The sequence below is a fragment of the Marmota flaviventris genome, chromosome 10 (assembly GCF_047511675.1).
Source record: "Marmota flaviventris isolate mMarFla1 chromosome 10, mMarFla1.hap1, whole genome shotgun sequence".
Lineage (NCBI taxonomy): Eukaryota > Metazoa > Chordata > Mammalia > Rodentia > Sciuridae > Marmota > Marmota flaviventris.
Window position 1 is genome coordinate 70,917,909 of NC_092507.1, and position 144,179 is coordinate 71,062,087.

Sequence of the window (144,179 nt, forward strand, 5' to 3'; positions counted from 1 at the left end):
ATGCCACCCTTGGAGCAGTGGGCTGAGGGACATATGGATGCCCTTCAGTATGCTTGCACCTTCTCTGCAAGTGCACACTGAGGCCAAGATGAAAAGGTCAAAGACAAATACATTAAAGTACAACGAAGTTTGTCAGGCCTTGACATTTTGCCATATTTGATTCATTACTTTCTAAAATTAAAATATTATAGCCAGGCACTGTAGCACACAACTGTCTCCTAACACCTCAGGAGGCTGAGGCAGGAAGATCTTAAAATTCAGATCCAGCCTTAGCAAAAGTGAGGTGCTAAGCAATTCGGTAAGACCTTGTCTCTAAATAAAATACCAAACTAGGACCGGGGAGCTGTTTCAGTAGTCAAGTGTCCCTGAATTCAATCCATGGTCTCCCTCGAAAGAGAATGTATTATAGATAAAACTTAGGCCCCCTGATCTACACCTTGCTGTTCATGTGTTTCCCACTTCCCACAAGAGCACCAATCTTAACTTGATGTTTACAATGTGCTTGTTTAAATGTCATTTCATATTCATATATTGCTTTAATTGGGGGAGAAAATATATGTGGGTAGGAACATACTCAATACATTGGAATTATACATCGAAAAGTGGTTAAACTGGTAAGCTTTATATGTATGTTAACAAATAAAAAAAAAACAAGAAAACAAACCAATGTAAATGGATTTTCTGTGATACTTTTTGTGACAACTTTCACATTCAGCCTTCTCAGCATGAATTATTCTTTCTTTAGTACCCTTTGTTTACCTGCTACAGACTACTCTCACAAACCACCCTTGATGGTCATATGTTACACATGGCTTGAAGCCTTGAATAAGGAGCCCCTTGACCACAAAAATCCAGACAGCTTTTTTTGGAATAATAAGCTAGTGAGGATAATATGTGCTCAATGTCTGTGGAAGGAAGGAAGGAAGGGAGGGAGGGAGGGAATAAGGTGGGTGAATTTGAGGAAAAAGAAGTCATTTAAAACAAAACACTCATTGGATTTTCAAAATGTGAGCAATGAAGGTCACACAGGGTGGTAGTAAAAGAAGGAGGAGAAGCACCTTTGAGGGAACCTGTGGATGAGTGAGGAGGAGGATGGTGGCCCTGGAGGTGAACTGGCAACATAGGAAGTATCAGTAAGAAGGATGAGTCCAGCCAGCCTCAAAGAAGTCGAGCTGTAGGGACAGTTTTAATGACACTTGCAAAGGAATTTCAGGGAACAAAGTGCAGTGGCTTGAGAGGATTTTTTTTTTAAGTCAAAAACTGCACAACACTTTTTAAGTTTTGGTAAAATAGTTTCAGTGCTGGAAAGTGCTCCATGAGAATCGACTCCAAGTCACTCTCTTAGATATGCCTTGAATGTGTCAGGGGAGGATCCTCAGGAACCTGGCCACCCTCACCAGCCACAGTCCTTATCAAGGGCTTGCTTTACCTCATTCATTCTGGAACAACCCTGTGAGGTCTGTAATAACATCTCCCAGAACTTATGAAGACATTCAGGCTCAGTGTGGTCAAGTGGCATGCCCAGCCTTCACCTTCCCCTCCACATTGCCCCTTATGCCAGCCGACTTGCTAGAACCAGCCACCATGCCAGGACATTTTAGAATAACATGCTAGAACCACCTGGTCCCCAGGGTCATGAGAACAGTTCTCTGTCTAACACTACTGACTGACATGGCTTTCCCAGTGACTCACTGCCCTCTGCCACTCACTCCAGACCCACAAGTACCCCCCAAACCATCCTGCCACGTGGGAGTCACAGGGGTCCTGCTGCCTCTGACACTGCAGGTAGGAGTTAATGAAAAAAGATGTTGAAATGCATTAAATAAGAAATAGGTGAAATACAGTAAGAAGGGGCCTAGGGAGAGAGAAATGAAGGCCTTCTCTTTAGGAGGCAGGATACTCCCTGTGGTGTCCTCAGGGTCAACCTCAGTCTTCTGGTCAACATACCTACTTTCAACCTGGGCCCAGAAGTTATGATGGAAGAGGAGGAAGACATGGAAAACAAGAACTTTATTAGGAAAACACAAAACCATGCTAACTCTACAACACGGGCTGGGGAATCAATTAAAATTCTGGGTGCATAGGGTTCCTAACTAGAGGGATTCTTGAGGTAGGATTCTGTGGCCTCCAGCTAAAAGTCCTCTCTTTAGCGCCAGCAGGATGAGACCTTCTTGGCCTTCTCACGGCGCTTTCTCCCTGGCAGGGAGGACACCAATCGCTTCCTGAGCCAGTGAAAGAGGCCCCGGAAATTCATACAGGAAGTGCCTTCTTTGTCTGAAGGCATATCCCGCTCCTCTGACTGCAATGCTGAGACTGGAGAGCTCTTTGCAGTGCCAGGCTCCTGGCTTTCCAACTGCCAAGACAAAGAGGAGGAGTTAGAGACATTCAGGGTCAGCAGCAATGGGGCCAATATCACTCATTTATGGATTTCCAATTTATGTTTTTAACCTAAATGAGCCAACTGTCAATGCAAAGTTTCAGGACTCACTCACATTAAAGCCACACACAGGCACACACACTGGTCTGTACAGTGCTTCTCTCTGTCCTCCCCTCTCTCTCTCTCTCAGTGCTCCCTGGCATTTCCCCAACACCTCTTCCCTGACCCCTTTCCTGGCTGTGGACCTTCTCCCATTGCTCATCTGCCCAGACACTGGGGTCCTCCTCTGCTTCACAGCAGGTACAAGGACTCCATGCTGTCCCACCTGGCACCCCCACTGGGCCTGTCCCTTCCTATGCAGGGGGGCAGCTCTGTGCTCACCTCAACAATTTCATCCTCCTCAAGCCCAGGAGGCATTTCTAGGAACTGCTTGATATCTCCATTTTCTGCTCCTTGACACTTGGGCAAGTCCTGACAAGCCTCCTGCTCTTCAGGACTGACCTGATCCATATGGGAAGAGACACTTCTGGATGGCTGGACATCCTCCTCCTCTTGAGGAGACTCAGTGGGCACAGAGTTGTCTACATCCTCCTTATGAGAAGACTCAGGGGGTACAGAGTAAGCTACATCCTCCTCCGGAGGCGAATCAAGGTGCACAGTGTCGTCATCTTCGACATTCTTCGGCTGGACATCCTCCTGCTGAGAAGAATTAGGGAGCACAGATTCACCTACATTCTCCTCCTGTGGAGACGGAGGGAGCACAGTGTCATCTTCTTCATCATATTCGGGGTTGTCCAGAAACTCCTTAATATTTTCATTTTTCTTGATATCCTCCAGCTCACAGAATGACTGGGTGATCGTCTCCTGTTGGTGCTTGTCCATCCTCTAGTAGTCGTCACTTTGAGACCATTTAGCTACTGAGTCTTCACAGATAGGCATACAAGATCTCCATGATGGCTTTTTCATCAAGGTCTTCTGGCTTGTCCTTAATTCTATTTCTTCTGCCCATGGGTCCCCTTACACTGCTGGTTCCACATGCCCCTTGGACAGGAGGGAGGGAGGATGGACCCTCAGAGGTCAAGTCTTCACAGGGTATGATACCCTCACAGTCAGGGCCGGCCTCAGAGGGGAAATGGCCTACTGAGAGGTTCTGGTTGGTTTTAGATTCTAAAATGCTGCGCTGCATGTCGGGGAAGCTGTTGCCAGAGGACGAGTCGTCCATGGGGTCCAAGGGCTCAAATCCCCAGGCTCCCTGGACACTGGAAACTTCAAAAGAAAAACATTAATGGTGATAGGGGGGAAGGGACTCATGTACTTTTCCAAATGATGCCCATTTCTTTATCCATTCCCAGCTATCCCACTCAGGCAGAAGTGCATCCTGTATTTGCACTCTCTAGTCAAGGGCCCAAGAGGCAGTTCTTTCTCTTTAAAAACTCATTTTATTGAATAATGACCCTCTGCCCTGAGCATCTTCCACCTGATACCTCTCATGCTTTGTCTTATCACTACAGTTGGAAGAACTGCCTGCCATAAAAGATAGTTGTATAAATTTGAAAATTTTAGGAAACTCAATGATGTAAATAAATACCATATATCCCACCACCCAAGGGGAATGACAATCCTCAGGGAAAGAGTTTGATGCCTTATTTTATAGTCTTCTTTTCCCTCTCATCTACATACATGTATGGATTTGTACATGTGTACACATATGTGGATGTCACATCAAAGACAGTGAGATTATTAAATTTTGTGGCACAACCTACAGGAAACACATATGTGGCTATTCTGTGATCCTTCAGCACTTTCTCATTAACGATCTTTGGTGATCACCTGTTAACAACCGTCAACATAGGTGATCAATGAACCTTAGATAATTAAGACCAAAAACAATTAATGATAGTAAACCCCCTTCTCCACACATTTTCACCTTTTTTTTTTTTACATATTCTTATAGGTTGCATTATTATTGAATCAGAGATCAAAAATATTTTTAAATTATGATAATTGACACTAAATTACTTTCTAGAAAGAATACAGCTATTTAAACACCCATTCTGACATCATCTGATGGCATCTTTAGACCATCATTTCTACTGAAGCTCCAGAAAGTCTTTGAGGAGAAGAACATATACACATTGGCTTTCCCTTGATCTCTCTCTCTCTCTCTCTCTCTCTCTCTCTCTCTCTCTCTCTCTCTCTCTCCTGTTCTCTCTCTTCTATTCTCTCTCACACACACTCTCTTACCTTGTAGACTCTGTCACACCTGACTCTATTTACTTTCTTCGGGAAAAAATGCTGCCAACTCCTGAGGCAGACACGGGCTACCTGAAGTCCTTCAGGTACTGAATCCAGTAACTGAGAAGTTCAACTGTCAGAAGCCTGGGTTCTGAGAACCTTAGCTGCTGTGGCAACAGAGGAACACGGGAGAGCCACTATTGTGGAAGGAAAATGGGGATAGAAAACCAAAGGGCACATCCCTTTGCTTTAGTCATTTTATCCGTCAGTGTCACCAAAGTATATAGCAAGAAAAAACTTAGAGGAGGGAAAGTATTTTTAAGCCTCACATTGTCAGATGTCATAGAGCACTGGCTCCCTTGCTCTGGGTCCTCACAGCAGCACATAATGGGGGGAGGGGCCAGTGGAGGAAATGTATCAAGAGATGGGGGTCAGTAAGCAGAGACAGGAAAGGGCCACAGGAAGAACACTTCCAGGGCCAAACCCCAGTGACACACCTCCTCCAAACATGTCCCACATTCCTACAATTACTACCCAGCGGTTCATTCAAACTAGGATGAATTCATTAGGTTTCAGCTCTCACAATCTACTTCTTTAACCACTGAATATTTTTGCATTAACAAAAGAGCTTATGTTGGACACCTCACATAAAAAATATAATATTCTGTCCTTGTCTTCTAAATAGCTCCTATCCTTCTCACAGAGCAAGATTCAGTCCGTTTGTCTCCCAAGAGTCTCATAATTATGACAACAGCTCTGGCACTGCCCAAAACTCTAGGCCAAGTCCAAGTCTCCTCTAAGGCCTCTAACCAACACTGGTTTGGGATGCCCTGGAAAAGTCAAAGAGAAGTTTCCTATATTGTAAATATAGTCACACACAATAATCATTCCCATTTCAAATGAGGGACTAGGACACAGCAGAAGGACTGAGGCCAAAATAAGACCAAGACCCAGCTGGGCAGAGAGGCTCCATGAGGCCACCTATAGTGGCCAAGACACTTGACTGTGAGCTGTTATTTCCTCAGGGCTTGGCTGCAGTGCTCATGGGCTCTTTTATTCTGGCAGTCTTTACAGCCACCAGGTTGGCTCAGACGACACTCCATGTTACTGGCATCTCCTGGGGTCTCTGTCACAGCTTCTCTTTACATTTATAACTTCAAGCATGGGTCTCTCAGCGTCAGCCCATGGGGACTGGGCCCGGCAACACTTTGCCTGGCTCCAGGTCTTCTGTTGAAATCTGGGTGGGAGCTCTCATGACCCCTTATGTATTTGTCAACAAAGAGACATGAGTTCAAGCATCCATGAAAAAAAAAAATTAAAAAAGCACACATGAATGAGCACACACGAGCAAAGACACACTTTATTTTTTTTTTCTTTCAGTGTACACACTGAGATTCATTAATTCTTTGACAATTAAACACAAAAAGGTTGTTAAAGTTTTGAACCTTTGAGATATATATATATATATATATATATATATATATATATATATATATATACTGTCTTTTTTTTAAATTTTTTATTGTTGGCTGTTCAAAACATTACATAGTTCTTGATATATCATATTTCACACTTTGATTCAAGTGGGTTATGAGCTCCCATTTTTACCCTATATACAGATTGCAGAATCACATCAGTTACACATCCATTGATTTACATATTGCCATACTAGTGTCTGTTGTGTTCTGCTGCCTTTCCTATCCTCTACTATCCCCCCTCCCCTCCCCTCCCCTCCCCTCTTCTTTCTCTGCCCCCTCTACTGTCATTCATTTGTCCCCCTTGTATTATTTTTCCCTTTCCCCTCACTTCCTCTTGTATGTACTTTTGTATAACCCTGAGGGTCTCCTTCCATTTCCATGCAATTTCCCTTCTCTCTCCCTTTCCCTCCCACCTCTCATCCCTGTTTAATGTTAATCTTCTTCTCATGCTCTTCGACCCTACTCTGTTCTTAGTTACTCTCCTTATATCAAAGAAGACATTTGGCATTTGTTTTTTAGGGATTGGCTAGCTTCACTTAGCATAATCTGCTCTAATGCCATCCATTTCCCTGCAAATTCTATGATTTTGTCATTTTTTAATGCAGAGTAATACTCCATTGTGTATAAATGCCACACTTATTTTTATCCATTCGTCTATTGAAGGGCATCTAGGTTGGTTCCACAGTCTTGCTATTGTGAATTGTGCTGCTATGAACATCGATGTAGCAGTGTCCCTGTAGCATGCTCTTTTTAGGTCTTTAGGAAATAGACCGAGAAGGGGAATAGCTGGGTCAAATGGTGGCTCCATTCCCAGCTTTCCAAGAAATCTCCATACTGCTTTCCAAATTGGCCGCACCAATTTGCACTCCCACCAGCAATGTACAAGTGTACCCTTTTCCCCACATCCTCGCCAGCACTTGTTGTTGTTTGACTTCATAATGGCTGCCAATCTTACTGGAGTGAGATGGTATCTTAGGGTGGTTTTGATTTGCATTTCTCTGACTGCTAGAGATGGTGAGCATTTTTTCATGTACTTGTTGATTGATTGTATGTCCTCCTCTGAGAAGTGTCTGTTCAGGTCCTTGGCCCATTTGTTGATTGGGTTGTTTGTTATTTTATTGTCTAATTTTTTGAGTTCTTTGTATACTCTGGATATTAGGGCTCTATCTGAAGTGTGAGGAGTAAAGATTTGTTCCCAGGATGTAGGCTCCCTATTTACCTCTCTTATTGTTTCTTTTGCTGAGAAAAAACTTTTTAGTTTGAGTAAGTCCCATTTGTTGATTCTAGTTATTAACTTTTGTGCTATGGGTGTCCTATTGAGGAATTTGGAGCCCGACCCCACCGTATGTAGATCGTAGCCAACTTTTTTTTCTATCAGACGGCGTGTCTCTGATTTGATATCAAGCTCCTTGATCCATATTGAATTAACTTTTGTGCATGGCGAGAGAAAGGGATTCAGTTTCATTTTGTTGCATATGGATTTCCAGTTTTCCCAGCACCATTTGTTGAAGATGCTATCCTTCCTCCATTGCATGCTTTTAGCCCCTTTATCAAATATAAGATAGTTGTAATTTTGTGGATTGGTTTCTGTGTCCTCTATTCTGTACCATTGGTCCACCCGCCTGTTTTGGTACCAGTACCATGCTGTTTTTGTTACTATTGCTCTGTAGTATAGTTTGAAGTCTGGTATCGCTATACCGCCTGATTCACACTTTCTGCTTAGCATTGTTTCTGCTATTCTGGGTCTTTTATTTTTCCATATGAATTTCATGATTGCTTTCTCTACTTCTACAAGAAATGCCGTTGGGATTTTGATTGGCATTGCATTAAACCTATAGAGAACTTTTGGTAATATTGCCATTTTGATGATGTTAGTTCTGCCTATCCATGAACAGGGTATATTTTTCCATCTTCTAAGATCTTCTATTTCTCTCTTTAGGGTTCTGTAGTTTTCATTGTATAAGTCTTTCACCTCTTTTGTTAGGTTGATTCCCAAGTATTTTATTTTTTTTGAGGATATTGTGAATGGAGTGGTTGTCCTCATTTCCATTTCAGAGGATTTGTCGCTGATATACAGGAATGCCTTTGATTTATGTGTGTTGATTTTATATCCTGCCACTTTGCTGAATTCATTTATTAGCTCTAATAGTTTCTTTGTAGACCCTTTTGGGTCTGCTAGGTATAGAATCATGTCATCAGCAAATAGTGATAATTTAAGTTCTTCTTTTCCTATTTTTGTGCCTTTAATTTCTTTCGTCTGTCTAATTGCTCTGGCCAGTGTTTCGAGAACTATGTTGAACAGAAGTGGTGAGAGAGGGCATCCCTGTCTTGATCCAGATTTTAGAGGGAATGCCTTCAATTTTTCTCCATTCAGAATGATGCTAGCCTGAGGCTTAGCATAGATTGCTTTTACAATATTGAGGTATGTTCCTGTTATCCCTAGTTTTTCTAGAGTTTTGAACATAAAGGGATGCTGTACTTTGTCGAATGCTTTTTCCGCATCTATCGAGATGATCATATGGTTCTTATTTTTAAGTCTATTGATGTGGTGAATAACATTTATTGATTTCCGTATATTGAACCAGCCTTGCATCCCAGGGATGAATCCTACTTGATCATGGTGCACAATTTTTTTGATATGTTTTTGTATCCGATTCGCCAGAATTTTATTGAGGATTTTTGCATCTAGGTTCATTAGAGATATTGGTCTGTAGTTTTCTTTCTTTGAAGTGTCTTTGTCTGGTTTAGGAATCAGGGTGATGTTGGCCTCGTAGAATGAATTTGGAAGTTCTCCCTCTTTTTCTATTTCCTGAAGTAGCTTGAAAAGTATTGGTATTAGTTCCTCTTTAAAGGTTTTGTAAAACTCTGCTGTATACCCATCCGGTCCTGGGCTTTTCTTAGTTGGTAGTCTTTTGATGGTTTCTTCTATTTCCTCAATTGATATTGGTCTGTTTAGGTTGTCTATATCTTCCTGACTCAATCTGGGCAGATCATATGACTTAAGAAATTTTTCTATGCCTTCACTATCTTCTAATTTATTGGAGTATAAGGATTCAAAAAAATTTTTGATTATCTTCTGTATTTCTGAAGTGTCTGTTGTGATATTGCCTTTTTCATCCCGTATGCTAGTAATTTGAGTTCTCTCTCTTCTTCTCTTTGCTAGCATGGCTAAGGGTCTGTCGATTTTGTTTATTTTTTCAAAGAACCAACTTTTAGTTTTGTCAATTTTTTCAATTGTTTCTTTTGTTTCGATTTCATTAATTTCAGCTCTAATTTTCATTATTTCTTGCCTTCTACTTCTTTTGCTGTTGTTTTGCTGTTCTTTTTCTAGGATTTTGAGATGAAGTATGAGATCATTTATTTGTTGGTTTTTTCTTTTTTTAAGGAATGAACTCCACGCAATGAATTTTCCTCTTAGAACTGCTTTCAATGTGTCCCATAGATTCCGATATGTTGTGTCTGTGTTTTCATTTATCTCTAAGAATTTTTTAATTTCCTCCTTGATGTCTTCTATAACCCATTGATCATTCAGTAACCTATTGTTCATTCTCCAAGTGATGTATGCTTTTTCCTTCCTTCTTTTATCGTTGATTTTCAGTTTCATTCCATTATGATCAGATAAGATGCATGGTATTGTCTCTACTCCTTTATATTGTCTAAGAGTTGCCCTGTGACATAATATGTGATCTATTTTTGAGAAGGATCCATGTGCTGCTGAGAAAAAAGTGTAACTGCTTGATGTTGGGTAGTATATTCTATATATGTCAATTAAGTCTAGGTTATTAATTGTGTTATTGAGTTCTATAGTTTCCTTATTCAACTTTTTTTTGGAAGATCTGTCCATTGGTGAGAGAGGTGTGTTGAAGTCTCCCATGATTATTGTATGGTGGTCTATTAGACTCTTGAACTTGAGAAGAGTTTGTTTGATGAACATAGCTTCACCATTGTTAGGGGCATATATATTTATGATTGTTATGTCTTGTTGGTGTATGGTTCCCTTGAGCAGTATGTAGTGTCCCTCTTTATCCCTTTTGATTAACTTGGGCTTGAAATCTATTTTATTTGATATGAGTATGGACACACCTGCTTGTTTCCGAAGTCCATATGAGTGATATGATTTTTCCCAACCTTTCACCTTCAGCCTATGTATGTCTTTTCCTATCAAATGCGTCTCCTGTAGGCAGCATATTGTTGGGTCTTGTTTTGTGATCCATTCTACTAGCCTGTGTCTCTTAATTGGTGAGTTTAAGCCATTAACATTTAGGGTTATTATTGAGATATGGGTTGTTCTTCCAGCCATATTTGTTTATTTATGTTACTAAACATGGTTTGTTTTCCTCTTTGATTATTTTCCCCCCTTTACTGTCCTACCTCCCACTGTTGGTTTTCATTGTTATTTTTCATTTCCTCCTCCTGTAATGTTTTGCCGAGGATGTTTTGAAGAGATGGTGTGGAAGGTTTTAATTTCATCTTCCATCCTGAAGCTTAATTTCGCTGGATACACAATTCTTGGTTGGAACCCATTTTCTTTCAGTTTTGAAATATGTTATTCCGGGATCTTCTAGCTTTCAGAGTCTGTGTTGAAAGATCAGCTGTTATCCTGATTGGCTTACCCCTAAATGTAATCTGCTTCCTTTCTCTTGTAGCTTTTAAAATTCTCTCCTTATTCTGTATGTTGGGCATCTTCATTATAATGTGTCTAGGTGTGGATCTCTTATGATTTTGTACACTTGGTGATAGCTATCACAGTAAACTGTATAAACTGATGCATCAATGAATATAACTCAACAAGTAATGCTCAATCAAGGACTCGATTTACTTTGGGAGGAAATGGACATATTGATAGACTCCTCCGCTTTGAACTGCTTGCAGAACTTGCCTGGACTATGTATCACTTGTATACATTGTGAACTATCGTTTGGTGCAGCGAATTGTGGTAGTGCTGGCATATCTTTGCTGATGGTGTCACCAGTGATGCAATTTTTCCAAAGGAGCTGTCAATTGGCTTGGTGTCGTGGCATTTCTGTATCCTCCTCCCTTCTGCTAGTGATGGTCTAAAATTTGGGGGCCAACAGAGGTGAGGCAAGAACCTCACCCCCCCACTGGTGCATAGGCCTATCCACAAGTATGGCTGTATGCTGGACCGGTAGTCAGTGACGGGTATGATCCAATTGCAGTGGTATCAAACTAAGACAGGAGGCTGACGCCTAGAGGTCAGTTTTTCCCATGACGGGTAAGAACCATATGTTGAATTGGACAACCTACCAGGCACGGTCCTTAAGCCACATTGCTTGTTGTTTAATTAATCAGAAGGGGGGAGATGCTGAGGGCCATTGCTAAGTAAGAATGACGCATGGCATGACCCAGGTCATTTGCAGTGACATTGCATGTAAGGTGAACTTGCTCAAGAACCAGGGCGGATCCGGGTTTAGGGCGTTCCCGGTTTAGGACAATCTGGGTTTAGGGCGGTTCCAGGTTTAAGGTGTACCCTGCTGGGAATAGGGCGTATCCTGCTGCCTCAGGCACGCCTGCTCCTTGAGTTCCCGTTGAGTTCTCCCGGGATTGAGAGAGTATTTGGGATTTTGCCCAGAACGTGATTTGCCCCCAAAATGTGTGTAGAGTGCCGGTGTGAGTTCGGGAATAAAGAATTGCTGTTTGAATCTACAAGTTGTGTGGTGGCTCGTGATTTTGTGCCCAGCCAGACTGCGGCATTTGAGTGCTGTGTTGTGCTAAAACATAACAGCAGATAAGACATCCCTAAGCAATGGGAATTTTTCAGTTCCATTATAGTCTTATTAGCCCACCATCATATATGCAGACCATCATTGACAGAAACTGTGAATATGGCATGTGACTGTGTATCAGCTCTGGTTCTTTGAAGAAAACACTAGAGGGTTTAGTTCTCAATTTAGTCTTGAATATAAAACAAGGTAGCAGTCCCAGAACCTCTCACAATTTTTGTATTTGCTGACGTACTATACTTGTTGGTCTCTCTCCACTGAATTTCCTTGGGGCAGGATGTGGCTTGTTTTTGATGGCTGTATCTACAGACTTGACAAGAAGTATGACTTACATATTTGTTGAATGAATGCATCAACAGAATAAATATTTGGATACAAGAAAAATCATTCAGACTGATACAGTTGTCTCTCCTTTTGTATCCACAAAGGGATTAATTCCAGAACTCTCCAAATGAACCAAAATCTGCAAATGTTTAAGTTTCTTATGTAAAATGATGTGATATTTGCATATAGCCTATGCACATTCTCCCGTATACTTTAAATCATCTCTAGATGACATGTGCTAATATATATAGATATATTACGTATACCCAATACAGTACAAACGTTATGCAAATAGTTGTTAAACTGTATTTTTATGGAATCATGACAAGAAAAATGGTCTGTGCATATTCAGTAAAAATGCAATTTTTTCAAGTATTTTTCATCTGTGGTTGGTTGAATATGCAGATGTGGAACCCACACATATGAAGGTGCAACTGTAGCACAACTATATTGATGGTTGCCCCATCTTCAGAAATACTAACCACAGGACCAAGATACATTCCAAAGATGTAAATAAAAGCTCTTTTGATAATTGAATACAACCAGAAGTTCTTTTAAGAGATGATATTTTAATGAAACTGCAATTTTCTTATGGTGCTGCTTTCCCTGGTCAGAAATTTGGATCACCTTAGAAGACACATGTGGGAATTGTATACTTTCTGGAAATAATGACATGCATAAAAATTTCTGTTTATCTAACCAGCTTATCTTATTGGTAGGGATCAGCTATTTGGAAAACGCATTGAGAACTGTCATTGTGTCCTAAATCACCATGGCATTTAGAGTCTGTTGAGAAAAAAAAAATACCTGAAGGAAATGATGATACATTATTTCAAAGACACAATCTGAAGACCTATTGATAATGTTTCCTAATATAATTTTGGCTTTTGAAAAGTTCATCACGTGTATTATGATTATTTCACAGTGTAAAGTACACAGAGATGACAGCATTCAGCTGTCAGTAATTACTACTCAAATCTTCAATGTCTGAAAAGTTTTCATATTTGAGTGACTTTAATTTGGTTTGGTATGTGACAGGGTGTGTGTTTAATGTCTCTTCATTAAATTACATTAATTCTACTCCTGTTGATTTCAATTTATTTTAAAAAATTATATATATTTTAAGACATAACTTGATGATTTGATATACATACATATTGTGAAATGATCAGCATCATCAGACTAATTAACACATTTATCACTTCACAACAGGCAACTAGTGCAGGGTGAGAAATCCTAGGATTTACTTTGTGAACAAATTTCAAGTATACAGTACAGTACATTAGCTGTAGCCACTATGCTATAAAATAGATCTCCAGAACTTATTCACCTGTATGACCAGAACTTTATACCCTGCTGTGGTTTGGATAAGTTCCCCCAAAGACCCATTTGTTAAAGATTTGGTCATCACCCTCTGGTGCTATTGGCAGGTGGTAAAATCTTTAAGATGTAGGGCTTAATAAGAGGAAGTTAAGTCGCTGGAGGTGTTTCCTTGAGGGGAATATTCGAATCCCAATCTTTCCTCTCTTTCTTTGCTTTTCAGTATCTATATCTTATAGATTTAAGGTATATAAAGAGGTTGCTCCACTATGGAATCTCTGCTATGATGTGCTGCCTCACCACAGGACCAAAGCAACAGGGTCAACTGACCATGGACTAAAACCTCTGAAACTGTGAGTTAAATAAAACTTTCCTATTTTTAAATTGATTATCTCAGGTATTATGGTACTGTAACAGAAACCTATCACATACCCCCTGACCAATATCTTTCCATTCTCCCTATCTTGTACTACCATTTTACATTTATTTCTATGAGTTTGATTATTTTAGATTTCATGTATAAGTGAGATTATCAGTATTTCTTTTTCTGTGCCTGGATTATCTTTCTTAGCATAATGTCCTTCAGACCCATTATTGTCATAAATGGTAGATTTCCTTCTTTTTCAAGGCTAAATAACATTATGCTGTAAAAGATCCAATATGGTGGGCTAGAGGGAGGCTGCATTCTCTGTTGCTCTATGACCTGGGATTCAAGTAGTGGGAATACCATTTCTTTGTGAGTTATTAGAAGACCCCTGACAGCTGCTCCTGTGCAGGAATCACGGCCATGGTACTGCACATGTCTCCAGGCCTCAGAGTCAGCACAGGAATCCTGGCTACTTTCCCATGCAGGACCACTAGGTGCCGTTCCTGAGCAGGACCAAAAGCATCAGCACCCACACAGGACTCCTGGCCACCCACCCACACAGTAATCCCAATAGCCACTCCCACACAGGACACCCAGCCACTGCCCACATGCAAGAATCTGACCACCACTCTGTGTGCTTCCCCATCTACCATCGTGGGGCTCCTCAGGTGGCCTCCATATTGGGTTGCTGTAACCACTGCCATAGTCCCCTACATGTGGTAGCCTGCACCTGGAAACACCACACAGGGTCTGGAGACAGCCACCAGCCACAACACTGCACACCACAGAACTACATCTCTGAACACACAGGCCAACACCACTGCCCGGCACCACCCAACCCAACATCCCATTGCTGAAAGCAATCGCCTCCATCTTGGGACACCTTTGTCGCCATCTTGAGTTGGGGCAAGTCCCAGCATGAAACACTGGCTGGGACTTAGAGGCAATATCAAGAAGAAGTATTATAACCCTTTAGGGACACTATAAGCCTATAGGGTAAAAACCGTAATGCCTCAGATCCACAGTGCTAGAAGGGAAGACACATGAAAAACATGAAAAAAAAAAAAAAACAAGGGAAGAAAGTGCCCCAAACAAACCAAGATACAACATTATTAGAATCAATGGCCAGCACAACAGAAGAAATTACAGAGAAGGAGTTCAGGATATACATAATTAAAATGTTCTATGAATTAAAGGATGATATGAGAAAGCAAACACAGGCAGCAAAAGATCATTTCACTAAAGAGATACATAAGCAAATACAGGGAGCAAAAGATTACTTCAATAAAAAGGTAGAGGTTCTGGAAAAAAAAACAGAAATCCTTTAAATGAAAGAAACAATAAGCCAAATTAAAAACTCAATAGAAAGCACCACCAACAGATTAGATCACTTGGAAGATAGGACCTCAGACAATGAAGACAAAATATATAATCTTGAAAAAAATATTGATCACACAGTGAAGATGGTAAGAAACCATAAGCAGAACATTTAAGAATCATGGGATAACATAAAAAGAACAAATTTAACAATGATTGGGATAGAGGAAGGCATAGAGTTACAAACCAAAGGAATGAACAATCTATTCAATGAAATAATATCTGAAAATTTTCCAAACATGAAGAATGAATTGGAAAATCAAATACAAGAGGCTTACACAATGACAAATATACAAAATCACAACAGAGCCACACCAACGCACATTATAATGAAAATGCGAGCATACATAATAAGGAGAGAATATTAAAAGCCATAAGAGAAAGGAATCAGATTACATATGGGGGAAACCAATTATGATATCTTCAGATTTTTCAACCCAGACCCTGAAAGTTAGAAGATCCTGGAACAACATATAGCAAGGTCTGAAAGAAAATGGATACCAATCAAGAATCTTATATCCAGCAGAACTAAGCTTTATATTTGAAGACAAAATAAAAATCTTCCACGATAAACAAAAGTTAAAAGAATTTACAATTAGAAAGCCTACACCACAGAATATCCTCAGCAAAATATTCCATGAGGAGGAAATGAAAAACAACAATGAAAATAAGCAAAGGGAGGTATTACACTAAAGGAAAAACTAATCAAAGGAGAAACCAAGTCAAGTTAAATACCAAAAATAAATAAAAATGACTGGGAATACAAATCACATCTTAATAATAACCCTAAATGTTAATGGCCTAAATTACCAATCAAAAGACATAGACTGGCAGATTGGATTTTAAAAGAAAGACACAACAATATGCTGCCTTCAAGAGACTCATCTGATAGGAAAAGTCATCCACAGACTGAAGGTGAAAGGTTGGGAAAAAATCATATCACTCACATGCACTAAAGAAAAAAGCAGGGGTTTTCATCCTCTTATCAAATAAAGTAGACTTCATGCCAAAGTTAATCAAAAGGGATAAAGAAGGACATTTCATACTGTTTAAGGGAACCATACATCAACAAGACATAACAATTATAAATATATATTCCAAATAATGGAACATCTACGTTCATCAATAAAAACTCTTCTCAAGTTTAAGAATTATATATACCAAAAGACAATAATTCTGGATGACTTTAACATACCTCTTTCACCACTGGATAGATCTTCCAAACAAAAGCTAAACAAAGAAACTATAGAACTCAATAATACAAACAACAATAAGTGAGGATGTGGGAAAAGGGCACACTCATACATTACTAGTGGGACTGCAAATTGGTGTAACCAATATGGAAAGCAGTATGAAGATTCTTTGGAAAACTTGGAATGGAACTACTATTTCACCTAACTATCTCACTCCTCGGTTTAGACCCAAAGAACTTAAAAACACCATACTACAGTGACACAACCACATCAATGTTTATAGCAGCACAATTCACAATACTTAAACTGTGAAACCAACCTAAATACCCTTCAGTAGATAAATGGATAAAGAAAATGTGGTATATATACACAATGGAATATTACTCAGCATTAGAAGAGAATAAAATCATGGCATTTTCAGGTAAATGGATGAAGTTGGAGAATATTATGCTAAGTTAAGCAAGCCAATCCAAAAAAAACAAATGCCAAATGTTTTCTCTGATATGTGGATGTTGATCCATATGAGGATGGGGGGGTGAGCATGGGAGGAATGGAAGAACTTTAGATAGGGCAAAGCGGGGTGGATGGGGTATGGGGGTAGGAAAGATGGTGGAATGAGATGGACATCATTACCCTAAGTACATATATGAAGGCATGAATGGTGTGACTCTACTTTGTGTACAATCAGAGACATGATAAATCATGCTCTATACGTGTACTTTGAAATGCATTCTGTTGTCATATATAACAAATTAGAATGAATGGATAAATAAATAAATTAAACAAAATATGCTGTAAGCAAATAGCACATTTTGTTTATACATCATCCATCAATGGAAATTTATGGGTTTTTTTTTATATTTTGACTATTGTAAATAATGCTGTAATGAACATGAGAATGCAGACATCTTTTTGAGATCTTGATTTCAGTCCTTTTGGATAAATACCCATAAGTGGAATTGTTGAGTTGTACAGCAGTTCTATTGCATTGTTTTCCATAATGGCTATTCCACTTTTCATTCCTATTAGTTGTGTACCAGGTTATCCCTTTCTCTACATCCTCTCCAATACTTGGTTTCTTTTGTTGAAATAATAGTTATCCTAACCAGTGGGCTTCTCTCTTTCTTTTCTATTGAGTAGTATTAGTTTCTTGAGTTTTTGGATATTAACCCCTTATCAGATAGATGATTTGTAAATATTTTTGCTCATTATTTTGCCTTTTCATTTTGATTTTTTCCCTTTTTCTGTGCAGAGTTTGTAGTTTGATGTGGTCACACAGTTACCTATGCTTTTATTTTCCTATGCCAAAAAAACATTGCCAGTACTAGTATCAAGGAGCTTTTTGCCTGTATTTTCTTCTCAGAAGTTTAAAATTTCAAATCTTATATTTAAGGCTTTAATCATATTTGAATTGATTTTGTGTATAGTGCAAGCTAAAGACCAATTTCATTCTTTTACCTGTGGATAGCCAGTTTCCTCAATAGCATTTATTGAACAGTCTACCTTTTACACATCGTGGATTCTTCATATCCATTTGTAGAGAAGAGTTAACCCTATAGGTCTATTTTGGGGTTCTTCTCTCTGTTCCATTGGTCTGTTTCTATTTCAAAGGAAAGCTAACTTGTGAGAATCCTGTTGACAGAAGCTAAGATATCTTAAGGTATGGAATTTAAAAAAGAGAGAGAATTCACAAATTCCTTAGAGTAAGTAGTTTAGATGCCAATAACAGCTCTTGGGTACTAGTGAAACATCAATGGATGAGAGATTAATTCTATAATAATTCCATTGTTTTTACCAACAGACTGTGTGGCATAATTCAAGCTCAAGACACATTGATTTACTTATGTTTGACAAAGGGCTTTGCCACATTCTAAATTTAAATCTGCCAACTTCCAAACTTGCTATTTCTTATTCTCATACAGTAAATTCTTATTTTGTAATTTTAGGATGCTTTTTGTTGATGTAAACAACAATATATTTGTTTCTTAATTCATTTTTCAGTTCCTGGAATATGGCAGTATATTTTAGCATGAATAGATAACTGTACTGTTTAAATTGACTATAATTTTATGATATTTATGTCATTAACATAATGCATTTAACTTCAAATATCATATTCTGTGTAAAGATTTTGAAATATTAGCCACTCGTACATATTTGAGACAAATTGTCTTAGCTAAGGTACAAATTCAATGTTAGTGGATTTGATTTGACATTTTATTTTGTAGTTTTGAATTTATTTTTGTGTGGGATATTACCCTATAATTGACTTTTTTTGAATTTTCTTTAGGTTGTCATCATGGCAAATCATCTGTCCATTCCTCAACTGTCAGCAGAGGTTGCTCATATAACATAGGAATTATCTTCTAATAGCAAACATTTCATCTACAAAATAAACAAATAAATAAAAGAGTACACACATCAAATTTTCTGACACAATCTTAATTTGGATCATGTAACTAACTCATCTGATAGATCTAAGAGTTCATCCCAGTATTCGCAAAATGTCAGAAAAAAAACCAAATAACCAAAAAATATTTATTAAACATTAAAAGTAAGTATTTCATTTTAAAACACTATTGGGAATAGGTCTTGAAAATGATGAACAATGAACAATTAGTGAAAAAACTCAAATGCTGAACTGGGCCTAATTAAATATCTATTCCAATCTGTACTCAACATTTAGCACATTAGACTTGTGTTTCATCGTCTTCTAAATTAAACCCTATTTAAGGGTAAACATGATGTCTTTTTTCTCTGTACTGTTTAGCATAGTCTGTGAAATAACAAAAACAGCTAGTTAGTATTTATTGGGTGTGTCTCATTCTTTAATAAACATTTTCCCTACTCTGCTCTATACGACCTACATGGTAGTACAATTGGCCCATTTATAGATGAAGAAATGGAAGCTCACAGAGATTGTGATATATCTGAGATTTTATAGCAGCTAAGTAACTGAGTCAAGATCTGACCAGAGTTATGATTCACTGTTTCCATCATATCCACCCACTCTATGCACTTATTGAGTAGTATGTTAGTCAGCTTTCTAACAACTATAACTGACACTTGAGATAATCAAGCTATAAAATGAAAAGGTTGATTTCAATTTACAGTTTTAGAGGCTCCAATCATGATCAGGTGGATCTATTGCACTTAGGCTTCTGGTGGGGACAAGAAGAAGTGCATGAGACAGTAAAACTGCTCTGACCTTATGGCCAGAAAATAATAAAGAGACTCTAGAATCCTATTATCCCCTTCAAGACCATGACCTAAAGACCTCCCCGTTAGGCACTATCTTTAAATGGCTCCACTATCTTCCATTAGCACCATGCTCTGGGGACCAAACATTTAACACATGAGCCTTTGGGAATCATTACAAACCCAAACTACAGCAAGTAATATTAAATACATACTTGCTGAATTGATCAATGTTTTTGTAACTTCTTCAAAATTGGGTATTTTTTTGTTTGTTTTTTGGTACTAGGGACCGAACCTAGAGGAGCTGAGCCCAAATAAACCTTTTTTTCTTTATAAGTTGATTACCTCCAGTATTGGTTATAGTGTTAGAAAGCTGACTAAAACACACTACTCATTAAGTGCATAAAGTGAGTGGATGTGATGAAAACAGTGAATCAGAACTATAGTCATAACTTAATTAAGTTACTTAGATGTTAAGAAACAATACGTTCAACAGGCTACAGGGGATTTTCAAAATATATTTTTTCAGTCTATACATTTCATATGGTGGTTTGTCTCTTCTTTTTATTTTCTTCTACCCTTCCTCATCTTTATTTTTTGCCTGATTATCACTCTTTAAAGAAACTATACAAGAAAATGTTTGACTTGATTGTAGATAACTCACGTGACTTTTAATGTCAACACTATATTTTTCTTTTTATCATATTGTATAATACAAATCCAATTTTGAAAGTAAACATAGAGGTTTTAGCTTTTTAATTACAATTTTGGACTTGGGGCCTAATGGTAGGTAAAGATAGGACTTGTATTCTAGAAGACACAAGTTTGAGGCTTTCAATATCCTGGTTTTGTTAAAAAATAACTTGAATGGGTGAAAAATGAAGTATAGACACAAAAGTATTGATTACCAAACCATTTAATGTCGACATTGGAATGTAACATTTGAAATGAAGGCAGTTTCTGGAAAGTTGACTTCTCACAGGAAACTGACAAGGAGTCTTTTGTTACTGTGTGGCAGCGGGGAGTGTGGGCATTTTCATAAAATTAAAATGAGGAATATAGGAAACTTAACCATAGGGGACATATTTTATTCAATTGATTTCCATAACATTTGACTCTCTTGATTTTCTTTTTTCATTCTCTTTTGCAGGATCCTCCTGCTCTTCAAGTGGGGCAGCTCCAGGGTTGTCCTTGGTCTTCATCTCTTTTTCAGTTCTCTACATTCTCTAATATTTTAAAATAATATCTACATGCTAATGACTCCCCAATTTTTATCTCTAGCCCACCTCTCTCTCCTGTTGCAAAATCATGAAGCCCAACAATGCCAATTGAATCACTAAGCAATGTCTTGAGGGGCTGGGGTTGTGGCTCAGGGGTAGAGCACTTGCCTAGCATGTGCGAGATGCTGGGTTCGATCCTCAGCACTACATAAAAATGAATAAATAAAATAAAGGTATTGTGTCCAACTACAATTAAAAAAATGTTTTAAAAAGAGAGATGTCTTGAACTTTAACACTTCCAAAAATTGAAATCTTGATCTCAAATTCATTCCACCTGAAATCTTTCCTATGTCAATTAATGATATCTCCATTCTTCTGGTTGCTTAGGGCAGAAGTCTTAGGGTTTATACTTGACTCTTCTCTTTTTTAAATGTCCACTCAATAATCAGAAACTGTACCTTTCAGAAGAAGCTGATCACTTCTCCACATCCCCACCTCCATCTACCTGTTAGTCAGCTTTATATCACTGTGACAAAATACCTGAGATAAATAATTCACATGGAGGAAAGATATTTTGGCTCACAGCTACAGAGGCTTCAGTCTGTGGTGCTAGTGAAGGCCATGCTTTTGGACTTTAGTGAGGCAGAACATCATGGAGGGGAGTGCATGGCTGAACAAAGCTGCTCACTTCCTGAAGGTAGGAAAATAGAAGTAAAGTTTATTATTACAGCAAAGCCCCTCCCTGCCAAACCCATTAAGTTATGAAACCATAAATGGATTAATCCTCTTATAAGGTCATAGATTTCATGATCCAATCACCTCCAAAAGGACCCACCTCTCAACATGTCGCTCTGAAGATCAAGGCTTCTACACAAGAGCTTTTGGGGTCCATTTAAGATCCATAACATACTAGGTCTCCTTTTAAAAGAAGAATATGAGTGAGGCTTCTATAATTCAAGTTATTTTTAACAAAGCCAGGCAATAATCCCTCACCTGACTAGCATGCACAAGGCCCTGGGTCTGATCCCTAGCATTGCAAAAAGTAGAATGAAATAAAAAATAAAAGATCATATCATTCTTTTTTCTTTAAACACTTCAAGAAACCTGCATCTCATAAAAGTCAAAGTCCTTATGAAACTCTATGATCTGTGCAATCTCAATTCCTCTCCCCACTCCTTCATCTCTTCTATTTTCATGACTTCTAACCTGTGAGGTGCTTCTAGAACAGGCCGAATTTGGTACTGACTAGGAGCCACAGAGTTGGCTGTTTCCTTTTCCTGGGCAGCTTTTCTCCCACATTATCAGCTTTTCTCGGAATAACAGCTTCCCACCCAGATAACTGCTTAGTTTACTCCATTGCCTTCCTTAAGCTTTTGGCTCAGTGTAACCTTTTCAAGTTAAGTCTATTCTGAGAATCCCATTTAAAGTTGCAACATGCCTCTTTACCCGCTCATCTTTTATCCTGTTCTACTTTTTCCTATACCTTGTATTTATAGCTCACCAAACAACTTGGAGGATCATTTTCTTTCTAGTAAAATGTAACAAAATAGGGCAAAGGTTGTTTTGTCCCATTATATTGAGTGTTTGGCATGATAACAAACGTTCAACGAAGGAGCCCAGGAACTCATCCTTTTACTGTTCATACATCTGGGTAGGCTATCGGCACTCAATCTCGGCACCTTCTTAAAAAGTCTGAAGCTCCCGAAGCCCTCTACTTTTTTTAAAGACCCTCACGACACCGGAAGTAAAAGCCCACAAAGCCGGTCAGAGAACAGAGCCACTTCCGTTTCCGTAGGGAGCAAAAGGAGCAAACAACATGGCGAAGGCCGGCGAAAAGAATGGCAGCAGCGGGAAAAAAAACTTAAAAAGGAAAGCCGCTACCAAAGAACCTCAAGAGGCTGCGGTTGCTGAGGATGGAGCGACGGATAGCGGGGCCCAACCCCCGAAAGCCGCTGCCTTTCCCCCAGGCTTCAGCATTTCGGAGATTAAGAACAAACAGCGGCGACACTTGATGTTCACGCGGTGGAAGCAGCAGCAGCGGAAGGTATGGAGAGGCGGAGGTTGCCGGGCGCATGCGTGGTGTGCGTCGCGTGGAGGATTCCGGGGCTCACGAAATCTAGTTTGTACTTTGAAAGTGGGTGGGCGCGCAGTGTTTGATCTGAAAGGGTGATGCTAGTGGCTCGCGTATCCTGGCTCCCGCGCTCTGCTTTGGAGACTTGTGTACAGCCTTTTGCCTGACCGTGTGGGTGGAAAGTTCCCTATCATCTGGGCGGAGGGCTCATTCCGAGGGTTCTCCACTTAGAAGGAAGAAAATCCGCAGTCCTGTTTTCCTAATGAGAATTATTCCCTCATTGCCTGGAAGGCGAGAGTCTCAACCCCTGTTTTACCCAGCCTACCCAACGTTGGTTAATTTTTAGCATTTGTGATCCAGGCGATACATAACAAGCTTAAAATATTGTTTCTGATTCCTGCAGCACCTCTTATTGAAGTCTTAAGTTTCTAGTAATTGTATTTGTTCTTTAAAGCATTGTGCTCTGAGAGGTAAACAAACTGAAACAAATGACTCTCCCAAGGTCCTAGTGCTTATCTGTGATGAAATCGCTGTTGGAGAAAAGCATTTGCTTATTTTTGCATATCATAGAAATTCACACATAGTATTCTTTTTATTTGCCTGTCTCCTCTTATTAGACTTTTTGAGGCCAGGGATTGATTCTTACATAAGTGCCATTGTGCCACTGGAGTACATTCAAAGGACATCTAACCTATTCTGGTATGCAAGTATCAGGATGGGAAATCCTAGGAGTCTTCTTGGGACAGTGACTTCAGAAACAATGAATTGAGGGTCAATTGGCATTGGGGGTGAAAAGTATGTTCTGTTGTGTGTTAAGCATTCTGTCTAGAAATCAAACGATACGGATTTATAACAAATAATCCTACCCGACTTTGCACATTTTTAATTTTAAAAGAATATTTTAATTATAAAATATGAGGATAACTAGGGATAATTTTATTGGAAGCAACTTCAAACTCATCTCCCACTTCTATTTTTAGTGCTTTCTAACAAATTCAACTATCATAACCATGATCTTTAGGATGTAATCATTTATGTAAAACAAAACTTGTTAAATTGTTTAGATACATATTTTGCATTTTCATAAATTTAATTTTTTGAGTAGCAAAAAAGGTGGTGAAATTTTAAATGCTCAAACTTGCCAGTTTACACTTTTTTTTGAAGAAGCAAGATCTTTGTTAAACAAATCCTGTTGATTGGCTTATAGTAATTTAGATATAAAAATCTATATCTGGATGGTTATTTTAATGGATTACAAGTGTTGTATTCATAGCATTATCAATTTGTAGTTTCAGTATGTATTTGTGATATAACCTGTAGTTTCTTAATATTGTTCTTTTGTTTTTATCCCTTTAGGAAAAATTAGCAGCCAAGAAAAAACTGAAAAAAGAGAGAGAGGCTCTTGGTGATAAGGTAAATAAATTTTTAGTCATCTGTTTTCTATCTTGGCTATTACATTGATAACTTCTTCTAAATTTTTATGAAATATTTTATATTTATAGAAAGATGCAAAAATAACATAGCAAACACTTTTCTGTCCTTGCTCCTGCCTGCTTCTTCCTGATGGCTTTTCCTTCCAAATGTGTACCTAAATAGTAAGCATAATGATGGTGTTTTGGATGTCTTTTTTATATGTTTGGGAATGGGAAGACTCCTCAAGACATTTTGGTCTTTAGCTTTTGTGACTTGAAGCAAAAAAGGCTTTTTATCAGGCAAGACTGTGGAAAGACCAGATGGAGTCTTTTCTATAGTAGAGTGGAGTTCATGTAAGAATGAGAGCTGATAAAGAAGATTATGAACCTGTATAGAATGGGAGCAGGGTGAGACCTGGATGGATTATGGCAAAGAAAAGAGCAAAATATGTATTACAAGGGGATTTGGTGACTTTTGTGGTAATAATAAATGAAATATTTCATTGAAATTTTTTTAAAGCACTATTTAAAAATACTCCCACATTGTTGCACAGCTAAGTTTAATTTTCATTTAGTTTCATTTTGTTTATACATATTTCTAGGTTATGATTTATACTTGCAAACTTTTAAAAACATTCAACTCTTTCCACTATAATTTCTTGTAAAATAAGGTAACAAGTAAGAATAAGGTTTTCTGAGGAAGAGAAATATTAAGACTTTATATAAATTAAATACTTTTTCATGCATTCTCTTTATAGTATTAGGTTAAATCATATGAAATTGTCACTGTTAGACTATTTTGACCAGCAAAATTCTATGAATCAAGCAATGTTAGTATCTTTGAAACTCTTCAATAATCAATTACAACAAATTAATGTCTTAATCATCGCTTGAAAACATTTTCATTTTTTTGTGCTGAAAGATGATTTCCTAGAATTGGCTCCTTTAAAGATAACTTAAAACTTCCTACAGCATTTGTTTCAGAGTAACAAAAAATAAAATCATGACTGGTTTATTAGTTCACATTTTCTTCATATCTCTGCTAGTGTACATGTACTTTTGATTATTTTTGCTTCTTCCTGGTGGCTTTTCCCTCCAAAGACAATCATTTTGTATAGTATTTGTGTAGTTCTGTTCCTGATCTTTGACAGTCATTTACATAATTTGTTCCTCTAATTGTGCATGATTTTAGCAGTATCCCATCATGTTAATGTATGGGTAATATGTGTAGTAATTACCCTCATATTGGATATTTGTTTTATTTATTTTTTTATTTCTATTAGAAATAGTGATACTATCCGTAGTGATATTTCTTTATAGATAGCTCCATCCCCTCCCCTTTTATTGCTTACTGTAAATTTCCCAAAGTAGAATTACATGGTCTGTGGATAGACTTTGCTATATATTTCTGACTAGCTATCTGAAGGAATTGAAACAAAACCACATACATATATACTTCTGTAATTTTTTTCCATCTTTTTGTTTATTTGCTTTTGTTGTTGTCAGTAGTGGATAATTATTGTGAAGGCTACTTCTCTTTGCTACTTTGGCCTAGTTTTTAAGCCATATAATTCAACAGTAATTATTTTTCTGTTATGTATATGTCTCTGCTCAGATGGTTAAAAAGCAGTATTCTTTAGTTTTGTTATCAGGATTGATGTAGTTTTATGGCATGTGTAGCAGTGGGTTGAAATGAGAACAGATTATGTTTTTAATGTATTTATGAATTTCTTCCACAATTGTAATATAATGTAAAATGCTTATTTGTAAAACCTTATCCTTTCTCTTTTTATTTAGGCTCCACCAAAGCCTATACCCAAGACCATTGACAACCAACGAGTTTATGATGAAACTGTAGTAGACCCTAATGATGAAGAGGTAATGTTAGAAGCCTTAAATGAATTTGAATGATCATCCTTGATAAATTGTATGTTGATATGTTAATATTTTGCTGGCTGGCTAAGTTGTATAAAATACTGATCCAGCTATAATGTTGGCATGTTGTCTTTTTTGGTACAAGTTATTTTATAATTGAATTTTCCCAGTACTGCTATAGAAAATTTCAATAAATATTTATTTTTTTTACAAATGCTTTGAATTTTATGAGTAGGTAAGATTTTAAATGTCATTTAATCTCTGAATAGCATATTGAATATTTTAAGAGTCTCTATACTGTAGATGTTTGTAGGGTTTGTTGGACTACTTTTTGGTATCTAAGAATAACATTTGATGGTACTTTTTTGCATACTCATAAAACTCTTGCAGACTGTCTAAAGAAATAACATGCAAAGTGGAAGATTATCTTAAATCTTGTTAGAGATATTCCTGAATATATATATATTTTTTAGTGTAAATTGCTTCTTTTTGAAAATTGTTTTGTTCACTGATTTATTAGAATGCAGTTGAATTTTGGATAGTGGTCCTCTAAGCCAATAGCTTACCTATGCTCATTTCTAATAATTTGTCTAAGTACAGTTTTCATTTTTATGTATAGATAATAACTTCTTCAAATGACAGTTTTGTTTAAATCCATTAATATTTCATTTTTTCCCCACTTTGTGTTCACTAGAATTTTTAGCATAGTGTCAGATAAATAGCAAAGCAATAACGGTATTTTTGCCATGCTTCTGATTTGAAAGAGAATACTGCTGGTGTATCATCATTAATGTTTATGTCATCAAGGTAGATTCTCCTTATAGGTTAAAGAAATTCCATTTATACTTGTTTTATCACAAATGAATATAGATTGTTATTGGATTCTTTTTCTGCAAATATTGTGATGATCATGTGGTTTTTCTCCTAGCAAATGACATCTTATTGATTTTCTAATATTAAATACTTGCATTTTGGTTACTATATTTTATCTTTTTCTAAAATCTTGCTTGGTGTTGTTAGTACTTTGATTGAATTAATATGTGTCAGTGTTCATAAGCAAGACTGTAGAAATGACCTTTTTCATTCCTATTTGGGCATTTTAGACAGTTATTTACAAGAGATATAACCAAATAACTTTTTTCTTTGATCTTCTCTACTAAATTCTAATTCACTTTTATCTTTTTATTTCCTTCTCTCATCTTTGATTTATTGTGATTTGTTTTATTGGTTTGCACATTTTTTATAATTTCTGATGTGAGCAGTTAAGGCCACAAATTTCCAAATACCACTCTTGGTATTTCCCACAACTTTTAAAATGTGCTGCTTTCATTATTAAGTCTGAGTATCTCCTATAATGACAGCTTTGTTGATTTCTTGTAATTTCGTTAGTTTTTTCTTTGGTTTTAAATTTTTAATTGACATTTTATAGGGTATACTATGATAATTTGTTACATGTAAACAATGTATAATGATTAAATCGTTTCCATCTCAAATATTATGACTTCTCTATGTTTAGGACTTTTAAAGTGAACCTTGGGGTTGGAGGTACCTCAGTGGTAGAGTGCTGCTTGTTTAGTATGTGCAGTCCCTGTGTTCAATCCCCAACACAAAAAAAATAGAAAAGAATTACAACATGCATCTTTAATAAAGATGATACAATTCTGGTAAAATTTAACAAGTACAGTACTAGTACAGTCATAATTACTTCTTCAAAAAAATTTCGTGCTTTTCAAGGAAATCAAAAGTATGCACATATATATAGTCTTTAATGGACGGCATTTTTACTGTTCACATTACTCTTCTTTTCACTCTCTGTATCTGAGTTACCACCTAATGTCATTTTCTTTTTAGCTTGTAGAATTTCTGTTAGTCTGTTTTTTTTTTTGTTTGTTTTTTAAGAGAGAGAATTTTTTAATGTTTATTTTTTTAGTTTTCAGTGGACACAACATCTTTATTTTATTTTTATGTGGTGCTGAGGATCGAACCCAGCGCCCTGTGCATGCCAGGCGAGCGCGCTACCACCTGAGCCACATCCCCAGCCAGCCCCTGTTAGTCTGCTTTTATAACAGATTTAATAAAGCCAATTTTTTCAACTTTTACCTAGAAATTTGCATATTGCTTTCATTTTTAAGATAATTTTGAAGAATATAAAATTCTTGCTTTTTTCTTTTAATACTTTGAACATATCCCTCCACATATCCATCTTCTGCACTTTAGCCTTCCTTATTTCCACTAATCATCACTTCCCTGTGCTTTCTTTTATTTCACTCAAAATTTCCCGGTGTTGGCTTTTAGCAGTTTGATTTTCATGTGTTTAGATATCATTCTCTTTTTTTTCTATTGGAATTTTTTGAGCTTCTTGGATCTGTAAGTTAGTATTTTTCATTAAACTTGTGGTGTTATCAGCCATTATTCAATATTTTTTTCCTGCCCTTTCTCTTTGGTCTAAGGGGAACTTCCTTTACATACTACTGAAATATTTGACATTATCCTACAAGTTCTCCCAGCTTTGCTTTACTTAATATGATTGTTTTCTCTGTCCTTCAGACTATGTATTTGTCAATTTTTAGGTTCATTGATTCTTCTCCATTGTCAGATCTGCTATTGAGACTGTGTTTTCCTTTTAATTCTATAGTGTATTAAATAGGATTGCTTTGAAGTCTGTTAAATTCAATATCCGAACCCACTTACTAAGTATTGACTACTTCTTTCCTGATTATGGGTCATACTTTCTTGTTTCTTATATACTCAATAATTCTTTTGGTTGAAAACTGGATATTTTAGACCAAATATTGTAGCATGTCTGAATTCCAATATAAGGAATGGTTATTGTTTTATTAATTTTCCTGGCCTTACAACATGGAATCTGTCTCCTCAATAGTAGCACAATATCTCTGCTTAGCAGTTTTTAAAAATTATTTTTAAACTTTCTCCTGAGGAATTGCTCCTGTGTTTATGTGGCTTAATGGTCTGTGAGTGATTAGGCACCTGGGTGTTGAGACACCTCAGGACCTAAAAACATACATACTTTTTCCTCCGAGCTGCATGTGGGTTGAGGAATGCCTTCAAGGTTGCAATCAGTTCTCAAGTCTCTCTTGTCTTTCACATTAGGTAGATTCTCAGATCTCCCCCAATACATATGTGAGGTTAGCTGTCAGCCAAGAATTATGGAGCAATAATCTTGAACACTGTATGACTCTTTCATTTCCATAGCACCCCTTTAAATTTCTGGCCAGTTCATACCCACCTTGAACGGGGTCTACTAACCTGGATTGGCAAAGCTGTGCAGGTTTTCACCTTCATCTCACAAAGCTCTATTCCTGTCTTGGTCTAGTCCACCATCTCTGAATCCAAGACTGCTAGTTCTTACCTGCCATCACCCTTGAAGTTGTTACTGTTTTCACCAACCAAACTAATGAGAGAAATGGAATAGCTCTAGGCAAGATTCCTGATATTCTTGCACATTTCTCTAGCCATTTTTCAAGAACAAATGTACCTCGGTGTTTTAGTCAGCTCTTCTGCTGCTGTGACCAAGACTCGACAAGAACAATTTCAGAGTTCTCTTATTAAACATTGAAGTTTGTGCTTGCTACTCAGTTTGAATTAATCAGTTCTAACCTATATCTGGATATTTATATTGTTCATAAAATAATAAATAGTTTATAGAAGGAAAAAAAAGAACAACTTCAAAAGAGGAAAAGTTTATTTGACATTCACAGTTTCAGGGGTCTCAGTTCCTAAATGGTCAACTCCATTGTTCTGGGCACAAGTTGAGGCAGAACATCATGGTAAAAGAGTGTGGTAGAGGAAAGCTTATTAGGACATGACTACGAGGAAGCAGAGAGACTAAGGCTCTGCTTACCAGATACAATATATAGCTCAAAAGCACACCCCCAGTGACCCACTTCCTCAAGCCACACCTTATCTGTCTATAGTTCTCACCCAGTTAATGCATTCAAGTGGTTTGATGCACTGGTAAAATTAATGTTGTCATAGCCCAATCCTTTCACCGCTAAACTTTCTTGCATTGTCTCATGAGCTTTGGGGTGATACCTCTTATCTAAACCATAACACTCTGTGTCTTGAAATAATTTTTGACAGTTTTATCTAGTTTTATACTTGTATTCTACAGACACAAAATTATCCACCCTCTTCATGTTGCCATTAACATCAGTTCCTCCTATGTCTTCTTTAAACTGTGTCAAATAGATGATTAATGACAGTGCTTTACCAGTAGAGCATACTTGTTTGATGTAAAATTATCTTCCTTGTTTGCAGGTTGCTTATGATGAAGCTACAGATGAATTTGCTTCTTACTTCAACAGACAAACTTCTCCCAAGATACTCATCACAACATCAGATAGACCTCATGGGGTAAACACATCCATTAGTATAATTCTTGAATTCTTAATCTACTTTTATTTCTACTATTTAAAGTACTCTATTCAGAAGAATTAGTTAATGTCTTAGATAATGCCTGTGAATAAGTTATGTAAAAATAACTGGTGATAGGATATGAGTTCACTAAGCATGATTCTTCATATGTTTTCTCAACCTTAATACTATTAACATTTTGGGCTGGGTACTTCTTTGTTAGAGTACACTATCCTGTTCATCATAGGATGTTTAGCAATATCCCTAGCCTTTGTCCATTCCATGCCAGTAGCCAACCATAAAAATGTCTAGACATTGCCAAATGTCTTTTGGTGGAGCAGAATCACTCCTTGTTGAGAACGGATGCTTTAGGATGATTAGCCTTTGATAAAAAATGAAACAATGTTCTGATTTCATTCTTTTCCCAGTCTTGTTGTCTATTAATAATACTATAATAATCATTATTCCTTTTCTTGTGAGAATATAACACATAACATTCTTTTGCCCTTTTGAAAATATTTGCTATTTTGTTTATAGAGAACAGTACGACTTTGTGAACAGCTCTCTACAGTTATACCAGACTCACATGTTTATTATAGAAGAGGACTGGCTCTGAAAAAAATTATTCCACAGTGCATCTCAAGGGACTTCACAGATCTGATTGTGATTAATGAAGATCGTAAAACACCAAGTATCCTTTTTAAAAATAAAAGGAAGTTTTCCTGTCTGTTCTTTCATTTTGTTTTAAAAATATATTTAAGATAATAGGAAATTTCCCTATAACTTCCAGAACATAATATTTTTTTCCCAAAAAATTAATATCTTTATCCAAGATTCTACAAACAGATTTTTTTTCCTTTTTATTCAGCAAACATTTATTAGGAATATATATACCCAAGACATTGTTTTAATCCTTAGATAAAAGATGCAGTGATAAGAGACATCAGCTTTCAGGGAATTCAGTCATGGGACAATATTCTTTTTATATCGGTGAATATTGATTATTATATAAATGTTTTAAAAGACTGTTTTTTAAAACATAAGTAATTTTTATTGGTTTTATTATTTTAAATATAACTGAAATATATTTCTTTATTCACTTATACTAGTAGTTTTCCAGAAGCAAAAATTAATATTGTAATGTGGTGCTTTGTTGGCCATATTATAATTTGTCTTAACCAGACTAATGTACCACATTAAAACCTTTTGAACACTTAACTATTCCAGAAAAGATCCATTTCTAAGGCAGATGCTGCTTATTTTAATTGCCCCCCAAAATAAAGTGCCAAGGTCTGTTTTCCTCTTTTTTTGTCACTTAAACCACAGTCATTTCAAGATTACCATAACTCTTAACAAAGAAGTAGACATATAATTCAGTAAATTTTCTATTCTTTTACTGAGGTATTTCATGAAGACACAGATTGCATTTATACCATCTGTGATCTTCAGAAAAATTACACTGCCTTTTCTTTATAAAATTGTATTCTTTTTTACCTAAAATATATTATTTTCTGATTACCATATTGGATACTTTGTAGGGTAAGCTGTCAGCCTCTTTTCCTCATTACTGAATGAAATAGCCATGACTCCTTGTTTTGTTTGCATGATTTGTGTCAGGTATTAGCAATAACATAAAGCTTTTTGTTTAGATACCAGGAAAGTTTTTTAGGAACTGATGAGTTTGAATTTTTGTACTTTGCTTTTGACATAAACCACAACTTATTGGGAATGTTCTAGGAAGGATTTGAAGCCTTGATTGGGGTTAGAAGAAATGACCTTTACATTTCCTAGCCCCCTTAATATTTGATGATTTTCTCAATGTGCAGATGATACAAAAACACTTCCTATATTTCATGAAGTTGCACATGTGGTGAATATTTTAAAAAGAAAGAAAGAATTAAAATGTTTGCTGGTAATGTGTGATGTGGTAGTCACTAACGTCCGAAAGAAAAAGACCTATTTTCCAGAGTTAACAGATAGTTAGGAGAAAGTGACAAGTGCTGTGGTAAATAACAATGATAGCAAAGATTTGGAGCAGAGTTCTGACTATAAAAAGGTGGGACTTGCAGTGGATCTTAGGGTGAGTGAAGTGCTGCAAATATTCAAAATAAATAACAGCCAAAAAAAATGCACTGATAAGATAAACATGAAATATAAGAATATAAGATTGCGTGGGTGCCTACCAGTCAGGAAATAGTTGGGGAAAGAAAAAGGGGAAATAAGAAAGGCAGTTTGTAGCCACATTACAAGTGCCATATTGATGTCTTTGAGTTAGTAACAACAGAATGTGAAATTAGGTACAGCTATCAAGACTGTGAAGGTATCTAGTTTGTCACTTTGCACAGAAGAAACTATGGTGCAAATGAAACGACACTGCAAAGTCACATAGCTTATTATTTCAGAGAACCAAAGTCTAAATCCAGACTTGATTTATAGTCTGTATTAGAATGTACTTGACATGGAAAGAATAGAACTAACCACAATACTGTTTTCAATGATGTACATGGAAAATCTCAAGAATCTCAACTGTGACAATAACAGGGTAAAGAGGCAGGTGTAGAAATGAGAACTTGTGAAGGTGGAGGATTAAAATTTGGGATGGGGGAATAGCAACGTATTTTATACATTTCATGTTGTAAACAGATAAGGATTGAAATAGTCTTGATTCTGACCTACATTTAAGGTTCAATTATTTAAAAATACTTTTAATTGTAGATGGACACAATACCTTTATTTATTTTTCTGTGGGGCTGAGGATTGAACCCAGTGCCTCACACGTGCTAGGCGAGCACTCTACTGCCAAGCCACAATCCCAGCCCTTAAGATTCAATTTCTGAGTCAGATAAAATCATGTTTGAAATTTTCCTTAAACTCAAAAAGCACACTATAAATTGAAATCCCAGGCCATAGCTGTTAGTTCTTCCTGCTTAAAGTACAAATGGACAGTAGCCAAAATAAATTCATGGGAAAGTAAAGGAGAGAGGTTCAAGTCAAGTTGTGCTAGAGACCTGAGGACAGTTGAATGGAAGTTTGTTGTAGTTGGGACTTTTAGTCCTTGGGCTGCTAACCTTGCTGATTATATGTAGATGTAATATATTTCATTTGTAGTTTAAGAGTGTCTGGCATAATTCTGTTTATGGTAGACAGTAAGTAGTTATTAATTGCTTGAATTTGTAGTACAGTAATAAAACCTAAGAAATATTAATAACTTTGATTTCAATAAGAACATTTAAACAATTCTGGTCTTGTGGCATATTCTAAGTTGATACCATATCCTAACAGTACAAACATTAAAAAGTGGCATTTTTAGGGTTATAAGTCTTCCGAATATGGAAGTAAACTTAGGTTGTTTATGTTGCTACATTATTCCTGCTTGAGTAGTGGTCTTTAAGTAACTTTTTTCCTACCTACTTTAGTTGAAAGTGCAAGATAACTTTGTTAAGAGTGATGACTGGCTATTTCTTATTTATTTATTTAAGAAAAGATATGCTCTAGGTTGTTTTCTTGAAAAGATTTAGGTTGACTGATGTGTTTTTGAGTTTCTGATACATATTAATCCAGGAGAATATATGCATTCACCTACTCACTTCAGATTTTTTTTTAAAGTTTGTTCTAATTAGTGATCACTTCAGATTTTAAGGCCATTTGGACATGTAGGAGACTACTTGTTTTAGTTAGCATTTTGGCTGCTGTGACTAAAAGACTTGACCAGAACAAGTGTAAAGGAGGAAAAGCTTATTTAGTGTCTCATGGTTTCAGAGGTCTCACCACATACTGGATGGATGGTGAAGCACATCCCACATTTTGTTAAGAGTTTTGCTTTATTTTGTTTTTTTGCAGGTTTTGGGGGGATTGAACCCAGGGGTACTACACCACTGAGCCACAAACCTATCCCGTTTAAAAAGCTTTTAAGACAGGTCTACTAAATTGCCCAGTTCACAGCCAGCAGGCTCCATTTCTTGGGGCATAAGGTGAGGCTGAACACAGAGGAAGGAAGGGTGTGATGTAGGGAAGCATTCACCCAATACAAAATACATACCCCAAAGGCACACCCCCAGAGGCCCACCTCCTTATACCCTACCTATCTTCAGTTACCACTCAGTTAATCCCACCAGGGGATTAATTCACTGATTGTGTTAAGATTCATAACCCAGTCGTTTCTTCTCGAAACCTTACATTGTCTCACACATGAGCTTTTGGGGGACAACTCACGTGCAAATCATGACACTAGTTATTTTAAACAATTTAAAATAATGTGTTTCTTAACATCTATGTACAGATGGACTTATATTGAGTCACTTGCCAAATGGTCCAACTGCTCACTTTAAAATGAGCAGTGTTCGTCTTCGTAAAGAAATCAAGGTAAGTTTTATGCAATCCTTGATTGGTATTGATTTCATATTATTTGAATAATAGATTATTTTATCTTACAGATCAAATTCATTTTAATGACATTTGTTCTGATGAAAGCAATATTTTACCTAACAGTTTCTCACCCATATCCCGTGCAGGTGAGGGAATGGGTTTCCCTTCAGTGGGATGGGCTGGCTGAGAAATTAAAGCTAAGAAAAGTAGAACCATGAAGTGACCACGGAACACAGAAAGTTGTTTCAAAGAGTGGGCAGAGATGGGCAAAGCTGACCAGACGGGTCTAAACTTCTAGCCAAGAGAGCCTATGTTTGTTTTATTTGTATTGGAAAACATCAAAGGCTTTCAATAGAAAATTCTTTACCAAAACAGGATAGAAGTGGGGGCAGGTAGGCTGCTCAGTTCTAGTGGGTTACGCCCATCTCCAGTGCTTCGTGGGACCTTTCTAGCAGAACTGGGGGTGGGGGGGGGGGTTCACTTGTGTCAGGCAATCTACCCTAGTGGGACTGCCATGAGAAGTTCCCAGTGCCAGATCTACCCCCTCACTGGATGCGATGCTGAAAAATAAAAAAGGTCCTTGTGCATTTCACAGATGGCTTCCTCCAACAGTTTTCTTCTGTTATTGTGATGATTTATGGCAAACAGGAAATAGCCCTTGTTAGTAAGAAATTGCTGATTTTCTGACTTTTTTGGTGTACTCTGCATCTTACTTCATTGGCTTAATAAACTATCCATGGTAGTCTGCCATTTAAAAAACAATACAATAACTCTTAAGTTTCTCATTTGACCTCTAAGTTCCAAGACATGCACTGAGAGGTATTGTTTTGACAATTTAGCTTAATTTGTTATTGTGATTTTTCACAATTTTTCTAGAGGAGAGGCAAAGACCCCACAGAACACGTACCTGAAATAATTCTGAATAATTTTACAACACGACTGGGTCATTCAATTGGACGTATGTTTGCTTCACTCTTTCCCCATGATCCTCAATTTATTGGAAGGCAGGTTGCCACATTCCACAATCAGCGTGATTATATCTTCTTCAGGTTTCACAGGTGAGAAATGTATTCTGAACTTACATTTTCAACATGAACCTATTTTGTTTATTTTGGGGGTGAGGTACTAGGGATCAAACCTGAGGCCTTACACATTCCAGGCAAGTGCTCTACCACTGAGCCACATCCCAAACCCTTTAACATGAATCTGTTTTCTAATATATTATGGCAAATCTTTTAAGTTGTGTCATAGGAAATTAGTCTGAATGAGCCCAACTATTATTTCTTTAGCATTAACTTATTTTGTCTTTGAAGATATATATTCAAGAGTGAAAAGAAAGTGGGAATTCAGGAACTTGGACCACGTTTTACCTTAAAATTAAGGTCACTTCAGAAGGGAACCTTTGATTCTAAATATGGAGAATACGAATGGGTACATAAGGTAAGTGCTAACTATTTGAGAAATCCATTTAAATCATTTTAAATGTGATGAAAAGAAAACCTTGTGCTTTCATCTTTGGATATTTATACCTTAAACGGTGGTTCTGAATTTTTTCCCCTATGGGCTAGAAAGAACCAATCTGATATGGTATCTGGGTCTGAGGCTTAACTGTGACTTATTTGAAGTAGCATAAGAGATAATGATTCTCAAAGTAAAACTGGCAATGTCACTTTAGCAATGAAAATTCTTGGAACCCTGATCTACTGGATCAGTTATGGCTGGGGGTGGAGGATAGCATTGTTTTAGGCCTGGGTTATGTGATTCTACTGCATGTTTCTTGAGAACTGCTGCTAGTATTTCCTAGACCTAAAGATCAATTTTTACTATCTTTACCTAAACGGTTTTCATAATATATTTTTCCCCTCTAATTTTCAGCCCCGGGAAATGGATACAAGTCGAAGAAAATTCCATTTATAAAGTCCTAAGGAAATAGTATTGGATTTTGCTGAACTTGGTAATTTATTTGTGATAGAACGCCTTTTTCAAAATAGCATTTATTGATTTTATAAATCTTCATGTCTGAACAGTTGACCAAGTGCCATGAATTGCCACTCTACATAGCAAATCAAAATAAAAGTAATTTGGGTGAGGATTCAGAATTTATAATTCAGGGTGCCTAACAATTAATTTGCTTACATTGGGGTAATTGTGAATGATTCAAACTGAAATAAAGATTCAGATTAACTTTCCTATCTACATTCCCAAATAACATGTGGGCTGGAGATAAACAGAATGGTTGATGGATACCATGTAACTCCTAATTTATTATCAGATTTCCCATTATCTTGCTCCTTTTTAACCTCATTACATGGTATGGTATTACATAGTAGGTACTGTCTCAAATCCTGAAGTTTTTCTTACTACTACTAATGGAACGTTCATTGCCAATCTTCTCTCTACTACCATTCTTATTAAACTAAAACCATCCAAGTAACTGGCTACTTAAGTATAACTGGTAATACCCCTGGAAAGGAGGATATTGTAAATATTATTAAGATAAAATTATGTAAATAACTCAAGGACAGAAACAGCACTTTACCCCAACTTTAAAAGAATAAAGATTTGCAATTTATACTTGGTAAGACACAAAATAATATAATTGGTGAAACAATGAAAAGTTAGAACTAAAAATTTAACCCCTTCAAGTGTCAAAACAGCTTAAAACAATGTTTTTCATAAAATAATAAAGCAATAAACGTTTATACTAAGTATTTTATTGTATGTTGCTGCCAGTGTATATAAAATAATTACACTTGTGAAATAGAAACTCATGAAAATTCAGAGAGGTAGATGTTAAGGACTGACAAAAGTAGAAGTTTATATTATGGCACATGTTATAGGGAAGCTTTTTGTACAGGCTTCAAATTTAGCTCTCTTGAATATTCACTGGTTCTTGAGCAGTGGTTTGGGAAACCTGAAAGGAGGGGGGAAAAAGTGAATTAGAGTAAAGTATCATGGATCGTTTTTCACATTTTTTCCAAGAATACGTAACAGTAACCATTGTTTATTTAATATATATGTGTGTGTATATTTTTTAATTGCTCATGTCCTTTGCCTATTTTTTTCTTTAACAATACTTCTTATATAGAAGGTCCCCAACTTAACAATCTTTTTTTTTTTTTTGCCTTTACAATGGTGTAAAAACAATAAGTATTCAAGACAATACTTTTAGGTTTTGAATTTTGAGCTTTTCTGGTATTGGGATATTCAGTATGATCCTCTGTCAGTGCTAGACAGCAGTGAGCATAGCTCCCAGTCTACTACATGATCACAAGGATAAACAACTGATAATCCACAGTGAAACTATGTTAAGATATCCTGTTTTGTTAGGTATACTAAATGCATGTTTGACTTAGGATGGGTTTGTTGTGATATAACACTATCACATGTTTAGGAGTATCTGTATTACCTTTAAGGGGTTTCATTCAAATGTCAGTTTATAAAGAGCTTTCACCTGAATGAAACCTGTTGGAAAACATCTATTTTTTTTTTTTTTTAAAGCAGATACATCACAGGATTTTTAAGAAAGAATATAAAAACAGGATGGGAAAAGACTAATGTTATGGGCAGTAAACTTCCAACTTTCTCTTAATTTTCATAACTATTCTCATTATTAGTACTGACTGTTTATAAATAGACTTACAGATTAACTTGCTAAGATTACTGCTGAAATACACTGTATCATAATAAAGTATATATAAGTCTCAAATCAAGAAAACTCTGAACACTCCTAGAAACTCAATAAAGAATATCTGGAAGAGCAGTAAGTATATGAAAAACATGCTCCTAGTGAAATACTATACTGGTGAAGTGCTATACTATAGCCAGTGGTTATCATCAAGTATTATTAAAACTTCAAATTTTTATTTCTTGTTTCCTAATTTTACTTCCAAAAATTTATCTTAAAAATTGGAGACAAAGTAGATATATAGACACCAAGATGCCCGCTACACTATAGCTTCAAATTCAGAAACTTCAACATTAAATGAAGTACATTTAAGTTACGGTACATACAACCACTGAAAATCTTAATTATGAAGAATAATGGAATAGGAAAATTCATTAAGTATTTTTAAAAGGTAGAGAATATAGGTGCTGCTGCTGTGACTCAGTGGCAGAGCACTTGCCTAGCACACATGAGACACTGGATAGAGTAGAATATAAAACTGCACTATTATGATTTTTAAAAAATAAATTATTTTGCTCTTAAAAGGAAATATGCCTGTAACAATGGTTATTTCAGGATGTTATGAAACATCCTGAAATTCTCATGAATAATGAAATTAACATTGCCATAAGCAAGGAAATAAGACTATTAAATATGAAGGTGCTAAACTGTTAAAAGATTACTTTATGAAAAAACTCTTGATTTTTTTTTCTTATATGGTGATTTCTTATATGCCTGTTAACTTACCATATTTTTTTAAAAAAATTATAGCCTACAGTTTTTAAAAGCCACATTTTTTAAGTGTAAACACTACTATGTAGTTTTATATCCATGCCATTTAGCATAGACTAGCACCATCAGTATATAAAATGAGAGCTTATAAGAAATGCAAGTTCTAGAACCTCACTCAAGAATTCCTAAATTATAATATGCATCTGAATAAGGTGATCTGTACATATATTCAAGTTTTTGAGAAGCAATCTTTTTATACCCAAATTTCTTCCTTATCCAAAATAGCTTTGATTTATAATATCCACAATGTTCTTTTCTTAGTCTGCTGGGGTTAACAGACATTATTTTACTTTGAAATCTGGGTTCTTATTCTAATCACCTTCATCAACTTGAGCAAGTCATTTTAACACTTATCTATATATTTTTTATATATTTTATATAAAAATATCTATATTTTTTAATATATTTTAAGTTTTATACGAAATAAAACTATTAACAGCCTGCCCAGTTTTCTTAACAGTACTTTGTTAAATGAAAATAAACCACTTTGTAAAGTGAATACAACAGAACCCGTAAGTTTTAAAAAGGACCAACAAAAAAAAATATGAAACATCCTGAAATTCTCATGAATAATGAAATTAACATTGCCATAAGCAAGGAAATAGACTATTAAATATGAAGGTGCTAAACTGTTAAAAGATTACTTTATGAGAAAACTCTGTTACTTATAAAGGGTTTTTTGGTTGTGCCCACCACCACCACCACCACCACCACTACCCCCAGGTTTCAAAAAACTTAGCCATCCTAACCAATGACTGTGTTTACTGGAAACATGCTGTACTTACACACAGACTTCCTGGATACTCCCAAGGTCTACAAAGCTTAATTAGGGAGGGCACATCTATTTAACAAGGTATTTTAGGAAGCAGGTTCCTGACCTTTTCAAATGAGAAAGTAAAGGATGTGTGCTATATACAAAATCTTTTTTTTAAAGCACTATTAATTAAAGTTTGATGGTCAAAGTATTGAACTAGGGGTACATGCCCTAATTTAAATACTAAGGATTTAAGAAGATAGTATCCTTAGCCAGGCATGGTTGCACACACAACTTGAAAGCCTGAAGTGGGAGGCCAGAGCACTGATCACAAATTCAAGACCAGCAAGGACAATCTTAGCAAGACCATCTCAAAATAAAAAGGGCTGGGAATGCAGCTATGTAGTTCAGTGGTAGTGCTTGCCAGCATATGTGAGGCCCTAGGTTCAATCCCCACCATGGCAAAAGATAGCATACTTGAATTCATATTCTAAATTACCAGAGAACATTTTGGGGGGTGGGTGGGGGGTGGGGAGGAGTCACATCTCTTTTGGACAAACATACATTATTATACAATGACATCTGACCTGGAAGAGACCAACTAACACATAGAAACATTCTTTTTATAACAATTCAGGAATTGGTTTCTTGCTGTTTCTTAATCCTTAGAAATCTAATCCACTGTCTACCACCACAAAAAATACCTCATTTCTCTGTTAGGTTTTTTTCACAACAAATAAGAAAAAGTATAACCTGCTATTCCTCACTCCCAATAACCAGCTCCACATCTGCTTATGCAAGTACCCCACTGACTTTCTCTCTCCTAATTCCCAGTTGTTTGCTCCACTGCCCTATAGTTGGGTTCTATTACAGCAACATGAGGATTCATCCAAATCAATTGGTAGTGCTTTATTAGTCATTCCCCATGGACACTGCAGACTTTAAAAAACTATCTAAATATTTGCTTGATTCAGGAAAATAAAATTAATCTACTATTTGAGGACCCCAAAATATGCATGTCATTAAACCAGTGCTATAAAAAGTAACACATGACTATCACAGCAAATGGAGTTTTATAGTAACTCTCCTAAACCTCTTATGGTTATTAAGTCCTGTATTTAACCTTCTTTGTGATGAAACAGAAATGACAGTTCATGACTACTAAATAAAATTTCATAGATCCTCAATTTCTCACAAAATTGACAAGGACTGGAAAATTGGGACTGCCAAACAAAATGCATGGAATGATCCTGTAAGTGCTGCAAATAAAAAGGGAATTTGTTTTGTTTTACTTAAGGAAACTTACCTCAGAGTAAGATTCATTTGACTACAAAAAGGAACAGACTTTCTGAGGCCTGAAGGGATTTGTACTTGAAGACACTCCAGTCAGCAGGGGATCATGTTGAGCATTCTGCAGACAGAATTGTTTCAAGTCTGCAGCTGCCTGGGAAACCTATACACAACAAAAGAAGGGGTGGGGAGATACCAGTTAGTAAAGTTTTAATGATTTTTCTCAAATCTTTGAAAATACTTGTACTGAACAGCACTTCTCTTGCCTTAGAAAAAGATAGAATATACTAAATGAAAAGTAACAATCATATACCGTCTCTTAAACATTCCTTGTAAACAAAACTATAGTATGTTCTTTTGCCTGCTTATTAAAAGTTCAGTTCAAATGATTTATTAGAAACTACTATTAAAGTTTATCTACAAAGCATAGCACTTCTTGTTTATTAGTAATAGGCTGTTCAAGTACTTAACATCTTTTTTAAATTAAAAGCTGTACATGGTATTTTTGGAATAAACAAGAACAGTCTTAACATTCTAGCAAACTATTACTTTGTCCTGAAAGCCGTGTCATTGGGGGGAAAAAAATGCTACTGTGAATGAATATAATGTGGAATAACTAGCATGGTACATCGGTCTTCAAATTTATGTTATACTCCTTTGCATTTAGAACTAAGAGAGGCCTGCCTTCATTCACATAGTTATCTACTATTTGTATATTCTGGTAAGATGATGTATTAACAAAATAAGCATAAAACCATAAATGTGCCTTAAATCTTAGTTGAGGAGCACTGCATACACATGAAAGTCACAATTGAGACAAATACAGTTTCTAAAGGCAGCCTGCTCAGAAAGGTTGTTAAAACTGAGATTTGTTATTAGCCTTTAAAGCCACATGACAAAAGGCAGAAAGCTGTCACTGCATACAATTTTGTAACATTAACAGTTGATGGTACAATAATAGCAAAACAATAAGTTGAATGGTTCAAATATAGAACTTGGATGACTATTATGCCCCAATATCCTCAATCTTGAATTGAGATTTAGGAAGACAGAAAAGAAATAATCATTTGTTTCATTCTGTCTTAGTTATTCCTAAGGACACATAGCAAATGTCCATTGCTCTGGCTATGTACCCTTTGAAAGAGTTAATACCATTACCAATGTCCCCTCCACCAAAAACCCCTGTATATTCCAAGCTGTATCCCAGACCTAGTAAAAGAATCCATCATCCTGAGAATCTAAACTCTTCTCCAATCTTATTTGTATTTGGCTTATGCAACCGTCCACAATAATGAGTTCCATGTTTATTAACTCCCATGAGTAAGAAGTATCTGCACTTTTAAAATCCTTGTAACAAGTACTTTCACAAATGGCTGTGTCCCTTCCTCACTCCACTTCCCCAAAGTGTTAAAAGTAGGGGAATGGGCATTAATCAGCTTCCACAATGTTAGAGGATTTGGTTTCATTCAAATTGACCCAGTAAGAAGACAGTGCAGTGCCTGTTTATTTTCTGTTTCAAATGTAGGTAGGGTCCAACTTAACTCCTTTTCACAAACTACTCAAGCATGGTTATGTGCCAGCTCTACTTCTAGGCACTGAGAATAGTAAAGAACATCAAGATCCCTGCTGTTTCAGTGCTGACAGTTGTGGGAAAAAGAAAAGGTTCTCTGCAGTAAAAAGAGATATCCGTTAAAAAATGACTGGGTACCAAATATTACACTGAGATGATGTGACATTTAAGCTGAGATTTCAATAACAGATCAAACCCAAAACAAGGGATCAGTGAAAATCAGCATCCCAAGCAGTGGGGAAACCTCAAACTAAAACTGGACACTGGACAAGCTGTTACCCTTCAAGGCACAATAATCACCCTCCAGAAAGTTGAAACACTAAATTGACATAACTATTAGTGTCCCTTTTCACTCTGCTGACCTACCTGTGAGAAAGTTTGTTAAGTACTTGTAATAATTTTTTCAACTGTACTCATATAAAGGTTTAAAGTAAGTGTGTGCTAGTTTTAAAATAACAGAAAAATCATCTACCACAGAGGCACTGATAAAATAGGTACACAATATGAAATAGAACCTAGACACATTTTGCAATGCATATGAGAAGACTCATTTAAAATCCCAAAGTGGGATGCCCTCCCCTCCTTGCTAAAGCCCTAACACCAGGCAGAAACTGAAAATTGCAAAACTGAATCATTTGTGGTGGTTTTAAAGATTCCTATCAAAAATCTACAGAAGAATTGGGTGTATGAGGCCAGGGTCAAGCTGTGAGTTGGAAAGGCAGCAGCTACTAGGATTTTCAAGGTAAAGGTCTTGGAGTATTTTACTCTGAGGACTCATTTTCTTTGGTGACAAAGGCAAAGCAGCACTGATATTTACTGTGTCGTTTTTTTTTTTTTTTTTTTTCTTTTGTCTCTCTGATCCTTCATGTTCTTTCCTGGTACACTTCAATCTGTGATAGAGGCACACATGAATGATAATGGTTAAGAAATGGATGACTTCAAACTTCAGATCTCAATCCAGCCAAAACAGTGACGATAAACCACTGGGATGAAGTGAGAATTTGGGGATTAGAGAAATGAACAACTATGCAGTTTACACATTAGTGAGGGAGATTCCACAATAAGACCATTGGAGTTTCTCTTCCCTCCTGAGGTTACATCGACCAAGTAAGCTAGGTCTATGACATTTCTAAATAGGAGCCCTCACTCCACAAAACATTTCAGGAAGAAATACTGACTTGCCTGATGAGTTGTAAAATCAAATCATCTTGGAACCTGGCTGTTTCTAGCAGGGTAGTGATTTATAATTCCTGTGTTTCTTTTTTTCAATCACAAGTGTTTTACATGTAACCTATATATTGCACTAGAAAGAAGCCAATCTGTTTAGGATTTTAAAAATAATAAACACTTGCTACAGCACTTCCATGTCAGGTTGTCAATACCAACATCAACAAAAGATTTTTTCCCCCAAAGTAAATATCCCAAGATAAAGCCAATGCTATCGAAACATCAAAGTAAGTAAGACCAATTCTGGACCATCCTAATCACTTTCTTAGCATGTGGACCAGTAGATACACTTAAGGTGGGATCCAAGCAAATTGCCCAGGTCTGAAATGCACGCTTTGTGCGAGATTGTAAGGGACAAAGGTAGTAAGACTCCGGAAAAGTTCGAAAACAGTTATGCAAGAAAATTCGTTTTCAATTATGTGTTCAGTGGTTTGGAGAATTTGGAGGTTAAGAACCTAGTACTAATTGGAGTAGGTCTGGTAAAGATCTGAAATGAAAAAAAGTTAATAAGTCGGCCATGAATCAAAAGTCAAAATACCCAGTCCAGAGACGAAAATCGGTGAAGGCTGGTAAAGATGGGCGGGAAGGGAAGGGCGCGGACCAGCAGCAGCTGGCAAGGCCAGCCGAGGAGTCACAGCGGAGGGAGGGAGGGAGGGAAACCGGAATGCGGGCCGCTCTTTAGCCTGGAGGCCAGCCCGCCTTGGAAAGTCCTGGGGCTGAAGGGCGGACTAAGGGGGCCCTCCCAACCACCGCGGGGATCCGCGCGGCAACTTTCCTAAAGCTGGCTGCTCCGCGATCGATGCCCGAACAGGCGTCCTCCCAGGAGAGTCACCGCGAGCCGGTCCGCCCCAGCTGGCTCGCCCGCTGCCGCCTCCCCCTACCCGGTTCGGCTGCCGCCCCCGCTCACCTTCACGCGGTTGAGCCCAGCCTCCAGCCGGAGCTGTTGAACCACCTTCTTCATAGCGGCGACGCTGGAGGAACCAGACATGGCGAATTCGAGGGCAGGGCCGACTCGTCGGTCAGAGGGTCGGCAGGTCGCGGGTCGGCCGGGCCAGACGACTGGGCAGCGCGCAGCGGGGGCGGGGCTCCGAACTTTGTCTCCAAGTTTCCGGTTCTGAGCTGGGTAACACAACCTTCGGTGCGCATGCGCGCCGCGCTTCACCTCTGGTTCTAACTCCTCGCCCTGCGGGAGCTCGAGCTTGAGGGAGCCCGAGAAGAAGGGGCGGAGCGGTCCCTGGGCGTGGTGTGGAGGCTCCGAGAGAGTCTGGCCGGATGCCGCACTCCTTGTTCCCACTCCGGGTAGGCTGACTTGGGAGAGGTAAGGAAGGAGCTGTGGTTAGCCGCCTAGACCAGAGGCTCATTGAAGAGGACCGGTGAGGGAAGTCAGACATTTGAAAGTCTCTAAAGCTCTAGTGACTGAGGAACCGGGAGGCCCCAGTTGTCCTCAGGGAGTTTGCGGCAGGAGTTGAGGGAGAGAAGGGGATAGCCCAGCGGAGGCGCAGGAGCCAGACTGCCCCGCGCGAGTCGCCCGCCCACCCGCGTAAGTCGTGTCCCGAGGTGACCCTTTGTCCAACGGCGTCCTCCGCCCGCTTCCCACCCGCGGACTCGGAGACTGAAAGGGGCGCGGAGCCCCTGTTACCCGCCCACGGGACCGGGCGGGCGGGGAAATGGGCGTTGGAGAAAAGAAGATCTCGGAATTTTTTGATTTTTGTCGCCTCTTAAACTCTCAAATCGGTTTTCTAGAAAAGGCTGTGAAGGAGCCAGGGTGCTGGCCGAAGATTACAGCTATCTCTGCCAAACCATCCCGTTGGAAGAATTCTTACTGTACTTTTTAAAATAAAACGTTTTTATGCTTCGGGAAAGTTTGCTCTTTTTTATATTTAAGTTTTAATTACTTAATGCTTGAAATTGAACCCCCAAGGAGTTTTTAGGAGAGATGGAGGATTTAACAAAATAGGCCCGCCAATGCATCTGTCATCGTGGAAACGTGTATTGTGTCATGACGCTTAAAACAGTTGTTTTCTATTTCTGTTAAAGTAAACCATCTTCGAAAACACTGATGTTTTCTGTAAACATGAATAATTTCAACATGAATGCATTTCAATTTTTTTGTATAGTGGGAATATCATGTATAATTTTCTCTGGGTCAACAAAACCGGATTTATCTACTAAATAGAATATCCGTCCTCAAAAATGTATAGCGTAAGTTTAGCATTTTATTTAATTCTTAGATGTAATAACTGGGGCTAGGAACCAGTTTTTGAATTCTGATTTTGCTACTTACTGTGGGATCCTTGAGCAAGCCGTTTAAGCTTCACTGAGCCTCTGTTTCCTCATTTTGAAATGAAATAAAAAAAGTTTTCTGGAGTTGCTTCTAAGAATGAAATGAAATTACATAGGTAAAGAATATGAAAAATAAATATTATTTTTCCCTACTAGTATTTTAAATTACTTAATAGATGTGTAAGATAAAACACAAAACTTTCCTCAAAGAAAGTTCTATTTTTCAATAATACACTATACTTCAAAACTTAGTTAAGAAATGTGCTGGAAAGGTTTTCAAGTAATAGGTGGCCCACTCCCTTCTGTGAGAGTGAGAAAGAGTGCTGAGAAATAAGCAAAACCTATGTTGTATTTTAGGTTAAGTCTCAGAAAATGTTTCTTTTTTTTTTTTTTTACTTCATTGGAAAAGCAGAGTGGATTGCTGTCGCAGAACACCAGGTAGTCTATTTGTTTTTGGTTTTGTTTTTTATTTTTTAGTTGTAGATGGAACAATACATTTATTTATTTGTTTATTTTTACAGGCAAGCTAGGCAAGGGCTCTACCACTGAGCCACAACCCCAGCCCATCTATTAGGATTTGATTTGGAATAGGAAAGAAGAAGAAAAAAAAGTCCATTTCAAGTTCATTGCATTTGAAGTGATTAGCATTAAATATAGTTCATGAACTACAAATCAAAGAATTGTTCTTTGACCTTCCAAAATGATCTAAAATATTTCAAGGGTCTTTACCATCCATCAGACATAGGAGTTTACATATTAGATTGTTTGGAACAGACTGTGTTGTGAAGCAATTTGACACGGAGAGATTCCTTACAACACCATACAGCAAGAAATGTTTTGTTTTGTCAGGAGAGCATTGTAAGTTTAAATTTACCTGGGATCTTCACCTTATTTAATTAGTACCCTAAGTTCTTTAGTTCACTAGCTCCAAGTTCAGTATTTGAATAAATAAAATGCTTTTAAGGTTCATGCACCTTACTTTGTAGTTTAAAAGCCAGATAAGGGTAGATTTCACAATTCTGACTCCTTTCTCAAAGAATGAGCTTATATTAGTCTGTTTTCATGGTGGCTAAGGAAATTGAGTTTGGGAAAGAATGAATGACTTGCTTATGGCCATACAGCTAGTTTATGGCAAAGAAAAGAACTTGGGTCTCCTGATGTTTACACTGTATATATAAGTAATGCATTTCTTTTTATGGAGTTGCTCATATATTGGAATAATAATTATTTTTGATATTGAAGTATAAGGAAATTTAGTTATAAGAAACAGCAAAAAGGCTTAAGATACCTAGTAATAGTGTGGTCATAAGACTCCATTGTATTTTTGGCTCAGCTTGTATGGATAGTAAAGCCCATTTTCAGTAAATGAAGTACAATTAAATACCCTTTATTTTTAAAATTTATTTTTTATTTTTTTACCTTACTATATTACCTTCACCTTGTGCTTTTAAGCATCCTGCAAAGGCCTGTGTGCTAATGGCTTGGTAGTGGTCTGTGGCATTATTCTTAAAGTGGAACACTGGGGAGGTGAACCTAATGGAAGGAAGTTAGATAATTGGGGATATGTCCTTGAAAGGGATATTGGGACTCTTGGGACTCTACCCCTTCCTCTCTGACTTCCCAGCCACCATGAGATAAATACTTACATTATGTGATCCTGCCTTGAGATACTGTGCCAGAGGCCCAAAGTGACATGGCTAAGTGATCATGGGCTGAAACTATGAGCCAAAATAAAATTTCTTTTTAATTAGTTGATAATCTCAAGTATTTTGTGATAGTATTAGCTGACAGTTAAGTAGTTATAATTCTAATTTTAAAAATGATAGACTTATTTTATCTCTGTTGATCCTTTTGAAAGACTTCCCAAAAGGTACATGGAGAAGTGAAAGAGCAGTTTTTCATCAATGGACTTATATAAGATTCAAAAACACTGTACTCCTTCATAAACAGAGGGAAATTTATTCTTTCTACTTCTCATAAATCCATGCTTATGCTTCTTTTGTGCGCTAACACTGTGTTAACTATGACCTTCAGGAAGAATAAGACAAGACTTTTTTTTCTGTATTCTGCTTTATATTTGAAGCTGAATTATTTTCAGTCTTAAACTTTTTCTATTTTTAGAGTATAAACTTGGAGATACTCTGTAGCTAGGTATTCAAAAGAGAAGCATAATCAAGTTTTACGCTGGGCAAGAAGATGCTCTATTCTTTTAAAAACTTAAGTTGTTTTTTAAGTTGGGTAAACAAATTTGCTGAAAATGTCCTGTTGCTATTTTATGATTATGAAAATTAAACTTGCTCAAAAGGCATTGAAGAGCTATGTGGAGGAAACATTCCATAATTCCTTTTCAAACATTCTAATTCTAATATCATTCTGTTAATTTCTATCAAACCCTCTTTCATCTAAAATGCCCTTATAAATCTTGGGCGAAATCCCAAATCAAGAAAAGTGTGTAATTTTGTCTATACTAGGATCTGTATGGAAAATAGACTAATTCCTCAATTGTTCCTACCAGGGCTAAGGAACCTAAATGTATATAGGCTCTAGAGGGCTCTCGGGCATTTTAATCTATTTACCTAAAATCTATTTACCCTTTAAATGAATTAGAACTTAAATAAAGTTAAATTACCATTAGATGTTTACAGGTTAACTACGACCTAGACAATGTAAAACTCTAAGAACATAGATATAATATGAATTTATCCTGAGCAGATAGACCTGACCCTTGATGATTTAAAAATCAAAAATTATGTCAATAAGGACTCCCATCACCTGACCTGAGGTTAACTATATTCTGATTTCTCTTTTTGCGCAGTAGAACTATCCCTCTCACTTTTGGCATTCTTTGAGCAATCAATCAACTAGTCAAAAGAACTTTAGAGTTGCACATATGGTGTCCCACTACATCATGTACAATCAGAGAAATGAAAAGTTGTGCTGCAGTTGTGTACAATGAATCAAAATGCATTCTTCTGTCATTTATACCTGATTAAAATAAATAAATTTTAAAAATAATAACAAAAGGGGTAGGGATGTCACTCAGTATTAGAACACCTGGGTTCAATTCCCATTACTAGAAGACAAAATTTTAAAAAAAAAAATGGTATCTAGTAGGATTTCAAAGGGCTGTAATCAGTACCAAATCAAAGGAGTTTTAAGTTTTGTTAGATTTACATAACTATTTTAATATAAGCCAATGAAGCCATACTTTGGAATCTTAAAAAAAGCTTCAGATGTGATGTTGGTATGATTAGTACATTCTTAAGGATGGAACCACTTTGATAATTCCTTTTTAAGATAATTTAGCTACTTTATTTTTCAATTTTTATTATATATTTATGTGTTTTAAATTTTATAATTCATTATTTTAAATTGCAATAAATACTCTGAGGACAAAACAGAAAATAATACACAAATGATGCTCAATATATAAAAGACAGGTATTTTCATCTGGACTGATTGTTACATACAGCCATTTGTATTTAATCTTTTCACTCCAAAAGTATATTTCTATGTTATGTAAAATACATTTAATATACAAGATTAGACAAATTTTTAATAATTTGTTCTAGTTATACATGACAATAGAATGCATTTTCACATTCAACCTTAACTTTTGACTCCAAAGAAAATGAATTGTTTAGAATAGTAAAATATGTTTTTGCCAAAAGTTCATTACAACGTAACTTACCAGTTAGTTTCCTTAATCATCCTCAACTTAGGATGGGGTTACATCCTGATAAAAGTTGAAAATAGAATACACTTAATACACTTAACCTACTGAATATTGTGACTGAGCAACACAGTACATTGTCAAGTATCAACTATTTATCTTTATAATCTTGTGACTGGGAACTATAGCTTATTGATCCTGCCTAGCATTGCAAGAGAATATCAAACCATGTATTGCTAGCCCAGGAAAAGATCAAGATTCTAAATTTGAGGTACAGAATTGCTTTTGCATTGTTGTAAGTTGGAGGACCATCCATAGAATATACACTCATTTCATTGCAATTACCAGTCTGTTCATTAGTGATTTTTTTTAATTGGAATAATAAGATTGTATATATTCCAAGTTTTCTTTTGGAGTCTACTTTAAAGGTTTTATATTTTTCTTTTCACTTTTTGAACAAATCAGAGACCAGAAATACATGGAATGCTATTTTAAATAAGCCAAAAGTGTATTATAAAATTAATTTAATACTGCTTAAATGAAGAGAGAGAAAAAGACAAGAAAAAATCCAGCTGTTCAGACATTGGTGAGTATGTCTCACAATCCAAGTCAGCCTTCCTCATCAGAGGTAAGAAAATAATGTCTATCATTGTTTTTGAAAAGTTGATAAAGCAAAAATGAATTATATAAAGTATTAGAAATTGATTGCACCAGAGTCCCAACTTCATGTATCCTATTAACTGATATTACTATTTCATCTTTAACTCACTTTCTCTAGTAATCTAAGTTGAGACCTACAATGAAGTGATTCTATCACCTTTTTTCCTCCACTATTACCCAACTATGATGCCCTCCTTAGGCTTGAATTTCATACAGTCTTGGTCATTCTTGACTCACACTTTGACTCCTTGCCCCTCTCTTGTTCTATTCTACTCCTTTGCAAAATAACAACCTAGTTGATTCATTTCTCTACCTATTCTGCACCTATTCCTTAGTAACTAAACATGAATGGATAAAAATAGACCAGTATAAGGACCATTCCCACTTTAAATTCATGACCAGTAGAATCTTTTGCTTTTAGGCATTCATACCCTTTGTCACTTATTCATTCACTCTTCTCTTCAACACAAGTGTTTCATACCTTCTCAAATCCCTAATACCTTTTCTCCATTCTCTCTTAAACCAATTCCAATCAATCCTTCACCTTTCACAAAACTTTTCTTGCTAAAGTCACCTCTTCATTACTAAATCTAACCTCTTAAAATTGGGTTATCTCAGGATTCAGCTCTTTGTTCTCTCTGCACTCATTACATGGTGGTCTCATCCAATCTAGTAGATTTAAATACCAACTTTATGGTAAGGATTTATACATTTTTATCATCATCCCAGTCCTCTTTCCCAAACTCCAGATTCATGTCTACATATATTCAACTGACTACTTGACATCTCTCTTTGGATGATCAATAGACATTTCAAATATAACATATCTGATAGGGAATCTTTCCCTTCTCCTGGAAACTTGCACTACCTGTGGCTATTACCATCTCAGGTGATTGCAAATCTATTCTTTCATTATTTGAGCCCAAATGCCTTGGAGTCATACTTGATTCTTCTTGCATACATGACTCCTACTTGAGTCTTTTCTCCCAAACTCTACATATACACAAAATTTGACTACTCACCTCTACTGCTAGCATATTAGTCCGTGTCACCATCCTCTTACACTTTAGTTACTCTAATAGTTTCATAATAAGTTCCTTTTTTTTTTTTTTGCCCCTTACAATCTATTTTGGCTATTATTGCTTTAACCTGTTATCAAATGTAGAAATACTTTACAGTAATTTGTGTCTCATGGTGTAATGCAATATGAAATATAAGTCACCATTTGTAAAATACTCTTGCCTCCGATGGATAACTTGTGTCATTAGAAGGCTGTACCATTGACTATTTACAGGAGTTAAAGGGGTTGGAGAAATAAATGCCACCTTAAAGACAATGAGGTAAATTCATTCTATAAGATAATTGGCTCTATCACTTTAAAAAACTTAATGTAACAGGGCTGGGGTTATGGCTGGGGATCTTATATTTGCCTAGCATGTGCAAAGCTCTGGATTCCACCATCATCACCACACACACACACACACACACAAAAAAAAAAAAAAAAAAAAAAAAACAAGAAAAACAATCTCAATATTTTGAAGAATCAATTGAGATTTTTTAAAACATAACAACTAAAAGCAATATGTTATCCTCAACTGAATTCTAGGTTGAAAAAATATTTTGTGGACAATTGGAGAAATTATAGATTTGATATTAGTCTACATTAAGGAATAGTTAATTTTCTTTATGTGAAAATGGTATTGTGACTGTATTAAAGAAGTCCTTGCTTTTAGAAGATGGATACCAAAGTATGAGTATGTCTAATTTACTTTAAATATTTTATTGAGAGAGAAAAAAAGAATTAACAAGAAAAATGTTAACTTTTGAATCTAAATCATATTTATATTATTTGAAAATTCATAATATTTTTACTTATGTATATAAAATATATGCATCAAATTTTTCATAAAAAATTATAAAATATGTCAGGTCTTGCCATGCTTCTATTAAAACCCTGCACTGGCTTCCTATCTTGTAAGGTAAAGGCTTTTAAATGGCTCAGAGGCCCTACTTAATTTCTTCCCCTTACCTCCTTTTTTCTCTTTTATCTCCTACTATTCTTTTCCCACTCTCTCTTCTTCATTTATACTGGTACTCATAATGGTCATCTTAAAGCCTTTGGTTTAGCCCTTCCTGGAACTCTATTTCTTCCCTTGACTAATTCATTCTTTCCCTTAAATCTTTACTCAGTTCCCACCTTTTCCCTGAAATCTACTATAAATATTCTTTGTAAAACTGAAGGCTTCTCTATCCCTTATCCTCTCAATTTTCCTTACCTTGCTCTTATTCTTTTTTCCTAGTAATTACCCCTCTCTTATACAGTATATAACCTATTAGTGCTTTGTATTTATTGATTTTTGTCTATATCCCTCACAGAACCAGGACTAGTCTAAGGCAAATTAAATACTTGCTGTGGGTGCAAAATTTAAGGGGGCATCAAAAATTCAGTAAATCAAGATAAATATTTTAATACAATATTTTTTAAGTTAAATTTATTTCAAAAAATTCGTGGTGAACAAGATAATGATATTTTAAATAGACACAATCTAACAGTACTATGCATAGCAACTTTGAAGTCTAAAATTTAAAAAAAATGTACCCTACACATATATATATATGCCTTCTAATTACTTAAGTAGTTAATGATTTTAATAAAAATATTATTGATGAGTTGCTTCCAGAAAGCCAGAACATAAAATTATGATAAATTATGGTTTTAGTATAAATAAAATATTTAACCTTAAAATATATAAACTTTTAAAACTTGCAGTATTTTTCAACTACTTTCTTGTTATAGAAATATAGCACTCTTATAATATTGCTATAATGTTATTATAATATAATGTTATAATTACTATAATATTGCTATAATGTTATTGTTATAGTAAACTCATTGAATTATTATTTAGAAATATATATATATAAATGTTTAGTTCAAGAAATATTTCTCTCCTGTGACATATTAAAACATTTATATAAAAATAAAATCATATTTACTTCAAACTTGTTAAGGTTTTACAGATACTTAATAGTATAGCTAGGGAATAATCTTTCACATACTCTGCAGTTCAAAATGCAAAATGTGGCAAATTTTATTATCTGATCTATGCAAACATTTGAATTGTTGGTTTATTTTTCATATATCAAAAATATAGAAGTAATTTACTTGGTAAAACTTGAGCAAAACCTTTAGTTCAGGGACCATTTTTATGTCTAATAAAAATTACTAATATTAATAATAATAGGTCATATTAAAACTTTTAAAGTTTTCTCAGATATTTAATATTGCAGTTAAAGTAAAATGATTTCAAGGCTTTCACGTTTAATATGCAGTGAGTATCAACCTTCCTTAGACTAAAAAAATTGAGACTGCAGTAATTGTTTCTGTTCTAGCCATCTAACTATTCTAAACAGAAGATTTCTAATTAGAGCCATAACAAAACATTAACAGAGAATTAGTTTTATACAAGCACAGACAAGCTTACAGTCATCCCCTACATCAAGAATAGATTCTTCCTGGAACTCTGGGAAGCAAATATGTTCCTGACAAACCACAGTATGAACCCTTTTGTAGGTGCTAAAAGCAAAGGATTGTACAAGGTCACTCTAGTGGAACTGATAAGAGAGAAGTCAGGGAGAGATAAAGATTGGTGATCAGAAAATTGATCTTTACCATATAGTATTCTTACTACAGGCCACAGACAAAAACACCATTCATCAAGGATATTGAGGTACTCTAGAAGCCAAGCCACATCTATGACAGTGTTTCCAAAGGAAATGTATTCCAGCTGGGGTTGTGGCTCAGTGGTAGAGTGCTTGCCTGGCATGTATGAAGCTCTAGATTTGATCCTCAGCATTACATAAAAATAAATAGATAAAATAAAGGTATCATGTCCATCTACAGCTTAAAAAAACATATTAAAAACCCATAATGATCCAATTATACAATATTATCTGTCTGCTTTGAGCTCCTAGCACTGTGACTGGTATCTACTATGGGACTTAAATATAAATTTTAAAAAAGGAAAGAAATGTACTCCAAACGAATATTTTGGGGTTCTTCATTTTGTTTGTGGGTTGTTTTTGTTTTGTTTTATTTTGTTTTGTCTGTATGTTCAGAGGGATACATTATTCCATGTTTATTTCAGTTGTGTTTATTAAACTTAAAATTCTATAGGAGATCAATTGGGTTTTTTTCAATTTTAAAAACATTTTAATTGATATTCTTCTCATTCAGTTGGTGGAACTTCATGTTTTTTATGTCCCTGAAGGATCGTGGAACTATAAGTTAAATACTATTTCAATAGAAGTTATTAACAAATTTATTTCTGCTGGATTTATAAGGCAAGTATTTTGTGCATGTAACAAAATACCTAAAAAATATTTTTTTCTGCAGAGAAAAATATTTCCTAGAAATTTAAAAGTTGTAAATGAAAAATATTTTGCCCATGTCATGGACCCATTCCTAATTTAATGAATATTGACAAACAGTACTATGTAGTAGTTAAATCAAACATAGCTGTAGGAATAGATGTCATTTGACCATAATATGCCACCCAGAGAATAGTGTATAATGTGTAAGAATTAAGGAACAAATTATCTAAAATTAAAAATCTGATGAAGAGCTGTGAATAATGGTTACAGCAATATGTCCACTGTTATTTTCTTAGAATTCTTTAAAAATATATGCAAAAGAATTGCATATGCAAGACTCTGAGTTCAATCTCTAGCATGGCAAAAAATAAAAATATAAACAAAGAACATAATTAAATGTATATATATATCTATATTTATATGTGTATATGTGTATTTTCAAATTCACAGAAACATGACACATGATCTGACCTCCTATTGTTAACGTCACCTAGTTGAGTGCCTTTCTTCTTTATTTCCTCATCACTTTTCCAATCCTATTAGTTTCCTTTCTGTTCTAGAGCACATCAGAAATGGCCCTACCTCAAGACTCTTGTACTTTCTGTTCCTTTTGTCTAGAATACATTTTCTGCCCTTACCCTCTTATCTCATTCAGTTCTGTACCCAAATATGACTTGTTTGTGTATATATTCTTTGATCATTGTATTTTAAATAACAGCTACAGTCTCTTTTCCTTTTCCCTGCTTTACTTACTTAGCAGTATCTTATCAATTATGTTTTTTACTATGTATTTTGCTATTTTTCTTTCCCATCACTAGATTATAAAAGCTATGAGGGCATATATTTTTGTATGTTGATTGCTGTTCTCCCATCCTTTAGAACAATGTGACACATAATAGGTGCACAATAAATATTTGTTGATCAAACAATTGTTCACTGAATGAATTCTCTAATATTTCCCATAATATATCTTTTAAAAAACAAGTACTTAGAACAATGACATAATATTGTCTTTAAATTTTAGACATTGAGAAAAGGATCCCTAATGGGCAAATGTAGTAGAATCTGACAGCATTGATCATTAAACACATTTTAAGCACTAGCTACTCCTGTTAAACTTCCAAAATAAATATCTATGCCTAAGTCATTCTTTAATATATATGTAAAAGCATATAAATTACACGGAAATTTTGTTTTAGTCATAAAATTTGGAAGTGGAATAGCAAAATAGACAATCATTTTCCTTTTCAGTATTAAAATGACTTTTATAAATAGTATTCGTTTGCATAATTTTAGAAGATAGACTTAATCATTTACTTTGAAAAATATTTGCTTAAGATTATAAAGTGCTAAGCAATGTAGAAATGTAATATAGTAAGCTCTGTCTGATAATTAAATCAACATTTATGTTTGAGATAACTAACATTATTAAACCATTAATATATCCAAACTCTTTATTTCTTTCTACCTCATATAAGGCAATTTTATTACATTTCAGAGTATCTCCTCAACTTACTTTACAAGCCCTGAGGTTGCGACTTGGTGAGTTCCTTGGTGAAGATGCTGTTGCAGAAAAATTTTTATTCCTGAAATGCATTGGAAATAATTTAGCTGTGGTAAGAGTTCTTATTTTTTTTCCTTCTGATTAAAGAAAAGCATTCATTATCAAATTATGTATCTTAAATGCTTGTGAACTCAGCTTCTTAACATACTGTAAGACATGTAATCTTAATTATAAAATATCACTAAGCACATAGATCATGAAAAATGGATCTCCTTGGCATGTTACCAGGCACTAAAATGGTGGGATGTGTCAATTTCCTTGAAAAGGAAGACAAAGTTAACTAATAATATCAATAATATATATTGTTTTTAAACAATGTTTTTAAAAAGTACTTGTGTTGTAGCGAAAACAGGGTTCTTTTTTATTTGGGTCACAACTAGCCTTATTGTTTTTAAAATGACAATGGCCCCAATATATTTTTTGGTGTTAGCTATTACCTACTGAACACTTCTATTGGTAGTTTCTGTAATCTGATGGCAGGATATTCTAAGGGAGGACATTTTTAACTAAAATTTCCAATCTCTCAAGCCATCAGACATCAAAGTTTCTGATTTATCCTGTCTATATATAAGGTTTATTTCTTTAATCAAGATTGTCAACATTTAAACTTCAAAATGTAGTATATTCATATGCCACTCAAGTTAACATATTATGTCATTGCCAAGTGTTCATTGATGTGATTATTTAATATTTAACTCTTATCATTAGATTTTAGTCCTTTGTGAGCAGGGACTTTATTTACCATTGTATTTATAACCAGTGCCTAACAAAGGTTTAAATCTTTATCAAACAAATTAAGTAATGAATGATAATGGATAATAAGTCTCTCCCACCCAAAGTACTATTATAATTTGCAATGTAGGATTCTTAGATCAGTAGCTAAATTTAAAGATGTTTTTGTTATTGGGGTTCTATTTAGTATGCCATAATATTAATTTACTGATTGTTAAATTAGTTCTCCTCAGAGAAGAAAGGGAACATAATTTTTTGTTCTTTTTTTATTATATGTAAATTTATAAAATATCAACCACAGAATCCCAAGCTGGGAACATAAGTGTAACTTAGATCAACTTCTAAAATCCTTCTAATATTTTATTTTAAACAAATATTTATTGATATTTTATTTTCTAGAAAGCCAAAAAATGGATATGAATTCTTCCCTTAAAGTATGTTCAGTGTAATGGTAAAATAAGTGGTGAAGGTAAAATATTATCTATAGTCACAGAAAAGAAAAAAAAGATTTTTTTCAGCAGAGGAAAGCAGAGTAGAGAAATTTGAGGAAGAAGCAATATGTAAATTTGGATTTTGAAAGAAATATTTGGTCTTGTAAAAATAAAGTGTGTGAATGGCTTTCTGAGTAGAGAAAATAAGATGAGCATGGAAGTAAGAAAGCAGGCAACTGAGAAAGAATTGATTCATTTCATTAAACATTAGCTGTGGGAAAGGGAACAGTGCCTGGCACAAAGTGACTCCATGTAAGATAGCCATAATTATTATTATTAAGTGACATAGAATTCCTATTATGTTGAGTGTGCAGTGAGAAAAGTTATGAAGTACTTTGTTGAATATCTTGAATGCCAGACTAAAAGTTTGAATTTTTTTTTCTGAAATCTTGAGTTTTTCAGCAATAGAGTTACATGAGGGCTGGGGTTGTGGCTCACATAAAAATAAATAAATAAAAATAAAGACATTGTGTCTACCTACAACTAACAGAATGCTTTAAAAAAAATAGAGTGACATGATGAGAGCTTTCAGTACAATAATTGGGTCTCACTGAGAAGTAACAAGAGACTAGAGACAGGGATTCCAGCAAGAAGGCTTTTACAGTGGTTCAGGCAAGAGATAAGGAAAAACTCAGATTTCATCTACTACCATCTTCTCCTTGGTTCTCTATACTTCAGTTCCAAACATCTTACTTTGGTCCTTACATATAACAGACATCTCTGATTTACGGTCCTTGCACTTACCTTGCAATCACTTTCCCTGAGTTTTGGATAGCTGGCTGCTCTTTGTAATTCATTCGAGCTCAAATACATAATCTTTTCAAAAGGACTTTTCTTGACCATCCAGTTTTTAGAACTTTTTTCTCCAACTTACTCTTTATTATATCACTCTGTTTTATTCTCATGAGTCATATATCACAATCCTAAATTGTTTTTTTAATTTAATATCTGCTTTCACAAGTAGAATGTGAGGTCTACGAGAGCAGTGACTTTGTCTTATTTATCATTGTATCCTCACCAAGTAGAACACCTGACATATGGTATATCTTCAATATCTGCTAAAATAAATAAATTGAAAGCAAACTATAGGGGTAGACTATATGGGAAATAAGTCTACAAAATTGGACTCTGGAGTGATTACCAGGTTTTGAATCCTAACTTGGAAACTTCTATTTATAAAATCTTGGGCAAGTTACTTAATTTCTTTTTGCTTCAGTCTCCTCTGTTAACTATAAGTAATGTTAGTGCCTATCACATGAAATTGTTGAGGATTAACTGAGCTAACATATGTAATAACATAAAACAGTGCCCGGCACAAAGTGACTCCATGTAAGATAGCCATAATTATTATTATTAAGTGACATAGAATGGGTGTGCAATGAGTATAATGAGGATTAAATTCTACATTTTTCTAAAATATAGCCATAGCTATTAGTTTTTAAATTTGACTTATATCATACAGATATATGCTTTTTACAAAAAAAGTGGAGGTAAAAATAATTGGAAAATTTCACAAAAGCTCTTATTTTTTTCTCATCCATTTGTTTCTAGGTGAAAGAAAAGCAAGAACCAGAACTGAAACTCAAATCATTTGCTCCTCCATACGTATGTAATGTGACATTTTAAATTGATGCTAATTTTAATTGTTTTTTTAATTATAAACTAATTTTTAAATTTTCCTATATGTTTTAGGCTCTTCAACCAGAATTATATTTGCTTCCTGTAATGGACCATTTAGGAAACGTTTATTCAGCATCATCATCAGTTACTTTAGATGGGCAGCAGACTAATAGTGATATTGCTGAAATTGATGGAACAATCCATAGACCAGTTAGTGCAACTTTGTCAAAGGAAGAACTTGGAAAGGATCCCAATTTCTTAGAAAACACTTTGAAAGACCTTATTAACACGAATCAGGAAGAAGGTGATTTCAATTAAAATGGGAACAACAAAGAGGTTATTTTAAGTCCATGTGTTTTCCAAAGTGGTTGTACTCAGTATCTTAGTACATAATTCAGGACCACAGTGTAAATTAAAATACCACTCAAAGCTTTATGGAGAGTAATTGCCCACTTCAGTAGCCACTTGACCTTATACTCTGTTCAGGAATACTGGGATTCTACTTTGGATATTTGTTTCCCAGATATCATTTTCTTGAGCCTTTAAATGACATGTCCAGACAAAGAAGAAGGTAAAGATTCTCACTGAGCATCTCACTGGCATCAATAAACAGTAAATATTAGTGTGCCTAAGATTAAAGAAAGTGCCAAGTTTGAAACATCATCAAGTCCTAAACTTCCTATTGAACCATAATCTTGCCATTATATCAGATATTTTATATCTCCTTGTTTCTGTGCTCCACATTCTGAATAATTTCTTTAGATTTGTTTACTGTTTTTTAGGTATTTAAAAATATTTCTATATTATCTTCTGGCTTGCATAATTTCAGATGATAGGTCTACTGTATTTTTATTTTCATTTCTCTTTTTTCCTCTGCTGTCTTTAAGATTTTACTTTGATTTTCAGCAGTATGATTATATATATATATATATATATATATATATATATATATATTACTTTAATTTTATTCAAATCTTGATTGGCGTTCTCTGCATTATGCTTTTACTGTTACAAAGATCAACAGATACATGTCCTATACTCTTACCAAAATGTACCGTGATATCTATTGAATTTTGTATCATTGTTTATTTTGATGGGGCATGGAGAGGGAATGGTAGGTATATCCATTTTTTATTTATTTAGCATTGAATAAATCTTTTATAAAAAATTCTTTTCATTAGACTAAATAATTTGGCAATGCCTGCTAGGAAATAAATTATAGTGGCCAAACTGAATTAAACGAATGTGGGCTTCAGGTTGCAAAATAGTTTGACAACCTTTGCAAAATGACTTCTCAAATATTAATTTGACATTTTTTTCTAAATTAAAAAATTTATTTCTGGGGGGTGGAAATCTACATGAATGCTGCTAAGTTCATGGATCTTATGTTAATGTATAGATCATGTGGTTCATTAATGTTAATGATTAAAAACAACTCAAATGGAAAATGCTACTGAAATGAAGGGAGATTCTATAAATGAAAATTTATGTGATATTTTATGCTCTTTATTTATACAAACATTTTCCAGGAAAAGAGTTCCTCAGAAGACTATTTCAAAAGATGCTTTTGGTAAAAGGTGTCCTTTTTTTTTTTTTAAGAAATACATGACAGTAGAGTGTATTTTGACCTATTATACATACGTGGAGTACAACCTATTCCAGTTAGGGTCCCATTCTTGTGGGTATACATAATGTGGAGTTATACTGGTCATGTATTCACATATGAACAAAGGAAACTTATAACCAGTTCATTCTACTGTCATTCCTATTCCCATCCCCTCTTCCTTCCCTTCATTCCCCTTTGTCTAATACAGTGAACTCATATTCTTCCCCTCCCTACCTTCCCTTGTTGTGGGTTAGCATCCACATACTAGAGAGAACATTTGGCCTTTGGTTTTTTTGGGATTGGCTTATTTCACTTAGCATGATGGTCTCCAGTTCCATCCAATTACAGGCAAATGCCACAATTTCATTCTTCTTTATGGCTGAATAATATCCCATTGTATATGTATATCACATTTTCTTTATACATTCATCTGTTGAAGGGCAATAAGGCTGGTTCCATAGCTTTGCTATTGTGAATTGAGGTGCTGTAAACATTGATGTGGCTGCATCCCTGTAGTATGCTTATTTTAAGTACTTTCAGTAGAGGCTGAAGAGTGGGATAAATGGTGGTTCCATTCCAAGTTTTCTGAGGAATCTCCATGTTGCTTTCCACAGTGGTTGCACCAATTTGCAGTCCTACCAGCAATTTATGAGTGAATCTTTTCCCTCACATCCTTACCATCATTTATTGTTACTTATGTTCGTGATAATTGCCATTCTGACTGGAGTGAGATGGAATCTCAGTGTAGTTTTAATTTGCATTTCTCTAGAAATACAAATGGTTAAAAGTATCTTGAAGACAAAGTTTGGGTAGAGCCCACTTTACTTCCTCTCTCAGAGTCATGTTGCTCATAGAAAACTTCTGCAATACAGTTGCTTGTGTGTGTGTATAAGGGAGTTGTGTGCCTGTTTAGTGTTGTTTAATTCATTGTCTCCCAAACTGAGCTGACCAAAGAATTTTCTTTTCACATAAATTAATGTTTCATGAAAAACACTTTGTAAATTGTTACCTGTTTTCTATATAGTAAAGTTCATGAGGAATATGAAATATAGGACATGATTGTAATGTATACATAGAAAATTTTATTTTAGTATTTTCTGAATATTCTGAACTTTTTTTTATCATGCATACACATCAACATCAGCTGAGGAAATAGCCACTCCAAAAGAAAGCCAGATTGTAAAATATCACATTGGAAATTCTGAGTTACCAGGATCATTGGAAAATTCAAATGATTATTTTACCAACAAAAAAAGGTGATTAGTACAGATGCTGATTTCACATGTTATAATCTAAACTATAAGAAAAAGAATGTGATGTCCAGACTACTGATATAAAAACTTTTAATTGGAACAAAGATATGATTGAAATTATTGATCTTTAATTATAATTACCTTGATTCTCATATTTATTGTTATATATGAATGTTCCTCTCCAATATAATGAGGGATGATTTATTAAGTTTATTGATATTGTGGTCTTTTTGTCATCAGGGACAATTGATGACAGAAAAATTTCTCTTTGTTTTGTCTTTGTTTAGGACTAATTCTTCTACCTCTCTTAAATTCTTGGCTACAGATAAACTAATCAGTATATCTGAGTTTTACATTGCCATCATTTCATTAAAAATTAGAGTACTTAGATAACAGTTTTGCTTATAGTCTTTTGAAATTTTGATGAGGGTTTTATTCACAAACTATAAAAATATATTTCTAAAATTTTCAGTTACTTTACTTTGTCAGAGACATTGGACTATGATTTGAATTTAGCTATGGTATAATGAAATATGATTTTATTAACTCATACTAAATGTAGTTTATGTTAATCATTAAGAGTTTGAGAGAAAATATGATAATAACTCCAGGCTTTGTTGTTTTAAAGTGATGAAATTTAAATATGTTTCCCCGGCTGGTACTAAACTCCTGGGCTTAAGTGATCCTCCTACCTCAACCTCCCAAGTAACTGGGACTACAGAAGCACACCTCCCACCCAGTTTTCAGGCTGATTTAAAATTTTTAATGTTATATTTGGATTTATATACACCAAATAAAATATGTAAAATATTCATATGTGAATATGAAAGTTAATATTCATGGAATTATATTTTAATATGACTTTCAAATCTGTCCTTTTAAGTCAGTTTCTTTGGAAAAATGAAGAAGATACAACCAACAGTAGAAGACAGGACAGTCAGGTATGATTTTAAAATTTTTATTTAACTTCAGAATTATATCATAATATTTATACATATAGAAATTGAAATTATACTGAAGATTAAGATAAAATTTAAGTTTTCTGATTGTAATACCAGAAAACGTCTATTTTTCTAATATCAATACTGTCACTGGTAGTCCAGCTTTTGCTTTTGCTTTTATGCCTGAATGAGAGAGAGGATAAATTAGGTTATCCACCAAAGACTTTTTGGATTTTCATCTCAAATGTTATTACTACTTTTAAGGTACACTGACCTTTACCTAACTGGCAACTTCAGTAGCTAAATTGTAATTTAATATGTTGATACCTGTCTTTGATTAATTCATCTCTTTAGAACAGATTTCTCTAGTGTGTTTCTAGGAAGTACAGTAGTAGGTGGTTAGTACCAGTTACTAGCTCTATGGCCTTGGATATGTTATCTAATTTGAATAGTAATAGTTTAAAGGAGTTAGCAAACGCTGTTCCACATCACCAGCTCATTCTCTAGAAATGGAGAAACGGGAGAATTTTGAAAATATTTGTAGGATTAATTTAGCTGCTAAAAATACTAGTTTTAATAATAGCTAACAATGAGTCCCAACTAACTGTCACTAAGTGTTTTACACATTTTGATTCATTTAATCCCCCAAAACACCCTATGAGCCAGGTCATGATTATCATCTCCATTTTACAGATGAGGAAACTGAGGCACAGAGAGATTCAGTGGCTTGCTCAAATCATAAGTACAGCTAGTAAATATTGGAAAGGGGATTAGAGGTGTCAGGGTCTAGGCTGGCTCTAGAATTCATCTTTTTATAACAACTCTAAATAATAATAACAATCTAGCAACAACTAATTATATAACATTTATTGAGCTAACCACTGTTCTAAATGCTTTTCATATGTTAGTCCATTTAATTGAACAACTTTTTAAGAAGGTTCTATTATCTACCTTTCAGATCAACAAACTAAATTACAGATTACATTAACTTTTCCATGGTTATAAGTCTTTCCTACTCATTCAGCAAAACTCCAACACTAGTTTACAAAACAACAAACCTCAAATGAGTCTTTAATTCTGCCATACACTATGTATTCCTGATCCATTGCTACTCTTCTAAACAACTCTGCCATATCTTCTCTCTTTTTAAAATTTCTTTAAATTAATTAATTTTACAGTAGAATGTATTTTGACACATAGTACATAAATGGAGCACAACTTCTCATTCCTCTGGCTGTGCATGGTTCAGAGTCAGTGTAATCATATATCGTACTTCTCTTCAAACCATCAATACCTCCTTTCTTTTGCAACCTGTGATAATTTGTCCTTGCAAAAATAAGAGAAATTTGAAGAAAATCACGACATCTCAATGTACAGAATGAAGTTGAAGTTCAGTTTTTCCTCAGATATCCAGTTCTTCTCCGTGATTTGTTGATATTTTATTTTTCCTTTTGTGTTACTCAAAAAGCAACTGACCATAAATAAGGTCTTAGACAATTTCTGGTCTCCTTTTCTGTTCAGTGATCGTTTTTTTCTGTCTTACACCAGTACTATACCACCTTCATTACAGAGGCTTTATAGTAGTTTTTTGTTATCATATAGCATAAGACTTCCATATGAATTGGCTTCTTGCTTTCTGCCTAGTTCTAGTGATGGCCTCAAAGATAGTAATTTCAGTAATGGAAAAGTCATTCCAGGGGAGCAAACCTAGAACCTGCTCCTTCAGTCTTTCTGTTGCACTTAATTTCCTTTATAAAATTCCTTCCTGTTTAAACTTGTGCTGAACTGATTCAGTATTTGATATAGAAAGTGAAATATGAGAAACAAACTCTTGAAAATGAGAATCTCAAACTTGTTATTACAAAATAATTACAAAATTTTGCTAATTTGTGCTAGTAGAAATTTAGAATATTACTGGGAATAGATTAAGACCAGAAATGAAGGACTATAACTGTTGATTGATGCAATTTTAAAAGTATGGGTATACTCATCAGAGATTCTGAATTTAATGTGCTAGCTTAAGCAGTTGTGAGTGGTAAAAAATATTTTGCTAAATTGACAAATAGGTTGACAAGAACCTGGACTATATGATAACTATGCTAAATAAATTTAGAATGCTAGAAATTTCTTGGAAAAATGAGAGCAAGAAATGCAAAGATGTCAGGAGATAGCAACTGGTTTTCATAGACCCCTTCATCCATTTAATCAAATGGTAAGGAATATATTGGAATGGCAAGCCCAGCATTCTTAACAAAACCCTATAATGACAGTTTTATGTGGACTGAAATGAAGACAGGAATGTATTCCTTGGTTTCCTTAGAGATCACAGGATTTGAGTGGCTAATTTATACCATTTTACTTTACAATAAAAAGCTGTACCAGAATGATTATAAGGATGTTTGAGAAATCCTTAACAATAAAGATTCAAGGTATCCTTAATACTAATTGATCATGGTGTTCCTCAGAATTCAATGGGCAAGTGCATCAGTAAGTTCTTTATCTGTGTAATCAAAACTTATTTTGTTTTAGCAAATGGAGATCTACCTGGAATAACCATATCCCCTTATTGATTTACCATTCTTCAACTAGTTTACATACCTAAAGCCCCTTGAGTGAAAGAGAGGCCAGGTATTCTTCAGGAGAGACCCTATTGCCCAGCCACAAGTAAAAACGGACTATAAATTTTCTCTTTTATCTGACTTAAAGAGATTAGAGGCTGTTACTAGGGAACTTCATTGGAGAAAATTAAGTACCCATACTTTTTGGATTAGTGAACAATGGTTTTAACTTGACTAAAATCTCTGGGACCTGAATACCTTTGTGTTCCACCAATAGCATGGATGCATAAAGGGGTCAGATAATAAAGAAAGTTTTGGCTAAATCTACCTTATGGTGTGCCAAAAGGGTTTGCAAATCCTTATAGTTGTTTCCTGGATTCCGAATGCATACTTTAAAAGGAGTTAGCAACTGACAGAATCCCCATAATGCCTCTCTGACATTTGTAGCATGGGCAATGAGGAACTTAAGACAAGACAGGGCCAAGTAAAATGTGATGGAACTGCCTTTTCCTTACCAAAATAACGAAGCACTATCAGACTTCCAGAGGAACTGTAGAGTCTTGTGCCATAATCAAAACCTGAAAATAACCAAGTGTGGTGGCACACACTTATAATCCCAGTGGTTTGGGAGGCTAGGTAGGAGGATTTCAAGTTCAAAGCCAACCTCAGCAAAAGTAAGGTGCTAAGCAACTCAGTGAGACCCTGTCTCTAAATAAAATACAAAATAGGGCTGGGGATGTGGCTCAGTGGTTGACTGCCCTTGAGTTCAATCCCCATTACCCACCACCCCCCCAAAAAAGAAAACTTGAAAATAGTAGAGAGGGTAATTCTTACCATAGCCACGTTCAGCTCACCTCATTACTATGTGTAGATGATTGATGGGTCTTAGCCATCAGAAGGTGAGGTTGTAGCTACTACTCTTTACTATAACAAATTATCACAGCCTCATGTTCCTGTTATGCCACTCTGGATCTGGAAGATGCTTTCTTCTCCATCCCAATTAAGAGAGAAAACCAAAAGTAATTTTCTTTCAACAAGTAAAAACAGAAGTAGACCTTCATTATTTTGCCTAAGACTGTCTGTTAATCTAGTTCATAAGGGATTGATCCCCTTTGGACCTGGTAAGCAGGAAGTAACAAAAAATACTCTATATATCTTAGGTGAGACAATGTTTATTAGAGGGTGGATATAAGCCTCTAGAAAATTCAGGAGCTTGAAGGACAAAAGATAGCAGATTAGAGGAAGGTTACATTTCCAGTTGCTCTGTGCCCAGGATTCAAGCAATGGGAGAATTCTCAGAGAGGTGAGTGAGAGAGGGATTTCACCAAAATTCAATACCAAACAGTCAAGAGTTTCTTAGAGACTGATAAATTCAGGTGCATTGAACAACAACAAAAAAAAAAGAATGACTACACTGGAGCCAAGCCAGTTGCTGCAGTGGCAATGGCAGCAGCAGCGGTGGTGGTGCTAGTTTACCACAGAATGAAAAGATAACACACTGAGAAAAACGTAACAGAAAAAATTGGCACAGAAACCTATAGATCAGAAAAGCAGCCTAAATTTAGCTGATCCAGACTGCACAACAAACTGGTGTTTGAAAAGTGCTCTATATTTCTCAACTAGCCAGTGGAGAGCTAAGGCAGGAACCATTTGAGGATGTCATGCTGCAGCTTGTTGTTGTCAAGCCTGTAAGATCATAGCCAGCATTGATTGAGAAATCGTCACAGACATCACAGAAATCCAGAGGATCATTGTGGACTATTTTGAAAACTTATACTCCAGTAAATTGGAAAACCTAGATGAAATGGATACATTTTTAAACACATATGACCTACCAAAATTGAATCAAGAGGAAATAGAAAAAATCTAAACATATCAATAACTAGCAATGAAATAGAAGCACTATCTTCCAAAAAAGAAAAACCCAGGACTAGATGGATTCTCAGCTGAAGTCTACCAGAACTTTAAAGAAGACAATGCTTCTCAAATTATTCCTTGAAATAGAAAGGGATGAAACACTTTCAAATTCATTCTATGAAGCAAGTATCACACTGATAACAAAATCAGGTAAGGACACATAAAGGAAAGAAAACTATTCCCTTATGACCTTAAATGAATTAAGCACTTTATTAAGAAGATTGTACATCATAACTAAGTTAATTCTATCCTAGGAATACAAAGATGGTTGAACATACATACACAAATCAGTAAGTGTAATTCATCACATAAATAGAATTAAGGACAAAAATCATTTAGTTATCTCATAGATGCAGAGAAAGCTTTTGACAAAATTCAACACCACTTCATAATAAAAACACTGAAGAAACTAGGGATAGAAGGAACTTGTCTCAATATCATAAAGGCTATATATGAAAAACCCAAAGCCAACATCATAGTGAATAGGAAAAAAACTGAAAGTATTTGCTTTAAAACCTGGAACAAGTTCATTTTCACCACTCCTATTTAATATAGTACTAGAAATTCTAACCAGAACAATTATACAAGAGAAGGAAATAAAAGGGATAAAAATAGGAAAGGAAGAACTCATATTATTACTATTTGGAAATGGTATGATCCTATACTTAGAAGATCCCAAAGGCGCCACCAAAAGACTGCTAGAGCTAGTAAACACATTCAGCAAAGTAGCATGTTACAAAATTGACATACAAAAATCAGTAGCTTTCCTATATACCAATAATGAGTCTGCTGACACAGAAATCAGGAAAACAATCCCATTCACAATAGCCTCAACACACATACATACACAAACAACAAAAACAAAAACAACAACAACAACAAAAAAAAAAAAACCTAGAAATTAACCTAACCAAGGAGGTAAAGATCTCTACAATGAAAACTACTGAACACTGAAAATGAAACTGAAGAATACACAAGATGGAAAGACCTCCCATGTTCATGGATAGGCAGAATATATTCATGGGTATATTACCAAAAGCAATATACAGATTCAGTACAATCTCCATCAAGATATCAATGACATCCCTCACAGACCTAGGAAAAAAAACAGTCCTAAAATTCATTTGGAAGAATAAAAGACCCAGAATAACCAAAGCAATTATAACCTAAAAAGGTAATGCTGAAGGCATCACAATACTTGACCTCATATTATACTACAGAGCTATAGTAACAAAAACTAAATGGCACTGGCATAAAACAGATACAGAGAGCAATGGTATAGGATAGAAGACATAAACATACCACACATCTACAGTCCTTGACAAAGATGCCAAAATCATACATTGGAGAAAAGACAGCTTTTTAAACAAATGGTACCTGGAGAACTGGTTATCCATATGTGGAAGAATGAGACCAGACCCTTATCTCTCACTTGGCGCAAAAATCAATTGAAAATAGATCAAAGACCTAGGAATTATAAAAGAAACTCTGCAACTTCTAGAAGAAAATATAGGGTCAACATTCCAACATATAAGCATAGGAACAACTTTTTCAATAAGATCCCTAAAACTCAGGAAATATTGGCAAGAGTTAATAAATGGGATAGCATCAAACTAAAAAGCTTCTTCACAGCAAAAGAATGTGAATAGAGAACCTACAGAAAGGGAAAATCTTTGCTAGTTACTCTTTTGGCTCTGAGGATTAATATTCAGAATATATAAAGAACTCCAAAAACTTAACATCAACAAAACAAATAATCCAATAAATAAATGGGCAAGTGAGTTAAACAGACATTTCTCCAAAAAACAAATACAAAGGACCAACAAATATATGAAAAAATGTTCAATGTCATTATCAATTGGGAAAATGCAAATCAATATTACATTATGATTTTATCTCCCTCCAGTAGGAATGGCAGCCATCAAAAATACAAAAAGTATAAATGCTAGTGAGGAAATGGAGAAAGAGGAACACTTTACATTGTTGGTGGAACTGTAAATTAGTACAACCACTGTGGAAATCAGTATGAAGTTTCCTCAAAAGATTAGGCATGGAACCACCATATGGTATTTATCCTAAAGAATTAAAAGTCATCATACTATAGGGATACATGCATACTCATGTTTATAGTAGCATAATTCACAATAGCCAAACTATGGAACCAGCCTAGGTATCATCCATCAATGAATGAATAGATAAAGAAAATGTGGTATATATACACACTGGAGTTTTATTCACCCATAAGAAGAATAAAATAATATCATTTGCAGGAAAATGGAGAACATAAGACCATTATGTTAAGTTAAATAAGCCAAAATCAGAAGGTCAAGGGTTCTATGTTTTCTTTAATCTGTGGAAGTTAGAGAGGAAAAAGGAAAACAAAGGTGGGGGGGGGGCGGAATCTCATGAAAATTGAAAGAAGATCAGTAAAGGAGAGAATAGAGGGACCAGGGAGAGGGAGGAGACCAGGGAAAGGACAAATACTGGAGAATGGTATTGGCCAGATTACATTGTTATATTGTGTACATGTGTTGAGAGCCACAGCCCAAGGGGCCCTCAATCCTAGAGGAATCGTGCCCAGCCAGACTGCGGCATACATGTGTGAATGTGTAACAACAAATCCCACCATTAGACACAACTATAATACACCAATAAAAAAAATGTGGAAAAAAATTCATGATCTTACCAATTTTTTGAAGTTTCTGGATGTCCATGAGTAGAGACTTGTTATCTCCTTTAAAGTGAAAGCAGGTTTTTGTACTTTGTCCCAGGTACCATTGACAATGAGACAAAACACTTGATAATCACTTTCAGAATTTGGAGAGAAATTTGGAGCATTCGGATATGCTGCTCTAATCCCTCCCCCTGCCCCTCTCTCCCCCTCCCCTCCCCTTCCCCTCCCCATCGTCCTCGTCCTCCTCTTCCTCTAATTTTGAAGACTGAATAGGACTGAGTAGTAGCAAACTGAGTAGTACTCAAACAAGACAAAAACTTGCATTGTGATCCAAGAGACCCTGCAAGCAATGTTGCCACTTGTGTTTTAATGTTCATTTCAATAATACTAAATAGATACACAGAAGAATGTCTGTACAAATCCCAGTAGGACAATCACAGCTCAGATCCCTTGGATTTTGGAGCAAAGGCATGCCATCAGTTAATAATTCTATTGCTGATGAACGTTTGCATTGTTTCCAACTTGAACCTATTATCAACGGTACACACAAAAGAGGAATATATATATGTCTAGAATTTTGGGAAAAGCCTATCTGTAGCAATTAAATCATGCCAAATTTTGTTCCAAAATTGTACAAATTTACACTCTGACTGGGAATCCAAGAGATTTTCTGTTTCTCTACATCTTCAATAACACATGCTGTCTTCACACTTTAAAATTACAGGGAATCTGGTGGGCACTTAATTCTATTTCACTGTGGTTTACATTTCTCTGGTTTTCTATGAATTTGATCATCTTTTTGCATTTTACTGACCCCATTTTGATAACTTTAATTTAATGAGCTATCAAGTATTTCTATTGGGTTCTCTGCTATTTAGGAGACAGGCAGTTTTAAATATACTGTAGGAGTTTTAAATATACTCTAAAAGATAGTCCTTTGCTAATTACCTGTTTTGTAAATATCTCCTCTCCTATTTTGTGGCTTGTCTGTGTTCTACTTTGCTGATATTTGACATTCTTACTTATTTTTTCCACATTCTATCTCTTAGACTGAGAACAATATATTAGATTCTCCTTTAAGTACCACAACTAAATATCCTTGAATTTCTTGTGATTTCTAAAAATATATTTGTATGTATTATTACTTTTCATTATGAAATAATATATCAGTAATGTGGTTTTGGCCTGAATTATTATTTATTGAATATTGAGATACTCTGCTTTCTTTTTGCATTTATTTGCTATATTCTCATTCCTCACCCTCCTCTTTATTTCAGCCTTTCTGAATCACTTTGTTTTAAGTGTCTCTCTTGTATATAAAGTTGGATTTTATTTTGTAAACCATCTAAAAATCTTTATTTAGATGAGTTATATCCATTTAAGTTATTAATAGGACTGATGTGTTTGGTATTAGATATGTCATTTTGTTTTAGATTATAGTTATTGTGTCATGTTTGCTTTTTTATTTTTCCTTCTGGCATTTAGGAAGTTTTGAATTTTTACTGTAGTGTTTACCTTTATACTAGTATTCTTGGTATTTCATTTTTTCTTTTTAAAAATGTATGCTTTTTCTTTTGACTTATTACAACTCTAAAATTATGCTCTGACTCCTGCTTACTATATTTGGGGTAATCAAAAGACTTGCTCCACTTTTACCTTTTTTCCTTCCTTTGTATTTATTTTTAGTTGTGTTGTTTCCACTTTAAGAATGTGATATTTTGTACTATCCTTTTAGTCTAATCTCCTCACCTCTCCTGTTGTTTTCATTCTCTTTTTAAAATTTAAAAACATTTTTTTTTTAGTTGTAGACACACACAATACCTTTATCTTATTTATTTTTATGTGGTGCTGAGGATCAAACCCAGTGCCTCACACACACCAGGCAAGCACTCTACCACTGAATTGCACAGCCCCTCTTTAAAAAAAATTATGGTGTTTACTGATATCTGCAAATGCTTGATTAATTATATTTAATATACATTGGTAATGTCAATTTTTTCTCTTCTTCCAGGTTGTTTTTGTTTTGATTTCAACCCTCAATTTTTAGGTTTCCTTCATAAGTAACTCTCTGGATCCTAGATTATTTTGTGGATGGCTCATGTTTATTGATTTACTTGATTTTTCTGTTAGATTACTAACAGGTATTTTTAGGAAGTTATGATCTATTTAGTTTCTTAGATCAGGAGCACCCTCTTCTGTTGTTATAGTGAAATGCAATTCTTTCCTTTTTGTAAATAATGCCTTTTGAGGAAGGGGTCTGGTTTTGATTTTTGTTATTGTTTTTTATTCTTTCATACTAACTTATCAATGGAGAGTTTATCTTGGACATTTTCTTATTTTCTCTTATCTACTAACCCCTTAAGAGACACCTCTCCCATCCAAAGCATTTTCCTCTCTCTCAGAAACTGTCTTCCCATGATTATTACCTCTGGTCTCCTACATTTTTTAGGCCCTTTCTTTTGGGCCCTCATAGAAAGTACTGTGATCTATAGGTCATCTCCTTGTACTTAGTACTTCTCCGCTCCATTGGGGTCTTTCCTTCCTGATATTTCCTATGTTATCTCCCTATAGAAAATCTACATCTGACTCTGCTAATCTGTGAGCTCCTGCCCACACTATAGTTTAGGGTCCTATTTCCCCAAGTACGTGTAAATTGAAGGATTCTGTATTCCATGCTGTAGGCATAAGTTGTGGGTGGTTTCATTTGCTTTCCTTAGGGTAGTTGGAAATATGTATAGAGAAATTCTAATTTAGGTAGTTTCCTTTATCCTATGGTAACTATATTCTATAACTTAATAAAATAATCTAGAAAAAGTATAAAACAAAAAGGAGTTAGATCTTGAAGTTAAAAATAGAAACAAATTTTTTAAATTGTTAATTTTAAAAAATTAAAAATCTAGAAAAATTGAAAAAAAATCAAGATCTATAAAGTAGTAGTGGGAGAAACATCAATATGGAATAGCTTGAGGCAGCTTATTAAAAAGAGTAGAATCACAAAAATTAGGAAAGATGAAATCAATATAAGTACAAACACAAAGGAGATAAGTATATGAGAATAAAATGTAAAATTCTATGCTAACATTTAAAAATGTGACAGAATCACTAATTTTTTCTAAGCAAATACCAAAATTGACTCAAGATGAAAAAAATCAATAGCCACCTCACAAAACTTAAGTTATGTCAAGTAACTGAGGCCAGAAATCTTGGAAAGAAGTCATGTTTGGAAAGAAAAATAATGGATTCTTTTTTTTATTATTGGTTGTTCAAAACATTACAAAGCTCATGACATATCATCTTTCATGCATTTGATTCAAGTGGGTTATTTTTTGTTTGAATGTCTGTATATAATGTTTATATAATAATGGAATGGAGAGACTGGCGCCTGAGTGAAAATCTGGGAGTTCATCACTGTATAAAAAAAAAGTATTGAAAGGCAGCAGAATACAACAGACACTAGTATGGCAGTATGTAAAAACGTGGATGTGTAACTGATGTGATTCTGCAATCTGTATACAGGATTAAAATGGGAGTTCATAACCCACTTGAATCAAATGTATTAAATATGATATGTCAAGAGCTTTGTAATGTTTTGAACAACTAATAATAAAAAAGTATTGCTGGTGTGCATTACATAGTACTTATAGACAAATTGGAAAAAGAATGTATACCTTACAAGATTTTATTGACTTTCATGTTTGCTTACAGACAGGTGAAAAGGATCGTATCACCCTACCAGACCTTACTGATTTTCCTTCATTTCCTTGTCAACCTGTTCTTTCTTCAGGAATACCTGATATACCTCTATTAAAGATCGAGAGTAAGTACTGTGATATCACAAGTATAGATGTTTCTGTGAAGTAAGGTTAAATATGTTAGTAAAGAGTTGTTTCATGTGTACAGAGTTTCAGTTTGTGAAGGTTAAGAGTTCTGGAGATGGACAATGGTGATGGTTGCACAACAGTGGGGATACATGTACTTATATAATGTCACTGATATCCACACCTAAAATGGTCCAAATAGTAAATTTTATTAAGTATATTTTACTACAATAAATGTGAAATTATATGAATTTTTGTATTTTAGTCACTAATTAACTCTAAAATATATTTTCCACATAAAATAACTTTAGGCCCAAGATAAATTTACCAAAAGAATTAGACCAAAAAATATAAATATAACTATTTGAGCTTTACCTAATTTCTACAAATACATGCATATAAATGCAAAAGAGAGCCACTGTTTTATAAATCCACTCTTAGAAATCAAAAAGATTTTTTACACTCCAGAATGGTAAATGGCAGCCAGAAAAACAAGAGAGTTTTGAGTAAAATTTATTCTTGCTGTTTTAGACTTCATATTTTATGACATGAACCATCTTAGCTTTTTGGCATTGATGACTATGGATTACATTTCTTTAGGAGAGAAGATTATTGAGCAAATGAAACAAGTAAAGGAAGAAAGAAGATATCTGGAAAGAATTAGAGATGAACTAATAAAAAAAGTTGAAAAGCTGTTTGATCAAAGCAAAGGGAAACGATATCATGGTAAAATTTATTATTTAGATTTTGTCACTATAAAGAAAACAAGCCTTAAAGAATTAATACTTTCAGGATAAATAATAGAGTTAATATTTACCGTTTTAGGGAAGGGAAGTCCCGGGGACTGAATTAGAGCAACTTATATTACATGCTTGTATAATTATGTCAAAATGAACTGTAATATATAATAATATTAAAATGAACTAATAAAATTTTTAAAAAGAAAAAAAAATTTACTGTTTTGCTGATATAATTTAAAGTGGTACATCTGAGATGCTTTCAATATAGAAAACAAAATTATTTAACTCATACAAAATGATTTATAGAACTTTGTAAATTTTTTATAACTGAAGTTCATTTATTTATTCATTCTTCCATTCATTTATTAAATAAGTATTTATTAAGTGCCCACTAAGTCTAGCCACTGTTCTAGGGACTGAGGAGACACTAATAGGCACATACTATCTTGTCCCTACCATTTTGGGTCTCATGATCCAGTGGGGAATGATAAGTTAAACATTGATTATACATTCCTGATAAATGATTTACAAAGTTCTGTAGATAGGAATACAAAGAAAGAACACCTAAATCAGATGGAAGAAATCAATGGAGGCTTCAGAGAACTTCTAGGGATGTTAGGATCCGAAGTGTTTCTTAGCTCCAGGCCTTCAGGCATACTGTTTCCTCTGCCATTCACTTCTTTTTTTTTTTTTTTTCCTACCTTTTCCTCCTACTGTCTTCTTCCCAGTTCTTCTGGGTATTTCTTATTAATTATTCAATATCAACTTAGATGTCGCTTACTCTCTGAGCCATATTGAGTCCTTTGAACTTATTTAGGTGCTTAATTTGGGGGTATGTGAGCCACTCTGCCTTGCTAGAGTAAATGAATGAGAGCAGTAGGGGAATATAAGTAGATTTCTTGCAGAAGAATTAGAAACAGTGTCCTTGGGACCAGTAGAAATGGAAAAAATGTGCCCAAGTGAAGAATGTTTAGAATAATGGTTTGAGAGATATTAAATTATTTGAGAGGCCTGCATTCTTAGTTGTTTTGAGAATTATTAGAATAAAAGTCATATATGAAACAACTGGTTTTAAGATTCTCAATTTACAGCAAAATTGTTGTTTCAATACCAAAACTAGCTAAAGATTATTGACAATGTCAGGAGATATTTCCGAACTGCCTCATAATGTTAAGTTGTTATCCTGGAAGTGGTGGCAGTGACTCAGTTTTGTACTGTTGTTAAGAGTGATTTTATCAGACAGGTTTGAACAACGGACTAGAAATCACAGGACCTGAATTCTAACATAAGATCAATCTTTCACTTAGGCAAATTATTTCTCCTCTTTGTGCCTCTCATTCTTTCTATAAAATGGGAATATCAGTTGGTTTCTTCTTCAAGAGTATGTTTCAAGATAAAAGGGTGTATAAACCATCAAATATTCAGCGAACCTACTGTGTGCCTGACATTGGCTTAAACATTGAAGATATAACAGTGAACAAAACAGACATGGCCCTGCTCTTAAGGAACTTGATTCCAAATGGTAGGATAAAGACAATAAGCAAATAATTAAGATAATATCAGTTACTGGTCAGACTTGAAAAGTCAATTAAAAAGAGCATAGTAAAGAGTGATGTGGCATGGGAAAGATGTTTTAGTTACATTTTCAGGGAGGGCATCTCTGAGGAGATATCATTAGTATTTGAGTAATAAATAGGCAGACATATAAAGAAATAGGAGGAAAACAAGATGAATTGAATTAACACTGAATATCAAGGTCCAGAGATAAGAATAACCTCATGATATCAAGGTTCTGAAATAAGGCCAGTGTGGTTATAGCATGATAAATAAGGAAGAATGTAGAGGGAAAGAAAAATCAGAAAGTTCAGCAATGAGCAGACAGGCCAATTCAGAGCTTGGAATTTATTCCAAGTAAGGTGGGAAACCATTGGTGAATTTTAAGCTAGGGATTTACATGATTTAAAAATATATATTTTAGGGGCTGAAGATCTAGCTCAATGGTAGAAAGCAAGACCATGGGTTCAAGACCTAGCACTGCAAAAAATAAATGACTGCTATATAACATAGCCTTTAGAGGGGCAAGAATGAAAGCAGAGAAATACCCATTAGGAAGACAATGCAGCTTTCTTGACAAAAGATAGAGTTTTGAGTAGAGATGTAGCATTGAAGAATGTGGAATATCCCAGATGTTAGAAATATTTTGAAGTAGTGCCAGTAGAACTTGCTGACAAATTGGATAACAGGGCATGGAGAAAAATAGCTAAAATCTAGAGGCAAAGTTTCAAACATCTATATAACTGTCATCAAATTGCCTTATAATGTAGAACTTTTTAATTTGAAATTTTCATTTTGATGCTCATATAAAAGAAACAAGCATATGAATATTCTGGTACACTAGTATACTGGTTGTGATCTTCTTAAGTTTGTATTTAGTCTCACATTGGTGTTAAGGTGATTTTCTAAGCTGGTAGTGTTTAGTTTCTGATTTTTCTCTCTGTCCTATAGAATTTCAGACAATATTTGGAATAATTTTAATAAATAAAAAATACAAATCAGCTATTTACACAAAACATAAGTCATTGTGGGGGCTGAAAAAATTTTTTAAAAATTTTTAAATATGTCCTTTACTTTATTGTTTTAATTATATAAATAACATTTCAAATAAGATTATAGAAACAAATAATTAAAATAAATTTATATATTTTGGTATAGAAATGAATATAGCATTTTTAAGAAATAATGTTTAAAGGAGAACTTGTTTGTAGTTTCTAGATCTGTCATTATTTTATTGTACTTACAGGTACTTTCTTCTATTATCCAACAAACATTTCTCCCTTAGCTCTAACGTACTAAGCATATAAGAGATGGAGAAGAGGAGGAAAATAATTTAAATTGACATTAAGGCTAGGGTTCTTTCTACATTGAAAAGTTTAACCCTTTAACCATACTCAATCTTTGTGTGTTTTTTGTTTGTTTTTTGTAGCTTTTGATGGTTGGAAGAAAAAATACTTGGAAACAAAAAAAGTCACAGCATCACTGGAAGAGGTTTTAACAAAACTTCGAGATGATTTGGAACTCTATTATAAAAAACTGCTCATGCAACTTGAAGCCAGGGAGATCAAGATGAGACCAAAGAATCTGGCAAATATCACAGACTCTAAGGTATTAAATGTGTCCCACTTCCACAATTACATTTATAATTGCTCATATTGTTGTATTTAGGATGCTTTGGGCTACGGGTAACAAAACTTTGACTTAAATTTTCTCGGTAACAAAATTCATGACCTCATGTAATAGGAGGAGGGCTGCTATGGAGATATAGTCAGCAGATTAAAAATGTTTGTTTTTAAAGGGTCTACATGCTTCTGATATTTCCTCCCTATTACTTTTAGTGTTGGCTTCACCATTAGACTGCTTTTTCTAATAGTAGCAATAGTGTTGCCAATGACAAGTAGGGCTATCTGTCTTTAGAACAGGAGAGAAACCTATCCCTGAACCACAAAATATATAAACCTTGAAACAAACAAGCCTAACTGTGGTTCAATAATAATTGTCAAGGAGTTCTATGCATTGCCTTAGATTAATAGGGCCACGTTTCTTGATTCCATGGCAAAGAGATAAATACCTGATAAAGTAGTGTAAGGAAAAAAAACAGTATTTACTGTTTTTTCTTGGAGGTGGTGAGTTACAATACCCACAGACTTTAAAAATACTTTAATGAAATTTTGATCAATTCATTTTTCTTGAGATAGTCTTGAATCTTACTTAGATCAGACATGAAATTTATTATTGAGTAATTCTACCATATAATTAAATAACAGACAAAAAATTCCAGGTCATTTAACAATTTTATTTTTGTTAGATTGATCATATTACCCAAATGATTTTAAAATATGTTAATTATGATTAAGAGTAAGAATTTAACTTCAGGGATGATAAAATATTAAAAGTTTACTATTTTCGATAAATTTAATATAACATCCAAAATAGGCTTAAATAATTATTTGTTCATATTAGTAGACTTTTTTTAAGCACAGCTGATACTTTATCTTACAATTTTATCAAGTTCAACATGTTTAAATTCTTAAATAATTTCATTAGTGAAGATCACTATACCTCACAAACTTTTTGGACAAAGTGACCAAAAAGTCTTCTTATTTTAACTAGTTTTTTTTTTGTATTAAAATGTTTTTATATAAAACATATGTCCCATTTATTAAATATTTTTAAATAATTCCAATCTGATTCAGCTAACAAAGGCATTATGTCAATTTCTAAATTCATGCTAGTATCTTCAACCTAGCTTATTCATTTCTTAGTAATAGTATCAGTTTCTATGGTGCTAATTTAATGGTAATTTTTGTAAATATCTGTTTTTTAAATAGCAAATGATACAACAATGATAGAAGAGAACGTAGTTCCTAAAGTGCAAGAAATAAATAGAAAGTAACAAGTAATTTATTCTAAAACAATAAGTTTATTTTATGGAAATACTTTATTATTATGATTTTTTTCTTTTGTTACTTATCAGTTCACAGTACAAAATGCTTTGCATTAAAATATACAGATGCTATGCTAAATAAATGCATCTTTCTATATCTCACACAGAATAACCTTATAATCCAGATCACTGAAGTACAGCATGCAATTGACCAACTTAAAAGAAAATTGGATACTGATAAAATGAAACTCATCATAGAAGTTAAGGTAATTTATATATCTCTTAATCATATTATAACATTCATCTTGAAATGACACTAAAATATTTTGGTGTTTTAACTTTGTGTTGATTGATAGTAAAAGAATAGTCAGGATTGACTTTTTTTAAAGTTTATTATTTAACAATAAATAGCATGAATGAAAATCTATGTTTTTTTAAAAGATGTAGGTTATAGCAAGGCCAAAGGAAAATATAATAAAATTTTACTATAGTCAGTTTAGTCTCAAAAAAAATATATTAAAGATAGTTTTCCTATATTAGAGTCATTCATAAATAAGTCGATGACAAACTTCTGACCTCTCCTCTGAAATCCCATTCAATTTCTTCCCCTCTACTTGGGGATTATCTCATTCTCTCCAGTTATTTTCATATATATTTTTTATTTGTTTTTACTATGAATCTTAGTAAAACTAGATGATAAGTTCTTTCGGGACTGTGCCTTCATTCATTTTGTTTCTTCCATAGGACATTATATATAGTAGATATTTAATAAAGGGTTGTGGGCCTATTTTACTTACTTGATAAAAACTGTGATTATCACATCATAGGAATAATTTCAGAATACAGATGTCTTTAAAAGCTCTTTTGTTGAACACAAAACAGAGAATTATACATTTTCAAACAAGTTATAATACACAGAACAGAAAAATAAGAATGATAATTACAGGAATGCCCTCCATTTACTCTTTATCAGAAAGCTTTATAACACAGAATAATGACCCCTTCTAGATTTATCACTGTCCAACAGAACTTTCTGTGGAGATAGAGATGTTCTATATCTCACCATCCAATATGGTAGCCACTAGCCACTTAGGATATTGAGCCTTGAAATGCTTGTGTGACAGAGGAACTGAATTTTAAATTTTATTAATCTTTAGTTGATTTAAATAGCTACATATGACACCTATCTACTACACTGGATAGTGTACTTCTAGATTCTTTTTACTTAGCGGCACTCTTGAGTTTAAGTCCTGGTTCAGCACTAAGAAGCTTAAAAGTTAAAAAAGAGAAAAAAAAGATCAAAGGACAATTTTTAACAAACTATGAAGTAAACATTCATATACAACCTAGACTCAGAAACAGTGAAGGAAAACCATGTGTTTACTCAGTGTATTAGAGAGAAAGCCAAGATGGAAATATGTACACTGAAAGATAGTTGGGTGAGTAGAAAGGAGTAATTAAAATGCCCCCAGAGCCTTCAGTTATGACTCCCCAATGTTCTTTTCTTCTGGAAAGCATGCTTAGATCCCACCTTCTTTGAACATGTTAACCTTATAAACATCACATATGCTTTGCATGTAAATAGTATAAAATTATAAAGACAAATGAAGAAGAAAAATAAACAAAAACTCCAAAATACAAAAACCCCTTAATTACTAGAGAACAAAGTTTTCAGCTTACAGACTATAAAATATTTCCTATATTTAACCATAGTGCCTGATTGGCACATTAACAGATACTATAATATTTACTGATTTCTGAATGAACTACCCAAAACATCCCTACATATAACATTCAGAACTAAGGGACAGCAATCTAGCCTAAGTCTGTTGCAACCATATTTATTCAAGATAGTATAGCATAAGTAGTGTTTCTTGAAGTTTAATGTGCTATCACCTGGAAAGGTCGTTTTAAAATGCAGCATCTGGCTCTCTAGGACTTGGAGAAGCCTGAGATTCTTCATCCCTAACAAGCTTGCAGATAATGCTAATGGTGTTTGTCCACCAACAGTACCTGGAATAGCAAGGCCTCTGGTCCCAGGTGGCTGTGCCACTTTTTAACTTTATACCTTGAGCAAGATACTTAGTTTCCTTGAGTCTTAAGTTTCTTGAGTTTATTCCATTTTATAATAAATAATAGTATGTGCCTCAATAAAAATTTGAAAAAAATCAAAGGATTAATACATTTAGAAGAGTGCTTAGCACAGAGTAAAAACTTTTATATTTCTTAAATATCTGTTTAGTTCCTAAGGACTAGGAATTAAGGGTTTTTTGTATTTCTGAGTTTTTGTTTTTCTACTATTTTCTTTACCCATTAATAGCAACAGATTTTTGAAGCTTAAGAAAAATATAAAATTCCTTCTCACCTTATTTAGGACAGTTCAGTTGTATTATCTGTATATACTAATAAATGAAATTATCTCATAACATACCTAGTTATATAAGCATAGTTATTAAACAGGATTTATGACCTATGAATTTGCTGTAGTAATCCAGAGGGAATAAAGGCTGGAAGGCAAATGAAAGAAGGCAGTTAAAACAGTTACAAAATTGACAGTTCTGATCTACTCCTAGAAGGGTACAATGAAATTCAGTTTTGAGAGGTAATTATTTTTATAGATGAGAAAACAAGCAGCTTCAGACTTACGAACACTGAAAGCTGAAATGGCACAGAAGAAAACCAATACATCTTTACAATCTCAATCAGGTATGTTAATTTAACTTATTTGTTGAAAACTTTCAATATTTATTTGAACAGATTAAACCTTGTTCTCCTTGTAGTACATTATATAAATATTAAGATTAATGTATCAGTTTAAAAATAAATTTTTAAAAAATCCTAAGATTTGTCTCTCTTTACTTTTCACGTGGGTATTACAAAGTGTTTCAGGAAATACTAGATGTAGCATAAAGCTAAACAGATTTCAAGTCTATTACCTATTATTTTGCAGTACTATATTTTATAAATTTAAAATTACTTTTTGTTAATGATAAAATTTAAGAGCTAATATAACTAACATCTAATTTCAAAGAAAATACATTTTAATAAATACTATGTATTTACATAGAAAGATTAAATTTGCTCATTAAATCTTGACTAAAAGCAATTGTATAACAGTGGTAGAAATTAATATCTAAGAATTTTTATTAACTCATTTTAAATAATTTAGAAAAATAGAGATTCTTTTAGAAACATGAAGTAATTTAATACATAATAGGTTAATTTTATTCTGTAATAAACAACTTATAGGAAGGGATGATGTGCTGGAAAGACAGGATTAATATAAATCTAGAGTTCCAGGATGCAAAATTCTAATCTCTATTCACAGGAACCAGTGCAGCACAATGAAATTCTTAATTACCTTATGAAAGAACACGGATTTCTTTATGTTTAGGAAAGTCCTCTGCATAAAATTAATCTTTTAGAGAAAGGAACTAGTTGAGAACTCAACATCTTTAGATAATTAAAAGTAAGATGCAGATGCAGAAAAAGAAATTTTTAACCTTGAAAACTAGCCAAGAAATAAATTCTACATGTTCATAAATGAAGGTAACTGAATAATTGGAAGTGCAAATAATAGTGACTAGAGTCAAGTTCAACGCCATTATTCCTACTGTAAAAACATTCCGCACATAAGCCTCATAAAAATAATTGGTTTGGAAAATATTAAGTAGCTCTAATTTACTAATTCACAATATTACTGTTATCTTCTGTTTTGTATTTTGTGAGTACATTTAATTCTTAGTATTTCTTTTTTTTCTTTATTCACTGTCAGGAAGTTGACATTATTTCAAATACCTCAAAGAATATGAGTATGTACTATATCGAATCAGAAAGCAGAAAAATTATTTTCATCATTTTGATGAACCTAAACAGAAGACACTGAATTTCATGTTTAAAATTTATTGGGAAAAGAGTACAAAACAAACTTCTTCTCAAAGGCTATATTTTTAAAACTCTATTCTAAGCAAACAATTTCTACTTCAAGTTATGGGTCAAAATGCTAGTTTTAAAAATATGTATAATTTTTCCTAATTATAATGCTGAAACACACTAAAGAGGAAGATTTAACATGTAAGTTTGATTTGTTTCATGCCTTTAGGTTTCTGGGTATTTAAGATTTTTATTTCTTTCTTTCAAATTCCATCAAACCATTTCTTTATTCTTTATCTGGTTTTTTTTTTTCAGTATATTAGTAACTAAATATATAGCAACATGACAAAAATGCATGTATTTTTTAATCTCTTCAGGAAACAGATCTATTTATACAGATAATTTTTAAATCTTCAGAGTTTAACAAGATGTTTTTCTCTGTCACAGCTTTGGCTTTAAGACTTTCCACATTTCTTCAGTTTGCTGTTTGGCTATAGCATCTTTTGAGTAGTCAAGACAGTTTGCATTCCACATGCCGATGCCCAGTAAACCATAGTTTTGTATATATGCTGCCTTCAGAGAAATGCTCTGAGGGTTATCATACCACACTTGATGAAAATATCCAGCATGATCCTACACAAATAAATTAAAATGGAAACTTAAGGTATTTAGTACAGTAAAAGGGAAAAAGGTTTCTTAAATCAAATTATTCAAAAAGCAAATTATTCAAACTTCACAGCACAATACTTTCCTGCTTTATTATTCCATGGTTCTATATCTGCTATTTCCTAGAGATTATTGTTTAAGGCACTTTTAACAACAAAGATTATACAAATGAGTCTCTTAATGTAGATTATTTAAGGTTCTTCTCATGTTCCCTAAAATTCTCTCCTTGATCTGATGCAATGATTGTCAACCAAGATGTATATCTGAATCATTGTAAAGGTTTTAAAAATATAGATCCTGGGGCTGTGGGTATGGGCCAGTGATAGAGCACTTGCCTAGCATGTGCAAAGCCCTGCATTCAATCCCCACCTCTACAAAACCCCAGATTTCTGGGCCCCACACCATATGAAATCTATTGAATCAAAATCCTCCAGCAATAGTGCTGAGATGTATATTTGTTTGTTTTGTGTATGTTCATTAGGTATTATGATATGCAGCTGAAGGTAGGAGGAACTACTGCTCTGGTCCTTTAAAACCAGCTTACATACATTTTTGTATTCCCTACAGTTCCTGGAAGTGTGCCTAGCTAGGAGCTTACCAGATGGGTTTTTTAAAAGATGAATCAGCCAAATCAAAAGGTAATGACGATGGAGGAGGAAAGTACCCACTTCTCCTGGTTGTACAGAATGGATTCTAAGAGACTGTTAGGCATGACTTAATAGGTAATTTAACACAGGCCCAATTAAGAATCATTAATTAGATTCTGATCTTATTCTCTCTCTCTCTCTCTCTCTCTCTCTCTCTCACTGGGGATTGAACCTAGGGGCACTCAACCACTGAGCCACATCCCCAGCTCTTTTTATATTTTATTTAAGAGATAGGGTTTCGCTAGTTTCTTAGGGCCTCACTAAGTTGCTGAGGCTGGCTTTGAACTCACAATCTTCCTGCCTCAGACTTCCAAGCTGCTAGGATTATAGGCATGCGCCACTGCGCCCAGCCTGATCTTATACTCTCGAGTTCTACTCTGTATAGTTCTCTCTCAGAAAGCACATAAGCTACTGGATAAGAGATAGAGAATGCCAGGTGCAGTGGCACACACCTATAATCCCACTGGCTCAGGAGGCTGAGGCAGGAGGGTTGCAAGTTCAAAGCCAGCCTTAGCAAAAAGCAAGGTAGCTAAGCAACTCAGTGAGAGCCTGTCTCTAAATAAAAATACAAAATAGGACTGGGGATAGGGCTCAGTGGTCAAGTGCCCCTGAGTTCAATCCCTGGTACCCACCTCAAAAAAAAAAAAAAAAGATAGAGGAAAAAGGAAAGGAGCAGACCTAGGCAAAATAGTAAAGAAAGGAGAAAAAAGATACGAGGTAAAAATAGACCTGGGACTAAGAGTAACTTACTAATATTTATATTCCTCTGGGAAACTGCAATTGTGAATAAATGCCAACCAATTTTTATCTATGGTAGTACTTCTGGAGTTAGAATGTTCTCCTAAGATGACTAACTTGGTAAATTAATAAGTATAGTAGATTCATTTCATACAAGCATATTGCATCCTAAATCTTGTACCTATCCTTTAATATTTTTAGGTTCTAAACAAAGCCATACATGCTGTAGTAACAGTTGTTATTCACTATCAAAGGACAGCTTGCAAAACCTGCACCTAAATATGAAAAATCTTTGAAGATCAAAGACATAATTTTGAATTTGCCACCATCCTACTTAGTACTTTGAGCTTTTTTGATAGTTAATGAGAAATTTCAAATGTCTCAAAATAGTGAAGGAAGGAAGGGCAAATTGATTGATTTAGGCCTGATTAAAGCATACAGTCCTTCCAGAATATTGAGTCCAAAATGAAGCTGCTAGGGCTGAAACAGCAGAAGAAAGCAGAATGAATTCTTTTCACACAACAGAAACTTGACTTTGATTACAGAATTTTATAATAAAAAAGAGGAACAAAAGAATTATAACTGGATTGTTTTCTTAAATACAATTAAATGGCCTTCAAGGGTCATCAAAAACGTTTTCTGAATTCTATAACTTCAAAAATGTGTGTACCAAAACACAGAGTGAAGGAATAAATTCTGGTGCTCTTCAGCATAGAAAGATGACTATAGATCACAGTAACCTATTATATAATGTGTGGAGATCTAAAAGAGATGAGTTCAAAGGATCCAAACAAAGAGTCTCATCAGAATCTTTAGGTTACATTGAAATGTAGGCTTCCAGAGTTTAGTAACCTATTTTGGCCCAAAGCCCTTTCAAAAGCAAATTTTGTAACATTATTGTCAACTGTTAAGAAGTCGTATTTGTAAGATGCATGTTTTTATAGCATCATCTAAATTGAGTGGCAAAGCAGAGTACTGCTCTGCCAGAAAACTAAAGTTCCTGATTACACAGATTCAAAGTCAAGTTTATATGTAAACAGTAGTCTGCATGTTGTACTCTAAAACTGATGGAAATTCTTACACCAAATGTCTAATTATAAAAATATATAGTTATACAGAGGGGCTGGGGTTACAACTCAGTGGTAGAGAGCTTACCTAGCACATATGAGGCACTGGGTTCGATCCTCAGCACCACATATAAATAAATAAACTAAAGGTATTGTGTCCATCTACAAACTTTAAAAATTTAGAAATATGTATATAGTTATATGAAAATTAACAGAATAAATGTTCATAACTTGTAAAAAGTCTTACTTTGTAGTTATAATAAGGAGCCATCTGTTCTTTATTCCATTGGCTTCCAGAAATAGAACTATTTATTTGCTTCATGATCGTTTTATAGGGCACCTGATGTCCTGCAGCATCACTACAAGGAGCGCCCCGGAAAGGGACTTTTGCAATGGTACAAACATGATCCTAGAAATGAAAAAATATTCATGTTATAGATTATCAAACAAAGCTATTTATTATAAATAAAACATGCAACAAAAAGAAAACTGACCATACAGAATAAAAGTTAAAGAAATTTCGTTATGAGATGAAAATGTATGACATTCAGAAGCTTCCATGTGATTAAATAATTTAAAATAAATTTTTAAGTTTTCAATATATTCTTAATGAAACAAAAGAGGCTCTAAATATATAATTGGAAAAAAATGAATAACAAATGACTTGTTCTTACCTCAGAAAGATTCAGGCAGGTATAATCATAACCATACCAAGGAATACCCATCACAAGTTTCTTAGGGTTAATGCCCATCTTGATATAGTCTTTATACCCTAGTCAAGGAGAGAGAGAAAAAAACGTTTTTCCTTTTCAATATCTATTAATATGTTCATAGAAGCCATGCAACCACCCACAATCTAAGTTCATAAAAACATTTATGCAAAATACTAATAGTGTTTCTCTAATATTATAAAATTAATCCCTTAAGAATTATAAATCCATATCTTGCTTTATACCCACTTCTTTTTGAATCAAAGAAGGCAAACTTCACAAAATCTAACTGCAGAAAGAATGATTCACTACAGGAAAATATGCTGATGTTATCTGTTCACTGCTAAGATATGATAAGTTTGATATTCTAAAGTTTCATAAAATTTCTATAAATCTTAAGCTTTCTGGCAGTGATGCACTCAGAATTTCTTATAAAAAGTACAAGCATTCCATGTTTACAATATCCTTTAAGTATCCTAGCAATAGCCTGGGTAAAGAAATGTTTCTTATTCTATAGTAAATAATCTGTACTTGTAGGAAGCAAAAAGAAAAAAATGAACAAATTCTAGTACATCAATCATTTTCTTGCCCAATGCTATAGAGATACTTCCAGACTGTCTAGAATGTTGAGCTACATAAATTTATTGCTTTTCAGAGCCTTTAATATTTACTCTGCCCTTAAATCCCAAAGAAGGGTAGGATATGTTTTATTTCCCAAACACTTGAAAAAGAGCAGTATAGTGATTAAAATTAATCTCTTCCATGAAACATTGTTTGAGAATCCCAGATTATTTTGTAATTTTAACAGAAAAAGTGGTTATTTTTCAAATTTAAATAGTATATGCTTATGATCAGACTATTCTATTCAAATTAGATTACATTAAAATCAGGCTGGCTTCTAAGATTTTGACCTCTGTATGAAAAGAAAAAAAAATTACTTATAAATTAACAACTAAATCTCAATACCAACTATCCTAGCAATTCAGTTGAGTACAAAAGATAGCTATCTTTTATCCTACCGATTAATGGAATACAAACCAATCCAACTTTGTAAAGGATAATTCAAAGACAATATCATGTGAACAACAGTTCAGAAGTACTCTTAATTCTTACAGGAATATAATTTTTATGTATTATAATAATAAGATAAATCAATCCTATTAATTATAAATGGTATGTACCCATATTATAACTGTCTTTGATGTTAAATTACTTAACAATTATTTTAACAAAAAAGTATCCTGTCATATTCTAGATAATCTTCTTCATGTGGTTTCATGACAAGCTTATTGGACTTTTAAATCACAACTGTAGAATTCTTAATAGTTGTGAGACCATTAGAACTAACTCCTTTCATCTCATCTATAATGGAGGGTTAATGGTAATATATCTATCTCACAAGGTTAGGACAATTCTTAGAAGACTTAAGTGAGAACTTTGAAACTTTGAAACTTTTTGTAAAGACTAAATCTCTCTGGATTAAATGATCTTTATATGTTTCAAGCAAGCTTCACAAATAGAAAGGGTACATAAATAACTAAGAATTTCTGAAATATAGGTATATAAAGCACAAAGTTCTGGAATTAATGTTACTAATAAATGACCATTCATGGATTCTTACCGGTTACTGTCTGATTATAGGGAGCATTGGCTGCTGCAATACATTCTGACCAGATCTGACTTTGTTCATCATAAGACATCACAAACAGAAAGTCACAAGCATCTGCAATTCCAGTGTAATTATAACACCTTCTGTCTATGTTTTTTGGAGACCAAGCTACATCAAAGGTTACCTGTGTAAAAACACATATGTCATTTTATGTACCATGATCAAACATGCACATTACACCAGATGGTTTTTAAAATTATTCTCCTGTCTCATGCTACCCAAGAAAAAAGAACTGCTTTTATCATATATGAATAAAGGATTTGACACTCATAGAAATAGAAGAGTTCTACAAAATATGTCCTTTTTACTACACTGGATTGGTCTAGACATGTATTTGGATATACAGTGATCAGAACTGGGGCACTGTATAGATGAGGAAATTTAAATCCAAATGTCTTCAGAAGCTGGGCTAATACAAGTGATTGAAAGAAGCAGGTTTAATGGCAATAGGGTGTGGTAGGACTACTGAACAATTAGAGAGTAAAGGCACACTAAAAAATTTTAGATACAAAAGTTGTTAGCATAGCCTAATTGCATTTGAGCCCATGAGTCACAATTACCTTATATGGTAGGTTAGACCCATTATTATTACATTTAGAGATTAGTGAATGGTTTGTCACACAGGTATAAATTAATCAACTCAAAATGTTGAACAAAGAAAGAATTTAAATGGTCTTATTTTATGGAAATATTCAAAATAAAATGAGTGATATATTATCTTTCATTTTGAATGGTAAGCCATCATTCAATAAGGATATCTCTTTAAAATATCTGTTTATTGCCTTAACCAAATATTAATTTTATGTTAATGTGTATAAATGTTCAATATTATCACTAAAAGTTGTTTTTTCTTAATTAGGCATTCAGTAAACACTTATTGATTAACTTAAAAAATTGAAAATACTTTAGGTATTTTTTATGCTTTGGCATAACTCATTTCAAGACTTTCTCAAAGCTCTAAGTATTCTCAAAGCTTTAATTCACATTCAAGAAGGCTGTGCTTTACAAGTATAAGCTTTCCCCAATAGTTCTACCACAAAATAGCTTATGAAGTGAAATTTGTACATATTGGACCCTACTTTTTTACTACCTCCTATTTCAAAACAAAAACTAATAGTAAAACAGATAAAATAAATGACTACCTCTAAGCAGATAAAAATCTTCTGAATACTAAGTATATTCACCTGAATTTCCTGTTACAATTAACCTTCTATTTTTGAGGAAGTAGTATTAGCATATTAGACAAGAAATCAAAAGACTTGGGTTCTATACAGTCTTGGCCCTGTTATAACTTGGTCTTTGCCACTACTAAGTCACTTAAGATATCTGAGTTTGTTTTCTCACCTATAAAAATGAGAGTATAAAAACTCTTCAAAGGCATTTCTAGCTCTTCATTCCATGACAACGATATTGTGAACTTAAATCATCAATCTTTCCTCCAAACTTATTTCCCACTCCAGATTCTATTTTGATCTTTTTTTTTCTTTTCTTTTCTTTTCTTATCATCAGTTTAAGAACCTTTTTTTGGCAGTGGAAGATACTGGGGATTGAACTCAGAGGCACTGAGCCACATGCCCAGCCCTGTTTTGTATTTTATTTAGAGACAGGGTCTCAACTGAGTTGCACCTCACTTTTGCTGAGGCTGACTTTGAACTGGGATTACAGGCATGCGCAACCACACCCAACTTGGTTTAAGAACTTTTGAGCCATCTTCTGACTCTTTTCCTTCCTTCATACCCCAAATCAAATAAATTATTTGAGTGGCCTCTCACAGTTGTTCTGCCCTTCCTTGTTCTTAATTAACTCAACAAATATTTATTGAACATTTGCTGAATGTTAGTGATCTCTCATCCCAATCCAAAATGTAAACTTTAAGTTCCTAGATAATTGTAATAGTACTTATCTAGTCTTCCTTCTCCTCTAGTTTTATATACAATTGTAGAATAATCTCCCCAAACACACTTCTACCCATACAACCTTTTCCATACAGAATAAAATGCACATTCTTCAGTGTAATATTCTGGATCTTCATAATATGGACTACCTTTTCAACTGTACCTCCAACTAATTCATCTAGTATAAACTTGACATAGCAGTCCAAATTGTTTTACTTACCTCTCAAACATGGAAATAGATTTTCCTTTGTAAAGTCTTTGCTCAACCTCTTTGATCTTGCCTTTTCACTACAACTTAATCAGAAATGGCAAATAGGTAGTTACCAATTCTAACCTACTAGTAACAACTATTTAGAGAAATAAGGAAACTTTTCTGAGACCAAAACTTATGAGGAACAAAAGGTATAGTGCCCTATATGCCAGGGATATTCTTGATTGTACTCATCTGAAAAGCTAAATTCCAAACATACCCTACTTTTATAAAATCATAGAGCTGTCAGTCCCCATATCATTTATTATTTTCCAGTGATTCTCAAATTCTTGATGACAAACTACACCAAAATCACCTAGGGCACTTGGTAAAAATGCAATTCCCCAACACAGAACTATTGAATCAATCTCAGGAAATTTACTACTGAGCTACATCTCCAGCCCTTTTTGCTTATTTTTTTGAGACAGAGTCTCACTAAGTTGTTTAAGGCCTCAGTTAACTGCTGAAGCTGGCCTAATACTTGTGATCGTCCTACCCTTAGCCTCCCAAGTTGCTGGAATTACAGGCGTGTACCACCTGATCTCAGGAAATTTTAAACAAGCACTTATAGTTGATTTTGATACCAGTTTAGGAACATAGAATTTACAATGTTCTGTCATGGAATAAACATACATGAATTAGTTCTGCATCTGTGGATTCTGCCAAGCACAGATCAAAAATATTATTTTAAATTATATACCAAGTCTATACATACAAGTCTGTACATACATGTATAGACTTTTTCTTGTCCTCATTCCCTAAATAATACAGTAATAAAATCTGTGTATGTAGCATTTACCTTGTATTAGGTATTATAAATAATGTAGAGATGATTTAAAGTATGCAGAAGTTTGTGCATAGGTTATATGCAAATATACCATTTTATGTATGGGACTTGAGCATCTGCAGATTTTGGTATTCACAGGGTATCCTGGAAACAATCTTCCATTGTCTAACCTAGTAGTTCTTAATTATAATCATCTATGAAACTTTTTTTTAAATTATGGATTCTGGACTTACCCAAAACCTTCTGAATAGTAAGTATTGGGAGTGAGTCTCCAGTATATATGTGTATGCACATCCAAGTGTTTATTCTTTTTTAAGACCCCTGGTTATGTTGATATGTGGCCAGGATTGAGAATCGGTTATTATCTTGTTACTAACACATTGCCTGGCAAAATGCCTGTGTTATGATCTGCTCTAATCATGCTCATTATGGAAATGGGGAAGTATACTGCCTATTGTCATAGCTCCAATGAGTTCTATGGAATAAATCCTTTGAGCTTTATTGTACCTTGACTACTTCACAAGTAAATCAGACTATGGAGCAAGGGAGACATTTTCCCAGAACTACCTCAACCCTTAGGCACCAGCTGTTTCTATCCTGCACTGGTTAAAGCCAGGTAGAACCTCCCTGATTCTTATTGCCCATTGCCTATCCAATATCCATACCCCCACTGCAAGGCAAGCAGGTAGAGTAATCCCAGTGTTATATTTTGGTTTGAATGGAGACCACTTAGTACTGTAAAATTCCTTAAATAATAAAATTAATACTTCCATGCTGGGTGTGGTGGTATATGCCTGTAATCCCAGTGGCTTGGGAGACAGGAGGATTACAAGTTCAAAGCTAGCCTCAGCAAAAGTGAGGTGCTAAGCAACTCAGTGAGACCCTGTCTCTAAATAAAATACAAAATAGGGCTGGGGATGTGGCTCAGTGGTCGAGTGCCCCTAAGTTCAATCCCTAGTACCCCCCAAAAAAAAAAAAAAAAAAAAAAAATTTTTTTTTAGAAAATAGGTGACAAAATTCAAAATTCTTTCCCATTCCATCACTATAAACATTATATTAGTCATACCTTCATTTTTAGAGGAAAATATGGAGTTTCTAAAAAAATAAATGAAAGTGTACCTGTGATCCCTCAATCTCACGATGGAAAGAGTTTGTGGTTTCTTTGACTAATGCTGTTAATGCATCATATTCAGGTGATAAACAAGTAACTTCTTGCTCTATATCTATATTAATTCCATCCATATATTGTGTTTTGGCCAAATCCAGTTTTTGAGCTATCCAGGATGTTCTGAAAGTAGGATCAATGATATCCTTTATGGACACATCTCCTGTGAAAGAAATAGACATCTTTTGTGTGTATATATATGTGTTTCACAGTTCAGTGCTATTTATTTCACAAACCCATTTTCAAAGAAATCAAAATTTCTTTAAAACATCTCATTATTTTGGAATATAAGCCCTAATCTAAGTTTTCCAAATGGAGAAATCATGTACTAAAATGACATAAAGCTATTGCTCGCTAATCTCCAAAATAACTATTACAAATAAAATTCCCAAACTAGAAGCAGAAATTGTGGCCTATTACTAACTAAAAGTCAACATGCTAATTTAGCAGTCATGCTTTACTCAAAACCATGAAGTAGTTTATTTAATTCTTTAAAAACATCTGTATTTGTGAAATGGAGTTAGTAGTATGTAAGATTAATTTTAAAGTTTGAAAAAAATAGATGAACAGGGGCTGGGGATGTGGCTCAAGGGGTAGCGCGCTCGCCTGGCATGTGTGCGGCCCAGGTTCGATCCTCAGCACCACATACAAACAAAGATGTTGTGTCCGCCGAGAACTAAAAAATAAATATTTAAAAAATTCTCGCTCCCTCTCTCACTCTCTCTTTAAAAAAAAAAAATAGATGAACAGAAAAAAGGAATTTTTTAAAATACTATGGATTAAACCCAGGAGTACCCTATCATGGAGCTACATCTCTACCCCTTTTTATTTTTTAAGGTAGGGTCTTACTAAATTGCTGAGGCTGGCCTGAACTTGTGATCCTCCTGCCTCAGTCTCCCAAGTAGCTGGGATTACAGGTATGTACCCAACTGGGAAAAAAAAAAAAAAAAAAAATATATATATATATCCTTTTTTTCAGTCGGGTATACATATATATGTATATATGTATGTATATATATATATATTTTCCTAGTAAAAACTATAACAAATGATAGGTAAATTTACTAACTGGCTAAACACTTATATCTGGTAAAAAAAAAAAAAAACAAAACACACACATACCTTTCAGAACTACTCTGGCTCCTTTTGAATGAGCATAGCACATAAGTTCTGAGTCATATTTTCCAAAAACTGCCACAGTTGTAATCTGTGACCAGTCATAAGATTTCCAAGTTTTCCCTCCAATGTCAAATACAAATACCTGCCAGAAAAACAGGGATAAGCACCATCATTTAAATCAAGAATATCATGATAACCACCCAAAATAATATTAAATATCACAATATACCAAGCATTATATCAGGCACTGAGGGTCCAAAAGTGAATAAGATATAAGGGTCCCAGTGTAATTGGTGGCAGAGTAATTAGCCAGGTCTGGAAAGTGGAGGACAGGCCAGGAAGAAATAGTGCATGTGACAAGGTCTGGAGGCAGAAAGAGCATAATGGTTGGGTAACTATTTAGTGTGGCCATGCCTAGAGTTTAGAAAGAGAACATAGAAAAGAACCAGAGTGTGGTAGGTAGGGGTTCAGTCATGAAGAGACTTGTAAGCCATGTGGAAAAGTTGGTACTTATTGTGAGTAAAAGGAAGAGAATAGTAAGTTTTTAAAATGAGAAAGTACTCACTTTAGAAAAATCTCTTGAGCTGAAGTGGGAAATGGATTAAAGAGGGGCCAAAGCTGGAGGCATAATAGAGAAGCTCTTGCATGAATCTATGCAAGAGATGATGTGGATGGAGCACTGGAGATGAGTGAGGTAATTGAACAGATCTGGGAGAATTAGAGGCAGCTAATTAACAGGACTTTGTGACTAATGGAATGAGCAAGGCAAGGGAAAGGAGTTTGTTAATACTCAGGTTTCTGGCTGCTACTGATGAAGCCATAGTTACTGCATTTGTTACTATATGTTTTTTGATGAGGGTGACTTCTTAGAATACTATTACAATTCAATCCTAAGAGCTGATGCTGTGTTTCTCCAGTATTTCCCTCCCAGCTAATTGTAGAAGCTCTGAAATTTTACTAATCATGTTTGTTTTATCCCAAGGTACTAACTGATTCAGCAAATATTTACTGAATTTCAATACAATGGGAGGGTGGTATTTTGCAAGGCACTAAGGATATAGTGGTTAACAAGACACACCAGGTCCATTGGGAGTTAATCAGTTACAACAATACTCCTGGCCTTAAACAAATACACGTAGTCATAACACTATATTAAAGGGGACCCACTAGCCAGGTGGGGCAGGAAAATTCCCAGATGGGGAGGACTAAAATCTGTAGAATGACAAGGGAGGAAGGTTCTAATGGACAAAAAAAAAAAAAAAAAAAAAACATTCTCAGATGAAAGAACAAAAAATCCAAAGTCCCTACACTTCAGAAGGATTTTGAGACTCTGAAAGTGAGATAATCATGTAGAACACAGAAACCTTCACTTTATGTGGAATCACATACAACTGGGTTATTTGGCAAGATCATGTAGTTTTTAGACCACAGAATTTTGGATTATAACCTAGGATAGATGGGAATCCATTAGTTTGAAGCAGAGGAGGGGCATAAGATTTGCTCTAAAAAGAGATTGACGATGGAAGCTATTGTGAGAATGGGTGTGGGAGAGGCCCAGGGGAACATCAACTTTAAAAGTTAGAAATCTCTTAATTTTCTCAACCCTCCCCCCCTTTTTTTTTTTAACTTTTCAGAAGTATCTTTGTACAACTCATTTTTCTGCTAAGCAACAGCACAATGAAATAATAAAAATTACAAAATGTGCAACTGAATGGCTCATTGTCTTTGGACTCATATTTCTATCAAAACATCCCAATTTTAATTCTGATAGTTAAGGCTGAATTTGTTTTTTAAAAAAACTATTGAGAAAAAATAAGTTAACATAAGTTCAATCTATTGGGGGAAAAACTCTTGAGGGGCTGGGGTTGTGGCTCAGAAGTAAAGTGCTCACCTAGCATGAGTGAGGCACTGGGTTCAATACTCAGCACCACATAAAAAAAGAAAAAATATATTGTCTCCTACTATAACTAAAAAATAAATATTTAAAGAAACTATTGAGAGCCTGTGATATAATAGAAATTCTTTAAAAAAATTAATAATTGGATGAACCAATGGAAAATATGGGAAAGCCATATTGTGATTTAGGCTAGGAGTGAATGCTTAGTATGCACAGGCCTTGCATTCAATTCCCAGCCCTCAACTCCCCCCAGTTACATATAATTTATTATATATAATCAATTGTGGGAGGAAGCCACATAATCTAGACTTCCTACTTAAATACAAAAAAAAAAAAAAGCCAATAAAGGATCCATTTACTATGAACATACAAATAATACATAATTTTGCTTCTTTATAAAACTGATTTCTTAAAATACCCACAAACACTACATGGCCCAAATATTGTAAGCTACAAAAAAAAAAAAAAAAAAAATCAGACTGTTAAACAAAAACAGCTTAATTGGCTTGTCATTCAGCTGAAACAGCTCCAGTGCCTCGGATTCCCACTTAAGCAAAGTGTGAACCAATATAAACAGTAAAAGGAAATAAACTTAACCAATCAGTAACCAACTAACCTCTAAGCAGGAACTTTCCACCAGATCATACCCATATAGACAAATACCTACCTAGAGCCAATCAAGTAATTACTTTGTTTCCATGTTCAGCAGATAATAGCCAGCCTTACACTTTGGACTTCTCTGAGCTTTTTATGGTTTGAGTGCTACCAAGAATCATGAATTGTTCTTTGCTATTTAATTGGTCTAAATTTTTTGTTTCAGGAAGATGTTAAGTTTCCACACTAGGTAGGCTCTCCAAAATACTTTCACCAATTCTATTTCTTTTCCTAAAGTATGTATATGTACTTTTTAAAATTGGCATTTAAATGCCCCTGCCTCAAAATTAATAAACTAATTTAAGAGCTAGGAATTGTTTCTATTTCTACAAACAAGGATTCTTTGGACTAAATTTTCTGATCTCTTTGCCTCCAATTCCTGCCAGTCATCAAACTCCGGATGGTTTTCATATTGCTTCGGAAAGGGTGTTTGCCAGAAGCCTTATAAACTGTTAGATTTGGCTGGCGGGGTGTCACAGGACTGTAATCCCAGCGGCTGAGGAGGCTGAGGCAGAAGGATCATGAGCTCAAAGCCAGCTGTAACAATTTAGGGAGGCCTGAAGCAACTCAGCTAGGCCCTGTCTCTAAATAAAATATTTAAAAGACCTGGGGATGTGACACAATGGTTAAACGCCCCTGGGTTCAATCCCCAGTACCAAAAAAATTAAACAGGCTGGTGTGCTATAAAATAAATTTCTTGGTGGTGTGGGGGTGCTAAGGGCTAATAAGTATAAAAACTAAAGGTAGGGAGAACATCCTGCCTTCCAATGTACTGTTGGAGTGCTAAAATTCTTCATATTAAATCCTCTTTCTCTTGGAAGCCAATAAATGGATCACCCTATCACCCTACTCTCCTTGTGTATACACCCCGGTGCTGCCCCAGGAAGCAGAGCAGGGTGATGAAAGGAGTGGGCCAGCTGAGGATCTGAACACTTGCCCATCCAGGCAGCCGCTTAGCCTGTGAGACTTGGAAGCAGTTCCTCAACCTGTCTGCGCCCAAGTTTCCTCATCCATAAATTGTAGGCAATCTGTAAACAGGACAGCCTTCCGGCGAGTGGTCAAAGTAGGTGTCAGCACCACCACCACCTCTAGGTAGGGCTCCGTCCCATTCTAACTTCTCTCCGGGCTTTGAGGGCCAGACCCGGAAGCGCAGAAAAGCGACGCTGACCTCAAAGTCCGGGCGGTGTTGGATCGGGCTGCAGAGCTCGGGCTCCGAGCACGGGCAGTGCGTCCCCGCCGCGAGCAGCGGCGCCAGCGCCAACAAGAGCAGCAGAGCAAGCCTCGAGTAGCCGCGGGGCGCGCGAGCGAGGAGGCGGGGCGCGCGAGCGAGGAGGCGGGGCGCGCGAGCGAGGAGGCGCGGGCGCGGGAGCTGGGGCCACGACATACCAGCTGGGGAGCTCGGCCTGCCAGGCGCGGAGCGGGGTCGGCGCTCGACTACCGGCGTTGGGACGGTGCCCGGGAAGGTCCCCGCAGCCTGCGGGAGTCCGGCCGGCAGGCCTAGCGCGTGGGCGGCTGAACCGGATAAATACCCGCTCCGCGGCTCGTTCCAGCGAGTGGCACGCGGATCTGTGTCACGGTTGTTTGGTACTCCTTGTGGAGCCTAAGGACAGAGGAAGACACCAAAATGGAGAAGTAGGGTGTCTTTGAAGCTGATGACGCAGCAATATAGATGCAGTGGCCAGAAAGATTGCTGTGGTTGGGTTAAGTGCTGAGTTAGGGTGGAGGCTGAAATACAACTTCCTCCCTGTTCAAACTCAGGAAAAACCCAGACCCACCAGGACACAAGATGACAGCAACAAAATGCCGGAAGCTGGAAAGCATTAGTATGAGAAAGCAAAGAAATAGATGAAGGCTGCTTGAAAAGCATTTGTTAGTGAACCCAGATTCAGTGGCTACAAATGGAGAAAAGGGACAGCGGTTTGCAGATGGACTTCTCAGCCCCAGGGGCTTGAGGAGTTTACAGGATAGGAATAATGAGAAGGATAGACTAGAAAAGGAGAGGAATATGTTTTCTGGGAATAAGTGGAGATCTTTCAGGTACCCAGGGCCATTTTCACTCCTTTCATGGCCTGGTGTTTCCTGTCATGGTGGCTTGTAGGTGTCTTTACCCTTGGGAACAGGGGAAACAAGGCAAGTCAAAGTCAAGTTAACCCTATTTCATAGTTTTGGACAAACCATTTCTCAAATGTTAAACAAGTATATGTACAGAGCTGAGTAGAATCTGACTCAAAAGTTAAGGCAATAAAGGAGACAGACACCGTATGAATAGAGAGATGCTCTTTTATCATCTATTTCCCTGCAGGAACTAAATGACCCTACCAGAACAATTTTAGAGGAGGAAAAGTTTATTTGCGGGTTCTTGGTTTCAGTGGTCTTAGTTCATCAAAGGCTGACTCCATTCCTCTGCCCTGGAAGTGAGGCAGAACATCATGGCAGAAGAGCATGACTCACATGATGATCAAAAAGCCAAGAGGCTCCACTCTTCAGATACAACATATATACCCTATAGCCATGCCCCTAATGCTCCATTTCCTTCAGCCACACTCCACCTGCTTCCAGTTACCATCCAGTTAATCCCATCAGGGATTGATTCCTGATTGGATTAAGGCTACAACCCAATCAGTTTACCTCCAGACCATTTTGTATTGTCTCACACATGATCTTTTAGGGAACACTTCACATCCAAACCACAACAGATGCCAAGCCTTTTCATCTGATTCTAGTCACGTACGGTACAACCATAGACACAAGTGAAGAGTTATTGTTTTCAGCAAAAGAAGCCTTCAGGTACCTGAAAAGTAACCTAGGCTTATCATCATAACTCTCCTGTTAGAAATGTTACCTACAATAAGACTAGCAGGAAACAACTAATGTATTGTTGAGCTATATGACCTCCAAAATTAGTGATTTATAAATCAATTCAGAGCAAATGAAGCTAGAGGGTTTAAGTTTTTTCTCTGTAAGAATTAAATTGCCAGATCCTTTCTCCAGTTTCAGGTCCCTGGTCATCTATCCTGCTCCCACCTGTACTGAAGTTGGGAGGTTTAATTCTCTGGAGAGGGGAGCTTCCCTGGTGAGTGTTTGAGTGCTATACCTAAAATGGGAGTAAATAAGCAAAACTTTGTGCCACTGAAAAGAAAGACCCTCATCTGTATCTCTCCCCATGCTGACCAAAATCTGACTAATCCAAGAGGTTGACCAAATATACCAACAATGAGGTTGGTATCATACACCAGATCACCCTATAGTGAAATTCAAAGTCAAAAGCAAGGGCCATTCAAAGATTCCTCTTTTTACTCATGTTTTACTTTATCATAGTCCACAACCAAGAAAATCTAATAATATAGAAAAATCCTAAGAATCAAAAAAAGGAATATGGAGGAAATAGAAATTGCAGAGATTTTTTTTTTTTTTTTTTTTTTTGGTGGTACTGGGGATTGTATCCAGGACCTTGTGCATGCACGGCAAGCACTTTACCAATAGAGTTAAAAACTGTGAACCACCCTAGATGCCCTTCAGTAGATGAATGGATGAAAGAAAATGTGGTGTATATACACAATGGAATATTACTCAGCAATAAAAGAGAATAAAATCATGGCATTTGCAGGTAAATGGATGGCACTGAAGAAAATAATGCTAAGTGAAGTTAGCCAATCCCCCAAAAAAACAGATGCCGAATGTTTTCTCTGATATAAGGAGGCTGATTCATAATGAGGTTGAAGGGGGAGTATGGGAGGATTAGACAAATTCTAGATAGGCAAAAGGGTGGGAGGGGAAGGGAGGGGGCATGGGGATAAAAAAAGATGGTGGAATGAGATGGACATCATTACCTTAAGTACATGTATAAAGACATGAATGGTGTGAACATACTTTGCATACAAACAGAGACATGAGAAATCATGCTCTGTATGTGTAATATGAATTGTAATGCATTCTGCTGTCATATGTAACAAATTAGAATTTAAAAAATTTTTTAAATAAAAACTCCAGAAATTGCAGCGAGAACACTTTAAAAATTCATAATATCCAAAGAAAGGCAGGAGAAGATGAAGCCACAACAGGATGCAATGGGGGAAATAAGAATGCTTAGGAAATAAGAAAGAAAATAGCAGAAGTGGAAAAAAAAATCAACAATTGGTAACATTGAGAAATGTACAGGGAAAAAAAGAAAATTGGAAGAGTAGAACAAACAGGAAGAAATTAGTAATTCTTAAGGCTGCTTGAGAAATACAGAGAAATGAAAGTTGTGTGGCAGTTGTGTGCAATGAATCAAAATGCATTCTGCTGTCATATATACCTAATTAAAATAAGTTAATTAATTAATTAAAAAAATAAAGTAGGAAAGTTGAAATCCTCCCTAAAAGATGATGAATCGCATGACAATTTGAGCATCACATGGCTCTAGCCCAGATAAGATTGTTGGAGAAGAAATTATAATGCCTTGGAAGGTTACATATCAGTTGCCACCTTCTCTCTTCAGGGTAAACAGTCATGATGAAAGTACACAAAATATTTTTTTCCTTTCTTTTCTGATACAGGAGATTGAACCCAGAGACACTCTACCACCGAGCTATATCCTGGCCCCTTTTAAAAATTTTTGTTTTGAGAGGGTCTCTTTAAATTGCTGAGGCTAGCCTCAAACTTGCAATTCCGCCTCAGCCTCCTGAGTATCTGGGATTAAAGATGTGCACCACCACACACCCAGGCACAAAAACATCTTTTTATTGATGAGGTACAGAATAATGTTAGTAAAGGGCTAAGACTGATAGATAAAACCAATAAAGTGCTCTTAATACAAATGATTTCTCTGAATCTGATTGTCTTTTAACCCACAAGGACATTTAACCAGCATGTCGTTCCCATGGCATGAGACTATAGTCTGTAATACAGAAGGAAACACATGATCTACCTATGTTGGGCATCCCCAAGATCATCCTCAGATTTAGTGATGCACTAGATGAACTCACAGGACTTAGTTGTATTTATAGCTAAGATTTAATATACCAGAAGGATACAAAGAAAAATCAGCAAAGAAGAAAGTCACATAAAATGAAGTTTGCAAGAGACCCATGGAATAACACAAATGCATAACTACTCCAGCATCAAAGTGACAAAAGTTGTGAACTGTTGTCTACCATGGAAGCTCATCAGAGACTCAGAAGATGCTAGAAACTATCCCAAATCCAGCAGTCTTGGGCCTCCAATAACTCCCAGCAAGCTACCCAAATGAGGAATTCCTGTAAATCTGTGTATGCATAAATATCTATATATGCTCATATGTATATAGACTTTCCAAAAGGATGCATGAGAAAGTTAGAACAGTGTTTGCCTCTGGAGAGGGGAAAAAAAATAGGTGTCTGGGGAAAAATGGGATGAAGGAGACATTATTTACTCTTTTGCTCTTTTGAATCTCATATCATCAGAGCAAGATTTAATTAACTGTATGTTAAATATCTTTAACTAATTTAACTTTTGTCCTTTTTCTCCTCTAGATGTAAGTAGAACAAAATATTCTCATTTGCCCCAAGCTTTTTCCTAGAATGAAAACTCCTCCAAAGGTACAAACAGAATTATCTGGCCATACCTAGTGGCTCACGCATGAAATCCCAGCAATTCGGGAGGCTGAGGCAGGAGAACTGCAAGTTTCCAGGTCAGCCTCAGCAACTTGGCAAGGCCCTCAGCAACTTAGCGAGGACCCTGTCTCAAAAGTCAATATTTTTTAAAAACTTTTTTAGTTGTAATTGTCCAATTATTTTATTTATTTATTTTTATGTGGTGCTGAGAATCAAACCCAGGGCCTTGCACATGCTAGGCAAGCGCTCTACCACTGAGCCACAACCCCAGCCCCAAAAGTCCATATTTTTGAAAAGGTCTGGGTATGTGGCTCAATGCCTATGGGTTCCATTCCCAGTATCCCTCACCCCAAAATGTATTACCTGTAGTTTATAGCTAAAGTCAGACATAGCCCCAAATTGTGTTTTCTATAGCATCTTTTATTGTATATAATAGTGCGGGTGTCCCTGGGGGGACCTAAATACTTCACGTGAAATAGCCTTGACCCTGTAAACAACCTAGTTATCAATAGTTATATAAAAATCACATTCAGATTATGAGTGTGCCAGTAATTAGCTCAGATTATTTCAAATAGCCTCTTGTAGTCATCTTTTTGTTTCCTAGACTTTAGACTTTCCATTCTCTGACCCATCCAACAATTCTAAGGTTTTTAAACTGCAGTTTTGATAAGAAACCCCTGCAAAACTTCTTAAAACTCAATGTGAGTCCAATATGTAGAGATTCTCATTCATTAGTCTTGTTTGGGGCCCAAGAATGTGAATTTAAAACAAGAGTCTCAGGTGATTGTGATGCAGGTGGGTCGTGGCATATCATTTGAGAGGCACTATTCTAATTAATATTTTTATAATTTTTCTAAAGTACATTTCTGTTATTTCACTACCTTTTCAAAAACAGTTCCCTATTTAATATGGCAGTGTTTCACAACCATTTGGGGAGTTTTTTGTCCTTTTAAGGATCGATGAAAATTTATGATCTCGATCTCTCTCTCTCTCTCTCTCTCTCTCTCTCTCTCTCTCTCTCTCTCTCTCCCCCTCTCTCCCTCCCCCCTTCCCCCCTCCCTCCCCCTCCCTCTGTCTCCCTCCCTCTCCCTCTCCCACCCCCTCAAAGTGCAGATGCACGTTCTAGCCAATTTTATGAATAATTCTGAAGTTTATCTACAGAGCACTGGGGCACTTAATCTTAGGAATAAGACCAAGAAGTGATTATTCCACTCCTCAAGTGGCATAATATTTCCTTTACTGACAATTTACTCATGCCTCCCTTGTCTAGAACTTACCAGTTGCTTCTCCTTGACATTCTCCTCCTGATTGACACTTTGTCCCCTCCCACAGCTAACTCTCCATGCAAAAGGCTCAAATCCCCCAAAGGAGAATTCCAGAAAGTAATAACAATTGATGCAAATGCAAAAACTCAGACTGACTGGAGCAAAAAGGAGGGAATTTGTTCATTCAAGGAACTAAAAGTTTATGAATAGCTCTTTAGGACCCAGAGACTCTAATGATATCACTAGCTCTTGGTATCATCTTTCATATCTTGGCTCTGTTTTTCTCTGAATTGGCTTTCATTCTTTGTCAGCCTTTTCCCTTATAGTGAAAACACGTTTGTCAACAGCTACAGGCTCCCCTAGCATTTGCAGACTTCAGACAAGGGCACAAGTGGAAATTCACATAAATAAACTCTAAATATTTTAAAGTTATAACCAACCCAACAAATTTTCCTTAATCTTGAAAAATATACTTAATAATGACATGTATGTATAAATGACTATAATGACTATAATTTTTATGACTGAAAATCAAGTCATTAATATAATTACATTTAATTATTATTATGTAGGTGTAATGGATTTTTTTCTGCTTATTATACAAAAGATATTTTTCTATATTTCAGCTAAATGACAAGAAAACCCTGCAAAGCTTCTTAAATCTGAGTGTGGGTCCTATGCCTAGAGATTCTCATTCACTAGCTCTGTTTGGGGTCCAGGAATATGAATTTAAAACAAGAGCTCCAGGTAATATAATAAAATCAAGATCTTCACATAATTTGTAAAACAAGTTGTCATTATCTCGTAAACTTGAAGAGTCACATCCTGTAGACCCAGCAACTTCAGCCTCTCCCATGGTACAAGTATCTTCATAGTCCTGAGAAGACAACTGGATGGGCCCAAAAGGCTTTTCCTCTCCTTTTGTTAACTAGGAAGAAAACTGGCTCAGCAGATCTGAATTAGGTCAGCTGATTCCAGCTGATGAGTTCTGGAAGCTTCCCCTTTTTAACAAAGCTCCTTTGGGATGGGCTCACAAAGCTTCCATTGTTACATCATGATGTAATTTTCCTAAGTATGCAGCCGGTGGAGTTGGAAATTACCTTTCTTCTTGAACTTTGATCATGACAAGTACAGACATCTGTGCTTAGCCTAAATTGTGGTACAATGAAAGTTTAGAGAAATATGCATGGTATACTAAATCTCTAATTGGAAAAAAAAAATTCCCCCTAATGAATCCTATCTCATATTTGTACTGCTAAGCCTCAAGAATGGGAGTCATACCCTTTTGCCTTACAGCACTTCTGTTTGTTGTAGCAAAAAAACTTGAAAAAACACAAATGCCCATTGACAGGGCATAGAGATGCTGTGATATATTCATTCAATGGAATGCTATATAGCAATGAAGAGGAATAAACTAAAGCCGTAGGCATCAATATAAATGAATCTTAGAAATATGATTAGAAAAATCATGCTCTCGAAGAATACCAAAATACAATACCATTTATATAAAATTAAAGTTCCAAACCATATGTCAGAGACCCTTACATATGGGGGAAACCATAAATAAAAGCAAAATCATGGCAGTGATTTTCTGGTGAGGGTTGGGAGTTAGGTGATGGAGTTGTATGAAAGGCAGATGCACATGAGGGCAATTAAAGCTATTGGTACTTTATTTATATGAATTAAGCATTCAATTTATAGAGATTTCTCCATTGCTATCCTTCATAATTTACATTTATGATGTTTTTCATGTCTTAAACATTTTATAAATTTTAAGTATGAAAAAGAGAGATGTAGCTCAGTTTATTTCCTCAGCTGGAGAAGCAGGAGGAATTCCTAGCTAGCATTCCTTGAAACTTTCTTGGGCAGAAATAATTGTCATAGCTGGAATATATGGTTTGTCCACCAGAGGTTCATATGTGAGAAGCTTGGTCCCCAGCACAGTAATGTTAAGGTGGTGGATCTTTAAGCAGTGAGGACTATTCAAGGTAATTGGGTCATGAGGCACCACCCATGGAAAGGATTAATGCTGGTCTCATGGAGTAAATTGATTCTTGGGAGAGCAGGTTGTTATAAAACAAGGCCACCCCGTATGATTGGCCCTTTCTGCATGAAGTGGATTCCCTTTCCATTTCTCTACCACATTGTGATGCATCCAGAGGGATCCTTTTCAGAATGACAGCATCATGGTGTTTGGACCCTCCAGCCACCAGAATTGTGAACCAAATAAACCTCTCTACTTCATAAGTTACACAGCCTTAGGTGTTTTGTTATAGAATTATCTGTAAAGATGAGTAAGGTTGAAGGGGTGGAAAGGCCCTCTTCCATGATCAGAGCTTTCCTCTGGATCCTTTCATGCTAGAAGTTTCCCAAATACTCAAGTATAAATAGGAACCCAAGGGTGGGGGTGCTATTAAAAAACAGTTCAGGAGCTGGGGTTGTAGCTCAGTGGTAGAGCACTTGCCTAGCATGTGTGAGGCACTGAATTTGATCCTCAGCACCACATATAAATAAATAAAATAAAGGTCCATTGACAATTAAAAAAAAGCAATTCAAACATGTTATGTTGATGACATAAATATATAAGACTAAAAATTCTTTTGTAATCCAGGTTGGATAGCTGTTGTCCACATTTGTGAACAAAAATATTAAGAATCTAGGAAGTCTCAAAGAATTGAGCAATTCTAATCATAGTGATACAATCAGGGACATGCTATTCTGAAATTGTTTACAGTTCCTCAAATGCACTTTGCTCTTTCAGGCCTCATAATTCTGTACATGCTATTTCCTCTCCCTAGACGTACCCTTCCCCACCTCTGCTTTGCTGTGGTGCTTAGGCTTTGGAGGTTCTGAAACATTCATTCTCTTAAATCTCGGTTTTCTCATTTGCAATCTAAAATGGTAATTTCTTATAGAAGTGTTGTGATGACTACATAAGAAAAATGAATAAAAAGTGCTTAATATTACTTCTGATGCCTCAATTACACTTAAAAATTGGTGATCATGACAATAAATGTTCATCACTTAACTCAAATACCTTTCTCTGAAGTGTGTAGAGCTCTCCCAAACTGAGTTAGGTGGACTTCTCTGTTTTCTCACCACCTCTTTATTATGTACTTATTATACCATATTGTAATTGTCTATTTATATGAGTTAAACAAAAAATTTTGAGGACTGTTTAATCTGCTGTGAGTAACAAATATTGTTCTAAGTGCTTGAGGTCAACCAGAAAGCCAAGATGTCCCTGTGCAGCTTATAATCATATTAGTTCAGAAATGCAATTGTTTTCAGGTAGTAATTAGTACTGTGATAGGATTTGAGGGGGTTGTGGTTGCTCTAGAAAGAATAACTAGCAAAAAATTAGAAGAAGCTAATCATGCAGTGGCATGGCAAATAGGGAGTACAGAGGTATTGAGACTGAGAACAAGAGTAGCTTGCCCCAGGGGCAGAAAGAGGCTCATTATGTACCTGAAGCACAATGAAAAAGGGATAGAGAATTGAAGAGGAGACCAGACCACACAAAGTCTTGTTGCCATGATTTGGGGCTTTAATCTAAGGTGGATAAGAAGAAAACCTTTGAAATGTTTTAAGCAGAGAAGTAGCCTGATCTGATTTGTATTTAAAAAGATTATTCTGACTGGAGTATGGAAGACGGATTAGAGAGGGCTTGCAAAGTAAATCAACTATTGGCGTCCAGGAGCAAGGCTGATGGTCACCTGGCAAGTATTAAGCTGTTGTCTGGGTTCTTATAACCAGTATCTGTTGACTGGATGCAGTTCTAATTGGTTGGTGCCATTATCCGTGATTAAAGATTTTGCTTATTTCCCAGTAATCCTTAGAAGTTCAAGGTGGCTCAAATTCAGGTGAGAATGTGAACATATAGGCTAAGTAGATCTGGAAAGACTCACTGATGTAAGATAGGGGACTGGAGGGAAAAGAAGCAGTAAGACTGACTATATGTTGCTTGTCTATGGAATTCATGCTTCTTGAAGGCAGAGGTGATCTGTGGTGCGCTGTTCGATCCTTAGTATCTATTACAATACTAAGGATCACACATCCTGCTGAATGGAATTGAATTGTGTTGTTAGGGTTTGGATCTGGAATGTCCTCCAAAGACCCATGTGTTAAAGGCTTGGTCTCCAACTCGGCATTATTGGGAGGTGGTAGAAACTTTAGAAGGCAGGGCCTATTGGAAGGTCTTTTTGTCATTGGGAGTGTGTCCTTGAGAGGATAGTGGGCCCCAGCCCCTTCCTCTTTCTCTTTTACTTCCCACACGAGGAGAGCCATCAGCATCATCACATGTTTCCCACCATGATGTGCTGCCTCATCACAGGCCCAGAAGGAATGGGGCTTACCCACCACAGACTTAAATCTTCAAAAGCATGAGCCAAAATTAATTGTGTTAGTCAACTTTTTATCACTATTAGCAAAATACCTGGCTGGAACAACTTAAAAGGAGGAAAGATTTATTTTTGGCTCACGGTTTCAGTCCATAATTGGCTGGCTCTATGGCTTTGGGTCTGTGGTAAGGCGAACATCATGACAAAAAAATGTGGCAGATCAAAGCTGCTTACTTCATGGCAGGTAGGAAGAAGATCATGAGCCAGATAATGAGGCCAGGGACAAGAAATGCCATTCTAGGGCACATCCCTAATGACCTATTTCCTCCAACTGGGCTCCACCTCCTAAAGTTTCACCACCCATACTAATGTCATCAAATTACTCATACACCCATGGATTAATTCACTGATGAAGTCAGAGCCCTCACAATCCAATCACTTCTCAAAAGCCCCTCCTCTGAACAGTGCTGCATTGGGGACCAAACCTTGAACACATAAATCCTTGGGGGACATTTTGGGTCCAAACAATAAGTTTCTTTTTTTTTTTTTTTTTATAAGTTGACTATCTCAAGTATTTTTTATAGTAATGGAAAAACTGACCAATATACATGAAGACATGAGTCCAGGAGGCAGAGACCTCAGTGTGGTATAAGGATGAGCCCTATAAGACAAATAAAAATCAATTCCTTTAAATACGCCCTTATCAATACCTCAGATGACTGCATTAATAGGAGTAAGACAGAAAGTTAGTGGAATCTTACTAAGGAAAATTTTAAGGATGGAAAGGGCTGCGGCTTCAAACAATAGGTGTAAGATTTGGCTCCTGAGAGAGTCGGTTACAAGGGTCAGGAAGCCCAAATCCTGAGGAAAAACTCAGAAAAATAATTTCAGGAATGATGGCTTAGAGAGTAGAAAACAGCACAAGAAATGCTAGCAAAGTAGGTTACAGTGAAAAAAGTCACAGTGCTGATGTGTTCATGTAGTAGCAAGACTGACTGAATTCTGTGCCTAAGTACTCAGGACATCAAGACCTTCTGAGGCTCCCTGCCTAGAAAAGGACTGAATAGGGCAGAGCTGAACCTAAAAAGTGAGAGTTAGGAACCCTAGCTACTAGGTTACAGGCCAAGGGGTGAGGAGAAAGAGGTGGCCTTTTCCTCCATCAGTTATCTGTACATCCTAGGAGCCTCTAAAGAACCTGGAGGTGATTTATAAATACTTGCTTAGTATCCCCGCAAGTTCAAGATAGCACTTGGCACATAGTAAGTGCTTAATAAGCTTACTGTTTATAAATTTCAAAGAACTCAGATTTCCTTTTTAAAATTCAAATGTGGGGAAAAGATGGCAGCGAAGGGAGTGCATTACCCCCGTGTACCGCGTCACTGTGCGGGAGAATGACGAGTTAGAACGGCTAAAAGCTATCTTGTTAGGAATTTCCAGCAAAATTGGGGTGCTCCACTACCTAGAGGAAGGATTTCCATCGCACGAGGATCAGCTACGGGGGCTCAAATGCGAGAGATTTGTCCGCACGGAGGGTCACGCTGCTTATTCAGCAAATCGCCCCGCGGCTAGAGTCTGTGGCGCGCGCTGGGAAACGACAAGATAGCAACGCAAAGATACAGCGCTGCGGTTTCTGCGGGTTTCTGCGGGCTTCTGCCAGCTGTGCAATCACCGTGCTCAGTGCTGAATTCTGGGTTTGAGACGGGGGAAGGAAGTGGTCCAATTTGGTTCCCCACACCAGTCAGACCACAGAGGAAGCCAGCGGCCACCATCTTGGAGAGCTGACATCACCATCCCTGTTTTCGACTGATCGCAGCTCATTCAGCCATAGAACAGGTAATTTCAGGCTGCCATTTGCCTGCGTCTCGCAGACAAATTACTCTGGCCCAGGGCTAAAGAACCCGCGGAAACTGCTTCTCGGTCCGGGTCCTGCTGAATACTGTGGAGGTAAATACCAACCGAGCCTTCATAGGCAGTGGCAACAGGACTGAGACAGGGCTTGTGAGGGCCGGTCAGGACTCACCTGTTGCTTTGGTCACCCAGCAAAGGGAACGAAATGCTGCCATTCGCATAGGATACCAACATGGCAGAGATCTGATGTCATCAGAAAGCAGCGGAGGAGAGAACTTCATCGATACCAGCGGCGACAGAAACAGTTGGTCTCCTGGTAAAGAAAGTGAGTCACAAACACCCGAGTCTCTCTCACTTTGTCATCCAGCCAGAGGGGCAGAGCAGAGCCGCCGCCCGCGCCCGGAACAGGCCAGCGGCCCGCCGGCGTGGTAGTCACGTAATCCCAATTGGAGTAGGGGCAGAGCAAAGCCGCCACCTGCGCCCGCAAGGTAGGCAGACCTGCGACCGACCGGCAGAAAAGGCCCAGTGGTCCGCGGGCGTGGTAGGAGAGGCAGGGCAGACCCGCCGCCCGTGCCTGCAAGGTAGGCAGACCTGCGACAGACCGGCGGATCAGGCCCAGCGGCCTGCCGGCATGGTACACACGTCACCCCAATTGGAGTAGGGGCAGAGCAGAGCCGCCGCCCGCGCCCGGAAAAAGCCCAGCGACCCGCCGGCGTGGTAGACACGTCACCCCAATTGGAGTACGGGCAGAGCAGATCTGCCGCCCGCGCCTGCAAGGTAGGCAGACCTGCGACCGACCAGCGGAACAGGCCCAGCGGCCTCCGGCACGGCAGACACATCTCCCCATTTGGAGTAGGGGCAGAGCAGAGCCGCCGCCCGTGCCCACAAGGTAGGCAGACCTGCGACCAACCGGCGGAACAGGCCCAGCGGCCTGCCGGCATGGTAGTCACGTCACCCCAATTGGAGTAGGGGCAGAGCAGAGCTGCCTCCCGTGCCCGGAATAAGCCCAGCGACCCGCCGGCGTGGTAGACAGATCACCCCAATTGGAGGAGGAGCACAGCCGCCGCCCGACCCTGCAAGGGAGATTTTTCAACTATACAAGAGCAATATAAATATATAGGGGGAAAATTTCAAAAACACAACAGTTTCACCAAGCAGAAAGAAACGCAAGCAGTATGAAAAGACAAGGAAAGAAAGGACCACAAGAAATGCAGGTCAACGCAACTTTAGAAGAGGTAATAGCTGCAGCAGAGGGAATGTCAGATAAAGAATTCAGGATATACATGCTTCAGATGATCTGGAGTCTTCAGGAAGACATTAGACAGCAAAATCAGACAATGAAAGATCACTTCAACAATGAATTACACAAACAAATCCAGGAAGCAAAAGATCAACTATACAGGGAGATAGATGTTATAAAAAACAAACAAACAGAAATCCTAGAAATGCAGGAAGAAATAAACCAAATTAAAAACTCAATTGAGAATACTACCAGCAGAGTAGAACACTTAGAAGATAGAACATCAGACAATGAAGACAAAGTATTTCAACTTGAAAAGAACATAGACAACTCAGCAAGACTGTTAAGAAACCATGAGCAGAACATCCAAGAAATATGGGATAACATAAAGAGACCAAACTTAAGAGTCATTGGGATACAGGAAGGTATAGAGGTCCAAACCAAAGGAATGATCAATCTATTCAATGAAATAATACGAGAAAACTTCCCAGGCTTGAAGAATGAGACAGAATCCCAAATCCTAGAAGCCTACAGGACGCCAAATGTGCAAAATCATAAGAGATCCACACCTAGACACATTATAATGAAGATGCCCAACAGACAGAATAAGGAGAGAATTTTAAAAGCTACAAGAAAAAGGAAGCAGATTACATTTAGGGGTAAGCCAATCAGGATAACAGCTGATCTTTCAACACAGACTCTGAAAGCTAGAAGATCCTGGAATAACATATTTCAAACACTGAAAGAAAATGGGTTCCAACCAAGAATTGTGTATCCAGCGAAATTAAGCTTCAGGATGGAAGATGAAATTAAAACCTTCCATGATAAACAAAAGTTAAAAGAATTTGCAGCTAGAAAACCATCTCTTCAAAACATCCTTGGCAAAACATTACAGGAAGAGGAAATGGAAAATAACAATGAAAACCAACAGTGGGAGGTAGGACAGTAAAGGGGGGAAAAATAATCAAAGAGGAAAACAAACCATGTTTAGTAACATAAATAAACAAATATGGCTGGAAGAACAACCCATATCTCAATAATAACCCTAAATGTTAATGGCTTAAACTCACCAATTAAGAGACACAGGCTAGTAGAATGGATCACAAAACAAGACCCAACAATATGCTGCCTACAGGAGACGCATTTGATAGGAAAAGACATACATAGGCTGAAGGTGAAAGGTTGGGAAAAATCATATCACTCATATGGACTTCGGAAACAAGCAGGAGTGTCCATACTCATATCAAATAAAATAGATTTCAAGCCACAGTTAATCAAAAGGGATAAAGAGGGACACTACATACTGCTCAAGGGAACCATACACCAACAAGACATAACAATCATAAATATATATGCCCAAACAATGGTGCAGCTATGTTCATCAAACAAACTCTTCTCAAGTTCAAGAGTCTAATAGACCACCATACAATAATCATTGGAGACTTCAACACACCTCTCTCACCACTGGACAGATCTTCCAAACAAAAGTTGAATAAGGAAACTATAGAACTCAATAACACAATTAATAACCTAGACTTAATTGACATATATAGAATATACCACCCAATATCAAGCAGTTACACTTTTTTCTCAGCAGCACATGGATCCTTCTCAAAAATAGATCATATATTATGTCACAGGGCAACTCTTAGACAATATAAAGAAGTAGAGATAATACCATGCATCTTATCTGATCATAATGGAATGAAACTGAAAACCAACGATAAAAGAAGGAAGGAAAAATCATGCATCACTTGGAGAATGAACAATAGGTTACTGAATGATCAATGGGTTATAGAAGACATCAAGGAGGAAATTAAAAAATTCTTAGAGATAAATGAAAACACAGACACAACATATCGGAATCTATGGGACACATTGACAGCAGTTCTAAGAGGAAAATTCATTGCTTGGAGTTCATTCCTTAAAAAAAGAAAAAACCAACAAATAAATGATCTCATACTTCATCTCAAAATCCTAGAAAAAGAAGAGCAAAACAACAGCAAAAGAAGTAGAAGGCAAGAAATAATGAAAATCAGAGCTGAAATTAATGAAATCGAAACAAAAGAAACAATTGAAAAAATTGACAAAACTAAAAGTTGGTTCTTTGAAAAAATAAACAAAATCAACAGACCCTTAGTGATGCTAGCGAAGAGAAGAAGAGAGAGAACTCAAATTACTAGCATATGGGATGAAAAAGGCAATATCACAACAGACACTTCAGAAATACAGAAGATAATCAAAAACTATTTTGAATCCTTATACTCCAATAAATTAGAAGATAGTGAAGGCATAGATAAATTTCTTAAGTCATATGATCTGCCCAGATTGAGTCAGGAGGATATAGAAAACCTAAACAGACCAATATCAATTGAGGAAATAGAAGAAACCATAAAAAGACTACCAACTAAGAAAAGCCCAGGACCGGATGGGTATACAGCAGAATTTTACAAAACCTTTAAAGAAGAACTAATACCAATACTTTTCAAGCTACTTCAGGAAATAGAAAAAGAGGGAGAACTTCCAAATTCATTCTATGAGGCCAACATCACCCTGATACCTAAACCAGACAAAGACACTTCAAAGAAAGAAAACTACAGACCAATATCTCTAATGAACCTAGATGCAAAAATCCTCAACAAAATTCTGGCGAATCGGATACAAAAACATATCAAAAAAATTGTACACCGTGATCAAGTAGGATTCATCCCTGGGATGCAAGGCTGGTTCAATATACGGAAATCAATAAATGTTATTCACCACATCAATAGACTTAAAAATAAGAACCATATGATCATCTCGATAGATGCAGAAAAAGCATTCGACAAAGTACAGCATCCCTTTATGTTCAAAACTCTAGAAAAACTAGGGATAACAGGAACATACCTCAATATTGTAAAAGCAATCTATGCTAAGCCTCAGGCTAGCATCATTCTGAATGGAGAAAAACTGAAGGCATTCCCTCTAAAATCTGGAACAAGACAGGGATGCCCTCTCTCTCCACTTCTGTTCAACATAGTTCTCGAAACACTGGCCAGAGCAATTAGACAGACGAAAGAAATTAAAGGCATAAAAATAGGAAAAGAAGAACTTAAATTATCACTATTCGCAGGTGACATGATTCTATACCTAGCAGACCCAAAAGGGTCTACAAAGACACTATTAGAGCTAATAAATGAATTCAGCAAAGTGGCAGGATATAAAATCAACACGCATAAATCAAAGGCATTCCTGTATATCAGCGACAAATCCTCTGAGATGGAAATGAGGACAACCACTCCATTCACAATATCCTCAAAAAAAATAAAATACTTGGGAATCAACCTAACAAAAGAGGTGAAAGACTTATACAATGAAAACTACAGAACCCTAAAGAGAGAAATAGAAGAAGATCTTAGAAGATGGAAAAATATACCCTGTTCATGGATAGGCAGAACTAACATTATCAAAATGGCGATATTACCAAAAGTTCTCTATAGGTTTAATGCAATGCCAATCAAAATCCCAACGGCATTTCTTGTAGAAATAGAGAAAGCAATCATGAAATTCATATGGAAAAATAAAAGACCCAGAATAGCAAAAACAATGCTAAGCAGGAAGTGTGAATCAGGCGGTATAGGGATACCAGACTTCAAACTATACTACAGAGCAATATTAACAAAAACAGCATGGTACTGGTACCAAAACAGGTGGGTGGACCAATGGTACAGAATAGAGGACACAGAAACCAATCCACAAAACTACAACTATCTTATATTTGATAAAGGGGCTAAAAGCATGCAATGGAGGAAGGATAGCATCTTCAACAAATGGTGCTGGGAAAACTGGAAATCCATATGCAACAAAATGAAACTGAATCCCTTTCTCTCGCCATGCACAAAAGTTAACTCAAAATGGATCAAGGAGCTTGATATCAAATCAGAGACACGCCGTCTGATAGAAGAAAAAGTTGGCTACGATCTACATTCGGTGGGGTTGGGCTCCAAATTCCTCAATAGGACACCCATAGCACAAGAGTTAATAACTAGAATCAACAAATGGGACTTACTCAAACTAAAGTTTTTTTTCTCAGCAAAAGAAACAATAAGAGAGAGAAATAGGGAGCCTACATCCTGGGAACAAATCTTTACTCCTCACACTTCAGATAGAGCCCTAATATCCAGAGTATACAAAGAACTCAAAAAATTAGACAATAAGATAACAAATAACCCAATCAACAAATGGGCCAAGGACCTGAACAGACACTTCTCAGAGGAGGACATACAATCAATCAACAAGTACATGAAAAAATGCTCACCATCTCTAGCAGTCAGAGAAATGCAAATCAAAACTACCCTAAGATACCATCTCACTCCAGTAAGATTGGCAGCCATTATGAAGTCAAACAACAAGTGCTGGCGAGGATGTGGGGAAAAGGGTACACTTGTACATTGCTGGTGGGACTGCAAATTGGTGCGGCCAATTGGAAAGCAGTATGGAGATTTCTTGGAAAGCTGGGAATGGAACCACCATTTGACCCAGCTATTCCCCTTCTCGGTCTATTTCCTAAAGACCTAAAAAGAGCATGCTACAGGGACACTGCTACATCGATGTTCATAGCAGCACAATTCACAATAGCAAGACTGTGGAACCAACCTAGATGCCCTTCAATAGACGAATGGATTAAAAAATGTGGCATTTATACACAATGGAGTATTACTCTGCATTAAAAAATGACAAAATCATAGAATTTGCAGGGAAATGGATGGCACTAGAGCAGATTATGCTAAGTGAAGCTAGCCAATCCCTAAAAAACAAATGCCAAATGTCTTCTTTGATATAAGGAGAGTAACTAAGAACAGAGTAGGGACGAAGAGCATGAGAAGAAGATTAACGTTAAACAGGGATGAGAGGTGGGAGGGAAAGGGAGAGAGAAGGGAAATTGCATGGAAATGGAAGGAGACCCTCAGGGTTATACAAAATTACATACAAGAGGAAGTGAGGGGAAAGGGAAAAATAATACAAGGGGGAGAAATGAATGACAGTAGAGGGGGTAGAGAGAGAAGAGGGGAGGGGAGGGGGGATAGTAGAGGATAGGAAAGGCAGCAGAACACAACAGACACTAGTATGGCAATATGTAAATCAATGGATGTGTAACTGATGTGATTCTGCAATCTGTATACGGGGTAAAAATGGAAGTCCATAACCCACTTGAATCAAAGTGTGAAATATGATATATCAAGAACTATGTAATGTTTTGAACAACCAACAATAAAAATTTTAAATAAAGATAAAATAAAATTCAAATGTGATTGGGTTTGACACACTTAAGGACAAACTTTTTGAAGTCTCAAAACAGAATATTAGAAACTGTAAAACAGATGTGATGATATTATTTTCATATTATAAACTATTTATCCAAGAATGTTCTGTGATGTTCAAGTAAAAAATAAATTTAAAGACAAACAAATTTAAATAAGGATAAACTAAATTTAGTTCAATGGTCTTGGCATGTGAATTACAACTTCAAGTAGAACATTTGTTTCACTGTAGGAACATGATATGTGAGCACCTACAATTTCTGCCAAATCCTGAGACATGTGGTTTAGATGAGTCTGCTCAGAAACACTAGTGCATCCTGGAAGGGAAAAAAAAAAAAAACATTTTGGAAGTTATCTTGTGTCTTTGGGGATTCTCTTGTTTAAACATTCTCTTCTTGGCTATAAAAAATGGAAAACCACAAACCCTCATAAAATAATAACAATTAAAACACTAATTACAGAATATGAGTTTAAATTTATTTTAACCCCCCTAAACACTAATAAAATTTTAAATGATGTAAATTCCCTTTCTAGAGCCAAAGTATTATCAAAACAAAGATCTCACTCCAGTTCTCTGAGGAGAAGATAATACTTTAGCTACATAGAAACAAGAATAAAATAATACGCTTCTACTCTTCATAGATTGGAAAAGCTTCATTTGAAATACTGTTTCTGATAGGAAACCAGATTTGCTTTCCCCACCCTGAAGTTCTCTGGGTGGTCCTTGGTATCATCATTCTTTTTTTTTTTTCTCCTAAGCTCAATACTTTGAGAGAATTATCTGTTTCATTCTGTTAACATTTCCCTCTCCTTTACTTGTTCCGATGCTCATGCTCTTAGACCATAGTAGTGGCCATATAGGGCAGGGATGGTTCTTATCCCCATTTCACAGATAATGAAGCTGAGGCTCATAGGCCGACTCCCCAACAAGTCTCCATTCTAGTCCCTTAAACCTTTTATAGGTACCTAGTCTTCCCTTTCTAGGACCCTGAGTCCACCTGTCATATTCCTGCTCCAGAACCAGCAGGAATCCTGAATCAAGTCCAGATTCTTCTGTCTGATCACCCTTTCCCTATACTCTGGCCTGATCTGGACTAGTGGATCTTTCCTCCATGTTTTCCCTCCTCTCCAGCCAGGTGGTCTCCACGTTTCCTGACTTGTGCTGCTCCTGATGAGGCTCCCTCTCCATTCAGCCTCCTAGTTTCAGTCACCTGTGCTTTCTTGTTTCTCCTGCTGCACTCAGTCACCACCACACAATATAAGTGACTTAACTGATCTCTACTTGTATCTGGGTGTCAGTTTAGTTCCTCAATAGAGGCTCAGAACCTAGAGAGCAGTGGTTCTCAAAGTCTGGTCCCTAACCTGAAATATCACATCACCCAGGCAACCTAGTGATGCACACTTTAGACTGTATCCCAAATCTATTGCATCAAGAACACTCTCAAATTGATCATGCAGAGTCACCTAGAGGACTTGCTAAACCACAGATGACTGGACCCAATTTTAGTGTCTCTGATTTAGGAAGTCCAGGGTAGGGTCAAAATTTTGTATTTCTAAAAAGGTCCCCAGGTGATGCAGATACAGCTTATCTAGGGACCACACTTTGAGAATCACTGCTATACAACTCCTCGTGGGGTTTACCTCAGTAGGTACTTTTGATTGGAACTTGAATATTTAGGTGGTTTTCCCTATAAAGATCTATGATTTCTGCTTCAAGAGTGATTATAACTGGGTGAGGGGACTCTTTGGGTTTGGAGCTAGATGGACTCTCCATGTACTGAGATCATTTTAGAGACTGATTGGAGTAAACATTCTAAAGCAGGTGTCAGCTTGAGACAGAGAGATTAAAAATATTATAAAATGTGTAGCAGTGCACTGTGTTCCAAGTATATAATATTCTTTTATTCATTTAATTATCACAACAACCCATGAGTCAGGTTCTATTATTAAACATTTCTAATTTATAAAGAAGCACCAGAAGTTAAGATAGTTTCACTGGATAGTGAGGTGTGGAGCACATATTTGAACTTGAATAGTGTAGCTCCAAAGTCCATGATCTTAACAAGTATGCTGTGCAATCTGCATTTTTATAGCACAGAAAAACATCACTCCAGCTGGTGGAGTGCCTGGGTTAGTCCCATCTCTTGTCACCTTTGAGCACATAATTGGTCTGCTCAGATGGAGGTGAATAGCATCCAGGGCCATTTTCAATAACCATAGCAACTTTATTTTGGTAGATGGTGATTGAAGTTGTTTAACAAGCCTGTAGTCTGTTTTACTGGAATGGAGAAAACAGAGTCATTGTCAGGGTGGCACCACCTATAATTACCATAGGGTCCAGTAACATGAGCTATCCTCACCACACCTTTGAATAGCAGATCCTGAAGTCCCACCTTATGTCTATCTTCCCCTCCCATAAAAAGTGGTTTTCAGCTTTTGCATCAATCTTCCAGAATAACAAGTATCCCAGACTGTTTAAGGAAGCTAATCACTATAAATAACTCCTTAACTTTGAGTTGAAAAATGTCTACACTAATACTAACTGGTTCTTTCCCTTTGGGACTCCCAGGAAAACCACAGTCTCTTTTATCCAAAGCATTCATCACATATTTGAAGATGAAAAACAATATTTCCTTTCTCCATGCTTCCCAAATCTTACCTTTCTAGGTGTTTTAGCTAGCCTTTTTTGCTGCTGTGACCAAAAGACCTGACAAGAACAACTTTAGAGGAAGAAAAGTTTACTTGGGTCTCACAGTTTCAGAGGTCTCAGTCCATAGACAGTTGACTCCATCGCTCTGTGAAGTGAAGCAGAACATTGTGGCAGAAGAGGGTGGTGGAGAAAAGTGGCTCAGGACACGATACCAGGAAGCAGAGAGAGACTGTTCTCCTCACCACAGACAAAATATAAACCCAAGGCATGTCCCCAGTGACCTACCTCCTCCAGTCACCTGCTCCCTGTCTACTGTTACCAACTGGTTAATCCCAATCGGTGAATCAATGCACTGATTAGGTCAAGGTTCTCATAATCCGATCATTTCAGCTCTAAACTTTCTTGCTTTGCCTCGCATGTGAGCTTTTAGGGGACACCTCGTACCTAAACCATAAGACTAGACCGAATAAGTACATTTCCATCGACCATTCCTGATATAACCTCGTTTTCACTATTCTACCCACACTCCTTTTGGTTGCGCTCTAAGGAAGTGATCAGGCCTGATCCGATCAGTGCAGCCTTAAGCAGAGTTGTTAATCCTGTGAGCTGATGAGCTTGATGCATTCTGGGCTTTACTGATTTCTTAGCTTTCTGGGCAGTGATACCCCCATTGGCTTATAATAGATTCATGATCAATTAAGACCCCTAGCTATGTCTATTTGACAGGAAATGTTGTTCAACCAGATCTTACTAACATTTTACCCATACAATTACAATAGACTCGTTTAACTAAAAAAAGACTTTATTTTCATCCCTTAAAGTCATATATTATTTGGGCCAGTCTATCCTGCATGTGAGGACTAAAAGACAATGTGTCTTCAAGGACTCTGCTTAGAGAGGTTTAAAAACAAGCTGACAATCTATAAATATAATACCTTTAAATGGCTTTTGTTGGCATGAACAACCACAAAAAAAAAAAAAAAAAGGTTCCATTTACCAGCTACCAAACAATAAAAATCAACAGAGAGTGAGACTGTCCTGGTGGTCAAGTCTCCCTGTCAATATGCCAAGATTGGCTAAACTGAGAGGCAGGCAACCTTCTTTTCATAGCCTAGGAGCAGGTTATCTGTGTGGCTTCACACACTAGCAAGGCGTTCATATTGCATTTGGTGCCTGTGTTAGTTTGCTAAGGCTGCTGTAACCAGGTGCCACAAGCTCAGTGGCCTAAACAACAGAAAGGTGTTATATCCTAGTTCTGGAGGCAGAAGGTTCAAAACCAAGATGTTGGAAGTGGTGGTTCCTTCTGAGGGCTGTGAGAGAAGGACCTGTTCCAGATACTTTCTTTTGTTTGTAAATGATCTTCATGGTCACATGGTTTCTTCGTGTTTATATAAATGAGTCTTTCTCCATATTTTTTCTTTTTTTTAATCCATGTCCTATTGCAATAGAGACCACTCTCATGACTTCATTTAAACTTGATAAAGATCCTCTCTCCAAATAAGGTCACAGTCTCAGATATTAGGAATTAGGAATTCAACATATCAACTTGGAAAAATGACACAGTCCAACCCATAACAATATTCCTCATCTACCTTGAAATGTCAATTTCTTCCATAGGACTCAAGATGCAGAGCAGGACTCTCCTGCATTCTGGTTTAAAATATAAGAATTTTGGGCTGGGGATGTGGCTCAAGCGGTAGCACGCTCGCCTGGCGTGCGCGCGGCGCTGGGTTCGATCCACAGCACCACATAAAAATAAAGATGTTGTGTCCACCAAAAACTAAAAAATAAATATTAAAAAATTCTCTCTCTCTCTCTCTCTCTCTCTCTATATATATATATATATATATATATAGATAGATAGATAGATAGATAGATATTTTATTAAGAGTCATTGTCAGGGTGGCACCACCTATAATTACCATAGGGTAATTTTATTAAGAAAAATTGCATTTCAGTACTGTGCCCAAAATAATATAATGGTGGCCTAAAGGAACCATCAGCCTGTTCCCACAGCCAGAAACATGAATCCTTATAAATCAAGGGTCATATTAACTAATCAGACTTAATTTACAAAAAGCTAACGTTTCCTACTAACACCTTCGGTTCTTAGTATATTGATCCTACCCATTCCTATGATTCTATTGGTATAATACTAGTCTTTCAGTATTTTTTATTTTAGATGGAATCAAAACACCTAAATTGTACTTTAAGGTTTATATCTTTACCAGTTATATGGCCCTAGGGAATTCACTTAACTTCACTTGTAAAAGGAAGAAAGATAGAAAATGCTACTCAAGATTATGCATCCATGGATTATTTGCCTAAGTGAGTACTTCTGAGGCTGATAGCTTGAAGTAACTGTATTAGTCTGTTTTGTGTTACTACAATAAAACATCTAAGGTAAAATATTTTTATGAAGAAAAGATGTTTATTTACCTCACAATTTGGGAGGTTCAAGGGTGTTTTGTTAGCTTTTTCATCACTGTGACCAAAAACCTGACAAGATCAACTTAAGGAGGAAACATTTATTTTGGCTCATGGTTTCAGAGATTCAGCCCATGGTCAGCAGACTCCCCAGCTCTGGGCCCAAGATAAGGCAGAACATCATGGCAGAGGGCATGGTGGAAGGAAATACCTCAGACATGAATATCAGGAAGCAGATAAAGGGAACTCTGATCACTAGGGACAAAATATGCTCCACCCAAAAGATATGCCCCCAGTGACCTGCCACACCCTACATACCCCAGTTACTGCCCAGTTAATCCATATCAGTGGATTAATGCACAGACTAGGTTAAGGTTCTCATAACCTCATCATTTCACCTCAGAACTTTCTTGCATTGTCTCATACATGAGGTTTTGGGGACACCCCATCTCTAAACCATAACAGAGGGCCATAGCAATAGCATCAGCTCAACTCTGCTTCTGCTCCTCTTGGCTGCATAACATTAAGTCAGGCTGATGGCCAGACAGAAAGCCAGAGAGGCTGGGGTCCCAAGATGCCTTCCGAGGGATATGCCCCCGATGACCAAAGGGCCTCTTACTAGGCTCCACCATTTAAAAATCCACCACCTCCCACCACCACACTAAGGACTAAGCCTCTAACATCAGCAAGGTTTCTCTCCTTAACATTGTACCTAGATCTCCAGTGGGATTTTTAAAGATAGATAGCAAAACTTAAGGCAGCTGATGTGCCCATGTCCATTGCAGGGATGTGCTCTGAGTGTCTATGGGTGCTTGTTTCCTGTAAGCTAGATACCCAAATTCTTCATTGAATTATGCTGGAGACATCCTTTCAGCACATGAAACATGTTAAATAATCCATGGTGATAAAGTGGCAAAGGACCCTGTAATATCCGGTAAACTAATGATACTGTGGAAAGTTAATTTGGTCTTTTAGTATAAAAGTAAGCATTTGGGATATTGGCAACTCAAGCTTGAATGAGATACATTTCCCTTCATACCTGAATTGTAGGAACGACCAGCTAATATTCAAGGTTGAACCTTTGTTCACAGCATGCTTAGCTAGGAAGGCTAGTGAGCATTTGGAATTCTGTTTTTGTTTTTTAGCATCAGAATTTCCATTCATGCTATGCATTTTTCAAGTCATCTAAAAAGAAATTTGAATCAAAGGAAAAAAGATTATTAAGGTTGAGATATGAGGTGCTCCTCAAAAGTTTGTGTATGAGACAATGCAAGGTGGGTTAGAAGTGAAATGATTGGATTATGAGAGTCTTAACCTAATCAGTGAGTGGCTCCCCTGATAGGGATTAACTGAGTGGTAACTGAAGATGGGTAGGATGTACTGGAGCAGGTGAGTCCCCAGGAGTGTGCCTTTGGGATTTGTATTTTGTTCTTGTTGAGCAGAGCTCTCTTTCTGCTTCATGGTACCATGTCCTGAGCCACTTTTCCTCCACCATACTCTTCTGCCATGATGTTTTGCCTTACTTCAGGCTCCAAGAAATGGAGCTGGCTGTCTATAGACTTAGACCTCTGAAAATGTGAGCCCTAAAATAAACTTTTCCTCCTCTATCTGTCCTTGCCAGGTCTTTTGGTCATGACAATGAAAAAAAGTATAACTAAAACAATGATTATGTATCTTAATCAGCATAAACTATCCTGGGTCATATTCACAATGGTGACAGTGATAGAAAAGGAAGAGGTACATTGCATATGTTTTCATCAAGGCCACAATGAGGGGCTGTTACCCGAGACCATTTCTCTCATGCTCAACAGCACTTTGGACTCTATAATGAAGAAGAAGAAAAAGTTTAAATAGAAAATTTGGATTATAATATCCCTATGATGTCTCTATTATTACAAAGAAAAAATATTAAATGTAACTTTATACAGAAAAGTCATGCTTAACACAACGCATGTCCATGGCTGCTGGCTGCTATGGGTGGTGGTTACATCAGTTCCTGTACCGCTAGTACCACAGAGCAAAGTGCCACCGCAGCTATGGCTACTGGGCTGCTGCTCGTACTTTTGCTGCTCTCCTGGCCTTTTGTACCTTTCATTGTTTGAATCTCAAAGCAATCAAAACGATTTGCGAGAAGATAATAGGGAACAAAATCTTTTCACGGAATTTACTGAAATGCCTCTAACTTTCTGCAATTTTTTTATTACATTACATGTATTTTATTTTTAAAGCTTTCAGAGTGTAATCTCTTCTTTTGAATGAAGATGCCCCTCTTGAAAAATAATTAAGTTTTACCTGATATAAGATCAAACTTTGGAAAAGTTGATGATTTGCCTGTACCCGACAATGAAAATATTTTTTTAATTTTTGTTTCAAAACTGATTTTAATTTTTTTGTTTGTTTGTTTGTTTGTACCAGGGGGACTCAACCACTGAGCTATATCCCCAGCCCTGTTTTGCATTTTATTTAGAGACAGGGTCTCACTGAATTGCTTAGCGCCTTGCCATTGCTGAGGCTGGCTTGAACTCACCATTCTTCTGCCTCATCCTCCCAAGCCACTGGGATTACAGGCATGCACCACAGCACAAAATTTCTAGATTTTTGTACTTGAAAATTTGAAATAAAATAATGAGGTATCCAATCCTGATTCATTTCTGGTTTTTTTTATTTTTTTCTCATATTCTCTAGTGCAAGAAAAAATAGTATCAGTTTTTTTGGGCATGAATGTGAAACATGCAGCAATGGTTCTAATGATACATTCCTGAAAGCCTACCTTTATTGACTGGGTGATCATAGCTAAAGATTTCACTCTTCATCAGTAGAAGATGTGTTCCTTGCAGAATTAGAATTCACTTGAAGAATAAGACTTATCTCGTATTTGTGGAATGACTTGAAAGTTAATTGATAGGTCTCTGGCAGAATCTTTGAGTGAAAGGAAATAAACTGAGAATTATAGTACCTTTGATGAAATAGTATTCTACATTGTGGCAATTTTTAAATACAGAAACAGAACTCAAGATATCACAGATTAAATCAAATTTTTAAAATAACATCCATTCTATACTTAAAACTGAAGTCTCATTAAAGATCATCTACCAAAAAACTAAACTAGGATACAATGTAAAACAATTAAAATGATCATTGAAGAACTCCAAAGACAGGCAGACTCAATTTGCAATCATAGGAACTGGGCAAAACAAAGCAGTAGAACCATAAATAGAATGATTAGCTGCATTTGGTCCACATTTAATTGATAAAGTCCAGTTGATCACCTTTGCAAAATAAGTAACTATCATATGATGATTACCCATGGAATCAAAAAGATGGAAAATAGGGCCATTTAAATTATATATTGAACTAATAATAGCCAAATTACCCAAACTCTCTTTATCTAGATTTAAAAATTGACATTTAAAATTAAAAATAATACCCTATATACATGTATAATTTAAATTACTGGAATGATTCTGCACTGTGTACAGCCAGAGAAATGAGAAGTTGTGCTCCAAAGTGCATTCAACTATCATGTATAACTAATTAGAACAAATTAAAAATAATAAAATAAAATTAATAATATTTGTAATCATTTATTGCAACATTAATAGCAACAGTATAAATAATTATCTTTAATTGTCATATTGCTGATTACACCTACTGGATGCTAACCCAGGGAAGGTGCTGGGGAGCTGTAGCCCTGGGACTCACCCAAATGTATTAGATGGTCATTGGTGGACATGGTCCCATTAGTCTTCATAACCTTTCTTAGCAAGGGCTGAAGTTCTTGGTCTTGCTTAAAGTCATCCAATTGTTTTTTGGTCTTTCTGGATGACATATCTAGTAGATAAACTCCAAAAAATGCCAGTTTCAGACAAGCAGAGAGAACAAACCCCTCTGTCTTCTGACCATCCCACCTGGTAACTGAGGTGAACATCAGCAGGCCTGGGTCACACCTGTTGTTTATATAGAGTTATTATGTTTTCTTGATGGTCATGTGCAGTATGGGAAAGACACCTCAGAATTTGTTGATGATGGTATTCAACCTATTTTAGAGGGTTACATACATATTTCCAACCTCTGAATTTAATAGGGTCAAGAAGATGGCTGCTATCACAACAGTCAGCTTTGCTGATAGTGTGAGGGGATCTTTTAACTAGAAACTTTTATTTTATCAATTTGGGTAGACTGAGTCTAGAAATAGGATTCTGGGAAATGGTTAACATTTGTCAAATCAAATATTTGAAAGAAAATGTAAGGAAATTTATCTAGTATGAATTATTTTTTAGTTCACTCTAAAAAATAATCCATTCATTCATTCATCCTATCCATATCAAGTATCTGCCTGTGTCAAACCCTGCCTGTAAAGTGCTGAACCATGAATAAAGAACTGGATATTTCTATGATGTCATACCAACCTGAAAACTTTCCAGGGCATTTGAGGCCTTCAGGAAGCCCATCAGACCCTGGGCAACAACCTAATTGTCCTTTTGGAGAATGCCCGTGTGGCCCCAGTGGTCACTTATCATTTTGTGCCAGCCTCTTGACCTGGTCTAGAAGAAGCAGATCTAGTGTGGACATGAGGGATGGGGTATGGTTTTATCATTTATAGGTAGATGTATGGCTGGGTTCTTCCCAGATGAGAAAAGGAGAACTGAGAAAGTTGATTTCAAATTGAATTGGCAGGAACCGGTGTGTGAAGGGAAAATATTCTGGAAGGTTTTGTTTTGGACTACTTTGGTTTGGTTTTTGAGACAGGGTCTCACTATGTTACCCAGTCTGGGCTCCAACTCCTGTCTCAGCCTTCAGAGTAGCTGAAATTACATGTGTATGTCATTGTGCCCAGTTTAAAGTAACAAACCTGTCTCCTGGTGGGCTCCAACAACAACCTTTCTGTTAACACCGAACGTGCTGACCAGTTTGTGCCACAGAGACATAAACCTGCAGTTTTTAAATGATGTCCTAGTTGCATTTGAGAGAGCAACTAAGCTGGTAAGATAAATACTTAAGTGGAATAATGTGTCTAATTTTCTCTTCTGATTTGGAGTGATTGCTGGAGTTGATGAGGACAGAGAGCACTTCTCCTTTCTCTGTCTCTTGTCCAGCTCCATCTCTTTGAGCTCCTTTGGGCTCCCTGCAGGAATGCTGCATAAGCTTAACTGTCCCCATACATTTGGGGGCAAGTCTTCCCCAGAGAGAACTCTGTGGGATTCACAAGAAGGGAACCAGGAATGTCAAGATCAGGCTTTTTGCTCTGTGCCCCATAACCAAATAAAGTATAAGTGGACTTCAAACTGCTCAAAGGAATTTGCTTGCTTTATAAAGAGAGAAGCCCTTAACCCTAGAAGATTCTGATAATTTTAGAATTGCTGGTGTTCTCACTGATTAAAAAACAATCACTGCTTCCAGAGAAAGCTGTGGGTTCTTCAAAGTCATACCAGGAAGAAAGTGAGGGAAACACATTTGAAAGGATTAAAATTTTTGATAAGAAATGGGCCTCTCTTATAGGCTGGGTACATAGCTCAGTTGGTAGAGTGCTTGCTTCACATGCACAAGGCCCTGGGTTCAATCCCCAGTGCCACCAAAAAAAAAAAAAAGGAAAATAAAAGAAATGGACCTCTCTGTCTGGTTTCTAATTTCTTGGCTTTCCTGATTCATAGACATCATAAAAAGCACCCTGCCTGAGTCACCGATTTATTTTGGAATTTGTTACCATTCCCTGTTGGAAGGTACCTGTGACAAGATGGCAATACCATCAAGGATTTACAGCAGCTTTATAAATGGTCCAGAAAAAAGGACAACATTCAAAACAGAATCATGGGGGCTTTGGCTATTACCAACCCTCGAACAACTGCCAGTTTGGAATATAAACCAACCCTTACATACTTGGAAGCTTGAAATAAGACTCAATAGATTTTCCATGTTTGTTTAGAATTACCAACCTGTAAGAGCAACATTATTTATGCTCCCAATGCCTAACCTGTTTATTTCTCAAATCTTTAAAAAACTTAGAAATGTAAACCAACGATGGACAATTCACAGATATTTGGTTAACAACAATTATAGAAAGATGGCTAAGTCCTGTTTCTAAGGAGCAGAGAGGCAGACCGAAAAAGTGTAAAACATACAACTATAGGAAATATATTTCACATATGTGTCAATTTTATTCTAATTTCTTAAATTTACATAAACCGGATTATGTCGGTTAAGTTAGGAACAGTACTACATTCCCATGGCATTTGAGTTTCCTGTAAGCTGTTTTGGAATAGAAAGGTTAACAATGTCTTGGAGCCTTAAAAATTCAATTCTGTTGTAGCATTTTTCAATAACATTGATTAACTGTTTTTCCTGGAGTTACTCATATGGGTCCTCAAGACATTTTGGTGGTAGTGTGAGTGATGCGATTAAAACAAAAATGAAAAAGAGGTTGCTATTTCATCACAGAAGCAGGTACAAAATGTGGTTGACTTTTAAGGACCAGTTATGAGGAGGTGCGGGAGATGGTGACCAATTGCTGAGAAATTTTTGATTAAAAATTATCAATAATAGCAGCCAAAAGGGGCAGGGAAGCATGACTCAGGGAATTCTATGTGTTTGAGGTCTTGACTTAAACAGGAATGCTCAACAGGAAGGGTAATGGGGGAGAGAAAGGCTGAAGATGATGGAAGACAATAAGTCAGAGGAAATGAAGACGAGAGGGCACGGGAGAGATATAATTCTGTGATGAGAAAAACAAAACAGCTGAAGGGGTAGGGAACTTGGTTAGATGCTAGGAACCTGGCACAGGTTGACTAGTGACAGACCACCCAAAATGCACCTGGATTCAAATGCTCATGTGTCTTCTCTCCCAAAATCTTGTTGCCTTAAAAATCTATTCATTCCACACAGACCCGATCATATGCACTTCTCTAAACACTCCAATAGTTTTTTAAAACATTATTTTTATAAAATCTAAACTTGTAAGCTAGCTTTTATGAAGTCCAGCTTGATTTCCTACCATTTTCTGCTTGCCAGTCCCATCTGCTGCCCTCTGGCCTCCTCGTAGACTTAAGAATATGGTCCCAGAAAAGCAATGTGGGAGCTTATTAAAAATGGAAAATCTCAGGACCTACCCCAGATTTAATGAATCAGCAATCTGCATTTTAACAAGGCTTCCATGCAACAACCTGTTGCATGTTCAAGATTGAGAACCACTTGCTGCCTAGTTGTATTGAACCACTGGCAATTCCCCAAGCCACACTGTGTGTTGAACATCTCTAAGCCTCTGCACATGCTATTCTCTGCCCAGAAGTCCTTCCTCCCTCCCATTCCTCTTTTGAGAGTCAGTTCAAGGATTTGTAAACCATTTTCTGGCCCATCTGTTTTCTCCTGCCCATGGTAACCGCCTCTCTCCATTATGCTTCCATGGAAACCAGTGAAAATGTCTACCATTCATGCACCAGGCTTCACTGTAGCGCATGGTTTATGTGTCTGCCTCCTTAAAATGCAGCAAGCTCCTGAAGGTAGTGGCTGTGTTTGCCTTGGCACAGTGCTGTGACTCAGGAAATGTTAAGTTGAAATGTTACTGAAAAACAAAGGGCAGAGAGAGGAGAGAAAAAGGAAAGTGATTGCATGCCAAGAGATTGACAGCCACCCCAGCTCTAGCCGTGACATTGACTGTGATAAGCACTAGCTAATTCTTCATGGGGATAGTGCTATTTACTCCCTCCGTTACCTCTCTGGGTGTTATTCTCCTCACTTAGCAGAGATGGGAACTATGGTACAGAGAGGTTGCATAATATGCTCGAGTTGCACCCACGCCCCCAGCTGTACATGGTAGAGCCCACGTTCACTCACAGGCAGTTTTACTCTAGAGTCTATGCTCTTAACCCTCCAGTCTGAGGAAGGAGGTAGCTTTGGTTATCAATATTCACTAGTTCAACAAACATTTCCCCAGAGAATGCTCTTTGCCAGACTGAGAATACAAAGGAAGGCCGGAGAGGACACAGCAGATAAAAAATCACAGTCACTTACAATCCTGCCCTTAAGGTACTCATTTTAGCAAGGAAGCAGAGATCTATAAACCAGCAAATGATTCATCAATGGAAAATAACTGAAGAATATTTAAAGTCAACTTAGATCTAGCAACAGGCAGGATGGACCTGTTCTACCAGTGGGGATATTTGATTTAGATCTTGAAAGATGAGCATGAACTCAGAAAGCAGAGAAGCAAGAGAGGGAGACAAGATTCAGGGCAGAAGGAAATGTAGAAATGTAAAAGGAGGCACAAACTTTAACCCCGAAGCAGGGTGAGTTATCCTGTGTGGCTGGATTGAGGAGTGTGTGCAGACACTTCGGGTTGATGTGCTCAGCATGTGCTCCTGGTTGCTCACTGTTCTACAGAATCAGAAACAAAGCCACACGTCCAGAGGATCTTGAAGCTACGATGTACTCTCAAGGTCCATCAACCTGCAGCACACAGTAGCAGAGCTATTAATTAAAGAATCATTTGTGGTCACATTTGTGGAAAAGAAAAGTATCCACAGAATTAAAAAATCAGAGGCCAAATTGCTATGGTAATAAAACTTTATGGCCCAAATGATAAATTCCAAGGCTGGAGGATTGATTGGCTGATTTCTTGAGTCCCCATGGAGTGGGGAGATAAGTATGGAGCTACCGGTACCATCCCATACCTGGTGCCAAATTCTGTGTCAGTGTTAGCTCTTCAGCAAGAGGCCAACACCCCAAATAACAGTAGCTTAACCAAGTTAGAAGGCTATTTCTCACCCCAAATTCCAGAGGTAGGAAGTGCAGCTGTGGCAGTTCTGCCCCACGGTGCTGTCACCTTGCCACTCCTCATTCCCTCCGGTGTGATCTTCATTTTCATGGGCTCAGATGGTAGCTGCAGGATGAAAAAGGGAGAAAAGAAAAGGAACCAACCAAGGACATGTGCCAGATTGCTCTTGAAAAAGTTCTCGGAAACTCACATTTTACTTTGTTTAGCATAACATTGTCCAGAACTTTGTCACCAGTCCACATCTAACTGCACAAGAGACTTGGGAAAAGGATGGAGTTGGGGTTCAGTGGTAAAGCACTTACCTGGCATGTGTGAGGCACTGGGTTCAATCCTCAGCACCACATAAAAATAAATAAATAAATAAAATATTAGAGAGAGAGAGACAGATAGACAGACACTAGGGAAAGCAATCACCAATTGTCATTATTGTATTCAGAAGGGGACAGCAATCTATAACTTCTCCCACAAAATGCACTGTGGAGAGTGTCCGAGGAGGAAACTGGGATGATGAGAGCCAGCTGGGGAAGGACACATCAAGGAGTTTGGAATTTTTCCTCCTGGCAATGAGGAATCATCAAAAACAGTTTTGGCAGCAGAGAAGTATGAGCTGAGCTGTATTACAGCCATCTCCTTGACAGCCACCTGGATGGGTTCTGGTGGATGATACTGTGACCTAGAGACAAGTAGAAAGCTGTTTCCCTGGTCCAAGTGGGAGGTGATGAAGTCCTGAAATAGGGAAGTGGCAGTAGAATGAAAAAAAATGGAAAGGTGAGGTATGTTAGAGTAAAGAGATGAGCCCTGGTGACTATTAGGTAATGAAGGAGAAAAAGGGAATTAACATGACACCAGACTTTTGGCTTAAGCAATTTGGTAAATGATAATGCAACTAACCAAACAGAAAGTAATGTAGGAGGTGAAGAAGACTACTATTAGTGGTGGGGAGAATGTGATTAGTTTAGTTTGGGATATGTTGAGTTTAAACCTCCTGTTAGGTGGAAGATGTTAGGCAAGCAGATAAAAATATATGTCTGGAGCCCTGGGGAAAAGTCAGGGCTAGAGGTACCAATTCAGGAGTTGTGTAACAGTTGCAGTCATGAGTTTGGTTTGGCTTAACCAGAATGAGGAAACAAAAGATGAAGCCTGGAAAGCACCAGTTGTGTGAGTCCCCTGTAGAGTCCATTCTGACGGAACCTTCTCTGGGAGTTATAGGTCAAGAAATGCTGGGTTTTTGTTGGCGACTAAAAGGCTCAGGAGTCACTCCAGGTAAACTGGGCTGACTGGGCTGAGCAAAATAACCGCACAAGAGACACAAAATACCTTTTGCTTTGGGGTCGCTGTGACAGCTCCTCTGACCTTAAGGGTCAGCACGAAGAGAGAGAGAGAGAGAGAGCACTCGCTGACCCCTTTTATTGAGGAGAAGCTATTCAAATGAGGCAAGGGGTCAGGTTTCAGGGGGCTGAGTCTATCTTCATGATGTCCACTGTCAGCAGGTTGACTGACACCTGGGTAGGCCACACCCAAGGGCACAGTAAGAGAAGGGGACACACACAAGGCACTTCCATGGAAGACTCTATCCTAAACAGGACAAGGGGTTATATTACAAAGGAACAAGTGAGCAAAACTCCACCCATGGGGCTGTAGGAAGACACACCCATGCACAAGACACTTTCCCCACCAAGAAGGGTGGGGAAAGTCTAGCAGATTGCTGCCCCATGCCTCAGCACCCAGCAGGGAGTGTGACTCAGTCACGTGCAAGGTTGGTCTCCCACAAAGAAATCTGAGGTTGCAAATGTATTCCTTTCCAGATATCTAGAATTTGTGTCAGATCTTTCCATTTCAAGATAAGGTAAAACTGCTAAAGGCCTTTTCTTTCCCTGGGGGAGATACTTTTACACCAAGTAATTTCAAGTGTTGGGGAAAAAAGTCACATTTAAAGTTGAGGTTTCCATTTCTACTCTGTAACACAGCACAGTCTGTTCCTGGAAAAAGTCCGGCCTCCCTTATCATCCAGGGAACTGTCTTGCAATTATTCCACCAGGCCTGGGGGTGGGGATGGGGAGGAGGATGTCAGCAGCTTTAGATGTGCATTGTAGGCAGCGACAGATAGGGAAGCTCTCTTACAAACTGCTTTCAATTTCTGGTGATTTAATGCCCTTATGATTGCTTTCAAGAAACAGGAATTTGGTTGTTGGCATCTGCTTCAATTTTAGAAAAGCTTTTAGAAAACTTGTTGGTACATAGCACCCCTTTTTTTGTCAATTGATTCTTATTTTCCCTTCTTTCTCTACCTTCACTTATTTTTCCCTCTCTTCTCCCTCTTCTTCTTTTTATCTCCCTCCACCTTCTCACTTTGAGCAGTTGGATAGTATAACCCACCCTCAACACTTTGCTTTCTTGAAATTTAATGATTAGAATTTGAAAATGACTTTGGGCCAAAGAATACATCAAAATGTCAATCCTTGTGGTGATCACTGCAAGCAGAATAACTTCAATGACCAGAATCCAAATAAAGGGTCCTAGAATCCTCCTGAAAGCGCTGTAAATTTAATTCATCAGAAGCAATAAAAGTGATCTAAAATTAAAATAATTGGTATACTTGTCTAAAATGGAAAGTTTGTGTACAGAATTTGCATGGGATCCTATAATTAGTATGAATTCATCCCAGCATCTAATATTCTTCACCTCAGTATACTTGACTATGTTCACTGATATCCATCATGATGGCCCTAAAATCAGCCTTCATCAAACAAAGATTCAATTATACCCACTGAGCTCTAGTAGCTAAGTAAATGGGCAAAATGCAATTTGGCAACAATATTTTCACTTCTGAAAAAAAAACCATTAAGAAACTACAGTAAAACATTTCACGAAGCAAAATTTATTTTTAAAACAGTTCTTTATTCTGAGATCATGTCCTTTTTTTCTCTGTCAACTGCCTTTTCTTTTGTAAAAAATGGTAGTGCCAGTATGACAGGTTCTTTTTGCAAAATTAAAAGTTGACACATCATTGCTACTTCCAAGAGTTATTCTGAATTTTACTTGTTGATGAAATATCAAAACCTCAGAATTCCCGTTGGAATGCTTTCCTATAGGCTGGGAAACAAACTGGACTTTCTGTCAGGCTGGGTCCAGTTGGTTCTTCATGGTCTTGCTCCCTGTTGCTGATCACACAAACTGGCCAAGTAGGTAAGCAATAAGATATGGGAATGAAAGGCTTAAATAGGGTTAAACCCTTAAAAGGGTTCATGTTTGTTTCCTCCATTCATCACCAAAATGTTAAACACTTTAATATACTTTTAAAATTGTGATTTAAAAAATATGTGTATATTATTTGTTTGTTTGTTTGTTTATTTATGGGGGTACCAGGAATTAAACTCAGGGGCACTCAACCACTGAACCACATCTGTAGCCCTATTTGTTTTATTTAGAGACTCACTGAGTTGCTTAGCACCTCAGTTTTGCTGAGGATGGCTTTGAACTCATGATCCTCCAGCCTCAGCCTCCTGAGCTGCTGGGATATGTGTATTTTAAATGAATCACTTACTTGTACAAAAGTCAAAGCATGCCACTGCCAAAGGGCACCAGGGGACAGTAGGTTTTGCATGTCAGCCTTAAAGTTTTGCACATGCATCCCATGTAGACCTGGATTTAGGGTTTTAGGCCCTGAAAGTAGAGCATCAAACCCTTCTCTACTGGGATGAAAAGGAGAGACATAAATTCCACATAACTCCCTGTAGGGATCCAGCTTGACATGACTCTAGCCATGTTGGTCCTAAGCACCATTTTGCCAGCCAGGTGACCCTGGCATGCATCCTAAACCCTAACAGGACAAACAAGTCATTCAGGTAGTCTACCAAGCTATTGTGCTGACTATTGACACTTGTATTTTTTCTTACCTGAGTTGGATGTGTTAATAGTTTTTGAGAAAGCCCAGGTACTTCCTGATGGGCAAAGGCCTACCTTTGTCAAGCTTTGCATCTAAACCACTCTTTCCTGTCTCTAGGTGCTGGGATTCTCTTGTGTTGCTGCTGCTCAAAGATAGCTTCTGTCTGTGAGCCCCTAATAAATTGTACATTGTGCAATCTTGGGTCTATCTGCCTCTTTCTTTAGTCTCATGGCACCTTCTGCCTTTGGTCACTAGTGTCACATACACCAGGACTGGGTTTCCCCCAAACAACATCAAAGACAATAAAGATTCTGGGTTGATTAGTACACAATTTAAATCAAAATTTGAGTTCTCTTGAGACAGAGACCACCATAGAGACAAAGGGTTAAGCCACTCCTGGGCCTTAACTCCACAAGCATGGTATGTGCTTTCCCTGCTGTCCCCACCTTCCCTTGTGGCTTGTTAGCTATTTCCAGCATGTTATGTGCCTTTCCCTACCTTCTCACTCACTCACTCTCCATCAGTTTGGCCTCAAAAAATCGGTATGTTATTAAAGCCAGGATACCCTCACCATAAATCTCCAAGGACAAACAACATAAAGGATAAAACAGTTAAGGAGTCACCGAAACAGCAAATTCCCAGGACCCGTAACTTCTTACTTACCAAGATTTGTGTTTTCTTCCACTCTCCACCTATACGTTCTCTTAACAGGCACAGAAACTCATCCTTATCACAAGGCAGGGGTGTTTATACAGGATGTGGCATGTAATTATGAAAAACCCAAATAATATGTTGTTTGCATTTAAAAATCAGTCTCTGCTAACTGTAGCAACCTACCCCTCCCTCAAGGTTAAAGAGCTTTTCCAAGAAAAGAAAATGTACCCAAAGCCAATTAATATTCCTAAACTCTAGCCCACCTCAGTCACCCTTTCAAATGACTAAAACTAGCCTTCTTCATCCTGGGAGCCATCCTGACACTCTTCTGGCCATTGCTGTGTCTCCCTTGTGCCTAATGAAGAGTCTTTTCCCTGTGGCAATTGTGATTTTTATCTGATTCTTCTGATGGAGAGCACAGGACCCACTGAGCCACTACCTCTGACCTCCAAAATCAAAGACAAAATTTCAAAATTGCTTTTCAAGAATCAGAATAAAATTGCCCCTTTGGTAGAGGTCTTCAATCCACACGTCTTGCTAGCACCATCATCATGATTCTTTGTCATTTCCCAGAAGTCAGCATCCATTCCTGATAAAATGCTCCTGCAGCAGGGAAAGGTACAGGCCCAGCCCCTTACAATCATTAACCATGGGGCTACAGACCTCTAGTTCCGTTGCCAGGGGACCCAAAGTACTGCTTAAAGAAGCAGGGAAATGATAAGTGAACTACTCCATGAAAGGCAGGAACACTCTGGAGCCCCCGCCTGCAGTTGATCCCTTCATGTAGAAGAACAGCTCTAAGAGTAAACAGGATTTTAAAATAGGGCTGAGGATGACCACTTGTCTCAAGCGAGACGATCCCAGCACATATTTTTCATTATCTAACAATTCAGAAAGCAAGAATTATTCATAATTCTGCCACCTTGAAATTACCACTGTTAACATTTTGATTAACTTTCTTCCAGGAATGGATGGACGCTTGGATGAGTGGACAACCTTGAAGATACCCTCACAATGTTCTTACATGTAATCAAGTTCACTATGAAGAGGGAAATTAATAAGATGGTGCAGGAGGCTGATTTTTAAATATAAACACATTATTCGGGTTTTTCACAACTGCATGTTACTGTGTGTGTGCTCAAAAAAATTTTTTTTTTCTTTTTTTAAATAGCAAAACCAAGGCAATCATTCTTGGGAATAATGGGGTTTGTCAGGGGAACCCTGAGCACTAAGGAGGGCCTCCTCCTGGCGAGGGTGCAGCGCTAGGGAGGGTAGACCCATCTGGCATTGGAGGCGTGCGGAAAGCAGCGGGAGGCAGTCGGGGCCCCAGCAGCGCACTGCTCAGGGCTGCAGGCGTCGCTGCGAGAGGCTGGCCTGGCTAGGAAGTGGCGCACGCGCACTGGGCGCACCAGGCTTCGCGGCGAGATGCGAAGCTGATGCACTTTTACTTAGGAGACCAGTTGCTTTCCGGAGTGGTTTCTTCGGAAACAAGGTGCACCGCGGCGCTGGCTCTCCACGGCCACGGGAGGGCTTTTCTCCTCCACTTTACTGGAGAAGAAACAGAATTACCCACGCCGGCAGCAACTCTGGGAAAGGCGTGGACACGCCGGGGTTGCGGCCTCGTGGCGCCCTCTGCCGGGACCCAGGCGCGGTGCAAGCCTGGAGGCCGAAGTGGCCGGCAGGGAAGGAGCCTCAGAAACTCTAGGCCCTGAGGGAGAGGCACACCCCCCCGACCCCCCCGACCCCCCCCCCCCCCCCCCGTCATTAAGGCATCCATAGTTTCATTACCATCTTCCTTCCTCTCCATCCATGTTTCCCTTTACTTGTGTTTTTTGTTTTGTTTTAAACAGCATCAGTTATTTTTCTTACCCTCCAAAAGTAATGCTTATTACTTAAATATTATTTAATAAGCAATGCTTGTTACTTATTAAAAACTTTTTAAACCCAGAAAAGCATAAAGAAGACTAGTAAACCTTTAATTTCATCAGAGATTAGTACATGTTTAAAGTCTCCCTTTTCTTTCCTATACACAAACATCATATATAAACAGTAAATATCAGTTTAAACAGCTGGACATGTTATAAAGAGTCAGACCTGGTGTTAAACTGGCCTGGTTGAAGAAAGGCCAAATTACAAGCAGTGGGAACTCCCCGCCCTTAAAAGGGGGCCTGGCTGCCTCTTGGCTTAATGAACTAATTATTCTTGTCTGCAAAGAAACTGTTTTCCTCTTTGCCTGGGGTTACATAAGTGAAAGTGCATAGCTAAATTGCACAGCTAAAGCTACTTTGCTAGGGGCAAGTAGGTGGCAGTGGTTAGTGGGTCTGCTGTGGAAAGAAAAATTGGTCTCAATGTAGACTTTGAATAGCTGGAAGACTCAGAGTTCCTCCCAATGCAGTGTAGCTCTGCCTCCACCCTTTGCACCTGATCCCATGCTTTTTCCTGCTGCTGTGTGACTCATCAGGTGCGAGTCTCTTGTCTCCAAGGCTAGGTTGTAAATTATCAACAGCAGGAATGCTCTCAAGGGCTTTGCACCTTTTCCCTTCACTTGGCAGAGTGCAAAGTCCCTTCCATCATTGCCTTTGTCTTTTTTTTTTTTCCCCCTCAACATGCTTCATATAATCATGTTGCTAGTTTGTCAGAGAGAAGGGCACAAGAGAAGCAAAACTTGTCATAGAGCTTCAGGACAAGCTGTTGCCTACCTTCCCCTTACTTCTGCTGACTGGGACCCCTAAACAAGACCACTTTTTATGAGTTAGTAACTTTTATTTAATGATTGGTCATGTTCTTTCCAGGTACATTATAAAAACATGAGGCTGGGGCTGGGGTGGTGGCTCAGTGGTAGAGTGCTCACCTCGCATGCTTAAGGCACTGGGTTTGATCCTCAGCACCACATAAAAACAAAATAAAGATATTGTATCTACCTAAAACTAAAAAATAAATATAAAAAAATAAATAATAAAAACATGAGATTGACAGAGGGTCCTGAAGTTGCCTCTTCTATCTCCCTTTTTCTAGAAAGCCAATGAGAATCTTTTATTTTTTAAATACGCCCAAGAAAATTTCCACAATAGCTTGTTCCACTTTCCTTTAATACTGGGAAGATCTTCTTTATATCTAATTTCAAGCTCTCCTTATTCAGTAGTTTACATTTTTTCTATCCTTTTACTTTTAAATTTTCTTCATCCTTATGTTTAAGGAGTATCTCTCACAGACAACATACAATTATTTGTTTTCAAGTTCATTCTGACAAAATTGATCTTTTAATTGGATTTCTTTACAAGACCCTTCTTTATGGAAATTCTGAAAATTGTCCCTCTGCTGGAGTGGTGAAGTTCTAGGCTAGCGTCATGGTTTTGGGAGTGGAATATCTACTTCACAGTTCACACATGACATCTGGGCTCTCCTCCCTCCCTCTCTGCCCATTCCAACCTCTCTCTCTCCTTCTCTCCCTTCCTCCTTCTCTCCTCTGGTCACCTGCAGCCTGGAAGAGTCTGAGGCAGAGAGAAGATGTAGAAGAGGACCCATTTGTAGAGATGACGGTGTAAAGTGTGGAGGGGCAAAGTCAATCCTCCCGCCTTTATGTCCCCATGAGTTTAAATGAAATCTCTAATGACATACACATCATTCAGCAAGGCTTTATAGCAGGTTTTCCTCTGGGGGAACATGAGAAAGGGCTGTGTTTCCCTTCAAGTTCTGCTTGGGTGAGTGAAAATAAAAGCTTTAGGTTGGGCACATGGCACTCACCTGTAATCCCAGAGGCTTGGGAGGCTGAGGCAGGAGGACCGTGAGTTCAAAGCCAGCCTCAGCAAAAGTGAGGCACTAAGCATCCCAGTGAGGCCCTGTCTCTAAATAAAATACAAAATAGGGCTGGGGATATGGCCCAGTGGTCATGTGCCCCTGAGTTCAATACCTGGTATCATAAATAAATAAATAAAACCTTTAGAAAATAAAAACCAGTACCTGGATCATGATGATAAGAGGGACCAGACCACGCCTGGTCTGACCAATTTGTATTTTTTTATACTCAGTGAGTGAGGTAGAAAGTCTGCAATCCTCAGAGGTAGAGACAGGCCCCCTTAGGGTTCTTATTAGCTGTGTACTCATGAGTAAATTACCTAACCTCACCTGTGGGTATGCTTCTGTGATTGTCGTAGGACTCGGATGAGCTAGATGGAGAGGTGGATGTTGCCTTGAAGCTACAAATTTTACAAACTTTAAAACATTTACAAGTTTTCTAACCTTGAAAGCATCAGACCTCCTTATGTTTGATTCTCCTGCATCAATGTTGAAGGTTCCAAATTAGTAATAGGGTGGCCTACTGGAGTGGACATGACTCAGCATTGAATTGGACAATCATGTAGTGGCAGTGTCTTGCACTTGTCTGTCAAAGACTTTTTTTTTCTTTTTTTTTTTTACTGCAATTGAAAAACTAAGGCTCAAAAAGATTGAACAACTTGCACAAAGGAATGCAGCTTAGCTAAGATAGGACCAGGACTGGAATGTAACCCATAAACCTTTTGACTATTCTTCAGTTCTTTCACCATCTTCCAAAGGAGATGGGAAAGGAGTGTTTCCTTGGGATTGTCCTGGGATGTCCCTGAGTCCCATGATGGTGTTCCATACAGGGGACACAGAGAAATGGATAAAAGTTCTAGACTCTGAAGTGTTTTCAGTAGTGGGAGGAGAAACCCATTATTTTTTAGGCATTTAGAATCTTTTTCTTTTAATAATGCTTTTTACCTGCCATTATAAGCTGAACATGCATTTCAAAGCCTTTTGAAAATTTTATAGAGTAGAATTTCAAAACAGACAACTTAATAGACTGCTTTTGTGTTAAATGATTCATCTCAAATTAAAATTCTCTCTACATTTTTCAAAACTGATAGGATGATGATCTCTCTCAGGAACCAAGCTACTCTAACCGACCCTTTGTAAATATTGATTGACCAGTTTGATGCTAAAACACTTGTTGCTCTGAAGACTGCAACTTGCTTAATTCCAGAACTGAGCCCTAAGCTGCATTTAGGACACAGAAACAGTCTGAAAGACTCGAGACACCTACATGTGACCTCACAGAAAATGATCATCTAATTTGCATGTGGCTAAGCAACTTAGTAAGAATTTTTCCATTAAGTCACATGAGTTATGTCTGGCCTTATTCTTTTGTATGCCCATGTTGACTATAAAGTATACGCTCAAAGAGAACTATATCCCTTCTGTTAGCATAATTTGGCACTAGTACTATGCCACTCAACACACACACTCAATTTCCCCTGGGGTGTCCATGGGCAGGTAAAGATAGACCCTCCAAACTTGAAAGCAAGAACCAGAAATTTTAGAAATGGCTATTGGGATCAATGCAATGTCCTGGGAGCAATCGTAGACTGTAGGAATAAGGCTTCTTTTGGAATCCTGTTGGGGGTTTTATTTTTGCCTGTTTATTTCAAGAACTCACCTAAAGTGAGAATCTTCACACAAGAATCTTTTTCCCAGGTGCAGAGGATGATTAACAGATTTCTTACTTGCCTGCTAAGTGCTCCACTGTGTTTGGAGGCAAATCTTATAGGCTGTGGCTCCAGTTAACCAGGAGCACACATCAAGGACCAGTTCAGGCACACCAGCACCAGGAATAGAGCTCAAGCCACGATGCAGGAGTCTTGGGATGCCCTTCTGCTTTGGGTTTCAGCACCTCTGAGCACTTCCTCTCCATGCTTGCTCTCTAACTGCAGCAGGCAACAGTTGGGGAAAAGAACTCTCTGGGTACAATGACATCAGGTAGTATTATCTTGTCCTTGGGAGAGGGGGAAATGAGGCTCTTAGAACAAGCCCCACTCAACTGAGCCATTGCTAACTTTATTTCCTGAGAGATTAAATTGAGCTGATTATATAATACCATAATTTGTTTTCTGATTTTTTTTTTCTCAGCCTTGGGGAGCTGCACAGATAGAATTTCAGCATAGATTATTGTTTAATGAGAGGGCTCTTCTCCCTAGGACATAGAGCAGAGCAAAAGGCAGGTAGGATTGGGAAGCAGAATTGCAAGGACTTCTCCTGTCTTTTCTGCCAGCAGCACTACTGCTCTCCGTCTTCTCATTTCACTTTATAGTTTGGGGGTCAGCATTCCTGACACCTTCCCCAATCCAGGGTCAGATAGCAGTGGGTCAGATGCAGGAGTTCCAGGAGAGAATAAAGCTTTAGCCAACTCCTCCCAAAACTCCATGGAAAGAATATTCTGAGACTTTGAGGTAGATGTGATAAACTTCAACCTGTACTTTGAGAGCCATCAGGGTCTGGAGCAAACCTGACCAACACCATCAGCCCACTGGTAACCTGTGATCCAGAGGCATCTGGGATCTAGAGTTACTTGCATTGCCACGGTGTCTGGAATGGTCAACTCTGGGCTCCTACTGAATTACTGTACTGGGTCATTTCTTGATAGCAATCTTGCTTCCCAGTGCAGTATTTTTTCCACTTACCCTCACTTGGTGACATTTATGTGAACTGTACACTCTCTCCATGCTATCAGTTAGATTGTACTTTTCTATCCCTTTTGAAACAATGAAATACAATTGTGTGGGAATGGTAATCAGGATAAACTTGCATTTGCCCCAAATAACACTGGAGAAAGAATTTATTCACAAGTGTAACATTTTATTGTAATTAATGTCTTGCCACCCATAGCTGTGGATGAGAACCACTGGCCAGGCTCATGGTATTGGGGTTCTGCTCAGATGCTATAAGGACTAGTCTGTCCATACATCTAGGGTCCTCACCATTGCCACAGACCTTGCCAACTCCATTTCTTGGTGGAATGGATCTTTTGCTCTATATTTCCAACTATGGGTGGGATCTTGTTTGGTCAGGGCATGTTGCTAATGCCTTTTCAATGATTCTTACACAAGTTGCCAAATTCTTTTTCCTATAAATTACTTCCAATTCTGTCTCTTATGCACAGAATCAAACCTGAGTTTGTTATGGTGGGACTAAGTCTGTGGGTCATGCTCCTTCAGGACCAGTCTAGCAACTAAGATGGTGAACATATACTTGGTGAAGCCCAATACTGTGTCTCTCTCAAAAGAATATTTCACAAAAATTATGTGAAATTCCATTTCAGTGATCATAACTAAAGTTTTATATTAAACATACAAATTTTCATTTGTTTACATTAGATAAATAATGTTTCTTAGTGAATTCAGTTTAAAATTACAAGTCCAGACTCTACATACTCTTTAGGATTGCTGTCATGCTAAAATGACATGCTAAGTAGTTGTGGTGGGCCTATATGCTTTCATTGCTTGGCACTACTGCTCAGTTATCACTGTGTATGACTAATTTTAATTATAACACAATAATGCTCCAATTGCCACAAGTTTCCCCACACAGTAACTTTTTAAAATTCTTTTTATTACTATGCATAGCCATTGTGACAAAGAAAGTGCACTTTGAACTTTGCACTGGTGTTTTTTTGTTTTGGTACTGGGGATTGAACCCAGGGGTGTTTTACCAGTGAGCTGCATTCCCAGCTCCCCACATCCCCCTGGCCTTCCCCTTTTTTTGAGATGGGGTCTTGCTAAATTGCTTAAGGCCTTACTAAATTGCAGAGTCTGGCCTTGAACCTGTAATTCTTCTGCCTCAGCTTCCCAGGTTGCTGGGATTACACACATGCACCACTGTGCCCAGCAAATCTTACACACTTAAAGAATGTGATTTATTTTATTATCAACTAGATGTTAAAATTAATTGTTTCATTTGTAATGACACTGTAACTGGGCTAAAAGGATACAATGTATCAGATTAAGAATTCCTTACAGTATTCCCAAGTCATGGGAAAACAATGGCCAAAAAAATGAACAGATTTAAAATAAAGTATCTTTAGCATAGTAGAAATTCTCCACAAAAATTAAAAATGAAAAAGGAGGCTGCAAAAAAAATAATTTTCCAAGTGGCTCATTTATTAGCCAAGTGAAAAGAACTGTTTGGCAGGGGTGAGATAATTACATGTATTTAATTGCTGCAACTGAAGCAATGTGTCCAAACAAAATGAACTTATTCAGGACTATTAACTTTTTGGCAAGAATAGTCACTCAAAGAGTTGGGGACAATGGAATTAGCATCCATACTCAATTCTAAAAAAATAAGATGAGTCATTTTAAATTATTTTTCTTGGCTCTTGATAAGTCAACAGATATCACTAATACTACATAGCAGTTTATTTGAGAGGTCAAAGACAAATTTGAAGTCATGAGAGTTAGCCTGCATGGATAATTGACATGGAACACTCACAGTTAAGAATATTTTCAAAGATATCAAGAGAAACACTAATTCATTATAATTTGAAGGAGAATCTACTAAGGTATGACAAAACCTATGGTATTAAAAATGTCAACAGTGAAACATGCCTGCAGAATGAGTTGAATCTATCTGGATCTATTTTACAATGATGATTTAGCTGTTTGTTATTGAATCATTGGTGCCACCAGTAAACTTCCTTATTCTCATGAACTTAAGCATAATTCCATGAATGCTTATGAGAAGTAAAATCTGAATATTCTGATCGTCCTAGTCATGCATTTGTTTGATGGCTTAATAGTGATAAAGTATTATTGTAACTTTTTGAATTCAGGGTCAAGATTAAAATTTTTCTAAGTAGGAAGAATCACCCTTATTCACTGTTTTTGAACACCGAATGGCTTTGGGAATTAGATAAAATTAGATAAATAATGTTTCTTAGTGAATTCAGTTTAAAGTTACAAGTCCAGACAGCACTTATATATGAAAATTATTTTTCAGTAAAGTAATTTTGACCACAACCAAATGAAAAAAAACTTATGTGAAGCTTCTTTACACATTTCCCATGCTGTCACAAGAAGTGATATCTTAATTCCCCACAAATTTGTAGCAAATGTATTTTTTGAGCTCCAAAGATAATTCTTGCAGGACATTTCAGACCTCAATAAAACTGCAACGGAAATTTCCATATTTCAAAATCTGTCAAATGTACAATTGAAAAGCTTTACCTAACCTTCAATTGGAAGTAATTAATTTTCAATCTAAAAGGAAAATATCAAAGCAAGAATCTAAGTCTATAAATGTCTTCCAAGCAACGAAAATGCTCAATTAAAGTCATATGTTCATGGAGAGATATCGGTATTATGGAATATCATCTGCATAAAAAGACATTTTTAAGGAGGAAATATGTAAAATTTTCTTCTAGATAAGCATTAACCAATAAGAATTTGATAAAATTTGATGAGGAAACTTGCTTTATAAGTAATTATTATCTTATTATGATATATTTATTATTATTATTGTTATTATTTCATCAATAAGAAAATGGAAGAAATTTGCTGTCTCTCCTATTATATAAGTTACTACTTAATATCCTCAATTTTGCCTTTTGGCTGACACAGCCTAAAATATTTATTTTCTGGTCCATGACAGAAAAATTTTGCCAACCCTACTCTATTTTAATGCATCATAAACCACTGCTTAACATATAGCATGACTTTGTTCTGGAACA

The 144,179-nt window shown here is 36.6% G+C and overlaps 4 protein-coding genes, 1 long non-coding RNA gene and 1 other non-coding gene across 7 annotated transcripts; 3 read left to right on the plus strand and 3 right to left on the minus strand.

The window, feature by feature from the left end:
- Positions 1-20,612: 20,612 nt before the first annotated feature.
- LOC139707458 (uncharacterized) lies at positions 20,613-22,554 on the minus strand. Its single transcript, XR_011709026.1, has 3 exons — positions 22,332-22,554; positions 21,666-21,748; positions 20,613-21,521 (listed from the first exon to the last, which is right to left on the minus strand). It is a non-coding gene; the product is annotated as an uncharacterized lncRNA (long non-coding RNA).
- A 76-nt stretch (positions 22,555-22,630) lies between these two features.
- Positions 22,631-37,638, plus strand: Rpf1 (ribosome production factor 1 homolog). Its single transcript, XM_027935090.2, has 9 exons — positions 22,631-22,874; positions 24,258-24,314; positions 26,111-26,191; positions 30,467-30,562; positions 31,100-31,253; positions 34,842-34,924; positions 35,804-35,985; positions 36,241-36,367; positions 36,803-37,638. The coding sequence occupies exons 1-9, from the start codon at positions 22,647-22,649 to the stop codon at positions 36,842-36,844; spliced, it is 1,050 nt and encodes a 349-aa protein (XP_027790891.2). The 5' UTR covers positions 22,631-22,646; the 3' UTR covers positions 36,845-37,638.
- Positions 37,622-45,310, minus strand: Gng5 (G protein subunit gamma 5). Its single transcript, XM_027935091.2, has 3 exons — positions 45,135-45,310; positions 41,447-41,593; positions 37,622-37,841 (listed from the first exon to the last, which is right to left on the minus strand). Exons 1-2 carry the CDS (start codon positions 45,213-45,215, stop codon positions 41,468-41,470), a joined length of 207 nt encoding a protein of 68 aa, XP_027790892.1. The 5' UTR covers positions 45,216-45,310; the 3' UTR covers positions 37,622-37,841; positions 41,447-41,467.
- Positions 45,311-45,446: 136 nt separating this feature from the next.
- On the plus strand, positions 45,447-89,002 carry Spata1 (spermatogenesis associated 1). 2 transcript variants are annotated; one of them, XM_027935087.2, is made up of 15 exons: positions 45,447-45,545; positions 50,649-50,811; positions 55,081-55,187; positions 56,716-56,833; positions 59,556-59,609; positions 59,697-59,928; positions 62,375-62,486; positions 63,367-63,424; positions 74,279-74,390; positions 74,992-75,117; positions 78,115-78,293; positions 79,740-79,838; positions 82,191-82,278; positions 84,679-84,749; positions 88,915-89,002. In XM_027935087.2, the coding sequence occupies exons 2-14, from the start codon at positions 50,722-50,724 to the stop codon at positions 84,699-84,701; spliced, it is 1,398 nt and encodes a 465-aa protein (XP_027790888.1). In that variant the 5' UTR covers positions 45,447-45,545; positions 50,649-50,721; the 3' UTR covers positions 84,702-84,749; positions 88,915-89,002. The 2 variants fall into 2 exon arrangements, with proteins under 2 accessions (XP_027790888.1, XP_071474089.1); XM_071617988.1 differs by having other exon boundaries at positions 50,649-50,769.
- Positions 80,420-98,407, minus strand: Ctbs (chitobiase). Its single transcript, XM_027935089.2, has 8 exons — positions 98,043-98,407; positions 97,878-98,000; positions 94,162-94,300; positions 92,994-93,202; positions 88,895-89,066; positions 87,238-87,335; positions 86,811-86,972; positions 80,420-84,078 (listed from the first exon to the last, which is right to left on the minus strand). The coding sequence occupies exons 1-8, from the start codon at positions 98,091-98,093 to the stop codon at positions 83,887-83,889; spliced, it is 1,146 nt and encodes a 381-aa protein (XP_027790890.2). The 5' UTR covers positions 98,094-98,407; the 3' UTR covers positions 80,420-83,886.
- A 28,443-nt stretch (positions 98,408-126,850) lies between these two features.
- Trnav-cac (transfer RNA valine (anticodon CAC)) lies at positions 126,851-126,927 on the plus strand. Its single transcript has one exon. It is a non-coding gene; the product is annotated as a tRNA-Val (tRNA).
- Positions 126,928-144,179: the final 17,252 nt, after the last annotated feature.

Bases quoted from the DNA above. Each gene is read 5' to 3' on its own strand.
- Gng5 (XM_027935091.2), bottom strand. From the start codon at position 45,215: ATGTCTGGTTCCTCCAGCGTCGCCGCTATGAAGAAGGTGGTTCAACAG. The intron at 41,594-45,134 runs GTGAGCGGGGGC...TGTTGTGTATAG, and splicing joins CTGGGCTCAACCGCGTGAAG to GTTTCCCAGGCAGCTGCAGA.
- Ctbs (XM_027935089.2), bottom strand. From the start codon at position 98,093: ATGTCGTGGCCCCAGCTCCCGCGCCCGCGCCTCCTCGCTCGCGCGCCC. The intron at 98,001-98,042 runs CTCCTCGCTCGC...CGCGCGCCCCGC, and splicing joins TCCTCGCTCGCGCGCCCCGC to GGCTACTCGAGGCTTGCTCT. The intron at 93,203-94,161 runs GTATGTGTGTGT...TTTCTTTCACAG, and splicing joins AGCCAGAGTAGTTCTGAAAG to GAGATGTGTCCATAAAGGAT.
- Rpf1 (XM_027935090.2), top strand. From the start codon at position 22,647: ATGGCGAAGGCCGGCGAAAAGAATGGCAGCAGCGGGAAAAAAAACTTA. The intron at 24,315-26,110 runs GTAAATAAATTT...CTTTTTATTTAG, and splicing joins GAGAGGCTCTTGGTGATAAG to GCTCCACCAAAGCCTATACC. The intron at 36,368-36,802 runs GTAAGTGCTAAC...TCTAATTTTCAG, and splicing joins AATACGAATGGGTACATAAG to CCCCGGGAAATGGATACAAG.
- Spata1 (XM_027935087.2), top strand. From the start codon at position 50,722: ATGAAGAGAGAGAAAAAGACAAGAAAAAATCCAGCTGTTCAGACATTG. The intron at 59,929-62,374 runs GTGATTTCAATT...CATCAACATCAG, and splicing joins TAACACGAATCAGGAAGAAG to CTGAGGAAATAGCCACTCCA. The intron at 74,391-74,991 runs GTAAGTACTGTG...ACATTTCTTTAG, and splicing joins ACCTCTATTAAAGATCGAGA to GAGAGAAGATTATTGAGCAA.